Source organism: Mastigoproctus giganteus, chromosome 4 (assembly GCF_048544385.1).
Source record: "Mastigoproctus giganteus isolate SK-2022 chromosome 4, ASM4854438v1, whole genome shotgun sequence".
Classification (NCBI taxonomy): Eukaryota; Metazoa; Arthropoda; class Arachnida; order Uropygi; family Thelyphonidae; genus Mastigoproctus; species Mastigoproctus giganteus.
In genome coordinates this window covers 137,913,728-138,057,906 of record NC_143578.1, presented here as the reverse complement: position 1 = coordinate 138,057,906, position 144,179 = coordinate 137,913,728, and the positions used below count along the sequence as shown (strand labels likewise).

The following is a 144,179-nucleotide window of genomic DNA, read 5'->3' as shown; positions in this document are numbered from 1 at the left end:
AGCACTGCAGTAGAGAATCAAATGGTAGATTGGCGACATAGAGTGGAGCACTCACAACCAGTTGTTTCTCCCTCGGCTGTGAATCAACCTCTGACAAGGGAACCTTTAATTCTCTTGCCTAATGAGGACACTCTAACTCTACAGCCAGAAAGATCAGGAGGGCGGTATGTGAATTATGTACCTTTTGATAACCGGTACACTCCACAAGGACTGTCGTCTAACATCCCTCGCTACAGGTATGGCAATCAGAGGCCATTATCTTATTGTAGTTCGGATGCACAAGGTTTTCGACCACGGTTTTCTCCAAGAGGAAGGAGGGTGCATTTTGATATGGCACCACGCCCACAAAGGGAACAGTATTTTCCTCCAAATCGAACCTATCGTTCACAGATGGGCTTCTATCAACGAACGCCCAGGAATGTGGCTGTGCAACCTACTCAGAGATGGTCTGGTGTGGGTAATACTCGAGCGAATTTTCAGTCAAACCAACAAACACGAGGAGGAAGGTGTGCTACCTACCCTAAAGAGAGATGGCCCCCTAGACAACTTACACCGGTACAGAACGGTTTACAGTCTGATACGCCTGTTAGCTATAATGATCCAAGCAGTAAACGGAAAGTAGCAAGTAGAGTTTACCATTCTGACGCAAATTGTGAATATAAGGGTAGCAGGCCTCAAACAGTCAATAACGTAAATGTAAATGAAACGGGGATTTTCGAATAAGTGTGAGGGTTCTGAGCATAATGATTCTTGACTAATTAAGAGAGGTAGGTTAGGCGCGCGGTCAAAAAGGGTTAAATTTGAGTGTGGGAGCGTATCAAAATTAGATGATAATATTTTGCCTATCGTTAAAGGCCTAGTTCAGGGTATTCCAACCTTGTTTCTGGTAGATTCAGGTGCATCGGTCTCATTGCTCTCCCCTGAGATATTTTCTAAAATACCTCATAACGACCAATTGCCAAATAATCCAATATCAGAGACGGTTTATTCTGTTACGGGTCATGAACTTCCAGTGCAGAATAAAGTGACTTTACGCATTTCCTTAGAGGGTGTGGAATTTATTGAAGATATCCTTGTCTCAGAAAGTAAACTCAGTGATAAATATCAGATGGTTTTGGGGGCTGATTTACTGCGGAAGCACGACTTCGTAATACACATGGGGACAGGTATGATTAAGTCTGTGCCAAGGCGTGTCTGTATGCGTGAAGAAGGTGTTAGGGAAAAAATAATGAAGTCCTATGAACCTACCCCAGGTAGAACTGTTACACAGGAAATAATTCCACCTCTCATGGAACGTGTTCTAATGCTACAGTGCGATGATCAGTTAAAAGACGAATGTGAAGTGGTTATAGAACCTAGCCCTAAATTCAAGAATGACTCTTTGGCAATTAAATGTGTTCTTTCATGTCTCAATGACAAAAGACAGGCCCGTGCTGTCATAGCTAATTTATCTACAGAACCAGTACGCCTGCAAAAGAACTCTAAAGTAGTTCAGGTTCACACCATAAGTGACCAGCAGTTTAAGTTAGCTTCCGAATCTTCAGAAGGAATGGATGAAGACGTTATTACTATGGACGATTTTGAATTAGATCATTTGAAGATGCACGAGAAAGAACAACTGCAAGAGTTGTTATCGAGATATTTGGATGTCTTTGCAAAAGCACCGCATCAGTTGAGTGGTTCAGATGTTCTCAAACACAGAATTAAACTCACAGATGATAGACCTATCAAACTGAAACAATATCGTGTTCCACATGTTTTCAGACCTGAAATCGACCGCCAAATACAAGAATTGTTAATGCCGGAATTATTGAATATAGCAAGTCACCGTTCGCGGCACCATTAGTGCCAGTTCGGAAGAAATATGGCAGTTTACGCATCTGCATTGACTTTAGGAAATTAAATAGTATTACTGTACCAGATGCTTATCCAGTGCCAAACATGGAAGATACTCTTAGTATGATCAGGAAGGCTAAACTATTTTCGAAAATGGATCTTGCGTATGGTTACCATCAGCTATTTGTACATGAAGCTGATCGTTTCAAGACAGGCTTCATCTGTCATGCCGGGTTATTTAATTACCGACGCTTGCCTTTTGGGCTTCGAAATGCGCCTGCAACGTTTAACCGTGGCCTTCAATTTGCTTTAAGAGGTCTCCAATCCGAAGCCATCTTCATCTATCTGGACGATATCATTTTGTGTTCAGAAACATTCTCTGACCACCTCCGCAAACTTGAATTAGTGTTTGCAAGATTGAGACAATATAATCTGAAATTAAAGCCTAGTAAATGTGAGTTTCTGAGAACTGAGATTGATTTCTTGGGACATGTCGTTAGTGCCGAAGGAGTGAAACCCGACCCCAGAAATGTGAAAGCTGTAAGGGAGTGTAAACCCCCAAAAAACGTGAAACAAGTTCGTGGATTTTTAGGAATGTGTAACTTCTATCGCAAATTCATCCCAGACTTTGCTAGTTCCTTTGACAAAACTAACAAAAAAATCGGTGCAGTTTGTATGGGACGAAGCTGCAAATAAAGCTTTTGAGAAGTTAAAAGAACTGTTGACTTCCGAACCAGTTCTTATATATCCTAATTTTGAGAAGGAATTTTATTTAACTACAGATGCCAGTGAAAAAGCGATTTCTGGAATTTTGGAACAATGTGGACAAACTGGTGTTCGCCAACCAATAGCGTATGTGAGTAGGCAACTAAGGGCGGCCGAGCTAAATTACAGTGTTACAGAAAAGGAAGCATTAGCAATTGTCTTCTCCATTAAACAGTTCCATCCTTTCATATATGGACGACAAATGGTTATAGTAACAGACCACAGACCCCTGCAATACTTACTTCATCTGAAGAATCCAAATGCACATCTTACACGTTGGAATCTTATGTTGATGGGGTACGATTTTAAAGTTCAGTATCGCCCGGGAAAGAAAAATCAGAATGCAGATTATCTGTCTAGACCAGTTAGTGCACTGGACACACAGATGCCAATTGACTTGAATCAGCCAAGTCAAGATGGGAGCAATAATGACGGTAGCGATCCACAAGAGATCACTCGTAAATTGCAACGAGAAGATCCAAAACTAAAACCAATTTTGGAACAATTAGAAGGAAAGGCAGAACCTCTTTCCCCCAAATTAGCAAACCAATACTTTCTAAGAGATGGACTATTGTATCACTATTCCCTACCAACAGATAAGTCAACTAGGGGTGAACCTTTGGAACAACTAGTAGTACCAAGTAAATTAAGAGGTGAGATATTAAAAGCATGCCATGATGCACACTGTTCAGGACATATGGCTCTCACCAAGACTCTTCAGAGAATCAGGCAGGACTATATATGGGACAACATGTACTCCGACACAAAGAATTATGTTAGTTCCTGTCCAAGTTGTATGGAAAGACGAGGTTTTAAACCTAAAGCCAAAGCGAATTTGGTTAGAGCTGAAGCGGAAGCAAAACCTTTTTATAAAATTGCAGTCGATGTGTTAGGACCGTTACCAACTTCAGAAGAAGGTTACAAGTATATCTTAATGGTAGTGGATCACTTTACACGGTATGTGGAGGCATATCCTATGCGTACTCAAACAGCTCAGCAGGTTGCGGAAACCCTCATCGATGGAGTAATAAGTCATCATGGGATACCATCCATAGTACTCTCAGATCGAGGCAGTAATTTTGTATCACAGTTAATGCAAGAAGTGTATGCAAAACTTGGAGTTAGAGCAGTACGAACGAGTGGATATCATCCCTCAAGTAATGGAAGATGTGAAAGAATAAATCAGACATTAGAAAACATCTTGTCACACATGGTTGCCTCTGCTCAACATGAATGGCCTAAATTTTTGCAGATTGCTTTGTTAGCCTATCGCTCTGCATTTCACAGTGCTACAGGAGAAACTCCTAGTTTTCTACTGTACGGACGTGATATTGTATTGCCACAGCACATCTGGAAATCTGACGTTCAGCCAACATATTCATCATTGGAGAATTATAGCGAAGCATTGTGTGCACGACTGAAGAGAACCTATGAGATTGTCAAAGAAAACCTAGAAGAGGCTGATGAAGAACAAGAAGCCTACAGACGTCGGAAAGCAATTGACAAGAAAGCAATTGACAAGAAAATACGAGTTGGCAGTGTAGTCTATTTGTATGTGCCTAGAGTGAAAAGAGGTTTTACACGTAAGCTGGCTCGACAAAATGTGGGACCGTATCGAGTTATTAGTCAGACATCTCCTGTCAATTATGAAATTCAAAATTTAACAAAACCAAAAGACAGACAACTTGTACATGTTGATAGACTGACAAAGATTACTGAAAGGAAACCCTTTTTGGAAGTGAAAACTAGAATAGAGGAGCAAACTGCTCCAAAGCATGTGGAGGTACACCCTAAGGCGACCTCAGTTGAAATAGAGGAAGGAGAGGAGAGCGACCAAGAAATTTGGTGGGATGCTCTCTCTGGTCAGCTGGGTAGGACATATCGGCAGATAAGATCGGTATCCAGACCAATAGATGAGTCAAACAGGACAATTAAGCGATCACTATCGTCGGAGGAAGTTCAACCAGCATTACGAAGTGACCCACAAGAGTATCCTGACCCTAGAACGTGGTTAGGTCGACCAACACATCACTATCACTTAAGAAGTATGGATCGCCAATTAGAACGAACCTCAGAAGAAGCAGATGTCAAGAGTGCTGATGAAAGGCGTAAGCCAACTGTCATTTTTTTAAGCCAAGAAAAGGAAATCCCAACAGATGGCAAGGCATCACTATCCACAGGTGAAACAACGCATGAGTTCGAGGTATCTGCAACGGAGGAAGAGGATGTAACAGATGACATTGAGACAGATAATGATGTTGAAGGAAGAAGACTATCCACAACGGAAGGAGTTTCAGATGTTGAGGGTACGGAAGAACGGTCATCGCAAGATGCTCTAGAATGGTTTAAAGAAACGGTTGGTAGATGGAAAATTTAAATAAAAAAATAAAATAATAAAATAAAAAATAATGAAATAAAAAAAAAAAAATATATATATATATATATATATATATATATAACAAAATGGAAAAGTACATCATCTCCTGAGGAAGATATTGATGGAACAGGTGAGGAGCATCTACATCCTCCAACTTGCATGTTTTCTAAAGGCTTTGATAAGGTAAATAAACAGAATACATATATACTCATAGTTTGTGTGCATATGATTACTTCGTATTCATTCATCTCATTCAACTCTGTACCAGTTGGTTTTACCTTGTAGGTTTCCTCCTGTGAATTAAGGCAATACTGAAAAGGCAAGACTGATAGAATCATGAATATCATGAGTCCATGGTTTGAATCTTTAATATCACGGAATGTATGGATGATAGGATGTTTATTAATTATAATAGTAAAGGAAGCTGAGGCTTATGAGATAGAAAAATGTACTATAGTAAATGGCAGTTATCGCTGCGCATTTGTAAAACCAAGTGAAGTGAAGCTCGATTTAATGGTAGAAGGCGGATGTGTTAAAAATAAATGCAGAAATTGTTTAAAACAGTGGGTAACAAGAATACTGTATTCCAATGGATCATTGGGTATTCCTCAACACTTTATTATTAATCAAGTGATGCGTAGAAACGGTACTTCTCAGGTTTATCGATGCCAAAAGGAAGGAAGACCTTGTCACTGTTCACGTCAGAAGTGTAATGGGTCGATGGAATTCTGTTTTCAGATGGAATGCAACCAACAGTCGGATTGCATTTGTGATATCGAATCAGCCGAAACAAGCTGGTTAGCATTAACGGATGGAGGAATTTCAGTAAATCCAACGCTTATCTCTTTTAAACGCTGCACTGTGCTGCGACCGTCTTCGAGGTCACATCGACAGTTATTAGCTGAGGAGATGGCTAAGTTTGAGGAGCAGGGAATTAAAGTGCTGTTTACGGATTCAGTATTTACATTAGATAGGAAAGGAACTTTAATTATTCGAAAACAAGGTATCGAAAAGATAATGCGTGTCACTGAACCTTTACAAGCCCAAGTACCTTTAGAAATGTTAAGAATCCCAGGAGCATTAAAATTTTCCTTCATTACTGAAAACGGCAATGTACTGCAGGGTGTAGTACATGTTTCTGGAAGAAATGAGTGTTATCAGTTGAATTGTGTTTTTTGTTGGGAGCTGATTAAAAATAGGCATTGTCTACCAGAGACTTTAGTGTATTGTATCTATGTAACTGTAGGCCTTATGACATTAATGGCTGTCTACTAGAGTAAAGTACTGATACAATTATTGTGGCAAGTTATCAGAGCCTTAACATTGCTATTAAGGGCCGGATGGCGGTTAGCGAAATTAGCAGGTCACATTTCAGCCATCGCAGGAATTAATACTGGTGAAAGAATAGCCCAAACGACCGAGCGAGTCAGTCAACATTTTGAGAATCATGCGAGAGGAATGGGTAGAGTAAATGATCAAGGGCCATTGATTGCAACTGTTATTATGTTGCTAGGGTTAATAATAACCACGCTAGCTGTAGATGAATGTAGTAATCATCAAGTTATACCATCCGAAGTACGTGAGTGTGATGGAAACGAAGGCACAAATCCTTGTGAACAGTTTACCCATGCTCGAGTTACACTGAGGAATCTTGAATTTACGCAGTGTCTTTGGTTCACCTCAACTACTGATCAAACAGTGTTTCAGCTAAAAATTACATTTAAAGAAGTAAAATGCCGATGGTCAACAACGCGACTTTATTATACGTTTCCTGTGGATGAGCATCTAGTCAGCCAAACTAGCTGCCCACAAAATCAGTTCTGTCGTTGGGGAGACGTATGCCACAGACTTCAACTTCCCCGCTCTGACAAAGGAATCCTTAAGCTGGCCTGGGATTACGAACTGTCTAGCTGGAGATAGCGGTTCGATATGTTTGATAATTGATAGTCAATCATGTATCCATTACCGAGTGTGGCTTGTCCCTGACTTTACGAAATCATACGAAGTAAGGAAAATCAATGGTATGTCTTGTTCCTATGTGGTCATTTCTCACACAGAAGAGGACGGACGCGACGAAGAGATAATCTTCGAGGAGTATGCTCGAACACAGAAGGGGATAGAAATGCAAGTGGTTGGTGCATATGACCAGCCAACAGGAATCACGGATTCCCAGTTAATTTTGCGAGTAGGACAACCCCAGGAGGCATACTTGGATAAGGCTGCTCCTATGTCAAGGCCAAAGTATGGTGAGATAGGAGACGTCCAATCTAACTATAGTGTCTCGAAGGATTTCATTTTTGATGAAAATATGATCACATGTCATTTGTACGAAGCAAGAGTTACTTGCGGTAGGAAAGAGTCCTATTTGCTGAGGATGGTGAAAGGAAAAATTAACAAATTGCCGAAAACACGAACATATCATCAGTTCTATACAGAGCAGTCGGGACAATTATTATCAAAAATGCTTCGATCTGCACCTTTAGTGCTAGATCTGAACTTTAATGGATATACATTCTTCGAGGAAACTCATACTGTATGTCCAAAACTATCACCTGAAATAACAACTCCAGTGGGATGCTATGCTTGTGACACAATGGTAGTAACTCGGGTGACAGCATCATCAACCTGTTTAGCCGGAAGAGTTGTTGTCACTTTTAAGAATATTGAAGTAGCTACTAAATCTTTATATTTGACTACCACAGCCACAGATTTTGAAATACAATTTAAAACGGATCAGAAGTGCCATGAGGAAAAGATTTGCCTCATTGGACGCACAATCTCGGATTGCCGCGATTTGAAATTCTGTTTAGACGACCCTACAATACTAGTAATGCATCCAAATTATTCACAGGTAAAGACACAACCAAGTTTCACGCCAGGAGAAAATCCATGGGAAGCCTTTGTAAGGCTTATTCGAGGAACCAGTATGATTTCTTGGCTCCTCTATCCAGCGATCCTAGCTGCCATTGTTTTAGGAAGTTTATTTATGATTGGGGCTTGTTTGGCCTGTATAAAGAAATAATCACAGGAAGTTCACAGAATGCTCAAAAATATATATATATATATATATATACATATATCTATATCTGCATGGACAGATGTATCTCATGATTTTGGCATCTCATTTTAACCAACAGTCTTGATTAAGAACTTTAGGAATCTAGAATAATTGGATAGGTAGTAAGGAAGGTTAATTAGGTTGAAGTTCAAGGGAGAAGCAACGTGTGGAAATTTATCAGTCTCATCCTTTCTATATAACTCACAATGAAATGGAATGAGAGGAGAGCAAGAATATTAAATTAGTCGTCATCTCTATCTCTTTCTTTACAGAAAAGAGAAAAGAAGAGGAGGACGTATTGTAACATTCGAAAAATTTGACTAGCAGCAGCCCTAGCCGCAACTCTCCACTGAAAACAATGGAATGGAATCACCGAGTCACAGGAACATTGGAGGCCGCTATTGCACAACAACTATCCACTGTCCCCACAATCTATTATACCAGGTTGACGTGTAATGCGTACGAACCAATGCGAGAGACGTTTCCATCACTGGGGTATGCAATTCTAAATCCAAGAGGATGTGTGATTCCATCTGGATCACATCGAACTATTAACACTGGATTAAGGATCCTAATATCACCTGGTTGCATAGGTTTTGTTGCCCCTCGTGAAGGCCACACGGTGTTGCCATTAGGGTTGAGATTGAAAGCTCAAGCTCAAATAATTACTCCAATAACCACTGAGCCACTACCAATCACTTTTTTTAATGTCAGTTCCAGGAGACTTGTGATTGGGCAAGGCGTGAGAATGGCCCGGATAATCTGCGAGCGTGTCGAATTCCCAGATCTAATGGAGAGACGATTAGGATGCAATGTCACTCCTCATAATACTGAACCGTCTTTTTCGATTCCTCAACAGGTCCTGGGAGAAGAATTTTATCGAATGAATCACAGTACGAAAGGAGTTTGTGTGATCTTGTGTAACCGGATATTTGAAGTAACACCGATAAGATGTGATGAGATGAGTGCTTCTCAGGATGCGGAGCGTGTGCGTGGGTGTTTTGCATCCATGGGATTCCTAGCCCAGATTTATTATGATGCATCAGTGGTAGAAATTGGTGCGATCTTAGAGGGCATTGCGGCTGAAGACCAGTCACATGTAGACTGCTTTGTCTGCTGTATCATCACCCATGGGGAAGATAATAAGCTGCTTGCACGAGATGGTTCGTATACTTTTGATCACATCACCTATCCCCTCCTGGAAATGAATGCACCTACTTTGAAAGGTAAACCTAAAATATATTTTATTCAGAACTGCCATGGTGTCGGGCTAACCGGCTCTGAAGTACCGCCAGCAGAGATAAAAATTGACCCATCAACCATTGAACCCTTCGCCCATGCAGATTTCCTTTTAGTACATTCAGCAGTACAGGGATGCCAATCCTGACAAATGAAGAAAAATGGGAGTTGGTTTCTTCAACGTCTTTGTGATAAGTTAGAAGGAGCCAATGGACCAATCAATTTATTAGGGGTTCTCACCACCATGAACAGGGAGTTTGTGCAGATTTTCGAAACAATGCAAGACCCAAAACCAGTACCCATAGAGCGAGTACCACGTATTGCGTCTTGGTTGACTAAATCAATGTATTTTGCTCCAAGTCTCAGCCTCTTGGCTATCGAAGATCCCTGGGACATACTTGACGCCCTGGAGGGTCCAAAGACCCCAGACCATTCAGACGGCCCCAGCGACAAAGAAAATTGCGTGGAGCTGATAGATTAGGGAAGAAGAGCATTCATAAATGATCAAAAAAAAAAAGGGGGGGGCCACCATTATTTCAAAAAAAAAAAAAAAAAGGGAACAAAATAAGCCTCTTTGTTTTGTAATCCTTATACAAAAAAAAAATATATATATATATAGATATATATACTAATGAATAACCATACCAATAGTAATGAGGATAATCTTTGAGAGAAATGTCATTGATCAAAAAAAAAAAAAAAAAAAAACAACATTCTCAACCACACTGCCTAAGGCAAACTCATCATGTTACAGGCAAGTCAAGACAGCAAGGAAAATCTTAGCAGGGCATGGCTACCAGAGGAGCTGACCCCGTAGAGGATATTGAGGAGGTATTGAATAATTTGAGAATGGAAGTGCATCAGGCCCAAAGATACTATCTACACCCACGGGTGTCCACAAACTTGACTACTCAGGAATGGTTGCAGCAAGCTTTGACGAATTCACTACGTATACAAGGACTATCTGTCCTGTGCCTCCGTCAAACTGAAACCTTAGTCCCTACGATCGAAGAACGAACCGAGAAAGAAGCTCTGTTCGCATCTGTTAAGAAACACATCTTGAGTATGTATCCCGATTCTAGAGTATCGATAATTGGTTCAACCTCTACTGGACTTGATACATGGAATTCGGACTTAGATGTCCATGTGAAGTTGTCAGGTGTGCACTCTAAGGTGAGAAAGGTCTCCGAAACAAGAGTACTAGAAACCATATGCTCTGGACTTCGGAGGCACACGAACTGTATGGGGGCAGACGCCATTGTTCAGGCCCGAGTTCCCATAGTTAAAGTACTCTATAAGAGCCAGGGTCCAAGACGAGAGACTATGTTGGTCGATATATGTCTAAACAATCGATTCGCCGAAGCCAACAGCGCTTTACTTCGTTTGTATGTGGAGATGGACGTAAGGGTAAAGACCCTTATTTTGAATCTAAAATACGTAACGAGGAAGTTCCATATTGAAGGAGCAGGGCATAATGGAATATCGTCATATGCAATCTCACTAATGGTGATCTATTATCTGCAGAAGGTTCATCCGCCAGTTCTCCCAGTCCTACAGGAGTTACCTGGAACTACCGAGGACTACTGGAAAAGGAAGTCTCCTGCCCACATTCAGCATGAAGTAGAATGGATATCTAAAACTTGGCCCGGACGGGAAAAGAACCGCGATGGAGTTGGGGAGCTATGGCTCCGAATGCTATTATACTATAGCGAGGAATTTAAGTACCAAAACGTCATTATTTCGATAAAAAGAGATGAAATGTTGTTTAGAAGTGCGAAACCGGCGTGGAGCTCACCGCTCGTAGTCGAGGATCCTTTTGAGGATGATCGTAATCTTGGAAAACCACTCAGTTGGCCAAATTTCAAGATGTTTCGACAGGTTCTCAAATCAACACTCTTCGTGGCCACTACCACGGAAACTATCGTGGAAAGAAAGACCGCTGAAGTCTTAAGGAGGAGTAAGAGTACCTTCGCAAACTCAGGGAAATAATCTGTACAAAAAGAAAAACGAAATGAATAAACAGTTATGTAAAAAAAAAAAAAAAAAAAAGGGGGAAGAAAATTTAAGTAAACAGTAAATCCTTATATTCATTATTCGAAAATACAAATATTGAATTTTCTTCGTCCTGGAAATAAAAATTTGGATATTTTTGTTGTTGTTAGGAATAGATAACATAAGATATCTGAAAGGAAGATATGTCTATTATTTAGGTATAGACCTAAGGCTTTCAAGAGGACACGACAGATGAGTGGAGCAATGATTGTAATCCTTGGAGCTTTTCTAATTTATATCCAGGCTATAGTCACCGAAGATGTTTTTCTCATGCAGCCGATCAATCGGACGGCTATTTTGGGGCAATCAGTGACTTTACCGTGTAGCAGTACAACCCCGGTAGAAAACTTTGAGTGGTTTAGAAATGGTAGATCCCTAGGGGGATGCACATCATATTGGAATCTGGACCAGATATGGCATGGTTGGTTCAACAGGGGCGAGAACGTACAATCTGCAAATCAAGCCTGTTGAATTGGAGGACGAAGAGTTTTCACTGTGAATTAGCCCTCCTTGATGGGAGTGTGTGTTTCATCAAGAGCTTTTCTGACAGTATTGATTCCCCCGGATCCACCCTTTATTGTGGAGGGTGCCCAGTTCAACCTAACAGAAGGACAAGAATTAATACTGACCTGTCGAGTGATCTCAGGTAAGCCATCCCCAAGTGTATTTTGGAGAGATTGGGGTCAACAAATAGTGACGTCAGATGTGACGTTAAAGGAGCGAGTAGATTCTGTGAACAAGACGGCAATTGTAGATGTAACGTGGAGCCTAAAATCGGTCAACGATTCTTGGGACCAGAAAATCATTACCTGTGTCACGGAGCACCCGGCGCTGACTGAAATTCGTTATGCCCAGGTTGTCATTAATGTAAAATTCAAGCCTAGAATAACTATGCAACTTATGAAGAGCCCAAAAATGGTGGGTGATGACCTACAAATTTTCTGTCATGCCAGAGCGAACCCCAGCAAAATGAATTATTTCTAGTATCGGAATAATGTAACACTTCATGAGACCAGTCGACCCTTATTGGAAATACGCGACTTGCAGGAAGAGAATGATGGAGATTTAATTTCCTGTTTAGCGGAAAATCAATTGGGGTTCTCAGTCAAATCCTATCGTATTGACATTATGTATAAACCTGTATTATTGTCCAAATTAAATGACACTGCCGCCCAGGTCGGCGAAACAATCATTCTGAATTGTACCGTGCGTGCAAAACCCCAAACACAAATTAAATGGAAGAAGGATGGAGTAATTCTCCACAATGCCCACTCACAGGAGTTAATCATTGACAACTTGCAGGACCCAAAAACTGGAAGATATGAATGCTACGTTTCTTGTTCCCCATTTCCCCCGATTCAGGATGGTTGTCTTGTATTTATTTCAGGTCCGCCTCTGGTGCACTGTAGGCTAAATCACGAGGCAGAATTAGAAGAAATTCTACATGTATGATTAAGATTGTGCCACCAGTCAGAAACTGGTATTGGTCGTTCGAAGGACAAGCGCTTCCAGACCAATTTCAATGGGATCTTAAGGTTCACAACTATACCAGTTACACTCGTGTTACATTGATCCTTATAAGAGTCACCTCTGACACCTATGGTCAGTACATCTTTCACGCGATCAACGAGTGGGGAACAACAGAAATAAAAGTGATGGTAAGTCCACAGAAAACGAATTTTGAATTTATAACTTTAGTGTTAGCAGTGGCCAGCAGCCTCATAGTTACTATAGGTCTCGGAATTTTGATATTGACGAGATGTTGTTGTGAGGGAGATGACCATGGCCGTTTCGACGTAAATGAGATAGGGACACCGGCAGCTACCTACTTAGCGCCAATAGCTGGAATTGTTGAATACGAGGTAATTCTTTAAAAGGATTATTCTAAAAAAAAAAGATGTTCTTTTCAACCTCATCTACCTCATAACTCTATAATCAAAGAAAAAAAAAAAGAGAAAAAAAAAATTATATATTCACAGCTACAAATTCAGAATGAGTCGATGGAGAAGTTTTCAGAGTAGTAAAGGTCGTATCGTTTGTAAGTACACTTCCCCCACAGTGGGCGAACCACACACAGGATGTTCTACAGTTTCAGATTTAAAAGGCCAATCTCTCACTCGTTATGCGATGGACTCAACAGAAGAAACCCACTGTGAGATGTGTAGAAGAGTCCGTAAGCGTAATCGAGACGTAAAGCAAGGTGCCATGGAGTTTGTTAGCCAAATTGACCAGATTCGCAGTCCATTCTTACATGTCTGGAAGAAATATTGTCAACAAAGAATAGACACTTATCCTATGACAAGAAGTGTATCAACACAGTCATCAGCATCGTAGAGAGTAATGTTATAAAGTCTAAACATGTAGCCAACAATTTAAGTACCACCGAGAACTCGAAACAACCGGATAGTGCAGATTGGATCTATGATGAAGAGGCCCTTCCTCCTTTACCACTTTTATGTCTTCTCAGAAATTAAAAAAAAAAAAAAAAAAAAAATAAGATGCACAACAACACATATAACCTATGTGATATATATATATTATATCCATCCTTGAAAAGAAAAAAAAATTTAAGTAGTTGAGAGTCGTCAACTTTGTGAAGGTTGCTATCGCTACATCATGATCCTCAGAGTCGGTTCCCACATCAACTATTATTGCTATGTGTTAAGTAGTCACCACATATAGAAGGAGTATAACCTATGCAATAAATACGCCCACCTCTAATATATACATGCATAGATCAAAGAAGGAGGTAGTTAAGAAATTTAGTAAAGACAAGAAAGTTGTTCTCATAAACCGTTATTTATAACCACATGAACACCCAACGCTTACAAGAAAATTCATCATTTTACAGGCGAATAAATTCATCAAGTGGACCAAAAAGAGATCAATTATGGCAAGTGGAGGAGATGAATCGGTAGAAGTCCTCGAACGAGAGTTGACCATTTGGAAGATAGAAGATCCGCACACTGAGGAATGCTGCCCACGCTCACAACTTTCTGCCGACATGCCATACGACAGTCAAAATAGGGTGATACAAGCACTGGCTAATCCACTACGAGTACGGGCTTTGACTACATCTTGTAATCGCCACACCTTCAAAAAGAACCCCACCAGAAGCGAATGGAAGGAGAAGGAAACATTATTTGCGTACGTTCGAGGATACATCTCTAAGACATATCCTGGCTCCAGTCTATCAGTTATTGGTTCCTCAATTACCCGACTTGATGCCTGGTACTCAGCGTTAGATATTAATGCCAATATTCCAGTCCTCGAATCCGAAGAGAAAAGAATTTTAGTGGAGAGAACCATCGAGGAAATATGTACAGGTTTGAAAATCCACACATTGTGCATACAAGCAGACGCGATTGTTCATGCACGAACACCAGTGGCGAGATTAGATTTTAAGAGTCGTGGGCCTCGACGAGAAAAACTAAGAGTTACAATTTGTCTGAATAATTCACTTGCTGAAGCTAGCAGCTACCTTCTCCAAACTTACGCAAGACTATATAAGGGTGAAGATCCTCGTAGGAAGCCTAAAAAAGATCACCAAGAAACTTCACAAGGAAAAGGTTGGAAAAAGTGGCCTACCCTCCTACGGACTATCTCTGATGGTTATTTATTACCTACAACAGGTTCGTCCACCCGTTCTCCCGGTGTTGCAGGAGATACCCGGAATGACAAAAGACTGGTGGATAGAGCGACGGCCAATATCTTTTCAGAATACCCTAGGAGAAATAATCAAACACTTGGCCCATATGGAAGAGGAACCAAGATCAAGTTGGAGAACTTTGGTTACGTATGTTACTCTTTTACAGCGACGAATTTGATTACCAGAACACAATCATATCGATCACACGTGGAAGAATGTGCTCCAGAAGGGCTGAGTGGGAATGGAATTCCCCACTAGCCATTGAAGACCCACTTGAAATAGAACGAAATCTAGCAAGGCAAGTTAGCCGATGGAATTTTCTTCAATTTAGACAAACTCTCCGGTCAATACTCATAAAGGCTGCCACTACGGAAACAGAGTTAGAAAGAAAAGCGACCAAACTGATTGCGAGTAACCCTTCCTTTGATAACCTCGAGGAAGAAATTGCTAAGATTGTTCCAGCTGAATCTAAAGCTCTGTCATGCTTGATGACACACCAAGAGAATCATCAGCAGATACCAGACACTGAAGTCACACGCTGCAAAGAAGAGATGGTCTAAATATGTAAATGTAGAACTATCAAAAAAAAAAAAAAAGGGTATACTTACAACCTTGCCTTCCAAATATTATTTTGGGTAATCCATTGGTAGGTAAACTATGTTAAGACGCAATGTTAACTTAATTGGTATATAAAGTATGCACTCTGTTCCTTCTTAAAATATTCACATTGTAAAGAAGTCCGAGATTAAATGTTACTTAGATGAAAAGGTTGCTGACAGATGATAAGTAATATTCTCAATGCATACTTATATGTAATGATTTAAACTTCTTTGGTTTAATTTCTGAAATTGAGAGGAAGGATGTTAACAAAATATATATATTGTAATAAGCTTCTTAATGAATATTGTTAATTCTATGTAACTTGAATTGAAATGGCTAGTTTATGGTCATGTCATATTACTATATTCATATTCTTATATCATATGATATTATTATATCTCACTATGAGTATGTTATCTCAAGATATAAGGTAACCTAACGTATTGTATCGTATTATAGTATATCCCATACGGACATTAACTATTAAAAAAAATATATATATATATATATCTATACAATATATATATCAAATGTATATGTAGTTCCATTTGAACTGGGATGGTTTCGGATATATCAAATGAAAAGCCACCCAGAAATGTATTTTGGAAGTTTAAGAAGTTGATTTAACCATTTAACATTTAATTTTATCATTTGATGTTTAAGGTACTGTATTTATCTATTTACTATGGTGATATGTATAACTAAGGTATAGTGTTAAATCAAGAACTATAACATTGATTGAAATGGATACTAATAGTCAATTGTAAAATGACCTAATATATCATACTATGAGCTGATTTGTAATACTGATATTACGTTTTGTTCTTTTTCTTTCATGTAAATGGGCAATGAGTGATGACAAGAGAGATGTGCCATCATCAAGGTTGGGCCGATGTTTTCTTAGTGTTTCTCAATGTATTAGGACTTGTCTTAATGTAAGTGCCATTTAAAGAAGAGAAATATAGATCTATGTAACTCCCTAGGACTCAAACACACCAACATCCTATTCCGTTCTTCTTCAGACAGACTAGAACTATGTTCAAATAAGGACATGCTCTCCACAGCGACGCTGTCGTTCCAGAAGTGAATCGGTTAAGTAAGGCTATTTGTGTTTTATACAAGATTTTCGCCGAAAGCTGTTGTTGAACTTTCCAAATTATACTTTTAGTTCCACCTTCCTAAAGTGCCAACGAACTGTTCCAGAAGTGTGTGTGATACCACAATGAAGATTTGTTCACCAACCCTGGTGATCTATTGTTGTTAAATTTTGTTTTGATAAATTAATATGAAGTTTGGTAAAGAAATTGGATCAATGATCAATGTAAATTTCTCACAAGTTACAGGTATAACTGCGGAAATTAATTTAAAAAAAAAAAGGGGAAGTGTCGATCTGGAGTCATTATACTCTCTTCTTGTATTCGAGGTTCGGTGATAACTTAGCAAACTTTAAGCGCAAACGAGACACATACTTAGAAGATTCGCGTTTCACAATTTTAAGCTCAGTTATTACTCTTTCCTGATAGCATACCGTAAATTAGAAAGGGTGGAAAGGGCCTGCGGCTCCTAACGGCACCCTGCAACTTCTTCAGTCAGTCGCACTGAACTTTACCGAGGAGAACTCCTACCACACAAACGAACGCACTCATATCACGTACCTTTTTAATAATAATGATAATAATAAATAAAAAATAAAGCAATAAATAGAATAAGAGGAATAACAATACTACTAGTAAATAAATGGTAAAGTTTATCAGCTTACATTTGGTTCTACTCCGGGGAGGGAGAGTGTTTTCGACCAATCCTTGGTCTTCACAGTTAGTGAAGGGAGGAATGTTGCCAAGGCAACCAGTCACCCCCCTTTTTATTCTAATATGTAGTTACTACAGCAGCTGTCTATTAATAATTGACATTATTCAAATCATAAACATATTCCGAATCTGTTCAAGACAAAACAGATTCTGTGTGAATCAACATTTTCCAAGTGCAAGTTTTGTGTTTCCTGCTACGGAAGTTAATCTTTTTTAGAGACATTAAATCCGCCACAAGTCTATACTTTCCTTAGAGTTAGAGTCAAGGAGACACCCAGTAATTCCTGGTCATTACCAAGTCTGAAACATAACTGAATGCATAACTGAATATTGTTTATACATCAGGGAATCACATTAAGAATGGAGATCGGTTTGACAAAGAAGGGGAATGTATATGGATAGAACTCTCAAAAGGGAGCGAATTGCTATTTTATTAGTTGGGGATTTAAATTACAAGAGAGTTAACTGTTTTATTTATGAATCTAATTAGACAGAAAAAGCTCTGCTACAAAAGTAAAGGCAAGTCTATATTAGTTAAATACATTCATTGAATATGAAGAGAAGAAGAATGCGAAAAGAAAGTTAAGTCACCAGTCTCGCCCACATCCTGGTTCCGGTCACAGATAATGTTATCAACAGTACCAGATGGTGAATGCTGCAGTGGTAAGCGAGAAAGGAAATCGAGTTTATGGGCACAGCATTTACACAAGGTTGCAGATATAGTTGGCCTGCAAGTCAACAGGATGGAAGCAGATGCCCAGCCAGCATGTGCGTAGGTGCGTGCACCAAGACCTGGAAAGGTCCCACCAGAGGGCTGTTGAAATTGTTTCTAGGTCATAATCCTTATTGGACGACAAGGTCACCCCAGGAATTTAGTGTCCAATCCGAAACTCCTTTATGTTTGTGAGGTTATGTAAAAAGGGAAGGCGCGGAGCTGAAAAAAAGAAGAAGCCAGGTCGTTAACGTAGACCAGGAGTGAACGTCTTACCCCCCTACCCGTAGTGCGGTCGCCACGTCCACGGTGGACACGAGTCCTCAAAATTCGCCTGCAGTAGCAGTCTCCCGAGTTCTCCTTAGAAACTACTGACGGTGAGGCACACAAAAGTCCGTGAAATTGATCGGTAAGTGCTCCTTCTGCAAATTGTTTGCTTATTTAGACACCCCGGACTCGTGACACCGCCCCACACACACACACATACCCACTCCACACGGAACAGTACACCCCTTTTAGGTAGACAGCCCTCGAACCAAATTCCAACAATGTTAGGGTTAAAGAATTATGTAATGTCGTGAATCATTTAATGGCGTGATATTGATCATTGAATCAACTTAGTATAAACGAATAAGGTAATGTACCACTACTCAGTTGTCTAAGGGCCCACTCTAAAGAGGTAATTGTAAGGTGTATGGCCAATAACTCTGGTGTCTTGACTTTTGCCCATAACCACCATATGTGGAATAGTTGTATTGTTAATAATCCTGTTGTTTATTAAAATGTTTATCTATTAGTCCATAAATGTGTCCATGGTCCTTTTATTTACTTGGGGGCATAAACTGAACTAAGAGACATATATAAATAGATAAGTGAACATATATATATATAGAGAGGAATCTAGTTAGAGCAAGAAGTCTCTAGATAAAACACAACCGACAACAAGCATAAAGGTGGGAATAAATCAGCTAAGTAATATTATTTTAATACGGGTTATTGCGGCTCTAGGTTGAAAAGGAAGACCCAACCTGGAAAACCTAGGGTATCACACAACGCACTCTAAAGGTCTGACCCTGCAAGTGAAAATAAACCCTTTTCACGATGGGGGGCGGATTCGTCCTAGACTCTTCTTTGAGTTGAAAACCACTAGTCCTCAGTTGGAGGTTTAATCGCCAAGTGAGCATTAGCTGCAGATTCCATTTAATGTTGTTATTATAAAGCCAGGGGATTAGACCTCACAACATAAATATAAATTCTTATAGTTCTTATATATTATATAAGAACTATAAATTCCTGTTCTGAATTTAATAACTTTTTAAAATCTTCGGAAGGAGAAGAAATTTTAAAACTAGCGAAATCTAAAGAAAAATATATAAAGTAAACGAGGTCTTCCTCGCTATTTTTAAAATAACTTATAAATAATATTAGTTTATATGGGACAAATACATATTAACAACAATCATATAACAAATAAATATTATGCTTGATCGATAAAAAAATGTATTTCAATTGTAATTTTATATTTTTATTTTACACTTTTTGAAGGAAAAAATGCTATACTACACATTTTGTTTCAAGTTGTCCTGCTTACCAAGCTTATCTTTTTTTTTTTCTTTTCTTTTTTGTTAGTTGTTGGAGCATCAGCTTCTGTGGCCATAATGCACCTCCCAAGGTTTTTGCATTTTACTGTGATCCAAGCCCAAGGCAGGATTCGAACCCGCAACTTTTGGGTTGCCAGGCAGGCACATTATCCACCTGGCTAGCCCGATTGATTTGAAAGTGATGATTGTCGACAATGGCCAGTTTTATATACATCTAACAAAAACTCACTGGGATGAACAGAGACAAAAATTGCAGAAAATATTACTATTCCTTTGAAGTAGAACAACAGAGACTGAAAATCACTAGCGATTTCACTGTTCAAAATGACGAAGGTTGTGCTACTTTTATTGTGAGTGATGGTGTCAGACTGGATGAATGATTTCAATTAGATTATTTGAAAGTAAGCCATTGATGCAGAAAATGCAATATGTTGATGAGTTCATTGAAATTCTTCTCAGAGGACACATTCCATTTAATGCACCAACCCCTAATGGACTAACTACATGCTGTGCATGAGAATATGAAAGAATGCAGTTAGTTTGCTGATTGTGAAATTCCATTCATGCAAGTATATGAACATTTAGTCAAAACTCTCAATACCTTATAATAATACCTCAATACCTTATAATAAACACAGGCTTTTGAACAAGATGTAATTGAATCAAAAGGAACCACAGTTTAACTATACTTTACCCTCCAATTTTTCCATTTCACTGAAAGGCAATTCTGATTTTTTAAAGTCTTACTGTCAATGTGAATAACCACATACCTTTCAACGGTTCATTAAAGTTTGAATTAAAATATCACTGAGATTGTCATTTTTAGTTAATGTACAGTAACAATGATATGATGTCGTTTAACCCTAAATATTTATTGTCACTTTTTTCCCATGTGATATTCTTTCAGAGAAAAAAAAAATACTTATCTAAGAAGTTGAATTTCAGTCCATGTGAAAAAGCACTTTCGTCACTTTTAGTTAATGTATGAAATAATTAAGTTAGAAAAATTAATTTAACACCACAGCTCACTTTCTGAAGAGACTAGACCCATTAAAATGCTCTTTTTTTTGTCCGAGTTTCAACAAGACTCTTGCAAAATTAAGTTCATCACTCAAGTGAGCTTATAAGTTCCATTAAAAGGCATTTTTCAGAGATACCCAAAATTAACTTAAGTTCTTCTACAAATCAGCATTTAACAGAAAAATGTCCTAATGGAGGAAAGCAACCCCACACAATATAAATGGTAAATAAATACACAGCATCATCTACTGGGAAAACACAACTAAAATTTAAAACAAAATCAGTTTCATTAAAACCATACTATTAATTAACCCTTCTTCTCAAAAATATACATTGCCATCTACCAGAAACAAATAAAATTTTTAAAAAAATCAGAAATATGCAAATTTGATTAGATGCACATCCTTATCAAATTCTTATCAGCTGTGGCATGTCTTAGATGTTTAAATCCCATCCTAATCTACTATTAAGAATTAAATTTAAAAATATTGCAGAAATTTTCACAAAATTACCAAAATAAAATATACACAGTTACTTAAATAAAATATAAATGCTCAAGGCATAATACACTGAGTGATCACTGGATTATGACCACCCCTAATACTGAATATGACCTGTTGACCATGTGAGGTACAAGAGTGTGAAGTCAGTCGACCTACGTAACATAGATAAGGTGTCAGTGGTTCAATAGGTAGTAAAATTCCGAGCGTGATACGTAAAAGGAACGATTTATCAGACTTTAATAAAGGACAGAATGTGGGTTCTCGACCAGCTGGTGCCTCGATTTCCCAAACAACTGAACTGGTGGGGTGTTCAAGAGCCACCATAGTTAAAGTGTACCAGGACTGGCGTCAAACAACGACCCGACAGCAAAACTGCAAAGGTCAGATTGTAGAGTGTGTTTAGTGTCAAACAGCACCAGGGGTTTCCCCCATCTCCACGTAGTATACATTATGGGCGTGAAACAGAACACAGTCAATGCCAGAGGTTTAAAGGTATATGGATTTTGTACAAAGGGTACTAGGAAAGTTTTGCAATATGACGCAACAATGAATCACAGGAAGCTGCTTGTTGCTGCATGTTGAGACATGTTCATATGTGCATAGTAGCCGCCGCGCCAAGTCGATGGGCTCAGTTATTCATTAGTAGTGAGAGTGTAAAGTGCTTGTGATGGCATCGTGATCACGAAATGAGATAAGGACAGTTTTACAGTATAATTTCATGCGTGGTTTAACCATAGACCAGTGCTTAGAAGAAATGACTCTTGCACTAGATGATGATTGTCCACATCGTACAACGATATTCAGGTGGTATAGAGAATTCCAAAGGGGAAATTTCACTCTGGAGGATTCTGAGAGGCCGGGAAGGCCACGAACGTCAGTTACGGAGGAAAACGTTACTGCTGTGAGGAAAATGCTTGATGAAAACAGGCGAGTGACCTACCAACAGATAGAGGATACTTTGGGCCTAAATGCACCAGCAATTCGTTCGATTCTGCAAGATCATTTGCACGTGAAGAAACTTTGTTCTCTCTGGGTGCCGCATCAACTGACTGAAGAGCAGATGACACGACGTGTGACTTGGTGCCGGGAGATGTTAAAAAAGTTTGATAAGGGACAATCTCGGTGTGTGAACAACATCGTGACAGGTGACGAGACTTGGCTGTACTATTACGATCTGCCGACCAAGGCTCAAAACAAAGTTTGGGTCTTTGATGATGACGACACACCCGTAATTGTCAGAAAATCCCGATCTGTAAAGAAGAAAATGATAGCTGTATTTTTCCAATCGAGTGGAATTGTGGAACGTGTCGTTTTGGACACGCAGAAGACAGTCACAGCTAAGTGGTATACTGAACAATGCCTGCCTAAAGTCATTGGATCTATGAAGAACCTGCGGCCAAAGTCAAGAATGGACACCTGGTACCTCCATCACGATAATGCTGCAGCTCACCGCGCCAAAGCCTGCACCGAATATTTGACCACGACAGGACTGAAACTTCTCGAGCACCCTCCCTACAGTCCAGACCTTGCTCCCTGCGACTTTTGCACTGTTCCCGCATGTGAAAATGAAGCTAAAAGGGAGGCGGTTTTCCATTGATGAGGACCTTCTACGGGCTTGGGACGAGTGTGCTTTACTCCCTAGTGAAACTTGGCACAACTGGTTTAAAGATTGGTTTCGGAGGATGGAGAGGTGTATTGAATGTAGAGGAAATTACTTTGAAAAAATTAAATAAACAAAGTTGTATTGCAAAACTTTCCTAGTACCCTTTGTATATGTGTAGTGTCGTGTACCGTTGTTCCTCTGGCCATTTAGCCACTGGGCCCCAACATTGTCCACACTCTACCCCGTGGAGGCAGACCAGGTACACCAGTATTCTAGTTATTTACTCTGGCAGGTCCTGCCACCTAATTTCCTGAGATTTCAGTGGCTAGGACCTAGAAAAAAAACGAAAAAAAAAAAAAAACACGCTACAGATAGGCGTCAGCCAAAAGGAGTACTGGTTATGCGATTTGATGTTGTTATTAAGTTTTTAGGTGTAGGGTTCAAGCAATTTAGAGATGGTTCGGACGCTGGTTATAAGTTAGAGAAGAGGAGGGAGACTGAAGGCTGGGGCGAAAAGACAGAGATAAGGGGTCAATAGAGATGATCCCCAAAACAGTGAAGCAGGCCAATGCCCCACCAGAGGGGCAGCAAGGGGGCTGGAGACCAGGGGTAACCTCCCCCACCTGGATAGTGGAGGAAAAGAACCACGCAAGGAAGGCTTAATGGCAGCAGCTGAGCTGTGCTGGTGGAGTGTCATACCTGGGACAAAAGTCCCCTCCTGTCTTCTTTTTCAGTCTGGCAAGCCTGATTGTGGTCACACTTGGGACTATACGTCATGTGTCCCACCCGATGTATGCTTATCACTATGAGTTTGAAGCTTTCAGGTCTGGTCGTTAGGTGTGTGGTTATCACTGGACTGTGTCACTAGTATGGGGTCTTGGATTTTTCCCATTTGTTATTAAAAATTTGAGATGTTCACTGCAGTCTGATTTGGGGGCAGTTTCGGGGCTCCCGTCCATTTAGTAACTTGGTCAGCAGAGCTGCATAATATCATAGTCTGTGAAGTCTAAATCAGGAAGGTCCAAAACAATGTTGTCATTCATGGGAGAGAGGCCCTGTCCAAATGTTGATGGTAGTCAAGTTGACAGTCCTGCTTGAATTTGAGCAATACGAGTTAATCAGATGTACGTTCGTTCCAGTGGTAGGGATCTTCTTGTTCTGCAAAGGTCAGTGAAAGGTTGCTGTTAGAGGTGAGCGCTGGGTCCGACCACTTGTCCAGGCAAACAGGTGCAGTACTGTTGAAGAGTTGACTATCCAATACAACATGGGCCAACCCGGAACAATATCTGGCACGACCATGCATCGCATGCTTGCACTTATGGGCTGTACCAGCAGACCCCTACAGGCTCTCCTAACCAAAGTTCAATGGCGTAAAAGACTCGCCTGGTGCAAAGAGCATGAAAGTTGGACACCAGAAGACTGGACGGTGTGCTGATTGAATGAGTCACATTATTTACTCCACATCGTGGATGGTCATGTATGGATTTGGCGTCAAAAACATGAGGCTCTTGATCCATCATGTATGGCATCAAAAGTGCAGGCCAGTGGAGGTGGTTGTATGGTGTGGGGTACGTTTCACTGTCAGGAACTTGGACCCCTGGTGCATGTGGGACGTATCAGTGCTCTCCGATATCGGCTGTTTGCTGTGTACACTCCGCTATATTACACATTTTCCCAAATGGCGATGGTGTCTTCCAAGATGACAATCTGCTGAGCCATCGGGCACTTGTTGTGCAGGAATGGTTTGAGAAACACAGTTCTGACTTCCAGCATATCGATTGGCCACTGAACTCCACAGATATCAATCCCATTGAGCACTTTTGGGACAGTATGGAAAAGCATATTGGGTGTCTGGATACACCACTCAACTCCATACCTGCATTACACACAGGTTGGTTGACCATACCTCCCGAATGCTTCCAACATCTTGTTGAACCAATGCCATGTTGGACAGCTGCTGTACTGAGGGCAAAAGGCATGCCAACTCAACATGTTATGCCTTGAGCATTTATATTTTATTTGAGTATTACCTTGCACACCTTTTGGCATCTGATATTGTGGAAATAACTTCACAACTTGGGTGGTATGTTTGCAACACCAGTGTACCTTCCCACCCACTGAGGATAGGCTAATAAGACTTGAAACGGTGCCATCTGGGTGGTGTTGCCCACTGAGCATAAGTAACAATAATCTTCTCTATTAGTCAACCATTCTTATTCAATGTAGTGTAATAAATGTAACTCATTGTGAAGGTAGTCACAATATGAGATACAATTAAATCGATGCCTTTACACCTATTTATGTACAGGGTATTCCATGAAAAACCGGGCCTGCCTCATACTGGTGTGGTATTTATTTTTGAACAACTCCCATGCAAAGTTGTTCAAAGAATGAATTTTAGCGAAATCATTTGTTTGTTGCTCAACATACAGTCAGCGTTTGGCACTCGTGATAGGTGTGTGAGAATATCATCAAGAATACCATATTCTGTGCAAGGATTTGTACAGTGGAAGCCCACGTGCATACTGACTCTTTTAAGGAAACATAGGAATTGTTTTCTGAGACATTTCCTATTGCTACTGTCCCAGCGAAGAGGGTAGTATTCAGTGCTTACTCGCAAAAGGGCAGACAACAGGTTCCATTGCAAATGCACCGCGAAATCGTCTATCCTCTATTAGGACTCCAGAGGCGGTGTTGAACATTCAAAAGAGAATTTTTAGCTAGCTCTGGAAAATCTATCAGGAAATTGTCACAACAAACTGGAGTGAAGCCAACTTCCTGTTTTTGTGTAATTCATTACCTGAAATCGAAACCCTTTCACGTGACTCGTGTCCAATTATTACTGCCACCTGATGCAGCAAAACGTATGAATTATTGTGAGTGGCTCCTTAACAAGATTGCAGACAGTGTGAACTCGATCCACTGCTTTATTTCATGAGTGATGAGGCATGGTTCCATCTTTCTGGTCACGTGAATTCTCATAACAATTGATACTGGTGTGCCGAAAATCCTAACAGTTTACACCAGAAATCTCTTCCCGACCAGAAAATCGGGGTATGGTGTGCAGCTTCTGGCAATCAAATTGTCGGCCCAATATTTTTTGATACTACAGTGAACACAGCAGTTTGTCTTCAGATCTTTTGAGAACTTCTATACTCGGTTAACAGAACATGAGGGTGAAAACTGCTACTTCCAACAGGATGGCACATGTCACACATCTCGTGAATTACTGGCCCATGTTCATGAGTTTAACAGAGGAACACACAGTTGGCAAAGGATTGCGGCTGACATGTTCTCCGGATTTCTCTTCTTGTGACTTTTACCTGTGGTGATATTCGAAAGGAAAAACTTATGGGCACAACCCCTACATAGAAGTGTATTGCTTAAAAATATAGTACCGGAAAGCTCGTCCTAAAAAAGCAGTACCGGAACGCTCGTTCTCCAGAAGACTATACGATAACACCACATAGACTACAGTAATTGAATCATACTTCCGAGTCACGGTTATGGGCTTGGCACACCCAAGGTCCTGAGCTGGATATAATCATTCTTCTCTTTCTTGGTGATTCCCTTCTACTTTTCCTCTCTCGTACATACCTAGGGAATTTTTTTTTTTTTTTGATGCAGCTTAAGCCTCAGGCTTCCTTGCACCATATAGCTAATAATAATAATAGCTGAACAGCAGAAAGGACGCAAGGAGCAATTAACCGTAGATGCCGCAGTTATGGAGCAAGCCTTCAAGAACCTATACACGCCCTACATCGATTACCGCAAGGCCTTCAACTCCATACCTCATAGCTGGCTAATAGAACCCAGAAGACCTACAAGGTCAATCCGATAGTGACAAACTTCCTAGGAGCAACAATGGAGAAATGGAGTACCACCATTCAGGTTGAGAACATCACAACCAAGCCAATCCTGATTAGAAGAGGAATCTTTCAGGGAATCTAACACTCAACCCGCTATCCACCATGCTTAACGACAGCAAGTATGGATATAACCTCAAAGAAGGAAGAAAACCTGTACACCCTCACCCACCTGATGTACATGAATGATATCAAGCTCTACGCGGCAGCCAAGAAGCAACTCCAGCAACTACACCGGATCACCGAAGAATTCAGCAAGGACATCAGGATGGAATTTGGTCTAGACAAATGCAAGACGCACACGCTGCACCAGGGTAAATTAATTGGCCAAAACTACCAGCTGCTGACTGGTAAATAAATCGAAGCTATGACAGGAGGGACCTACAAATACCTAGGGATGTTGCAAGCTGAACAGTTAGAACACAAGGAAATCAAGAAGTGCCTGACCGAAAAATATCATCAGAGACTCAGAAGCGGAGGGAACACAATTAAAAGCCACAAATACCTATGCAGCTCCAGTACTAACATACACCCTTGGGGTCATAGATTAGACTAACACCGAGCTAGAAGATATTATGTGAAAAACAAGGACAATGATGAGCAAGATCCGCCAACACCACCAGAAGTCAGCAGTGGAGAGACTAACAACAGCTCAGAAAGAGGAAGGGGCTTGACAGACCAACAGAAAACAGTGATAATTAACGCCATGCCATAAGGAAGATAGATAAGTGGTATACCCCATTCAACCTAAGTAAGGAATCCCCTCCTGCCCAGATGCACAAGAAACGATGTTAGAAAGATTGGCAAAGAAGACACTCCATGATGCAAGAAAGCAAGCTTATATAGCATCAGCAAAAAAAAAAAAAAAGACCCTTTTCATTTCACCCATCCTCACGCTCCAAATGTTTGTATAGTTCTGCCTTAAATCTGCTTTAGCTATCAACTTCTACGACAGATGGAAGTTTGTTCCAGCAGTCAACCACCCGCTGGCTGGCTAAAGGCAAATTTCTGGACATCTATTCTACAACTGTCTTTCCTCAATTTGAATCTATGCCCCCCTCAGGTTTTTAATCTGAGCAAGAGGAAGAATCCCATCAGCATTCAGCTTGCTCAACCCATTCAAGACCTTAACACCTCGAACAGCCTTGCAGGTGCCGCAATTTGCAGAACTTAAGCCTTTCTTGGTGAGAGCACCCCCTTTGTTCCACTCACAAATCTTGTTGCCCTTCTTCTTTGTACTCATTCTAGCACCTCCACATCCTAAGATGAGGCCTCCAGACTTGTACACAGTACTTTATGTGTGGCCTGGCCATTTCCTTGTACAACGGGATAATCACCTCCCTGTCCCTGCTAGCAAAATTACTATATATCATTGACAAGACTACATGACCTGCCCTGGCAGCAAACTTCATATTTGACTGCACAATTATCCCCAGGTCTTTTTCACTTTCCACTTCCCTGAGTGTAGTACCACACAGTTGGTACATTCCTCTTGGGTTATTGCTACCCATATGCAGTACTTTGTATTTGTCAATGTTAAACTTCAGTTGCCACTTCTCAGCCCATTTGCCCACCTTGTCTAGATCCAGTTGGAGTAGCATATTGTCTTTACTGTTGTCAACAACCCTACCGACCTTTGTATCGTCTGCAAACTTGAATATTAATCCTGATATAAAATCATCAATACCATTTGTTCTTCTTGTTTTTTAGGAGCATTAGCAACTAAGGCCATATTGCTCCGGGGATATGCGGTGGTCATTCCCTGACCTTTCCACATCCTCTGTATTTGGTGGTCACGGACTCAAACCCTGGTCTAATCAAGAAGCGTGTACCACGCACTGCTGCTCCTGCCCACGGAGGTGCCTCAATATCATTGATGAACACAGAAAACAACAATGGACCCAATACTGAACCCTGGGGGACTCCACTAATAACATTGGTCCACAAAGAGCAGTGTCCATTGATTACTACTCTCTATCTTCTCCCACTAAACCATCCCTTTTCCACAGCAGCAATTTGCCTCCAATGCCACACTGCTCCAATAAATGAAGGACCGCATTCTAAGCTATCGACGTCACTGTTTTGCATCAGTCACCTTGAATATAATTACATGTGCACAAAAGTGTATAGATGAACAAGGATATAATTTCCAGCATCTCTTATAACTGTGTACATTCGGGGAGAATAAATAAAGTTACTCTTGACTGAGTTTTTTTTGTTTTTATCTCATTTTATTCCTGTCTAGATTTTTCTAATTATTTTACCAGTTACTGGGGCCAGTTTTACGTGAAACACCCTAGAGTTTTTCATTAAGTTCGCTATGGCGTATTTACTCCAATATTGTACAGTTACTAAAATAATATTTAAAAAGTTATAGAAATTGAACAAATTTTAAACAAAAATTTCGTCTACCTGATACTTAGTTACGTAATGTTAATCCCCTTAGAGCCAAATTGAAACACATCTGCTCTCTTCCAACTGCCTACATCAGATGTGTCATTCCTGTTCCTAAATGGGTGTATCAGCCAAAAACTTCCCCTTGGGGGACATCTCTGTTCATGAGGTGATCACAGTTCTGCAAATTCGCCCTCAGACGGGTACCTATTTTGCAGGATAGACTTTAACTGCTGAATCACATCTCCATTGCTGCAGTAGAACTGATGGGATATCCCAAGTGTTTGCTAAAATTAAAGGAGTCAAATGCAGCTTGGATACATTCAGTTAGATTTAAAAGCTGTGGGAATTTTTATCGTGGCAAAAAGATCGGTCATGGTAGACCTGTTCTACAGTGAGTGAATTTCGGGCAATGATTATGGAAGCGGTTGGTTAATACTTGTAGGATTTTTTCCCCCATCACTTTAAAGAAGCATGAGGCTCGTGCAATGGATTTGAAGTTCTTAGTCTACTCGGAAGGGAATAATTGAGTCAAAGCAATCATAAATGTGCAGCAGAGGATCCAAGTATATAAGGACTGAGACATTTGGAATGCCATGGTTCAATCACTTTCCAGTGGACATGGAAGCATCATTTGAATCAGTCTGAGGAGTACTGGATATCACATTAGAGAATGTGGTTGTTGATGCTGAGGAACTTTGGTCGGCATATTATTGGCTAAGTTAATCCCAATAGTGCCCAGCCTATGTGACAGATGATGGAGGATTGAATTCCCCATAAATCAAATGTGCTGCACTGGGATCCAGCTCGTTTAAAATCACTTTCAGCTATTATTTTGGTATCAGGTGTTGGCTGGTTAATTTTATTTTTAGTGGCATAATGGCAGCTTAGGCCATAATGTTCCAAATCAAAGGAGGGAAGTAAGTTATAAAATTAATTAGGCCGCTTACAATGTTTTAAATTAATTTTAACAGCTTAAAATGTTAGATGACTCATGGTATGGCTAACGGGAACAAGGATAGAGTGCTTATGGACATTGTGGCTCCATCATCCCTCCTTTGATCCCTTCTTGCGAAACTTGAGTGACACCCAGGTGAAGTTGCAGCTAACAAAACTTGTTCATGTTTCTGTTTCCTATATGCAAATTATGTCTGCAAACTGAGAAAGCAGTTGCTCAGTTGTCTACAACTCATTCCAAATACTGCAAGAGTTTTGGCAAAATAGCCTTAATGCTTGTTGATATTCCTGATATTCAGGTGTGCATCTTCAACCAGCTCCACAGATGATGACTGAGTGGAGGATTTAATACCATTAAAATTGGTTGCATATCCTCTGAAACAAGAACCTGTTGAGGTTGCTCAAAGGGAAATACAAGGGCCATCTGAATGGTTCGTGGCAAACATGAAAGGGTAGTATTTCTGTACTTGTATAACACTTCAAACAGTAACCCACCAAGCTTCATGCAGTTTCAAAAAAGTATTTAATTACAGGTCTGAAGTTAAAGTTGCCTCAATGAGGAAAGGACAAAATAAACCTCACTGTGCAGTCATCTGATGGTATCAGTCTTTTGGGATGCTGATGGCACATTGTTAGTGGTTTGCCTTCAGAAAGGCCAGTCACAGGGGCATATCATGCAGACCTTGAGACATTTGTCTGAAAACAAATGAATGCCAAGGGAAATTTGGCAGCCATGTTCTACTGGGACAATATGCCTGCTCAGAAGTCTGTCACTGCTATGGCTGCACTGCTGGAGTGAAGCTTTGACATCTTGGACCATCCCACATATTCATATCTAGCCCATGAAAACTTTCTTCACAGCTGGGATCAACTGACTGCAGCATCAGTGGCAAGTCTGACTTCAAAGGGGACTATGTTGAAAAGTAACATTTTACCAAGCTGCTTAAAAAAAAAAACCCTACATATTCAGGTCACAAACATTTCAAATTCCCCTTGTTTATTGCAAGAGAATGCAAGCTGAAATTTAACTTGTTGAAAGGAGACCAGTTAACTTGGTGCTATTTGCTGGCAAGTTAGGATGGCATGAGAGGGAATAAGATCAAGTTGGTGAGTCATTAATGGATCGAATCACATTTTGTTTAGGCCATGTAGTGGGTTCATACAACTTATGATAGTGAGATGGACAGCATTCGATCTTAAATGGAACAAACAGACTCTGCATGAAAAAAGCATCGATTATTCTTCCACGATTCCATTAAATTGGTTGGCAGTTGTTTGGGGGTACAATCAAGAAACAAATATTCATTTTGTTTTTAGGATAACTTGTACAGCTTGAATAAAGGACAGGGTTCCAGTGCCTGTGACAAGCTTGTGTGGTAGTTTTGAACTCTTTGGTCCCAATGAGGGTAGGATCTTTATGCAGACTGGGAAGGCTAAACATTTACAGAGGAATAAGCCTCATAATCATTCTCAGAAGTGAAATAATCATTTACTATGTGAAGAGCTTTGCTGTTGAGACAAATGAGGAAGCATCAGCTCATGTCACCCTTATTAGACAGAAAAACTACAAGTGACATTACTTACAGTGGGCAGAGATAACTGGTGGGAAATTATTGTGAAAAGGACTTTTAGCATTAGCAGCACCATATGATATACCAGCCAAAAAAAATACCTTCCCATTTCACCTATCCATACCCTCCAATAGTTTCTGTAGTTCTTCCTTGAACTTATTTAAACTAACAACTTCCACAACAGATGAAAGTTTGTTCCAAAAACCAACCACATGTTGACAAAAGGCAAACTTCTACATATCTATTCTGCAAACAACCTTCCTCAATATGAATTTGTGCTCCCCATTAAAAGCCTTCAACACCTCAATCAGATCACTTCACAGAGGTGATGATCTACTGCAATTTGCAAAATTGAAGCATTTCTTGGTAAAAGAAACCCTTTGTTTGCCTCCTCTGTACTCGTTCCAGTGGCTCTACATCCTTCCTAAAATGAGACCTCCAAATTGTATGACCATTGTCTTAAACAATGGGATAATCACCTCCTTATTCCTGCTAGCAAAATTCCTGTATATCATTATAAAAACTGCATGAGCTGTCCTGGCTACCTGTCTACACTACTCAGGGAACTTCATATCTGACTTCACAATTCCTCCCAGGCCTTTTTCATTTACCACTACCCTGAGTGTAATAATGCACAGTTGGTACATTACTCTGAGGGTTTATTACTACCCATATGCAGTACTTCACATTTGTCAATGTGTCAAAATCTTCCTAAGCATTGAATATTGGCTTCTTAGTTGGTTAAACCAGATCTTTCAATTTCCCTTCACTGTATCAAGAGGCATTCTATATGCAAATATGGAATGGACACCCTGGAAGTTTATTATTATCAGTACAAATATTTATATCCTGGCCAAATTACTGACAGGTAGATATGATGCACCAGTCCTATCAGCATCATCTCACACCCACTTCAGAGGCAATCATGCAGTCTGCAAATCAAACCACTCCAGTCCAACATGATCTCCTTGAAAAGCATTAAGAGGATGTCCCCGCTTAATACAATGGAAATGCTGAACCGGTTTCAACTAAAATGTGAAAAACTGTGCTCTAGCAAGACTTACAGAACAATTATCTTCCAACAAACAACTGAGTCACAACAGTACTAACTGGAACTGATAGTCTCTTGCATGCAGTGCAAGTCCTTGAGGCTGTCACAGACATTCTATCAGATATGCCAGACATGCTGTGTTTGCTATCTTGGAGTCCAAAACGCCGATGGAACTGATATTCGATTGAGACAAATCAAGTGGACCAAATTTCAGCAAAGTCTGGATGGTCTGTGACAGCAAAATCCTCTGCTTGCACCTTCACGATGGTGGGACTGTTAGTATTCCTGAGTATAACCCCCCTGCATAAGCCAATGGGTGACCATTCAGGCGTGAACCAATCTAAGCAGGGGTCAAGGTGTGGCACAAACGACACACGGAGGAATGCTGCCCCCATTACCAGGCAATACCAGTTGGTAGATGACATCAACTGGTGAAATATCACCAATTTGCTTATTGGAGGAACCCATGTTTTCTCCAGAGCGAAGCTCCAGTCAACCCCCCCCCATCATGCAGTATGATTGATATTTTTTGAGGTTATGATGTAAAACATGGGGAGATCCAAACTTCCCTATATTTCGAGGGTACAGCTCTAAAATGGTGTTCGCAGGCCAGCCACTGGTTAGTACACCAGACTGAACCTATTGGTAACTCTCTCTAAGAGTCTTCCAGATCAGTGAGTGTATAATCTTGCTGCCTCTACTCTGGCAGATAGTGACTGGAGGGAGTGCGAGTAGTGGGTATGCATGGGAATTGTCGAGGATCAGGGTATATTCTTACCATGTGTACACCATATCCAAAAATTTCATTACTTCATACAGCATCTCCCACCCCCCACTTTTTCTTCAACTGAATACATCATGAATTGTCAAACTAATAGAGAAAACTTACCTGCAAAAATGATCTAAACCTACAAAACACTTGCTAATTCATTTCACAAATATATATGGTCTCAGTTTCACCCTCAATGATGTCCATTTCCACTTAGTCTGCCAAACCCCATGTACTTTTTTTTGAATCTCAGTTATCAGCTGATTCAACCACTGTTCATCTGTTGCCCAAATTATTCTCTTTATGATTCCTTTTGCCTCAAAGGTGGCACTTGTGCATATTCCAATATTCCCAGTCAGACTTGGTAATTTGGATTCTCCTCTTTTTGATCTTCTCTGGCTTAAAATCTCTCTACTTGATTCTGTCAAATTCATGTTCTCTCTACCATTCTCACAGCTCCACCAATTACTCAGAGCTCTTTGACTTCCTCTCTTTGCTACTTTACTTTCTCCAGTCCAACTTTCCTAACAGTGAGGTAATTTTCCTTAGTGATTCTAATGTTCACAACTCCAGCTGGCTTCCGTTTTCTAGTTACACGGACCCAGCTGGTTGAGATGCTGAGGCTTTTGCAATTACTAATGACCTCGCACAGATTGTTCATTTACCTAACAGAATACCATACAATTCTAATTCTACAACACACTTGATCTTTTTCTGATGATTGTCTTTCTCTCATGGCCATTCCCAATCTCGTGTTGTGTGGAATTACCATAATGCAAGATGAGATGCTCTTGAACATTTCTTTTCCTTGTTCAGATTACTGCTTCAAAATTTCTGATGTCAGTGAAATTATTCTTGTAGGATTGATATTCTTTAATCTACATTACTCTAAAATCTTGCCCTTTATCTAAACCTTGGTTTTCCAATAAATGTGCTAAGGCTGTTCGAGAGAAGAATGTTGCATATCATAATTGCCTTGTTTCCAATTCTTCAATTTCATTTTCTGCCTATACCAGAGTTCGCAGCAATTGTAAAACAGTTATTAATCAGTCCAAACTAGATTTTGAACATGCTAATAGTAGAAAGCTTTCTTCTTGCCCTAACGGTAGCATTCTGGACTCTTGCCAAAGCTACTGACCGCAACTTTTGCCTATCTCTGCTCCCGCCTCTGTCAAAACCAGATGATTCTATTGTCACATCAGCCAAGGATAAATCTGACCTGCTAGCATCCCATTTCTCTTCCAATGATCATGGTAAACACCTATCACCATTCCCAACATGCTCCATTCAATGCCTCTTGTGGTCTTCCGTGAAAAGGATGTCAGGATTTTGACGAATCGTGATGCTAAGGAAGCTCCAGGTCCTGATGGCATTTCACCACTTTTTCTCAAAAACCTGCACTCCTGTTCTTTGCTGCCTTTTTTCACTTTCTTATTCCAAAGGTGCTTTTCCTTCTGCTTGTAAATTTGCTCATATCCAGCTGGTTCCTAAACAGGGTGACAAATCCCTCCCATTCAATTATTGTCCCATTGCAACTTTTTCAAAAGTAATTCTAAAGTAACCCTTTCAAACACGATTGAAAGCCTTTGATATCTCAAAGGCTTACAATCGTGTTTGGCATAAAGATCTTCAAAACAAGCTTCCATCTTATGGTTTTCCATCTGTTTTTTGTAATTGGTTATCCAGTTTACTCTGACCACTCACTGAAGGTGATGGCTCTCTGTCCTCTAACGTCTCCACTAATGCTGGTGTCTACCAAGATTCAGTTCTTTCCCTCCTATATATTAATGACCTTATATTGACTGGAAATCCTATCCATAGTTTTGCAGATGATAGCACATTGCACTCCACTTTCCAGTTTGAGAAACCTCGCCCTGCTCAATCAGCTTCAACTTCTCAAATATCCGCTACAGATTCCTTAAATTCTCCATTGGTGCAGACAACTTAGTTGATTTTAATCCTTCTGTCATATCTCGCAAAAAGGATTCTTCTTTTCCTATGCTTATCTTTGGCGGCACTCCAATTTCTAGGCAAGATGATATATCTTTTGGGGATTACCCCGACTTCTAATCTCTCTTGGCACAAGCACATCACAAATACTACTTCCTCTGCATCTAAAAAACTTGATTTTCTCTTTTTCTTGGTGTTACTTTTCTTCCAAACAGCTGTTTACTCTGTACAAATTGCAAATCCACCCTACCATGGAATATTGTTCCCACACCTGGTGCAGTGCCCCCAAAACCTCTCAGGCTTCTAGAGTCAATTCAGAAGAGGGAAATTAGGTTAATGACTCATCTCTAAAAGAGTCTCTCCACTCTCTGTCTCATAGAGACAGAGAGTGGAGAGACTCTTTTAGAGAAGACTCTTTTAGACTGTTTTGAAAGAGAGTTTCCCACTCTCTTTCAAAACAGTCCGAACACTTGCCGCCACCAGCCAACATCCATTTACTGTCCAACTTCAAACTCACAGAACCAATTTTTCATCTTCCTCATTTATTCATTCAATTTGTTTTCTGGAACAATCTTCCTTTACACATATTTCCTGAACATTAGTCTACAGAATGTCAACAAATATCTTCTTTTGTCTTCTTAACCTCCAACCCATGCATGGGATTAAGTACTAGTACTTATGTTCTAATACCTCTCATGCTTAGGTTTTTCTTAAAATAAAAAAATTGACCCGGGAAGCCTGCCTGCCGTCGAAGGTGGTCTTCAATGCACAATTCTCTAGAAATATCTGCCATAGTTTCAGATATTGTTTTGGAGATTGATAAGCCTACCAACACAATCATTTTGCTTCTCAGTGTTATGGTGCATCAAGCAGTTCGTGCTCATCGTATGTCAAGAGGAGTATCCACATGTTGTGGATACTCCTCTTTTAGACACCTAGGACAAAGGACCTTTTTTATTTTTAAACTGTTAATTTTTTGTAAATTTACTCTCGAGTTTTAATTTTTTTATCCTCTCTAGCTTGCACTCTGTACAAAGAGTGATTGTAAATAGCAATCAATTGAATTAATAAGGTTAAACTTCAGTTAACTCCAGAAGCCAATATGTATACTTCCAAAGACCACCATTTTCTAATGAGACTAAGATGCACTCCAAAGTGTGTGCACACATTAATGCCGTTATATACTAGAACTACAAAAAGCAGAAGAAAAAAAAAAATTCCTATCCGTGCAAAATTAATATGATTACCCAGAAAACACCACTCCATCATCAAATGACACCATTTTATTAATCTTAAGGGTCCTCACAGAGCCTGCAAATCAGAGCTCCCTTATATATATATATATATATATATATATATATATATATATATACACACACACACTAGAACTACAAGGACAAAATGCCTAAAAATGTATAATTTGACCTAATAACCCTGAATATTGCTCTGACATCACAAAAGGCATCAATGTCACCATTATAAACTCTTACTAACAACAACATTCTCTGGGGGGGCCTGAATAGGGAAAAAAAAAAAAAAAACACCACTGCAGCACCAACAACACAGATTCAGGACTCAAAACTTCTGAAAATAAAATATGAAAGTTCACAGCACACCATCTAAAAAGAAAAATATAAAATACAAATAACATCACATGAAAAACTCTGACAGTCATATTTTTCGTGGTTTATACTACTACTTACACATTACTGAAAAAAGGCAGGAGTAACAAATACAGCCATAATAAAACATTCGAGAAAAGTCTCCCATAATTTTAGTTATTCATCAATCTGTAAGATTTTCATTTCCAGCAGAACACAATTATATGAGGATATCATATGTATGTATGATACCTTCATACAGGGTGTTTCAAAAATACACGGCATAACTTTCCGGAATGAATGAGTTCCTCATATGTAGACAATAAAAATATTTTATATCAACATAGTTCCAGAAATGCTTGGTTTCCGAGTTTTGAAGGTCTGTCTATGACACTTAACTGTTCACATCACCTTATAGTAATTGTTCAAAATGTCTACCTTCTGCCTGAATACAGGCCTCACATTGACATCTCATGGACTCGCGAAGATGCCAAATTCCTGGCATGTTTCGTATTGTCTCACAACCTGCCACAATTCGATTGTGGAGTTTCCACATCAGCTACCAGAGTCGAATACACCAATGACTTTAAATGGCCTCACAAGAAGAAATCTAGTGGGTTTAAATCAGCTGAGTGTGGAGGCCAGGCAGTTGGTCCACCCCCCCCTCTACTTCAGGAGTCGTAGATCTTGGTCATCCTCTGTCGGCAGCACGAGGTGTATAGGTCCCATGTTCACAAAGGTGGCAATGGATACCTTCAAATGTTTTCCTGTCTGGACATCTTTGTTCTGGGAACAGCCTCCAGAGCATTGCCATCTGCCAAACCATACATAAAGTGCATATCCACTTGCTCCTGATTTGAGTACCCGGTTGGAATGGAAAACCACCAGATTCTGTCAGTACCTTGTGATAAAGGAAATCACCTGTGGGAGATTAGATATTCCGGTTAACAACTTGGGAACCAAGCATTTCCACAACTATGTTGATATTAAATATTTTTATTGTCTACATATGAGGAACTCATTCCTGAAATTATGCCATGTATTTTTGAGACACCTTGTGTATCTCTAAATTTCTATTAAATTAATATTGATATTTCCAAATAAAATACACATACAGGATGGCAACTGCTCTAACTGACATTGCTGCTAGTCAAAAGAGACAAGCTGAAACACCATCCTCCTGTCAAATTAGTGAAGGTCACCTCCCCTCTCATAGTTAAGGACCAATAAGATGAACACACACATCACCCCGGGGGCTCACATCTGGTGAGTATGGGCTTGGCAAACCCAGGGTCCTGAGCTGGATATCATCATTCTTCTCTTTCTTGGTGATTCCTTTCTACCTCTCTCTCTCTCTCTCTCTCTCTCTCTCTCTCTCTCTCTCTCTCTCTCTCTCTCTCTCTCTCTCTCTCTCTCTGGGGGTAACTTGAATTTTTTTTTTTTTTTTTTTTTGGCTGGTGCAGCATAAGCCTCAGGCTTCCTTGTACCATATGGCCATTAATAATAATAATAAAGTCACAGAAACTGGTGGAGAACTGATCTGGAGGACAGCATTACTAGTGTCATCCAAAAATGTGTCTTATATGCAGAGAGGGTAAAGGGGGTGGGGTTACATTATTTGCACAAGGTGATTAAATACTGATCCAACTGAATGAAATAAAGGAAATATAAAGTAAAACTGTACTTAGTTTGGCAGCCAGAAGACTTCATGCCACCAGTGCAAAGACAACAGTGTTTACTTACCACGGCCAAAATCTGTTCACATTTAATGCTTGTTCTTTAAAGAAAGTAGAATATCAGGATGGTTAAACAATAAAATAATCTGGAACAAATTAAATATTAATCAGGAAGCTAAAGTTAAAATATATAAACTGTAGTAAGACCTAAAATAACATATTCAGCTGAAACAAGAAGTACAAAAACAAAAGTAAAATGACAAATTAAGCAGTATGAGATAATGTTAAAAGTGAGTAAATTAGAAAAAATTGGAGATTGTTTATTAGCTGGATATATAAATGAGAACTTCACTAACTGAGACTGGAGGGGGGGGGGGTATGAATTATAGAATAGAAATTATATGTAAATATTTTCAAGTCATATATGAACTGCCAATATTTTCATTGGCAGTTCACAAAAAATAAACAATTGTGTTTTCAATCTAGTAATGTAATGCAAATGAAATTAACATAATATGCAAATATTAACTTAGATTGCACATGATGAAAAGAAAAAGAATTTATGAAATGTTTACATTCAAAATAAAACTGGATAAAAATAGTTGAAATTAAATAAAACATGTGATTTTTCAAACTTGGTAAATCTGTAGTAAAGTTAAACTTTACTACAAATTTAATGACAAGTCTCGCATCAAGACTGTTATCGTATTTCTCTTAATTTTCCTTATTCTATTTCATTTCTTAGAACATAGAAATGTTTTTTAAATTGCTATTCAGAATTAGCCAATTTAATAAGAGTATCATGACAATTTCTTCATTAACTTTTCTTCAAACAGAAAAGAAAAAAAGATTAAATTACATGTATTTATTCAGTCTCCTTTCCTCTTTTTCTTAATTTCTCACTTCACTACAGATTTCCCCCCCCCCAAATTATGTTGCTATTTTATCTTCTTCTAGACACCTTCTTACAGCCATCAAAAACCCATTTCATCATTCTACATAATGACAACATATCTGATTCCATCTAAATAAATAGGAACATAGTCATCATTTAATAGTTTTTTCCTTGCACTTACTGCTACTTTGGTTTAAATATTCCAACTTAACTTAATTGTATGCAACACATTTTACGCTATAATTTTTAATATACTGGCCACTCTTTTTTTCTTGTCAGTCATCGAAAAAAATTAAATGCTCTTCAACTTAAAGTTTTAATGTAAAGAAATGTGTATGTTATAACTGATATAACATGTAGATGATCAGTTATATGAATGAAATTCATATCACTCCTGATGAAATTTAAATCAGTTAAATTTAAAACCCTACTAATGAAATTTAATTTCAACGGTAAGGTCATTTTTTAACAAATAAAAATGTCAAACTTAATTTCATTGGATTTAATTTTCTCTTTTTAATGATTTTACTTCTTTTATAAAAGTCATTGTGAAACCATTCCAAAAGTTAGGAACTGTAGCATTATATTCTTGTTTAGAAAATATCTCCATTTTGCATAAACAAAATACAAAAATTTCCATCCATTACACTATGACCAACAAAATTCATTAGTGTACCATCTAAATTCATCAATGCAAGAATTAGAAGAAAAACCTCCAGGTTATAACAGAAGTGGAAGAATGGATGTACATGCTTTGGGCCAAAGCTATTGGCCAGAGACCAGAACTGCCATTTGGACAAAAAAATAAAGTTTCCTACTTTTGGGAAACTTATTTTTAAATTTTGAATAGGCTGTGTGGTATAATGACCTCATAATGTAGAGGTACTTCACAAGTAGCCCAGTACTGCATTACTCTAAATAGAAAGCACTTATCCAATGGCAAAATATACTGCTATTAAAGGCCAAACTTTTAATTTTCAAAACATCTATTTAAATTATACCATTTTATTCTAACCATACTACATTGCTATACCTGGGGTAGCCAACCTTTTTGCTCATCAATACAGATATTGTTGGAAATGCACTGCATTTCCAACAATTTCCAACAATATGTTGCAATGCAATGTAGAGGGCAGATCAAGAAGCTACTGGAGTCAATTCTGCCACCATTCCATTCCTAGAAACACCAGATGTTTTTGCTAACTACATAAAGGGTTTTTGCTAACTACATAAAGGAATTTTATGCTAAACACTTATAATAAAAAAATAAAAATAAAAAATTTAAACAATGTAATGAGAATGTCCTCACAGAATCCAATATTATGAGAATTATGCAACACCCTTATTTGCCTGTGCTAAAGGGGATAAAATATGAACTGTAGGCTTCCATCACTTTTAAACTTGGGTCATAGTTACTAACAATAAAAGTAAGGATGCATCTCATAGTACTGGACTGTTCAAGTCATTACAGTGCTCACACAATTTACCCACCAAGGAGAACCCAAATAGTAAAAAGCCACAGTATGTGTAATGGCATATACTTTAAACAAACATGCAACATACTTTTCTACTGGAGCAGTTTTATTTTTTATTTAGAGTAGTGCAATACCAAGGAAGCTTGTTATTCATTAATTTTTAGAGCTCTGAGCTATTATTTACTTGAGCTATTTATAATTAATAGATATTTATAATAACAAATTTACTTGAGCTATTTATAATTAATCTCACACTGGTCGTGTTTATTTTAACTCACTTCGTTATTTCATTCAGTACGTGTCCCCTCTTCCCACCTTTTCTTATTACTAAATACACCATGAATTGTCAAACTAATAGAGAAAAGTTATCTGTGAAAAGATTTAAACCTCCCAAACACTTCCTTGTTCATTGCACAAATATACGTGGTCTCAGCTCTAATCTTGATGATGTCCATTTCCATCTCAGATGTCCAAATTATTTGCTGTATGATTCCTTTCGCTTCAAAGGTGGTACTTATGCATATGTCGCTTCTGATATTCCCCGTCAGAGACAGTAATTTGGAATCTCTTCTTTTCAATCTTCTATGGCTTAAAATCTCTCTACCACGTTCTATCAAATTCATCTGTTGTTTCTATTGTTCTCTCAATTCCACTAATCACTTGACATTTTGCCTTTCTATCTTTGAAGCTTCACTTTCTCTAGTCCAACTTTCCTAACAGTGAGGTAATTTTTCTTGGTGATTTTCATGTTCACAACTCCCAGCTGGCTTCTGTTTCCTAGTCACACAAACCCAGTTGGTCGAGATGCTGAGGCTTTTGCAATTACTAATGACCTCGGCACAGATGTGTTAGTTTACCTACTAAAATACCAAACAATCCTAACCACACAGCCAACCTACTTAATCTTTTTCTCACAAACAACCCTTCTAAGTACACGGTTGAGTCAGTGGTCCTCTAGGCACCTCAGATCACAATTTGGTGATGGTCTCTTCTCCAGTGCAGCCTTTCTCTCATGGCCATTCCCAACCTCGCATTGTTTGGCATTACCATAATGAAAAATAGGATGATCTGCAAGATTTATTTTTCTTGGTCAGATTACTGTTTCAAAATTTCTGATGTGAATGTTTGCTCAGATCATGTCAGTGAAATTATTCTTGTAGAAAATTAACCCCGGGGGCTCACATCTGGTGAGTACGGGCTTGGCAAACCCAGGGTCCTGAGCTGGATATCATCATTCTTCTCTTTCTTGGTGATTCCTTTCTACTTCTCTCTCTCTCTCTCTCTCTCTCTCTCTCTCTCTCTCTCTCTCTCTCAGGGGGTAACTTGGGAATTTTTTTTTTTTTTTTTTTGGCTGGTGCAGCATAAGCCTCAGGCTTCCTTGTACCATATGGCCATTAATAATAATAATAATAATAATTGAAATTCTTTAATCCACACTCTACCTTAAAATCTCGTCCTTTATCTAAACCTTGGTTTTTCAATAAATGTGCTAAAGTTGTTCAAGAGATAAATGTAGCTTATGGTAATTGGCTTGTTTCCAAATTTTCATTTTCATTTTTTGCCTACACCAAAGCTCTCAACAATTGTAAAGCATTTATTAATCAGTCCAAACTAGATTTTGATCAGGCTAAGAGTAAAAAAAACTTGCTCCTTGTTCAAATGGAAGCCGAGCATTCTGGTCCGTTGCCAAAGCTACTGACCGCAACTTTTGCCCATTTCTGTTCCCACCTCTCTCAAAACCAGATGGTTCTATTGTCACTTCAGCCAAGGATAAAGCTGACCTGCTAGCATCCTATTTTTCTTCCAACTCTTGCATTAATGATCTTGGTAAACCACCTCCCACCAGGCTCCATTCAATGCCTCCTATGGTCCTCCATCAAAAGGATTTTGACAAATATTGATGTTAGGAAATCTCAAGGTCCTGATGGCATTTCTCCACTTGTTCTCTAAACTTACTCCTGTTCTGTGTCACCTCTTTTCACTTTCTTATTCCAAAGCCATTTTCCCTTCTGCTTGGAAATTTACTCATAATCAGCTGGTTTCTAAAATGGGTGACAAATCCCTCTAATCCAATTATCGCCCCATTGCAATTACTTCTACTCTCTCTAAAGTAATGGAGAAATCAATTAACCATTAACTCTTAAACTGTCTGGTAACCTTCACTCTGATCAACGTTCGCCAGTATGGATTCTGTCAGTTTAAATCCACTGATGATTATTGTGACTTTGTTACCCATCTATGGACAAATTCAATGAAAATGTTTGGAGAAACTCAAGCAGTTTCTCTTGACATTTCAAAGGCTTTTGATTGTGTTTGGCATAAGTCTTTTAAATAAGCTTCCATCTTATGGTTTGCCAACTCTGTGTTTTGTAATTGGGTATCCAGATTTCTTTCTGACCACTCAACTGCAGGTGATGGTAGATGGCTTTGTCTCTTCTAACTTCTCGACTAATGCTGGTGTTCCCCAAGGTTTGGTTCTTTCTCTTACCCTTTACCTCTTGTATATTAATGACCTTCTTCCATTGACCAGAAATCCTATCCATAGTTGTGCTGATGTTATTATATTGCATTCCACCTTCCAGTTTGAGAAACCTTGCCCTGCCCAAACTGCTTCAAATTCTCCACTAGCAATTCCTTAAATGCGGATCTCTGGGTAATTCTCCAGTGGGGCAAAGATAACTTAGTTGATTTTAATCCTTCTAAAACTCAGTCCTGCCTTATATCTCGCAAAACAGATTCTTGGCATAAGCAAGTTACTAATACTGCTTCCTGTGCATCTAAAAAGCTGGATTTTCTCTTTTGCTCTCTGCCTTACTTTTCTTCCAAACAGCTATTCACTTTGTACAAATCACAAATTCACCCTACCATGGAATGTTGTTCCCACATCTGGGGTGGTGCACCCATAATCTCTCTCAGGCTTCTAGATTCCACTCAGAAGAGGGCAGTTAATTAATGACATCTCTCTAACAGAATCTCTCCACTCTCTATCTCACAGACATTGTTTGTTTCTGCTGCATGCCTTTTCTATAGATACTTCCGTGGGCACCGTTCTTCTGAATTGGCTTCTATAATTCCCCCTCTCTCTTCCAAAGCAGTCCGAACACATGCCGTAACCAGTCAACATCCTTTTACTGTCCAACTTCAAACTCTCAGAATCAACTTTTCTTTTTCCTCATTTATTCAGCCAACTTCTGTTTTCTGGTACAACTTTCATTCATACATATTTCCTGAAAATCACAATCTGTCAATAAATACCTTGTTTCATCTTCTCAACCTCCAACCCATGCATGGTACTAAGTACTATAAGTTCTAATACCTCTTGTGCTTGGGGTTATCATTAAAAAAAAAAAAAAAAAAAAAAAAGACTTTATCAAAACACTGTCCAGCTGGAAGTGAAAATGATAGACACTAGCTTTTCACATTGTGACCAAAGGGAAGTGGGGATATGAAAGTTAATCACATGCAGAAATTGGCAAAAAGTGGGCACCCAACTAAGCAAGCACCTGATGCTTTCTCCATTTACCTCTGCTAGGATTTTGTAAAATTTTTATTCATTTTTTTTGAAAATTATACACATTTTTTAAAGATGTAAAATTAAATCCTACAAATTGAATGACCTTAGGTTCTGTTACTTGCCAAATCTTGGAATTTACTGGATTCTGTGTAGTGATATGATTATACCCAAAAGAAAAGTTCTGTTTCTATAATGCAGCCTGCTGTACACTTTACTATGCAAGTATATTTCTACTGGTATAACTTACATTTAGAGAAAGATAACACACAATACATGGAAAAGGTTTATATTTACAGTACAATAAAATTATTTCCCTTTTCAAATGTAACATACACAGTTGATGAAGGAATGCTGTTTCACATAGTCCCTTCACAGATGTCTCACTGTTAAGTTTCTTTAGCAATACAACCTCTTCCACAATAAATAATGATCTGTGTTTGAATTTAGAGCTACAGAAATCCTCTAGGCCATTTGATTTTCTATAGATGGCATATTTTAAGCACATATAAAAAAGTTGCAATGTCAATGTTTAGAAACAATTCAAACTTTTGGTGTTCAATGAATGTGTCACATAAGCTTGATGCAAGACCCACAAACTGAGCAATCCATCACTAGTTATCAGCTAACTGCTACTCTCATAAGTAGTAAAGAATTATCTTATAACCTTGTTATATTTCTCAATGTAGCTGGATTGCAATAAAATCTTTAATGACTCTGGAGTGAAATCTCCAACTAATGTGCTTCTTGAGCAAACTCAGGACCTAAATTTATCAATTCTTGAATGATCTGACCCAAGATGCATGATTTAGAACACAGATTTGCAAACTGGATTGAAGTTTTTTTTTTTTTTTTAAGAAGAGGTCCAAATAACAGAAAAAATGGGATAGAAATTCTTGAGATATTCTGATAATGTGTGCTCCACAGAACTCTGACATTCTGCTAATGTTCCATTATATGTTTTTCCTCCCCACTGATTAAGGTACCAGAGAAAACAAGACTAAATTACAGGACAGTTCTGGAGACCAAAAACATTTTGAAAAACCTTGATTTAGAAGATTCAAATGGTACCAAATACTTTCAGCAATCTCTGAATGAAGTGAAATCTCACTGACATTAGTGCCAGTCAGGATTAGTAAAAACAAATGATAGAAATGCTTGATGTGTATTATAATGGCTAATAAACCAACTGCACAATCACTAGCTGTTATTTGGTTTTTAGGAGCATCAGCAATTAAGGCCATATTGCTCTGGGGATATGCGGTGGTCATTCCCTAACCTTTCCGCATCCTCCGTATTTGGTGGTCATGGGCTCTAACCCCGGTCTAATCAAGAAGCGTGTGCTATGCACTGCTGCTCCTGCCCACCTGGCTATGGAGGTGCTACAATCACTAGCAGTTTCCCATGGTTCTGCTGAGTGGCCTTTCAAAGCACAGTAATAATGTTATCTCGTGTAAACTTTAAAAAGAAAAATAAGAACCATCTAGACTGCTCACATACTAACTTCCTTATTTTATTCACACAAACAAAACAAGCATGATTGAATTGTCTCATAGCATCACCTAGGAACGACAAATGATGTTAAATTTCATATAAAAGTATTCACGAGTGAGTGGATTTGGCTACGTGGTGAGTGGATTTTACTCATATTTCTTAACCCCTGGTGGTCAGCACCCACTTACAAATTATGCTAATTGCTAAACAAAAATGTCCATTATATACCAGCATGACAACTTAAGCAATACAGAAAAAAAAGAAAACCATTAGGACATCAGCAAATCCAGAGTTAATTAATATTTAGACAATTTCTGTCAATACAACTAAATCCAAAGAGAGGAATGAAATACTATAAACAGAAAATTTACTAAGTCTGAAAACTTATAAGGAAAATGCTCATGACAAGGATAATAAACCATAATTTCTAAATTTACATACAAATTACCAAATTCAGAAATGCATATTTATATATAAGTACTGATTTTATGACATGGTACTTCAAACTTTTACATTATCACTGTATGAACAACAGTTAAAAAGCTAGAAGCTTAATATTACACTTAAGTTTGCAGTGTTGAAGGTACTCTTATAAACACAAGACTATATCCAATGCAGGATTCATTTAAATATTTGACAGAAACTGTGAAACATGCAGAAACTGTCAAACATGTTTTAACTTAGATTTTCAAAACATATTTTGAAAATCTAAATAGCAATTTTATCTGAAGGGGTACTGCAAAATCATATCAATACTCAGAAAAATCTTTATTTAAAGTTATAAGAACAAAATCACTACAATACACATAGACATGTCCCTATCAGAATTTTCTGAGTACAGCAGAGAAGGATATTAGACCTGTCCATCTTAAGTACCTTTATCATACTGGAGGCAAATATTGCCCACATCTGCCTTCATAGTTTAAGTTTCAAAGCATTTAGATGAAGTGGATTTGAAAAGGATAAAGTGAAAATATCAGTTTTCTTTATCTAAAAATTAATTGTAAATTTCATTCTAGGTATTATAACATTGTTCACCTACAATTTGAATATTTGGGTGTAAAATATAATTCAATTTGTGCTTTTAAAATATTGTTTATTTAAACAGCAACACAACAAAACCTCCCTTATCATTCATAATTAAATATAAACAGAAGTAAAGAATTTGAAGCATACACAAAATGTCTAGAGGAATTTACATAAAAATAGAACCAAATTTTTTACTGATGTCCACTAACTGTAATATGGGAAGTCAAAACCCAAACATTTGAGAAGCTCCTATTCAATAAAGTGCTAATGGAGACAGTGGCATTATCAGACAAAATGTTTGCAACACAGCTTGTTCTGATAATGAAAAAAAATTGCCAATTTGATTTGATGATGCATGTTTCACTGAGTACATATTACAATAACAAATGAAGTGATCACCATGACAAATTCAGTCTAAATCTTAATAAAAACCATGAAATAAATCAAAGATAACCCATACATACACATAGTTTGATTCATGCTTACAATCAAGGAAGAATCATCTCCCTAATAAACACTTGGAACAAGTATGCTTTGTCAAACTGGAAAGGCACTGATGGACTGATGTTTTACTACATATCAAAATGTTTTATTTGGAAAATTCTGAGAAGGAAATGCATATAAACTGGTATACATATAATGATTGAGGAGGATAATTTTAAAAGTTGTTATCATATAAAGTAGAATTTTAGATTCTACTTTATATGATAGATGTGGGGAAATTTGCCTTTAGCCAGCGGGTAGTTGGTTGATGGAACAGACTTCCATCCCTTGTTGTGGAAGTTGATAGCCTAAATAAATTTAAGGCTCAGCTGGACAAGTATTTTGAACGGACAGAGGGGTGAAGTGGAAGTTTTTTTTTTTTTTTTTTGACTGATGCTGCATATGCTTGCATCATATGCCTCTACTAATGCTAATGCTAATATTTTAAAAATACAACTGGAGGATTTTATTGAGATTTTAACATGAGATTTTAACACAGCTGGGGAGTCAGCTGTTAATAACCAAAGTAGTTATTTACAAAATATTTACATATACACAAGCCACTTACTGAAAGCTTCCACAAATTGCATGTGTTACATAAATCAACCATATATGGGATGCATCCTAACATGAAACAAGCTGACCCGTTTCTGGACATTTGCATTTTACAACTGCTACATCATTCTGGTTACAATAGTATACAAGAAGTTAACTACAGTACTGTAAATGAATGCAGCTACAATTAAAATGTAGCCATAGCTTTTTTTTTTTTTTTTTTTTTTAAATCCTCACAGTTAAGGCAAACAATCCCAAAGGATTTGTTTTGTCGTTTCTGTAAGGATATCTGGAAACTTTATGTCAAATGTAATAATAAGATCTCCTCTTTTTGATGGTTCTTTTGGGTGTGGCAGTCCCTGACCTTGTACCCTCTGAATGGTATTAGGCTTCACAATATCACTTATCCTCAAAGTTTTCTTTTCACCTGTTATAGTTGGAATCTCTATTTTTGTTCCACATAATGCCTAAAATAGAAAGGATTATTTCAATAAGCAATGTTTTGGTGTGTCTGCACATAATTTACACTGCTTTGATTTTTTAAAATAAAAAGTAAATGATATGGCATGCCCTAACAATTCAGCAACAATTCATTATATAACTAATGGAAAGAAAACTGATATCTGTAAATAAGTTTTAAAGTAATTTTCTAGAAGAGGTAACCCATTTATTACATACTTTTATCAATAAATTAAAATAACAAGCAACTCTAGAACTAACCCCATGAAATAATCTTTAAATACTAAAAAAAAAAAAAAAAAAAAAAACAACAATTCACGAACAAATATGAAAATGTATAGTTTCTTACTATAAAATTAATTAACTGTGGAAAATTTCCAGAGCAATCAAAATGTGTACAATTTAATGCAATGCAGTTTAAAATTTTAACTGGGTCTAACTACTAATTGTTAAACTTCGGTGGGGGACTGTTTTCATGGGAAGTTCCAGGTCCTCTAATCACCATTAATCAACAACTCATTGGGAATGCCTGCCTTTCTACTGTTACCAAACAAGTACCCAGATTAATAATGGCAGTGTATCCAGACAACTCCATCATCTATCAACAAGACAGTGTACCATTCAGCAAGGCCTGGCAGGTTGCTAACTGGTTTGATGGAACAATGAATTTTCAGTCCTCCTCCCATAGCCAATCAAACCCATCTGATCTCAACCCAATTGAGCATGTTTGGGACCTACTGGAAAAGGACATTAGATGTTTACAACCATCCACTTGACAATATGCAAGCATTACTGGGCACATTGTGCAATAAATGGGTAGCGTTACCAAAGGTCACTCTGCAACACCATGTAATATCCATGCCAAGATGGATACTCAAGGAGTTTATATAAGTAAAGAAGTCCTTGCTGTTTTTCTTAGCATCCATTGCCAAAGATCTCATAATCTGCCTTTGCTTGCCTAACCTCCTTTGTGACTTGATTACAGACTAGCTTATATCTGCCACAGGTTTCTGTGTCACCTGATAATTTATATGCATCCCATGCATTTTTCCTTCTCTTCCACGAGTCTCATTAGTTCATCTGACATCCATTTAGGCCTAAAACTTGAGCAATATTAAAAACTGGAGATTGCCATGGACATTTTGCTAGTAGGGAAAAGAAGGCGATTATCCCTTTGTATAAGGCAATGGTCAGGCCACGTCTTGAGTACTGCATACAGGTCTGGAGGTCTCATTTTAGGAAGGATGTATCATTGCTTGAGCGTGTACAGAGTAGGGCAACAAGATTGGTGAGGGGAATGAAGGGATCCTCTTACCAAGAAAGGCTTAAGTTCTGCAAATTGCAGTGGCTGGAGACTAGGGAGAGGTGATCTGATTGAAGTATATATGGCCTTGAATGGGTTTAGCACGCTGAATTCTGATGGGATTCTTCCACTTACTCAGATTATGAACCCGAGGGGGCAAGACAATTGTAGAATAGATGTGTGGAAATTTGCCTTTAGCCAGCAGGTGATTAATTGCTGGAACAATCTTTCATCTGTTGTTGTGGAAGTTGATAGCTTAAATAAATTCAAGGGGGAACTGGACAAACTTTTAGAGGGAATGGATGTTTGAAATTGTTTTTTTTTTTTTTTTTTTTTGGACTGGTACTACATAAGCTCATATGCTTACTTTCTTGCATCACATGCCTCCATTACTACTACTAGATGTGTATGGCTGTATCATAGGCCAACTGCTTCCGCAATTAACAGGAGAACTACAAGTAACAGCAGAATGTTCCATGACTACCTGAATTGGTCTGATGATGAACGAACTGGATTAAGTCAAAGAATGGAATTTACAGAATTTCTTCGGAACCACAGCATATATACCCAAAAGTGCCCAATAAAGGTATAATAACATGCTATCGGCTCCATGAATTGGAGGAGATGAATAAAATGCACAAGGTCTCAACAGGCAGAACATGTTGAGACCTTGTGCATTTTATCCAGGCATTACAGGAAGGCCTGTTTTTGATCAAAAACGTGTCCCAGAAATTGTTTTCATTACCACTGAAACATCATTTTGTTCAGAACCTGCATGAAGATTGTATTTATGACCAAGATGAACAGTCATTTGTGCCTAATCTTGAACAAACTCGCCAATGGCCAACTGAACAGTTTGTTTCAAGTATCACTTGATAATTCTTATATTATAAGAGTTACAAGTACTAAAATTGTCAAAGTAATTGTTAAAAGAACTAAGAATTTAGTTTTTGTAATTACAACTTTGACTACAAAAAGTGTGTATAGGGCAAACACTTAGGCACATTACACCCGGATGACACTATCATATGACCCTCTATAGTTATTCCCTATTGTGACAGTTAGTGGCCCTTTCAAACTAACAATATTTGATGATACTACAGCAGTCTGTGTCAAAACGACATGATACTCAGAGTCAGAAAATTTAAAATTTAATCCTGCTTGTAATTTACATGCTCCCAGAGATTTGAGAATTTCATTAAGAAATATTATTTCAACATATTGCAAAAAGAAAATATAATAAAACAATAAATAAATAATACACATATATATATTAAATGAGTAATATGGTAGGTTGATAATCATTAATATACTGAATTTATGGGCTAATACCACTGCAGTAGAAATAGATACACTATGTCCATAATGTAATACAGTGGATTCCGGTTATTTGGGCCACCGGTTAATCGGGGCAGCTGTTTATTTGGGGCAAATCTTAAAAAAACAGAAACCCATCGAGAAAATAGCCAGGGTTTACTTCGCTTAATTGGGACAGGAGACCGCAGCACTAGAGATTACCCTACAATTGTCTCCGATGGTACCACGTGGTTCGGTCGAAATTCTGGAGGTCACAACCATAAAACAATAAAAACAATTAGCAGTCACCTGTTTATTGGGTTTTTCTGTTAGTGAAATATATCATAAACGTACAGTAAACTCGATCTTACTGAATTTGTGATAATACCGACAGCTGGAATTCTGTGAGTTATTATGGTGAAATGTGATTACACTTCCTTGAAATCTTCAATCTTATAAAAAAATTAATTTTCAGATCTTCTCTTCATTCCTATTTTTAAAGCTTTGTAACTCATTACTCCGTTCTCACTTGCACGTATTGTGTTACTTGCAATTTGTGTGTGCTGTGTTCTTTGTTATTGATTGCATATCTTTTTACTGTTTTAAATTTTAACCTTCCCCGCCCACAAATGTCAGTGAACAGAAATGTCAACTAGTTCATATGTACATATTACAGTACGTATTAATTATTCCGATTATATTCTTCCGATTTTCACGTATCATTTAATTTTTTAATTGGTAAGGTAATAAAGGGAAAGTTTGTGCTTAATATATCTTTACTTTTATAGCCTGTGGATAATATTCCTCCTATTTTCACTAATTAGAATCTCTGTTTAATAGAATTAAAATTCAATTCACAAACGTGATCACAATGGCCGCCGCTTACTGCACATCATATAGTGAACGGTACTTTACTATGTTGAGTTCGTCGTAACGTGATTTGATTGTACAGTGAACCAATTGTAAAGAAAAGGGAGGGGGGGGAGGTAAATTGTATTTTTAACTATTTACGTGAAACTTCGGTTAATTGGGGCAGCCGCTTAATCGGGCCAAAATGCACTAGTTCCGATGAGTCCCAAATAACCGGAATGGACTGTACATATCCACGCACGCGCACACACACACACACACACACAGGGTGATTCACTACCAGTGCGACAAACTTGCAGGAGGTGTAGGGGGCACAAAGGCGAATTGGAATCACATAGCATTGCAGGGTCCGAAATGCCTTCGTCATGCGGTAGAAGAAGACGTTGAATGGGAGGTCGCATGAACAGCGATCCCGCTGGAAGTCAGCATTTGCGAACTGGTTCCCGAGGCAGTAGGATGGACGAGTATTCAAATGTTGAACTGGCTGACATGCACCTCACGTATGGAGCTGCGGACTGTAATGGGCACGCCCCTCTGCGCTTGTACTAGGAATGTTTCCCGAAAAGGCGTGCTCCTCATTATACGATTTTTGTACGTGTGCACAGAAGGTTACGTGAGACTGGTTGTTTCATGAGAGGTACCATGAATCGAGAGCGAACGAGGAGGATGCCAGACAATGAGGAGAATGTCCTACGTCTTGCTGAAGGCAATCCGAGTACGAGTACTCGGGCAATAGGCCAACGATTGGGTATTTCCCAATCCACTGAATGGAGGATACTGTCAACAAACCAAATGAGTTCATACCATCTGCAATGCGTCCAATCATTGGAGCCTGCGGATTATCCACTCCGGAGGACTTTTGCTACTTGGTTTCTTCAACAGAAACGGTTCGCAAATGCTGACTTCCAGCAGGATCGCTGTTCACGCGACCTCCCATTCAACGTCCTCTACCACATGACGAAGGCACTTCGGACCCTGCAATGCTATGTGATTCCGAAACGCTGAAAACGGTAAAGACCTGGCTTTCTCTCACCTTGGAATCCTCCTACTTGGTTACCGGACACGGGTCCCTCAACGAAAAGTTACATCAACTGGGTTTGCTACCAACAGATCGCTGTTTCTGCGGCAGTTCAGAGAATTGGAAACATCTTTTCGAATGCAGGTTGTACGATGACTTAAGAAGGACCCTGCTGCAAGCTGTGCCAGGTATCTCAGAACAGCAACCAGAGCCTCTACTCCAAACACCTGACAATCTAAAGGCTTTCCAATCCTATGCATCCGAAGTCTTTAAGCGCAGGAAGCAGAGCTACATAGTTGTTACTGCACCTAACAATACCTCTTCAGTGACTTAAAGAGTTCTATATTCGCATGCCACCATCTTCTTCATTTTTTTTTTCTTTTCCACGTGCTGTCTGGAGTTCCCACTCTAGTGCAGCCAGTTTATTTATTCATTCATTTTCATTTCATTTCATTCAATTATTTATTTATTTTATTTTATTTATTTTTCTCTTCTTTATTTTCTAAATCAAACTATTCTTTTCTTTATTCTTATTAAATTATTATTTTTCTTATTTATTTAATTTGTTCTTCACGCGCTCTGCCTTGAGATCCCACTCTAGCGCAGCCAATTTATTTACTTATTTTATATCTATTTTTATTATTTTTTATTTTTTTCACGCGCTCTGCTTCGAGTTTCCACTGTAGTGCAGCCAATTTATTTATTTTATTATTTTTATTTCTATTTTTATTTTTTATTTTTTTTATTCCCTTTTTTATTATATATATATCTTTATTAATTAATTTTTTTTCACGCGCTCTGCCTTGAGTTCTCACTCTAGTGCAGCCAATTTAATTAAATTGCTTTTTTCTTCTTCTTCTTATTTCTTTATTTTTTATTATTGTTTTTTTATCATTATTATTTAATATATATATTTTTTATTAATTAATTTATTATTATTATTTTACTCTTTTTCTTTTTTTTTTTTCCCCTAACTGCACCACGGGTGGTTTTTTTTTTTTTTTTTATTTATTTATTTATTTATTTTTTTTTTTTTTTGGGCTCTTCTGTCTTTATCTCCTCCCTCTGGAATGGGCCCCCAGAGGAATCTGTTCCACCTTCTGGCAACACTAGGTGGGTCAGAGTCTCTCTTGAGACAGTACATGTTTTTCTGGGACTGGCCCACCTTCCCGTGGTGTGGACGAGTACCCAGAATCATCTGTCCAGGCGACTGATGCTTCTGGGTAGCCAAGTGGCCAGAACATAACAACAGAACACACACATAATACACACAAACGTACGTCACACACATATCTGGCCCATTTGTAGTGATACTGTTCTTCACAGAGACACAAGGCGGAGTTGAACAAACGTTCTAGGTGCCGCCCTTACATATACACATGTCCACCTCACGTATGGAGCTGCGGACTGTAATGGGCACGCCCCTCTGCGCTTGTACTAGGAATGTTTCCCGAAAAGGCGTGCTCCTCATTATACGATTTTTGTACGTGTGCCCAGAAGGTTACGTGAGACTGGTTGTTTCACGAGAGGTACCATGAATCGAGAGCGAACGAGGAGGATGCCAGACAATGAGGAGAATGTCCTACGTCTTGCTGAAGGCAATCCAAGTACGAGTACTAGGGCAATAGGCCAACGATTGGGTATTTCCCAATCCACTGAATGGAGGACACTGTCAACAAACCAAATGAGTTCATACCATCTGCAATGCGTCCAATCATTGGAGCCTGCGGATTATCCACTCCAGAGGACTTTTGCTACTTGGTTTCTTCAACAGAAACGGTTCGCAAATGCTGACTTCCAGCAGGATCGCTGTTCACGCGACCTCCCATCCAACGTCCTCTACCACATGACGAAGGCACTTCGGACCCTGCAATGCTATGTGATTCCGATTCGTCTTTGTGCCCCCTTCACCTCCTGCAAGTTTGTCGCACTGGTAGTGAATCACCCTGTATATATATACTATATTGTTAGTTTATGAGGAAGATAATCGTAAGAGACATACTCAGATAAATCTATGGAGAACGCATAAGTGAAGCATGCTACATATATTTCCAAAGATAATGCACAAAAACTTATCACTGCAGTGTTCTCCCCAGAGCATACTGCCTGCCTAAAATTCAAGCGATTCTCACGATCATTCTTGCGCTGTATGCTCTCGTTCAATATTAATTCGAACACAGTATGGGATCGAGGTCAATGTGACGGGAGATTATAATGTTAAATTATACAACAAATTTCTTCTATGGATCGCTCTAGTCACATTTATAAATAACAAAAAATTTTATAATATTGCGAAGTATTACACTTCCCCACCCGGCTGGCAAAATTTTCTGGGGAGAACACTGTACTGTATACGTACAATCTGGATGGCTTCTTCCAGGATCAATTACCCAAATTGAAAGGAAAAAAACAATAAGAGGTTCTCTGTTTCTGTAATGATCAATATGCACTAAGGCAAAATAAATTTTGAGGTTCCATAATTATGATTTATATAAAATATAATAGAAATTATTTGATTTGCCTAAGTGCATTAGCATTAGTAGAGGCATATGATGCAAGAAAGCAAGCTTATTCAGCATAAGCCAAAAAAAAAAAAGCACAACCACTACTCCCATTTCACCCCTCCGTTCGTTCAAAATACCTATCCAGCTGAGCCTTAAATTTGTTTAGGCTATCAACTTCAACAACAAGTGATGAAGTCTATTCCACAAACCAACTGCCCGCTGGCTAAAGGCAAATTTCCGCACATCTATCCGACATCCGTCCTTCCACAATTTGAATTTATGCCCTCTCAGGTGATCATTCTGAGCAAGATGAAGAATACCATCGGCACTGAACATGGTCAAGCCATTCAAAGCCTTATACACCTCTATCAGATCACCTCGCCGATGCCTAGTCTCCAGACTCTGTAATTTGCAAAATTTAAGCCTTTCTTTGTAAGAGCAACCCTTTGTTCCATTCACTAATCTTGTTACCCTTCTCTGTACTCGTTCCAGCAGCTCTACATCTTTCTTGAAATGAGGCCTCCAGACCTGTATACAGTACTCAAGGTGTGGCCTGACCAATGCCTTATACAAGGGAATAATCACATCCCTATCCCTGCTAGAAAAATTCCTGTATATCATTGACAAGACACCATGAGCTACTCTTGCAGCTCGTATGCACTGCTCAGAGAACTTCATATCTGCCTGCACAATTATCCCCAGGTCCTTTTCATTCTCTACCACTGTCAGCGTAGTACCACAGAGTTGATACGTTGATCTGGGGTTACTGTTTCCCATATGTAGTACTTTACATTTGTCAATGTTAAACTTCATTTGCTACCTCTAAGCCCATCTGCTCAACCTTTCCAGATCCTGTTGCAGCAGCATAGCATCAGTAGTGTCCTTAACACCCCTGCCAACCTTTGTATCGTCTGCAAACTTGGACATTAAGCTTGATATACCATCATCAATATCATTCATAAACACCGAAAACAACAACGGACTCAACACTGAACCCTGAGGAACTCCACTAATAACATTAGTCCACGTTGAGCACTGTCCATTGATTACCACTCTCTGTCTTCTGCCACTCAACCATCCCTTTATCCATAGCAGCAATTTGCCTCCAATGCCACACTGCTCCAATTTGTGCAGCAGTCTTCCATGTGCAACAGTATCAAAAGCCTTTCTAAGATCCAAATATATAATATCAAAGTTATTCCCTGCATCCAGTTCTTTTGTGACTACATCATAGTATCCAATAAAATTGGTCAGACAAGACCTGCCCTTAACAAAACCATGCTGTGTCTGAGCTATAAGTGAATTCTCTAGATGATCCTGCAGTGCTTCTTTAACCAGTGCCTCCATTAATTTTCCTGGAACCGAAGTTAAACTAACAGGTCTATAATTACTTGTGTCAGCCTTTGATCCTCCTTTGTGAATTGGAGTTACATTTGCACATCTCCAGTCTATGGGTACCTCCCCTGAGTCCAAAGAAGCTCTCATAATTATGGCTAGGGGTTTGCTTACTTCCTTTGCTGCCTCCTTTAATATAACTGGATAGATCCCATCCACCCCGGGTGCCTTTTTTATGTTTATCCCCAACAATTTTTCCTCCACTTTCCTCTCAGTTATTAGAAAATCATCTAGCTCACTGCCAATGTTTACTTCACCTACGACATTCCCCTTCCTGAATAACTCCTCATGTGTGAATGTAGATGCAAAATACTCGTTTAGATTGTTAGCCACCTGAGCAGGATCCTCAACTGTTGAACCATCAACATCCAGTGGACCAATCTGATTCATTCCTTTCCTTCTTGAATTTAAATAGGTAAAGAGCTCTTTTCTGTTTTTCTTTGCATCCTTTGCCAAGGATTTCTCATAATCTTCCTTTGCCTGCCTAATCTCCTTTGTGACTTGGTTACAGACCAACTTATATCTATCATAGGCTTCCATGTCACCCATTAATTTGTATGTATCCCATGCATTTTTCTTCTCTGCCACATGTCTCATTAGTTCATCTGACAACCATTTAGGCCTGAACCTTGAACAATATTTCTTGGTTGGTATGTAAAGCCTGGTAGCTTCCAAGATTAGTTCCTTGAATGCTTCCCATTTTGAATTTGCTGTTGGTAACATCATTAGTTGGTCCCACTGTATAGAATTTAAATACTGTCTGAGACTATCATAGTTGCCTTTACGAAAGCAAAAACCCTTCCCTTTACCTCTGATGGTAGTTACCTCCTTGAGTAAATCCCACTTCAACACACACTGTGATCACTGCCACCTAGTGGTTCCTTTATCTGCAGATTCTTAATGCATGAAGAATCACTACTGATAATCATATCAAGAGTATTACTCCCTCTAGTTGCCTCCCGAACATGCTGGTGTAGAAAACAATAATCCAATAAATCCACAACAGCCTTGCTAGTGTGTGAGTGACCAACCCACAAATTCCAGGCAATATCTGGGAAATTAAAATCTGCCATTATAACACTCTCTGATGTACTGGCCCATTCTATTTCCCTGTACAGTATCTTATTATACTCATCAGAGTCATTAGGCCTATAGCACACTCCTACTCTCAATTTTGATTTACCTATGCTTATGTCACACCAAACTGACTCGACACTGCCCTGTCCATCGATGTCGACTGGCTTCACTTCCTTGGATTTTGTGTTTTTTAACTAATAGTATAACCCCTCCTCCCTTCCTATCCTGTCTATCCTTTCTGTAGACGTTGTACTCCCCAAATTCCAGTTCTGCATTCCTTATATCTGTGTGACACCATGTCTCTGATATCCCAACAATATCTGCCTTTGATGTTTTGAGCAAAACCTCAAATTCATCAAATTTATTTACTAAACTCCTAGCATTGGTGTACACGCAAGAATACATGCACCTGTTTCTATTCTTAGCTACCTTAACAAAACCCATGTGTTTACTTGTACCGCAATGACTTCGAGCAGTCTATGAAATATCCTGCATATCACCTCTGACACTGGCTACTGTTAATCTATTTGTCTTTGTCTTCCCCCAAGCTAGCAGTTTTCTGACCTACCTAACACTGCCTCGATAGCATCAGCAAATATTCTTGCACCCTTTCTATTTAAGTGTATCCCATCCCTGTAGAAGCAATCTCTCCTGTTAACAAGTACAGTCCAGGCTGAAAAAAATTCTACCCCTTGAGCCTTGCACAATCTTTCCAGGGCCGAATTTTCCAGGGCATGTTGATCATTACAGAAACAGAGAACCCCTTATCATTATTTTTTTCCTTTCAATTTGGGTGGTTGACTCCGGAAGAAGTCACAAAGATTGTAGGTATACAGTGATAAGTTTTTGTATATTATCCTTTGCATATATGTAGCATGCTTCACTTATGCATTCTCCATAGATTTATGTTGTTGTTGTTATTTGGTTTTTAGGAGCATTAGCAACTAAGGCCATATTGCTCCGGGAATATGCAGTGGTCATTCCCTGACCTTCCCGCATCCTCTGTATTTGGTGGTGATGGGCTCGAACCCCGGTCTAATCAAGAAGCGTGTGCAACGCACTGCTGCTCCTTCCCACCTGGCTACGGAGGTGCCCCCATAGATTTATCTGGGTATGTCTCTTATGATTATCTTCCCCATAAACTAATATGGTATATATATATATAAAGGTTGCAGACTAAATTTGCAGAATGCAGAATGCAGACTAAAAACTGTGAGTGGATCTATGGAAAACATGAAAAAATAATAAGAAAGTACATATAGCTGTATATCTCATAACTTCAATGTCACCTTCAGGGGTCAACCATTGAAATCATAGGAAAGACAGCAATATGTAGTCCTCCATTTCTGACAAAAAATATATGCTCAGTATATTAATATTAGTAATGGCCATTTAGTGCAAGGAAGCCCAAGGCTTATGCTGCACCAGCCAGAAAAATAAATAAATAAAAATTTAAAATAATAAAATAAAATAATAAGAGAAAAGAAAAGACAACCTATGCATTTCCCTCCTCCCCTTGTTGTTTACATGGGTAGGCAACTTATTCCAGTAATTTATAACACCCTAGTTCTAGAATCATTTATAACCTTGAAAATTTCATTCTCATCCATTTTAATATTGCCTCTCAGGGCCTTACACACTTCAAATCAAGTCACTTCTAAGGTGCCTAGTTTCCAACCTGTGCACCCCACAGATTCAAAGTCTTTTCTCATAAGGACATCCTTTTGCCAATCTCATCAGGCAAGTTACTGTCAATGTCTTTGTCTTTATCAATGTCTTTTTTTAGATGCAGTCTCCATAACTGAACACAGTATTCCAAGTGTGGTCTAACAATATGATAGGATTATGACATCCTTATCTCTACTAGCAGATGTAACAAAAACAATGCCATTTTACCTAAAATGATACTTTGCACAAACTTATTCAGCTAATTTATATGTTAACAGTAAGCTAATTTACATTTAAAATTAGCTTACATATAATGAAGTCAATTTTAAAGTATTATCTTGAATGTTCTTTCTTTAGGTTTAAAACCAAAAACTTCATAAAACAGAGCCAAGCAGTAATAATTTTTTTTTTTTTTTTTTTTCTGAAATGACTGTCTGAAGCAAATCAACATGAAAGTAAAGAAATTAGATGATGAATGCCCATATCATATAGTGCCACCAAGAAGTAAGTTGATGAATTCAAAAAGGGCTGTAGAACAGCCAATGATGAATATAGATCTGGACAACCCATAACTATGATGATTGGATTGAGTTACAATAGAGATTGTTCTTTAACTAGCAAAATCTTTCAGGTATGATAAGCTGGGCTTGTCATACCTGAAAGATGACAAGCCCAGGGGATGAGATGTGCACCCACACCACACAGGGCACATGCAGCCCCCTCTGTGCTACCAAGCAATACTAGATGGTATGTATGTATGTATGTATTTGTGTAGGGTGGCACCTAGAACATTAGTTCATCTCCACCTCGTTTCACTTTTAAGATACATTCTGTAGAAATGGCCAGAAATGAACTGGCTGTTTGGCTACCCGGAATCGGCATTCGGAAATGCACCACAACCACGGGAAGGTAGACCAGTGGCTACCAGCCAGCAGCAGAAGAGAGGGATGCCAAGGGCCTGACAAAGTTCGAGCCAAAGACTCTTGCAAAAAAATTGTTAAAAATAAAAAAACAGAGGGAAAATCTTAACTATAGAAAAATTAAATACTGTACACAAAATTAACCTGAACATATTGAAGTAAACAAATGATACTTTGAGGTTTTCAAGGTAAACAAAGTAAGTAATCTTGTTAAATTTTTAAAATTAATGTAAATATCATTAATTGCTACATCTGCAATTAAAGTTTATATACATAGAAATAATTAAGTACAATGAAATATTCACAGGTGCAGTCACTGCAGAAAGAATTGCAAGCCTTTTATTGAAGGCTGCCTTAGCAACATCCTGAACAGCATGGTAACTGGTGGCATCAGATACAAAATTTGGTTCCAATCCTGATGAAAATTTTGGAACTGCATTCTGCAGAGTTATTCGAAATTCATTGTATGAGGGACAAGAGTACAACACATGCTACCAATCTTCCACACCACTGCAATGGCAGAGTTCCGTAAGAGACGAACAAAATTTAACAGGAGCGTGAATCTGGTGAGTATGGGCTTGGCACACCCAGCGTCCTGAGCTGGATATCATCATTCTTCCCTTTCTTGGCGATTCCCTTCCCTTCCCTTCTACCTCTACCTCTCTCGGTAATCCAGAAATTTTTTTTTTGGCTGGAGCAGCATAAGCTTCAGGCTTCCTTGCACCATATGGCTAATAATAATAATTTAAACAGTTTCTGATTTAATTATCCATGTCCTGATAACAAATAGGAGGTAAACAAGTCAACACTAAACCAGATGTAGCTTTTTTATCCATAAGAGTGTTAACTTCAGGAGAAAAAGAAAAAAAAAAAAACTTATGAGTTACACTGCCCGGTGTTGTGCTATCCCACCTACTCTGCCACAAATTGATCAATTTTTGCCAAATTCTTTGTTGTTCAGCTTTAATACTGACTTCAGTGTTAATAGAAATTCCAAGGATCTGAGTGGGAATCTGACGTTTCAGGCGATAACATAAGCCTCTGAAAATTCCATAGAGATCAAGTGGTAACGTCCCAGCTAAAACCTGCAAAGGAGGTGTTGAAACCATTTGACAAATCTTAAAAATGCAAAGTAACATTGTACGCTGTACTGACATCAATTTTGATTGAAATTGTACAGTCTGTATCCTATGAGTACGGACTGTACAATTATGGGACCCTAAGACCCCACTCAGTTCTAGGAACTCTGCCAAGAGTGATGGTGAAATTTCTGATCTTAATTCACAGATTGGATAAATGAGGGATAAAATTTAACCTGCTGTCAATAGTTATTCCCAAAAATTTAATTTCCGTTACTAGATATTTGTATATCGTTTATTTTAACTTTTGGTGGTCGACGAACATCCAATTTAGAGCCAAGAATCATAATTTTTGTCTTGGTAAGACTAATTTTTAATTTATTTTCAACTGTCCTTTGTTGAAGATCAGATAAAACTTTCTCAGCAGATATTTCAATTGAAGATCTAAGGCGGAAATTGCCACTAACATGGACTGTCAAATCATCTGCATATGCGATGATCTTCACAATGTCAAAGGTTCGGGTAATTCAACCTTGCAAAACAAAGTTCCAGAAAAGTGGTCTCAAAATAGAGCTTTGAGGACACCCTCGAAAGACCTGATGCAAAATTTGTCTATACTTAGATCTGACGGTGATAAATCTGTTAGAAAAATAATTCTTAATTAAAAGATAAAGTTGCTAGGAACATTCGGCATGACGTATACATTCGAAGGCACTTTCAAACAAAAGGGAATCAAAAGCACCCTCGAAGTCAATAAAGACAGCAAGAGTATACTTGAAACTGGAGTGTTCAACAGAAGAAATTAAGTCAACAAGGGCGTCCTTGCAAGATCTTCCAGGAGGAAATCCATACTGATTAGGCACAATTAATCCCCGTTCCAAATACTAGGTGGTAGACCAGTGCAATACCACCACTTGCCTTACTGGAGCCTGGAAGTAGTTGAATCCATGTTCAGTCTCCAGAGGAAGCACCAGCAAGCCCAAACCGCCAACTCTTCCTCGACGCAGTATAATTGATGTCTTCTGAAGTTATGATGGACATCACGGCAAAATCCAATCTACCTTACATTTCAACAGTACAGCTCTAAACCAGCATTCCCAGACCAGACACTAGATAGTCCACCAGAGTGAAACTATTGGTAACTCTCTAGGAGGCTTCCAGATCAGCTAGTGTATTATCTTGCTACCTCTGCGATACCAATACTGACTGGAAGAGTCTGAACAGTGGTGTTTTTTTTTTTTTTTTTTTCCCTTTTGAAAAGACCCAAACAAGAGAGGTATTAGAACCTATAGTACTTAGTACTGCACTTGGGCTGGAGGTTAAGAAGACAAAAGAAGATATTTGTTGACATTAGACCAACTTGCATTTTTCTTCTCTGCCACATGCCTCATTAGTTAATCTGACATTCATTTAGGCCTAACCCTTGAACAATATTTCTTAGTTGGTATGAAAAACCTAGCAGTTGCCAAGATTAATTCCTTGAATGCTTCCTTGAATGAATCAACAATAAGTTGATCCCACTGTATAGAATTTAAAAATTGTCTCAAAGTAGTAATTTTTACGAAAGCAAAAACCCTTTCCTTTACCCCTGATGGTAGTCATATCTCTAAGTAAATCTCACATCAGTACACTGTGATCACTGCCACCTAATGGTTGCTTTATCTGCAGATTCTTAATGCATGAAGAATCACTACTGATAATCAGGTCAAGAGTATTACTCCCTCTAGTTGCCTCCTGAACATGCTGTTGTAGAAAACAATCATCCAATAAATCCACAAAAGTCTTGTTAGCGTGTGAGTGAACAACCTACAAATTCCGGTCAATATCTGGGGAATTAAAATCCCCCATTATAAGACTCTCTGATTTACTAGTCCACTATTTCCCTGTACAATTGTTTATTATATTCATCAGAACCATTGGGCCTATACCACACCCATATTCTCAATTTTGATTTCCCAGTGTTTATGTCACACCAAACTGACTTGACACTGCACTGTCCAGCCATGTTGACTGGCTGTACTTCTTGTATTTTGTGTGTTTCTTAACTAATAGCATAACGCCTCCTCCCTTCCTATCCTTCCTGTACACACTGTGCTCCCCAAATTCCATTTCTTCATTCCTTATATCTGTGTGACACCACGTCTCTGATATCCCAATAATATCTGCATTTGATGTTTTGACCAACACCTCAAATTCATCAAATTTATTTACTAAACTCCTAGCATTGATGTACATGCAAGTATACATGCACCTGTTCCTATTCTTAGCTGCTCTAACACAGCCCATGTGTTTACTTGTACCACAACGACTCCCAGCAGTCTCTGAAATCCCCTGCATCTTGTTTTCCAGGCTGCTACTTATAACTGGCCCACTATTTTTTGTCTGTACTGTTCATTATACTCATCAGAATGATTTGGCCTACAACATACTCCACTCTCAAGTTTTATTTTCACACTGTTTATGTCACAATGACAATCCATAATATCTAGGTGTACTGTGTAGGAAACTGTGCTCCTTAATGAAGAGAATAAATAAGATAAGATCTTTATTGTAAAGTTCACCAGTACACGCAGGTACCACGACCCTACAATACCCTCACGGCACCATGCCAGGGGAATGTTGCTGAAGAATGTTGGATATCAGGTGAAAATAAGAAAATTAATATTTAAAAGCATTTAGGTATAAATTTTATTTTAAAATCTTTTTAAAAAAATCCCACAAAAAAAAAAAAAAAAAAATTCATTCCACAGAGCCAGTGGAAAGATTGAGGAAGTACAATGAAGATTTTTTTAAAACTAACTTGCACCCCAAATGTATATCTTATTAGGGTTTATCCCAATTATAAAAGTTTGAAATTTCTTATGCTGCATCTGTTCTTTTGCTCTCAATCCTCTATTATATCCCACTTCTGCCAACATAAACATTGGGTACTGGTGTATGAGGGATATTTGGTTTGCTGGGGTTTTGAATTTAGTGGTACACGGATAACAAAGGCTATATTGCACCAGATAAGAGATGTTTGTGCATTTCAACTAATTACAAAAAATGCAGGTGACAATACTCAAATGACAGCCACACAAAGCCAACTAAACAATTAGTCTCAATCTGCAGGAAATCTAACTGAAAATAAAAACATGATACCATTTAGATGAAAAATGATGAGGGAAATGTAAAAAGCTACATAACTAAGAAAAATAACAAGGAGGGTATCTGAAATCAAGTACAGGGAACCCTTGGTTTGCATGGAGCTGGGTTCCTGGAGATGCTGGCATATATCAAATTGGCGTAAACGAAACCAGAATTATAATGTATTTCAATGGTATGCATTCCAAGCGTACAAAAATTAAGACTTGCTTTCATATACTAAATACAAAATTTTAATATTTAATTCAACGTAAACATTATATACATTCACTTAAATCACATTTATTCTGTAATAAAATATAAATACAGTAGAGCGTCAGTTATCCGGAATAACTGATGTCAGACCTCTTCCGGATAATCAAACGTAAGGCAAGATTAAATTTATTTAATCTTACCTTACATTTGATTTAATTTAATTATTTAATTTAATCGTAAGGTAAGATTAAATTTATTTAATCTTAATCTTACCTTACAATTAAATTAAATAATTAAGATTAATTAAATTAAAAAAAAATTATAACCCAATCTCGGAAAACAGACATCCATCCAGGCATTTTTATGATTTTTATACAAAACAGGAAAATTAGATTTTTAAATGCTCTCAGAATTTTTGACTTACTGATAACGGGCACAGACAATCTGTGCATCCCAGTAGCATTTGCACATATAGCAAGTGTAACTCTATTTTTTCTCATCTTAAAACCTGGTGCAGGCATTTCTCTTTTAGTGGCTAGGGATTTTCTTGATAATGCTTTCTGTAATAAGCCAGTCTCATCAACATTATAAATGTTTTCTTTCTCGTAATTTGCTACAACTGAAGCAAGCTTACTTTTAAAGGACACCGCTGCCGACTCATCTTCAGAAAGTTTCTCACCTTGAATATCTAGTTCACGTATACTGTGTCTAAGTTAAAAAGTTTTTCAGCCAACCCATGCTTGCCTTAAAATCTTCATTACCTTAATTTTCGATTAAAATCCAATGCTTTTTCACAACATTGGGCCAGACACTGTGCTCTAAATTTTAAAAGCTGTAGTGGGCCTTGAATGTCAAAGAAAGTTAATTTGGGTTAGGTTAGCCCAAATCAGAATATTCCTTTTACTTGGTTGAAAAACTAATTTTGCCAACTAGTTAATTGCAATCACAGGTAAAATCCTCCAGGATTGTTATTGATAAATTAGTAGGGCTAGTATTAAGTAGATTGCTTGTACCATTAACCTGAATTTGACAGGTGTTTGATTCACCTAAATTTTGCTTCTGAAGAACCCATAAATAAAGTGCACTCTCTAAAGCAACATTTTCAGGTTTCGACAGTTTTTCCTGCTAGATCCTCCTTCACTATCCATAATTGACATAAATTCTGTTATAGTATTGGAAATCTTCTTGATGTCATAAATTGTTGAAGTCTCCACATTAAGCTCTTTGGAGATTTCCTAAATTTTCACCTTTTCTAATTCTATTAATAATTTCAGTTTTTTGTTGCAATGTTAAAACTACACGTTTTCATTTCCTTCACATTTTACCGTAAAAAAATTGAGAAAAATAATAAATTGCACAGTTTTGTGCCAATAATATTCTTACTAAATCTGGAGCTAAACTAATATGAAATTCACTGATGGTTTCCGAGAAAACTAGTGGTCTCTGTGGTATTTTTTTGACCTTTAGAAAAATTCTATGTGACCTTCAGAAATGTCACATAGAATTCTACAGGTCACAACTATCACATCATCATCAGCCATTTTCAATCCACTGCAGGATGAAGGCCTCTCCAGCAACTTTCCTGTTCCTTCTGTTTTGAGCACTGACCATCCATTTACTACCCAGAAACTCATGAATTTCATCTATCCATCTCAGCCTTTGTCCTCCAGGTTAACCATAAAACAATAAAAAAAAATTTGCAGTTTTCGGTTTATTGGGCTTTTTGTCTGTATAAATGGGTGGTAAACTCAATCTTTTGCTTATTAGAATCAAAATTCAATTTGCAAATGTGATCACTATACCCAGTGCTTACTGAAATACCGTTAATTAAAAAAAAAAAAAAAAGAAGAAAGATCAGCCCTTCAAATTATTCTGGATAACCTACATTCTACTGTAATTAGACATTACTGATGTGAGGAAGGCCCTGGTTGAGGATTGTCAAGGTAGACAGGATCGTCTTGTGCTGTCTTTGGATCAGTTGGCAGATCTTCAGATTTCTTTTTAAAATAAAAAAGGAGGGTTGTTTGCATTGTTTAAGCTTCCACTCCTACAGAACTTGGTAGTAAGGCTGCAACACTGCACTGCACTGATTCCTCTTCTAATTGAAGAGCTCCATTCACAATCAGGATCACATTTGCATCTGGTGAGTATGGGCTTGGCAAACCCAGGGTCTGAGCTGGATATCATCATTCTTCTCTTTCTTGGTGATTCCTTTCTACTTCTCTCTCTCTCTCACAGGATAACTCGAGAATGTTTTTTTTTTTTTTTTTGGCTGGTGCAGCATAAGCCTCAGGTTTCCTTGTACCATATGGCTGATAATAATAATAATAATAATAATAATAATAATAATAATAATAACAACAACCTCTGCAGCTACCTCTCAATCCCAGCCAGAATTTCCTGCGTCATGGATTTTTATAGATTGTAAAACAGGCTCTTCTTGTTCTTGTTCTGTTACTGGGTCAATTGTGCAGCCAAATCTTCTAATTCCTTATTTGTAAGTGGCTGAGAATGGCTCTCCAAGAACTCAGTCACATCATCAAGCTCAATATTATCAAGCCCTACCTCCTGAGAAATTACAATTTCACTTGCAACCTGTGGCACTTCCTCAAATACAGTGAATTAATGTAGTACAACACTTGGGCCACGCTCCATTCATACAAGTTGATGTGAATCAGGCTAATATACAACCTTCGATATTCTTTGACAGACATGTTGCAGTTGTCCATTTTCATTAACATCTCCCTGAATGTCTGCTAAAAGTAGTATCAAAAAGTAGACTTTAAAATTTGCTATGATGCTGTGGTCCATTGGTCATAAAAAATGGAGGTGGTATTTAGTAGCAGATTAGACTACCGGCAGTACTTTTACATTCCTTATCTCTCCAATGTTTGGTGGATGTGCCCTGGGGTATTGTTTAACAACAGCTGCACCTTCCTTGATAATTATTTTCATCACAGTAAAGATATAGTTTGGACAAAAATTATCTGTATACCAGTTTGTGAATCCATCTTGTGTCACCCCAGCCCTTCTGTTTGAAGTTCATATTATTGGCAAATTTGCTTTAAATCTCATTCATCACCCTCTGTGTTTCAGAGTAATAGATGAGAAATGGCTTCAGTTTTATAGTTCATGAAGCATTTCCACCAAGGAAAAGAATTAAATAGTCCTTGGCAGGTTTAAATACAGGAGCATGTTTCTCTTCATGGGAGATGAAAGTTCTCGAAGGCATCTTCTTCCAACAAAGTGAAGTCTCATCCACATTGAAAATAAGGGCAAGTGGATAGTCACCTTCCTCTACGAGTCACTTGAAGTGCTAAGGTTATGCCCTTCCTGCTTCTTCAACAGCACTGGCAGCCTCATCAGTCAATTTTATATTGTAAATTTGAGTTTACTGCTGGAAATTAGCGAACCAGCCTTTGCTTGCTATGAAAGTTTCATCACCGCTTTCCTTTTCTTTTATCTCATCAAACAAACTCTTCACTTTATCGCAAATAACACTGTGTGTGAGAGGAATGTTTCTTTCATTTAATTCGTCAACCCATAATGAGAGTAACTGCTCCGTTTTTCCAATCACAGGACCATGTATCTAAGAGTTGTAGCATTTTCCTTCTTGCAGTTTCCACTGTCTTTAATTTTAGCAGCATTTTTTGTGGTTGTTGTTAGAGTGACAGGGCAACATGTATCTCCCCACAAACAGTAGGACGTGATTGCCCACCCTCCATTCTATTAATAACTTCCATCTTTTCTTCTAATGTTATAGATCTGCACGGTCTTTTAGCCACATTTTCACTGGCAGTTGCAGACTTACGACCAGACAGTTCCACTTTTATTTTAAAGAACAAATTTATAAAAAAAATTCTAAGGCACAACAAACCGAGTTTTAAAATAAATTCACCATTACACTACAGCAAGCAACATTGTATAGAGAATAAGCATATGTATCCCCAAATGCAGTGTTGCTAAAAATACACGTCCAGTAGCACTGCATAGCGACTTTTTTTTTTAGTGGCAATAACACGGAATACAATTTTCCATAATTTTTGGGAAAAACTAAGGAAATTACTAGAAATGTTTTTAAATAGCCGGATATTCAAATCAGCATAAATTAAACTGTCATAAATCAAGGGTCCATTGTACCCGTGAATCAGGGAAGTTTTGTTTTTAGCGAACATAATAAAAAAAGTAAACATTTTTTAGTTGACATAATAAAAAGTTATAGCTCATTAGCACCTAATGCCATATAGCATACATGCACACAGAGAGGGAGAGAGAATAAAAAAACATTTAGGAAAAGGCAATCTTACCTCTCTGAGCGTTATTTTAGCTGTGTATTTAATATCAGCACCTTCTCTTTTGAAGAGAGGATGTGGTTTATCCCTGATAATAAACACAATGTCTGCTGGTATTGTATTGGGCCCTTGATCTCCTTCTTTTTGAAAAGTAATTTTGGTTCCTGCTTTCCACCCTGGCTTAATGGTAATGTTCAGAACCTTCTCTTCTCTTCTTGTGCTTTTTCCATCGGGATTTAAGACTTTCCTACTGATTTTCATTTTCTTAATGCAACCTATCAGAATATCTTCTAGAGAAACATATAAATCATATTCAACTGGTGGATCCTGCTGCTTTGGCTTTGCCCGCGCAATATTAGGACTACCGGCAGTAAAGCTCTGAGAACGAAAGGGGTTTGTCCTTCCACCAAAATGAGAAACAAAAGGATCGTTATCAACATCCATTTCATCATCCATAAAAAAAATATTTGAAGATGGGCCATGAGGTCCGATTCCCCCCATCTGGAAAAAAGTTTCAAATGGATTATCTGTCCCAAAGAACTGAGCAAATGTGGCACGTGGATCACCATGAAAACTGTAACTGAACTGTGGTCCACTTCCACTTCCTGGAACACTACCCTTCAGACCTTCTTCCCCATACTGGTCATAAACTTCTCTCTTTTTTTTATCACTGAGAACTTCATACGCCTCTGCAATTTCTTTAAATCTTTCTTCTGCTTCTTTGGACTTATTTTTATCTGGATGAAACTTAAGAGCTAATTTCCTATATGCTTTTTTAATTTCTTCATCTGAGGCACTTCTGCTTAAGCCCAATATCTTGTAATAATCTTTTCCCATCATAGAGTCTAACAAACACCTTGGTTCCTAGACAAGAAACAGAGCAGCTTTAAATGTGATAATTATATTATGAAATCAGTGCTACAATGAAAATTAAACAGCGTTGTATATTTTAAAGCTAAACAGAATTTGTTTTAACTTTTTCACTATCATAATCTAAAAATTACTTAATCCAAATGTGAGATTCTCTACCACAAGTAGCAACATAAGTAAATTTGCACCACACTGGTAAAATGACTATGATACAGGCATGCCATGTTTTCAATTCACAAACATTCACTTAATAAATTTTTTCATTTGAAAAATTAGTACCCTTGTTATCCACTGGATTTTCATTACATCAAAAATGCCCTGAATAGTTATGCATGACACTTGTCAGCAAATCAAAGGACACAGGATTAATAAGATCAGTGTTGCTACCGATGGTGACAAATGACAGCATTACTGCTCTTAAAGAATTCTGTTATGTTGACAAGAAAAAAGTTTCTGCTTCAAGTGTCGACCTCCTTTACGCTGCTTCCTCACCCCCCCCCACCTGAAAGTAAATTTTCAAAGAAAATTGCCTCCACACAAGCAGAAAAGTTGACGATGCCCTTCATTACTATAGGTAGCTCTACAAAATGAAGGAACAAATGAAGCACATACCACTCAATACTTTTTTTCAAGCCAAGGGATCCAGCAACTCTTCATTTTGGCTTCAGTGACTTTAGCTATCAACTGCAACCAGTAAGAGTCAGTCAATGTTTCATTTTATACTGTACGTTTGCTTTAATTTGATACTGTTTATGATAATAAATTCTTAAATACATACATATACTATAAATTTAATTTTCTTTACTATTATTCATATACGTATGAACTATTTCAGGTCACCACATATCCAATTACTACCTTTAAATTAATAAAAAATTTGTTAACAATTTTTTGTTTAATGAGCAACTAAACACATTTTCTGCGGAAAGAGAGAGGAAAGAGAAAATGTAAGAGAGAAACACATGAAATGAATAACTGAGCGATATTGACACACTGACTGAACTATGGGCTACTGCATTATGGCTGGGTTGTTGCTTGGCATCAATCACACTGTCTAGATCAGTGTTCACCAATTGTTTTTCATCGGGGTTCGTATTAGAAAAAAAAATGCTATCATTTTTTTTTCCCTAATGTCCACATGCTTGAAATTAAAATAAAATTAATAAATCGTCTAATAAACATTAGGTGATATTTGTATTTATTTATGTGATTACTATAGATATAAATGTTGGCACCTCCATAGCCAGGTGGGCAGGAGCAGTAGTGCATAGCACACGCTTCTTGATTAAACCAGGGTTCGAGCCCGTGACCACCAAATACGGAGGATACAGAAGGTCAGGGAATGACTACCGCATATCCCCAGCCCTGATAAAGGGTGAGGGTTGTCGTCAGGAAGGGCATCTGGCCATAAAAATTTCACACCAAAACAGTAAAAACACTGACCTCATATATATAATGGGAAAAAAAAAAAGAGGACAAAAAAAAAAAAACTATAGATATAATGTTAAAATTTATGTACATTAATGACATTAATATAAATATATGTACATTAATGAGAAAAATTACATTTTTTTTTATAAACAATTTTTATAAAACCTGGAACAAACCATGTACAGTAAACCCCTGCTATTTGCAGGGTTACGTTCCCGAGAAAAGCGGCGAATACCGAAAACGCGAATACTGAGTTATGGCTCCCATAGTAATAAAGGGGTTCCGTTCCAAAGTATGAAATATATAAGAAAAACTAGTCTAAAATTTTGTCTACGTATGCATTACATGTACCTTCATAATATGACTATGTACATAGTGAAATGCAAGCATATGGCATCAAAATGAAAATAAGAAACAATTTAATATTAATTGTAATATTTATTAGAAATTTCAAATAAATCTTTCAAACCAGTGCCTTTGCTAGCTAAAAAACTTATCCCGCCAGCACTATCACCAGTTTCGCTAAAGTGTTGATAATGGAGTTTTGCCTTTTCATGAATGATGAGTGAACTTAACGGAATTTTATTTTGAGTTCGGTCTTCTATCCACAGATTGAAAGCTTTTTCCATTTTTTTAAATTTAACATCACGAGTTACAGAGCAAATTTTTGAAGCAATTAGCGCGTTTTCACGGACACTACAGCGGATTTTTTCTTCAGATTTTTTGGTTGATCGTACCGTTGACTCATTGATTTTTTAATGTTTTGCCACTGGGCAGACACTTTCACCATTAGAAATTTTGTCTAATAACTCAATTTTATTCGCTAATGTCATCACCTTCTTTGATCTTTTCACATTTCCCTTGTTATTCGTAGCCATATGTTTGTACAGGTTAGAAAGAACTGTCCACAATAAAGTCACTTTCTTCCATTAACACACTCGAAAAAGTCTGTTTTACATTGCAAAACGGTAGATTGATCACTTTTGTAAGCATATTAATTTATAAATTTATTCAATTTATAAGCATATAAATTAAAAGCAAAGATGAAACCTTCCATGACAAGCGCATAACACTCTGAACAAGGATTAGCGAGAAACATCCAAGCTTGCGATTTTGTCACCCCCCTCTCCCTCCACCCACTGAGCGCTGTTTTGACCGGAAAAGATGATTTTAGCCAAGCCTATGTTTTTTTATGGCGGAAAATGTTCACGGCACTTTAAAATTCACATTTTTTTAGGTTTCATTTTATATTAAATCAGCGACCGCGAATACGCGAAACTGCGAATAGCGGGGGTTTACTGTACTTGATATTTGAAGAAAATTTCGCAAGCCGAGATTTAAACTTGTTCTTAATATGGTTCATTTTTGAAGATGTTGATTGACATATATACACTGATCCGAACGGTGTATATAATTGAGTAAACAGTTTCCTTATTTCAGGATACTTTTCAAATTGCACATATGAAGTGCTACGCAAATGTTCCTAGAATTTGAATGTTGCGCATAAACTATATCTAGAACGGACTTGTGGCACTAGGAAATACTGCATACATCCTTTGTGAATTGAATCAGTGTGCCACGTAACATCGGGCTGGATAGTCACTGAATTTTTAAGTGCAGTTCTTTGGTGGTGTGTTTCATGTAGTTAGCATTAGCATTAGTAGAGGCATTTGATGCAAGAAAGCAAGCTTATGCAGCATCAGCCAAAAAAAAAAGAAAAAAAAAACCCACTTCCACTTCACCCCTCTGTTCATTCAAAATACCTGTCCAGCTGAGCCTTAAACTTATTTAGGCTATCAACCTCCACTAGAAGGGATGGAAGTCTGTTCCACCAACTAACCACCCGCTGGCTAAAGGCAAATTTCCGCACGTCTATCCTACATCTGTCTTTCCTCAATTTGAATTTATGCCCTCTCAGGTGATTTTTCTGAGCTAGAGGAAGAATCCCATCAGCATTGAGCATGCTCAAACCATTCAAGGCTTTATACATCTCTATTAGATCACCACGGTGGTGCCTAGTCTCCAGACACTGTAATTTGCAAAACTTAAGCCTTTCTTCATAAGAGCACCCCTTTGTTCCATTCACTAATCTTGTTGCCCTTCTCTATACTCGTTCCAGCAGCTCTAGATCCTTCTTGAAATGAGGCCTCCAGACCTGTATACAGTCCACTAGGTGTGGCCTGACCATTGCCTTATACAAGGGAATAATCACTTCCTTATCCCTGCTGGAAAAATTCCTGTATATCATTGACAATACTCCATGAGCTACTCTTGCAGCCCGTCTGCACTGCTCAGAGAACTTCATATCTGCCTGCACAACCACCCCCAAGTCCCTTTCATTCTCTACCACTGTCAGTGTAGTACCACAGAGTTCATACGTTGCTCTGGGGTTGCTGTTTCCCATGTGTAGCACTTTACATTTGTCAATGTTATACTTCATTTGCCACCTCTCAGCCCATCTGCTCAACCTTTCCAGATCCTGTTGCAGTAGCATAGTGTCAGTAGTGTCCTTGACAACCCTGCCAACTTTTGTATCGTTTGCAAACTTGGACATTAAGCTTGATATACCATCATCAATATCATTTATAAATACAGAAAACAATAAAAGACCCAACACTGAGCCCTGAGGGACTCCACTAATAACATTAGTCCACGATGAGCAGTGTCCATTGATTACCACTCTCTGTCTTCTCCTCCTCAACCACCCCTTTATCCATAGCAGCAATTTACATCCATTGTCACACTGCTCCAATTTGTATAGCAGTCTTCCATGTGCAACAGTATCAAAAGCCTTTCTAAGATCCAAGTATATAATATCAAAGCTATTCCCTGCATCCAGCTCTTTTCTGACTGCATCATAGTATCCAATCAAATTGGTCAGGCAAGACTTCCCCTTAACAAAACCATGCTGTGTCCGAGCTATAACTGAAGTCTTGTCTAAATGATCCTGCAGTGCTTCTTTAACCAGTGCCTCCATTAATTTTCCTGGAACAGAAGTTAAGCTCACAGGTCTAAAATTACTTGTGTCAGCCTTTGATCCTCCTTTGTGAATTGGGGTCACATTTGCACATTTCCAGTCTATGGATACCTCCCCTGAGTCCAAGGAAACTCTCATAATTATGGCTAAGGGTTTGCTTACTTCCTTTGCTGCCTCCTTTAATATAACTGGATAGATCCCATCCACCCCGGGTGCCTTTCTTGTGTTTATCTTCAACAGTTTCTCCTCCACTTTACTCCCAGTTATTTCAAGATTCTGTAGCTTACTGCTAGAGTTGAATACACCTCTGGCATTCCCCTCGCTGAATAACTCCTCATGTGTGAATGTCGATGCAAAATATTCATTTAGTTTGTTAGCTACCTGAGCAGGATCATCAACAGTTGACACATCAATATCAAGTGGACCAATCTGATTCATCCCCTTCCTTCTAGAGTTTACATAAGTAAAGAACTCTTTGCTGTTTTTCTTTGCATCCCTTGCCAAGGATTTCTCGTAATCTGCCTTCACCTGCCTAACCTCCTTTGTAACTTGGTTGCATATCAAGTTGTATCTATCATAGGCTTCTGTGTCATGTGTTAATTTGTAAGTATCCCATGCATTTTTCTTCCCTGCCATATGCCTCATTAGTTCATCTGACATCCATTTTGGCCTAAACCTTGAACAATATTTCTTAGTTGGTATGTAAAGCCCAGTAGCTTCCAAGATAAGTTCTTTGAATGCTTCCCATTTTGAATTTGCTGTTGGTAACATCATCAGTTGGTCCCACTGTATAGAATTTAAATACTGTCTCAGTCCATCGTAGTCGCCTTTACAGAAGCAATAACCCTTCCCTTTACCCCTAATGGCAGTTACCTCTTTGAGTAAATCCCACTTCAGCACACTGTGATCACTGCCACTAGTGGTTCATTTATCTGCAGATTCTTAATGCATGAAGAATCACTACTGATAATCAAATCAAGAGTATTACTGCCTCTAGTTGCCTCCCCTAACATGCTGATGTAGAAAACAATCATCCAATAAATCCACAAAAGCCTTGCTAGTGTGTGAGTGACCAACCCACAAATTCCAGTCAATATCTGGGAAATTAAAATCCCCCATTATAAGACTCTCTGATTTACTGGCCCACTCTATTTCCCTGTACAGTTTCATATTATACTCATCAGAGTCATTAGGCCTATAGCACACTCCTACTCTCAATTTTGATCTCCCAATGCTTATGTCACACCAAACTGACTCAACACTGCACTGTCCAGCGATGTCGACTGGCTTCACTTCCTTGGTTTTTATGTGTTTCTTAACTAATAGCATAACCCCTCCCCCCTTCCTATCCTGTCTATCCTTTCTGTAGACGTTGTACTCCCCAAATTGTAGTTCTGCATCCCTTATATCTGTGTGACACCACGTCTCTGATATCACAACAATATCTGCCTTTGATGTTTTGAGCAATACCTCAAATTCATCAAATTTATTTACTAAACTCCTAGCATTGGTGTACACGCAAGTATACCTGCACCTGTTTCTATTCTTAGCTACCCTAACACAACCCATGTGTTTACTTGTACCGCAATGGCTCCGAGCAGTCTCTGAAATATCATGCATCTTGTTTTTCAGGCTTCTGCTCATTCTAATAGAAGCAGTGCAAGAATCTCTTTCACCTCTGCCAGTGGCTACTGTCAATCTATTGGTCTTTGTCTCCCCCCAAGCTAGCAGTTTTCCGACCCACCTAACACTGCCTCGATAGCATCAGCAAATATTCTTGCACCCTTTCTATTTAAGTGTATCCCATCCCTGTAGAAGCAATCTCTCCTATTAACAAGTACAGTCCAGGCTGAAAAAAATTCTACCCCTTGAGCCTTGCACAATCTTTCCAGGGCCGAATTGATCGACAAGGCTCTCATCATATACTCCCTCCTATCATGTCTGGGCAGAATTGCAGACACTTTCAAATTCAACCCTAATTCTCGGCTTTTGTTCAACAGTGACCTGTACTTGTTAAGTAATTCTGCCAGTCTCCTACTCTTAATATTATTAGTGCCAACGTGTACAACTATATCACCTTTTGTGCCCTTAAAAGATGATATTCGCTCTACAACGTCATCAACCTTTGCCCCTGGCAGACATACCCTGGTCCTGTTCCACCTATCCTTTTTACAAAGCATGTTCCCCGTTTCCCCGACAATAGAGTCACCAACAACTTCTAGTTTCTTCGGGACCAGCGCATTCTGCCTTGGGGATTGTTCTCTGTGTCACATGATGCCCAAGTGCAAGCTCTGGCGTTGATGTGGACAGCTGAGAGCTTGATGGGCCCATCAATTTAGTTTCTTCGAGGGCATCCACCCTGTCCTTCAAGCTCTCATATAGGCCCACAAGAACGCTGAGTTGTTGCCTGATATCGATACACTCCTTGCATCGCGCACGCACACACACACACACACACACACACACACACACACACACACACACACACACACACACACACAAAGACATCCCCCATGGCAGTATCATGTCCCGTACCCGATTGCTCTGCAAACATCAAGCAAACAGTGCATTTTATAAGGCTGTGAGTCAGAGGAAAATGGCCCCCCTCAGTTCTGCTCTGAGCCACAGCACTTCCATTAGCTTGAGCCTTTTGCTTTGCTGCTCTGGTCTGAGTCATGATTCTATTAATTTATTAATTAATTATGTTATGTTATTAATTATGTTAAATATAATTAATTATATTACATTTGTAATCTAAGTCAGGGATACATATAACGACTTAGATTACGTTTGTAATCTAAGTCGTTATATGTATTTATTTAAAAGTACAATTTAACTGCTAACGAAGTTCAACTAACGCTATCTAGTACGGTATATAACTATCGTATCACAAAGGCGGGAAAGTTACGAACGGTGAATCTATGGACACTTAAGTATTAATTAACTTTCAAATCTCGCTGTCTCAATTCAGAATAAACTAACGATCCTTACTAGGTCTATAAGCTACTCACAGAAATAATTCGATGTAAAAAATATTCAATCAAGCGGCTAAATATGGCTAAAGAACTTCTCGTTCAGCGGAGTTGCAAACACGTGGATACCCTTACCGATACTTTTATGCAATACAAGGCCGAGTAAAGAATAAATACACCAAATTAATCAGAAAATCACAAAATAATGTTATACTACTAAATTTAAATCAAAAGTTTTAGAAAAACAATAATTTCAAATCAATAAATAAGAAAAATCCACTTAGCGGCTTTGAACTCGACCGTCTCCTAGTAGCCTCGTCAGCAGACTTCGTTTAGTTTGCGATTGTTGCGATGGATGATGTGAGAGAGCAATGTGCTTGCATCAAGTTTTGTTTCCTTCTTAATGATACAGCAGCAGAAACCCACAAGAAGTTGAAACAAGATTTTGGTGACAATATTTTAGGCCAGACACAGACCTACTGCTAGTTTAAGTTTTAAAAATGGTCAAATGTCGGCTGATGACGATAATCGCTCTGGACGTTCATCGTTGAGCACCACCCCAGAAAATGCTGCAAAAGTTCGGGGGCGATCTGTGAAGACTGCAGGTGGACCATCCTTGACATTTGTGACATTGTAGGACTGTCGCACGGCATGTGTCAACGGATTTTGTCAGACTAGTTGAACATGAGGACTGCAGCCAAATTCATGCCAAGGTTACTGAGTGAAGACAAAACACAGCATTGCACGGAAGTTAGCAGAGATCTTCAAGAACAGGCCAGGAGTGATCAAAACTTCCTTTCTACGGTGATCGCTGGTGATGAGATTTGAGCATATGGGTATGACCCAGAAACCAAGCAACAATCATCCCAGTGGATGAGCCCATATTCATCCTGACTGAAGAAAGCCAGATAAGTGAGGAACAATGTGAAGTCCATGCTGATCTGTTTTTTGGACATTGATGGAATTATCCATAAAAAACTCGTCCCTCCTGGCCAGACCATCAACGCAAAATTCTACTGCGACATCCTGAGGCAGTTAGGGGAAGCCATCAGGAGGAAACATCCAGAGAAGTGGCGCACAAACTGGGTCCATCATGACGATGCACAGGACCACACATCTCTCACTGTGGCACAGTTTTTGACATCCAACAACGTGACAATCGTCCATTCCCCATCCCCTTATTTTCCAGACTTAGCCCGCTGCGACTTCTTCCTCTTCCCAAGAATGAAAATCACAAGCTGAAGGGTGAAAGATTTGACAGCACAGAGAATATCCAAACTGAATTGCAGGCGGTGTGGAACACTATGATGGACTTTCAGGATGCATTCAAATCATGGGAAAAGCACTGGAATCTGTGTTTATAATCTCAAGGGGACTACTTCGAAGGTGACGGCGGCAAATAAGACCCAGAGCGAGTCTAATTTATTTAATAAATAGATTTTGGGAACTTTTGGGTAACACCTTGTATTTTCCCCAAAACTGTTACAAATCACTCAATTCATTCATTTTATTTTTCAAAGCAAAATCTTGAAAATCAGCTTTATTACTTTTAAACCATTTTGCTGCCTTGTTCCCTATTTGGTTCAAGTGAAAATGAACATATGAGAAGTTGTGTTAATTTTCCTATTTTATTTTTAAATTGGCAAACCTTTCATCCAATTCATGTTTCAGTTTTTCTAGAAGATTACTATATTCACTTTTATCTAATTGTATATTAAATTCTTCCGTCAATACTTCTTTTATACACAGAAAGTGCAGCGCCTCACTATTTAAATAACGAGGATAATATGTAGAGTTTCTTATGAAATGATTGTACAACTGACAGTAATTCAGAAATAACCTTGTCCTTTCCTTGTAATTTCTGGTTTAGACTGTTCAAATGTGTAAATAAGTCAGTTAAGAAGGCAATAGTAAAATAAATTTGTATCTTCTTGAAGAAAAATTAGATGATTTCTTGCGGCTGGAAATAGCAAAAGAAATGATTTTACTTCTTTCTGGATTGACCACAGCCTTCGTAAAATCACCCTTGCTAAGCCAGCATACATCATTGTGGAGAAGCATATCACCGTAATTGGCTTCAACTTCCTGAATCACCGTAATTGGCTTCAACTTCCTGAAGAAACAAATTTGAATTGGCAATGATGAAGAGATGTAGATAGAATAAAATTAATCATCTTTATAACATTTTGCATTACGTCTTCAAATTTTTAATAAGTTTGCAACATAAGACAGTTTGGTGAATTATGGTATGGTACGGTAAGGTAAGCAGCAGCCATTTTCAATCCACTGCAGGGTGGAAGCATCCTCAACAATTCATGTTGAGGGAAATGGACCATAATCTGCAACACTGGTCCAGGGCAGATGGACCGTATTTAGCAGTCAGGGACTTTCACCTCTGTCTACTCAAAGAGCATGTGCTACTGCACTCCCGCTCCTGACCATTTGACTACAGAGGCCCAATAACTGAGCGAATTTATGCTATCTTGCTTCAGGCATTGAACCAGCACTTTATTTAAAGATGTCATTGCAGGAACACCATCTGTGCATACTGAGATTAACTTGGATATATCATGATCAGTGTTATTCATAAATTCAGTAAGTAAATTGTACAAGTCTTATCCATGAGTTCTGTCCTCAAGGGATAGCATAGTTAAGAGTTATTCATGGTATTGATCACTTTTTTTTTTGTCAAACAATCATAAATATAAGTACAGCAATACCTCGCTTAGCACGGCTTCAAACAGCACAGGTTTCACTATAACACGGTTTTCAATTAAGTTTAAGTCAAATTTACTGTACATATTAAAACTCAATCAAAAGCCTAGACAGGTACTATACATATATGCTGCATTGTCGTAGCCGGGTACTATGTAGGTACAATACATACTACAATGCAGCATGTGTGTATAGTACCTGTCTAGGCCTATTGAACGAGTTTTAATATGTACAGTAAATTTTCGATTTAAACTTAATTGCAGTACAGATGCAATTAAATCGGTCTGTTGCACGTTGCAGTACAGACTGCAACGTGCAACAGTGTTCAGTATTCTTAATTCCATCCTGATGAGACGATATGATAGTTTTTCAAACTTTATTTCAAAATTTATTTTTTACCCCTTTAAATATGATCAAAAATTATCTGCATTTTGGCTATAAATCACTGCCAACAACATGCATTCTGTTTGGCAGCATGTTTTGTCCCATTTGGTAAACAATTTCACTGGTTTTGAATCGCAAGTTCAGATAATTTCCGAAGATATTCTGAAGGTCGGAAAAGACTTCGGATTTGAAACTTTGGACACTGTCAATGTAAGTGACTGCACTGACTCACATGCTACTTAGATGATGCAACTCTCCTTGAAATTGATGAGAAAACTGCATATGCAGAAGAGGAAAACAATTGAGGTGGATACCACTGAAGTGCTACCAAAACAATTTTCAACAGAACTGAGGAAAGTTTTTTGGGGGGTTGACATGGCCTGCGAGGCGAGTAAGAATGGAGATCCGAATGTTGAAGGTAGCATCAAGATACGGCAAATTTTACAAGATGGGATTTGATGTTACAAAGACTTGTATGCCGAAAAAAAGAAGAGAAGGCTTCACACCAGACTTCATTATTGAAATACCTAAATACACAACCACTTTTTTAAAGCTTTTTTCACATCTCTCATGATGTTACCTTTTCATTAATAAAATTTTTGCAATATTTTTATTTTTTTAAATTTCAAATCCTTTTAATTGGCTATCAAGTGCAAATTGTTTATAGATTTATTATAATTTGTTTGTGGACTGTTTCTCTGGTACGCATTCAATTAAAACCAATTATAATTATACCTCAATCAGCACAGTTTCACATAACACAGAATAGTTTCAGTACCAATTATCAGTGCTATTTGGGGTATTGCTGTACTTGAGCAGTATCACTAATATCACATCATTCATCCAGAGCCAAAGAATAATAAGTTGAACATGACGTTGTTTTTGTTTAAATTTTTTTCTGCTAGTATTTCTGAATTTCTCATGTTGCCTGTGGCTGATAATGAGATTCTATGAATGCTATCAACATCACTCTCAAACATTGAATACAAATATCAGTAAATGGTTTCACATGTTTAACTAAAGTCCAAGAAATACATAAGGCTGCTCAGTCACTTTTTCTTGCTGGGACAGACAGTTTCATAATGTGTGTGAAGCAGAGAAGCTTGATAATAAATTTGTCACTTTATTTTTATGAAGGACACTTCCTGGGTATTTATTATGAAAACTTGTATTTCATATCATAATGATGTTTCAGATTACTACTTTTAATAATAGCAATTGTTTTAAGACAAATATAAACACTGGAATCGCTCCTTCTTTATTTCAAAGTGTAAAACAATATAACTCTGTCCACTCTGGTACAAACTGTCTGTTTTCCTTGTCCATTTTCCTTTTCTTTTTATTCATATTGGTTGATTTTGGGCTGCAAATATTTATGATAAATAGAAAGTAAATATATTTTGTAAAATATTTTTGCTATCTACCTGGCTTTAAAAAATGTATTCCACACTACAATAATCGGCAGTATTTGATAACCACTCAAATGAAAATAGTTTCAATAGACTCAATGAGAAGACAGCGCGTAATCGAGCTAGCTTCGTATTTGTGTGGGAAATACAGAATGTGGTGTGTGCATGATGAAACTGTATCGTGGTACGATAGGTAGCTATCCTTTTATTCGCAGTATATTTGACTGTACAAAGGAGTAATATAAAAATTTGTATATTCAATTATAACTTACATTATGCCTTGCACTTTTGCTAAACATACATCTGACTTATATTTAAATTATTGATTTAGGTTCATTTACCTCATGGTCTGCAAAAAAAATTTCCGCAATCCACTAATCAATGATCCCTGGTCTAGAGAGTGCTATAAAAGCTACATATTTGGTTCACAGTTTCATATGTTCTTTGCTTATCGAAGTTATTTTATCTAGTTTAGAGTTTTCCACAAAGAAGGATAAAAATTTTTGAAAATTATACTTGCTGAATTTTAATTCTTTAGCTTATGAAAAACTAAACTTCATCTTTATTATGTGTCTACTACTGATAAAATTGTGTGTAAAAAAGTGTCTTCCTATAAAATTTTACCTTAAAGGGCTATTATAATGGATCCACAGTCTGGGATATTGGAACTGAAAAGGAACAAGGATGGATAGCATGTTGAAGCTGATGACATTGGATCAGCTCCTTATAATATATCATCTGATACTGAAATAGAATTCTATTCAAGTAATGCAGATTCTGAATCTTGTTCAAGTGTATCTGTTGATGTTAGAATGCTATAAACAACAGATGCCAGTGTTACTTGGAGCAATGATTCTTCACAGATGAAATCCATTTACTAAAAAGCATTACCAACTCTCCAGTGAAGCATCCCAAGGCACTCATAAATGACCCTTGCAAATATAATCAGCAGCAAACATGTTACAGAATGTATTGCTTTCATAAAACAAGGAATTAGTGTCTTTCTGAACATCATATATTAAACTGTTTTTGTTCTTATCTATTCAGACCTAAGCTCTGTAAAACTAAAATTTATTCACGACAGTAATTTTCATAATTCTGCAACAGACAACTACCAAAAACTTATATAATACAAGGTTTGTTCAGAAAGTATCCAGATTATGCCACGTGTTGAGATGTCTAAACCTTACCTCCACACAGTAAACTGTTTGCTCTCTCACAACAGTCTGATAATGTCAGCCGATAAAGAAATGTTTATTATATCCCTATATGAAGAAGAACAAAAGTGAAACATTTGTTCTTCTTCATATAGGGCAGCGTTTCGCAAACTGTGTTCTACCAGTGTTCCGTGAGATGTGAACAAGTGTTCCATAAAAAATCGTAATTAATAATTAAAAAAACAAAATAAATAAATTTTGCATATTTGTAGCATACACCACTTTTGTATCATTATAATTTTTAACATTATTTTTTTTTGGTTATTAATATTTTGGCATAGACTAATAATCATATAGACCATGGAACACATTTTGCCGGGCTTTTGCATAGAGAAGTATGAGTAGAGGTAATGACATCTATGAAAAAGTAGTAACATAGTGATCTAATATGCCATTCATTCATATGCGATTTAGCCTGGAGTACACGGGTTGGAGGAGAGGGGGAAGTGAACAAATCGAGACAGATGCTTGGACTACTTTAGAAGTAAGAAAAGGAATTACAGATAATTCAGAAGTGTCCATTGCAGAAAAGACATACAATAGAAAATGAACTTCACATCACATATTTGCTTTTTATCACTAGGAACATGAAAAAAATTGCAGAAAGAACAGAACAATTTCCCAAAACAATAAATTAAACTACTCTACACAAGAAATAATTTTAATCCAACTGGAGATATTGGTAATATGCACTTACATTACAATATATTTGTTAAATTGATAAACATTAAATCTAGCACATAAAAGCTGAAAATATTTTATTCATACTTGTTTTACACAAGAAGATATTCACTGACATGAGCAAACATTAGAATCAGAACATAAATCAGTTTTTTCCCATTTTGAACTCTAATATCAAATGACATAAGGCTCAGAATGGCCAAGAAACAGCAGCTTCGTGGAGAAGACCATCACCCAATTGTGATTTGAAGTACCTAGAGGACAATAGCATTATATGTGTTCTTCACTAACCCTTCTGGGTTGTTGAAGAAAAGAAAAAATACATTAGGTGAGTGTTTGGAACTGTCTGATATTCAAGGAAGTATAAGTTTTGCAAGGTAACAGAGGATATGATGCAATAAAGCAAGCATATCAGCTTATGTAGCATCAGCCAAAAAAAAAAAAAAAAAATTCACACAACCATTCCCTCTAAATGTTTGTCCAGTTCCTCCTTAAATTTATTTAACCTATCAACTTCCACAGATGGAAGTTTGTTCCAGCAATTAACCACCCACTGGCTAAAGGCAAATTTCTGCACATCTATTCTACAGCTGTCATTCCTCAATTTAAATTTATGTCCCCTTAGGTTTGTAATCTGAACAAGTGGATGAATTCCATCAGAATTCAGCATGCTCAACCCATTCAAGGCCTTATACACCTCAATCAGATCACCTTGCAGATGCCTAGTCTCCAGCCGCTGAAATCTACAGAACTTAAGCCTCTCTTGGTAAGAGGATCCCTTCATTCTCCTCACCAATCTTGTTTCCCTTCTCTGTACTTGTTCTAGCAACTCTATATCCTTCCTAAAATGAGGTTTCCAGACCTGTATGCAGTACTCAAGGTGTGACCTGACCACTGCCTTATACAAAAGGATAATCACCTCCTTTTCCCTGCTAGCAAAATTCCTCTATATCATTGACAAAACTCCATTACCTGCTCTTGCAGCCTATCTGTATTGCTCAGAAAACTTCATATCTGATTGCACAATACTCCCAGGTCGTTTTCATTTTCTACCACCCTAAATGTAGTACCACACAGTTGGTACATTCTACCCATATGCAGTACTTTGCATTTGTCAATGTTAAACTTCACTTCTCAGCCCATCTGGCCAAATTTTCTAGATCGTACTGCAGTAGCACGCTGCCATTACTGTCATTAACAATCCTGCCAACATTTGTATCATCTGCAAACTTCGACACTAAGCCTGATATACCTTCATCAATATCATTGATAAAGGTCATCAGCAATAGCAAAATGCTCGAGTATCCCTATCACATGAGTTGATACAACTAGCAAGGAAACTGACTTTGTGAACTGACTTTCCATATAACCTGACACAGGTTATATGGAACTTGTCAGGTGGCTTGCAAGATAGTTTTGCACATTTTTTTTTTTGGTTAAAGATTAGCGACTGATATTTTCTCTACCTTCCTAAATATACACCTAGTTTGCATCAATAATTACAAATTTCCTTTTTACTTCAAACCTAAGTTCCACAAAATCCCCATTGGTTTCAGGTTTGTCACTTCCTGTAAGCACAGTTACGCTGATAAGCCTGGCAAAACTTTATAACTATTACTTAAACCTATATTGGACATCTTTCCTGATAGCAAAATAATTAATAATAATATACCAGTTATTAATGCTCTAAATAATGGCTACATTATTCACGTTCAAACATTTTATTTTAACAGTCAACCCCAGGGGCTCAACATCTGGTGAGTATGGGCTTGGCACATCCAGAGTCCTGAGCTGGATATCATTGTTCTTCTCTTTCTTAGTGATTCCCTTCTACTTCTGATTCTCTCTCTCGTAATTCAGATTTTTTTTTTTTTTTTTTTGCTGGTGCAGCATAAGCCTCAAGCTTCCTTGCACCATATAGCTAATAATAATATTAATAAAAATATTCACTAGCTTAGACCTAACCAACCTAAAAATCATTCACGAATGAAATTTACAATAAATGTAAACATATTACTAGTTGTAATTCTGTATATTACATATTTGATGGCAAAACTGTATACAGCAATACCCCGTATAGCACTGATAATTGGTACCGAAACTGTTCCATGTTATGTGAAACCGTGCTGGTTGAGGTATCATTATAATGGGTTTTAATTGAATGCGTACCAGAGAAACAGTCTACATACAAATTATAATAAATCTATAAACAATTTGAATTCAATTTTTATTTCAAAGGATTTGAAATAAAAAATATTGCAAAAATTTTATTAATGAAAAGGTAACATCACGAGAGATGAGAAAAAAGCTTTATTGTTTTAGATATTTCAATAATGAAGTTTGGTGAAGTCATCTCTTCTTTTCTCCAATACTACACTCCTTCTTCTGTTTAATATACCAACAGCTCAGGTAACCATACAGAACTGAATCCACATTGATATTAACATTTTTCCCACAGGAATCACCTAAAGTTAAGACAAATTTTTGGAACATTGCATACAAAGTGTTTCATAAAATGCAAGTCATATTTTCCGAATTGCTTCGGGCATTTGAAGACAATGCAAAAGAGTTATATAAACAAAATGTACCAGATGCTGAATGGTAAAAAAAAAAAAAAACACGAAATTTTTAATGAGAATAAGCAAACATGTAACCTATTTTTAACCTCATTCTTTTTACCACTGAAAACACCGCAGCCATTAAAAAAAATTTTTAAAAATTTGAAATGTGGTTTGCTTTAACAATTTTTCCTCTATTTTTAGCATTAGCACAGGAATATGATGCAAGAAAGCAAAATTTATACATCATCCAAAAAAATATATATAAAATAGCTCTTCCATTTCGCTCTTCTATTCGCTTCAAATGGTTGTCTAGTCCTGCCTTGAATTTATTTAAGCTGTCAACTTCTACAACGACAGATGGAACTTTGTTCCAGCAAAAACCACCAGATGGCTAAAGGCAAATTTCTGCACATCTATTCTATAAGTGTCTTTCATCAATTTATGTCTCCTCCCCTCAAGCTATTAATCTGGGCTAGAGAAAGAATTCATCAGCATCGAGCTTGCTCAAACTATTCAAGATTTCATACACCTCAATTAGATGTGCCTAGTCTCCAGACACTGTAATTTGCATAACTTAAGCCTTTCTTCGTAAGAGCAACACTGTTCTATTCACTAATCTTGTTGCCCTTCTCTGTACTCATTCCAGCAACTATACATCCTAAAATGAGGTATCCAGACCTGTATAGAGTACTCAAAATGTGGCCTGATCATTGCCTTATTCAAAGGGATAAAAAAACTGCCTGTATATCATTGACAAGACACCATGAGCTATGCTTGCGTACTGTCTGCACTGTTCAGAAAACTTCACATCAGACTGCACAATTATCCCAGGTACTTTTCATTCTCTACCACTACCACCCTAAGCGTAGAACCACACAGTTGGTACATTACTCTGGGGGTCACTGCTACCCATATGCAGCACTTTACATTTGTCAATGTTAAATTTGCCAACTTTTCTAGATCCTGTTGCAGTAGCATTCTGTCATTAGTAGCATTAACAACCCTACCAACATTTGTATCGTCTGAAAAATTAGACACTAAGCTTGAAATACTTTCATCAATATCATAAATAAACACAGAAAACAACAATGGACCCACCACTGAACCCTAGGGGACTCCACTAATAACATTAGTCCACGAAGGGCAGTGCCCGTTGATAACGACTCTGTCTTCTCCCACACAACCATCTCATTCTTAATAGCAGCAATTTGTCTTTAGTAATAGTAATATTAATAGTAGCATGTGATGCAAGAAAACAAGTGTATGAGTTTATGAAGCATCAACCAAAAAGAAAAAAAAAAAAAAAATTCACACAACCATTCCCTCTAAATTGTCCAGTTCCTCCTTAAATTTATTTAACCTATGAACTTCCACAACGACAGATGAAAGTTTGTTCCAGCAATTAACCACCCACTGGCTAAAGGCAAATTTCCGCACATCTATTCTACAGCTGTCTTTCCTCAATTTGAATTTATGCCCCCTTAGGTTTCTAATCGGAACAAGTGGATCAATTCCATCGGAATTCGGCGTGCTCAACCCATTCAATGAGGTGCATTATACACCTCAATCAGATCACCTCACAGATGCCTAGTCTCTAGCTGCTGCAATCTGCAGAATTTAAGCCTCTCTTGGTAAGAGGATCCCTTCATCCTTCTCACCAATCTTGTTACCCTTCTCTGTACTCGTTCCAGCGACTCTACATCCTTCCTAAAATGAGGTTTCCAGGCTTTATGCAATACTCAAGGCGTTACCTGACCACTGCCTTAAACAAAAGGATCATCACCTCCTTTTCTCTGCTGGCAAAATTCGTGTATATCATTGACAAAACTCCATGACCTGCTCTTGCAGCCTGTCTGTATTGCTCAGAAAACTTCATATCTGATTGAACAATACTCCCAGGTCTTTTTCATTTTCTATCACCCCCAAATGTAGTACCACACAGCTGGTACATTCTTGTGGGGTTACTTATACCCATATGCAGTACTTTGCATTTGTCAATGTTAAACTTCACTTCTCAGCCCATCTGCCCAAAATTGCAAGATACTATTCCAGTAGCACACTATCATTGTTGTCATTAACAACCCTGCCAACCTTTGTATCGTCTGTAAAATTAGACACTAAGCCTAATATACTTCTATCAATATCATAAACACAGAAAACAACAACAATGGATCCAATACTGAACACTGGGGGACTCCATTAATAATAACATTAGTCCACGAAGATTAGTGCCCGTTGATAACGACTGTCTTCTCCCACAGAACCATCTCTTTATTAATAGCAAAAATTTGCCCTTACTAATTGTAATATTAATAGTGGCATGTGACAAAAGAATGCAACCGTATGAGCCTATGTAATGTAGCATCAGCCAAAAAAAAATAAATAAATAAAATAAAATAAAATAAAATAAAAAAAATCACACAGTTCCCTCCAAATTCCTGTCCAGTTCCTCCTTAAATTTATTTACCCTATCAATTTCCACAACGTCAGATGGAAGTTTATTCCAGCAGTTAATCACCCGCTGGCTAAAGGCAAATTTCCGCACATCTATTCTACAGCTGTTTTTTCTCAATTTTTCTCAATGTTCGGATTCGTAATCTGAACAAGTGAAAGAATCCATAAGAATTCAGCGTGCTCAACCATTCAAAGCCTAATACACATCAATCAGATAACCTCACAGGTGCCTAGTCTCCAGCCGCTGCAATTTGCAGAACTTAAGCTTCTCTTGGTAAAAGATTCCCTCCACTGATTACCACCGATGTCTTCTCCAACTCAACCATCCTTTTAACGATTGTCGCAACTTACCCTTAATACCATTCTGCTCCAATTTCTACAGTAGTCTTCCTCGCGCAACAGTGTCAAAAGCTTTCCTGAAATCCATGTATATGATATCAAAATTATTTTGAGCATCCAGTTCCTTTGTAACCACATCGTAATATCCATTCAAATTTGTCAAGACAAGACTTTCCCCTCAACAAACACATGCTGTGTCTGATTTATTGCTGCAGTCTTGCCTAGATGATCCTGCAATGCATCTTAGCATGAGTAGAGGCATATGATGTAAGAAAGCAAGCTTATGCAGCATCAGCAAAAGGGAAACAAAAAAAAAAAAACACACACTCCCATTTCACCCCTGTGTTCGTTCAAAATACCTGTCCAGCTGAGCCTTAAATTTATTTAGGCTATCAACTTCCACAAGGGATGGAAGTCTGTTCCACAAACCAACTGGCTAAAGACAAATTTCTGCACATCTATCCTACATCTTCTTTCCTCAATTTGAATTTATGCCCTCTCAGGTGATTATTCTGAGAAAGAATCCCATCGCATTGAGCATGCTCAAACCATTCAAAGCTTTATATACCTCTATCAGATCACCTCGCCAGTGCCTAGTCTCCAGACACTGTAATTTGCAAAACTTAAGCCTTTCTTCGTATGAGCAACCCTTTGTTCCATTCACTAATCTTGTCGCCCTTCTCTGAACTGATTCCAGCAGCTCAACATCCTTCTTGAAATGAGGCCTCCAGACCTCTATACAGTACTTAAGTTGTGGCCTGACCATTGCCTTATACAAGGGAATAATCACCTCCTTATCCCTGCTAGAAGAATTCCTGTATATCATTGATAATACACCATGAGCTACTCTTGCAGCCCGTTTGCACTGCTCAGAAAACTTCTTATCTGCCTGCACAATTACCCCCAGGTCCTTTTCATTCCCTACCACTGTCAGTGTAGTGCCACAGAGTTGATACTTTGCTCTGGGATTGCTGTTTCCCATATTTAGTGCTTTACATTTGTCAATGTTAAACTTCATTCCCCATCTGCTCAACCTTTCCAGATCCTGTAGCAGCAACGTAGCATCAGTAGTGTCCTTAATAACCCTACCAACCTTTGTATCGTCTGCAAACTTGGACATTAAGCTTGATATACCATCATCAATATCATTTATAAATACATAAAACAATAATGGACCCAACACTGAACCCTGAGAGACTCCCTAATAACATTAGTCTGCAATGAGCAGTGTCCATTGATTACCACTCTGTCTTCTCCCCCTCGACCACCCCTTTATCCATAGCAGCAATTTGCCTCCAATGCCACACTGCTCCAATTTGTGCAGCAGTCTTCCATGTGCAACAGTATCAAAAGCCTTTCTAAGATCCAAATATATAATATCAAAGGTATTCCCTGCATCCAGTTCTTTTGTGACTACATCATAGTATCCATTCAATTTGGTCACGCAAGACTTTCCCTTAACGAAACCATGCTGTTTCTGAGCTATAACTGAAGTCTTGTCTGGATGATCCTGCAGTGCTTCTTTAACCAGTGCCTCCATTAATTTTCCTGGAACAGAAGTTAAACTCACAGGTCTATAATTACTTGCGTCAGTCTTTGATCCTACTTTGTGAATTGAGATCACAGTTGCACATCTCCAGTCCATGGGTACCTCCCCTGAGTCCAAAAAAGCTCTCATAATTATGGCTAAACATTTGCTTACTTCCTTTGCTGCCTCTTTTAATATAACTGAATAGATCCCAACCACCCCGTATGCCTTTTTTATGTTTATCCTCAACAATTTCTCCTCCACTTTCCTCTCAGTTATTACAAAATCACTGCCAGAGTTTACAAATCACTGCCAGAGTTTACAAATCACTGCCACAATCCATGCACCAGAGTTTACTTCACCTCTGTCATTCCACTTCTTGAATAACTCCTCATGTGTGAATGTAGATGCAAAATACTCATTTAGTTTGTTAGCCACCTGAGCAGGATCCTCAACTGTTGAACCATCAATATCCAGTGAACCAATCTGATTCACCCCTTTCCTTCTAGAATTTACATAGGTAAAGATCTCTTTTCTATTTTTCTTTGCATCCTTTGTCAAGAATTTCTCATAATCTGCCATAGCCTGCCTAATCTCCTTTGTGACTTGATTACAGACCAGCTGATATCTATCATAGGCTTCCATGTTACCCATTAACTTATATGTATCCCATGGATTTTTCTTCTCTGGCATATATGTCTCATTAGTTTTTCTGACATCCATTTAGGCCTAACCTTGAACAATATTTCTTAGTTGGTATGTAAAGCCTAGTAGCTTCCAAGATACATTCTTTGAATGCTTCCCATTTTGAATTTTGCTGTTGGTAACATCATCAGTTGGTCCCACTGTATAGAATATAAATACTGTCTCAGACCATCGTAGTCACTTTTACGAAAGCAAAAACCCTTCCTTTTACCCCTGATGGTAGTTGCCTCTTTGAGTAAATCCCACTTCAGCACACTGGGATCACTGCCACCTAGTGGTTCCTTTATCTGCAGATTCTTAATGCACAAAGTATCACTACTTATAATCAGGTCAAGAGTGTTACTCCCTCTAGTTGCCTCCCGAACATGCTGATGTAGGAAACAATCATCCAATAAATCCACAAAAGCCTTGCTAGTATGTGAGTGGGCAACCTACAAATTCCAGCCAATATCTGGGAAATTAAAATCCCCCATCATAAGACTCTCTGCTTTACTGACCCACTTGTTCAGCTGCCTGTACAGTTTCTTATTATACTCACCAGGGTCATTAGGCCTAGAGCACACTCCTACTCCCAATTTTGATCTCCCAATGCTTATGTCACACCAAACTGACTCGACACTGCATTGTCCAGCGATGTCGACTGGCTTAACTTCCTTGGATTTTACGTGTTTCTTAACTAATAGCATAACCCCTCCTCCTTTCCTATCCTGTCTATCATTTCTGCACACACTGTACTCCCCAAATTGCAATTCTGCATTCCTTTTATGTGTGACACGACATCTCTGATATCCCAATATCTGCCTTTGATGTTTTGAACAGCACCTCAAATTGATAACATTTATTTACCAAACTCCTAGCATTGGTTTACACGCCAGTATACATGCACCTGTTTCTATTCTTGGCTACCCTACCACAACCCATGTGTTTACTTGTACCGCAATGACTCCCAGCAGTCTCTGAAACATCCTGCATCTTGTTTTCCAGGCTGCTGTTCATTCCAATAGAAGCAGTGCAAGAATCACTTTCATCTCTGCCAGTGGCTACTGTTAATCTATTAGTCCTTGTGTCTCCCAAACTAGCAGTTTTCCAACCCACCTAACACTGCCTCGATAGCTGATGCTATCGAGGCAGTGTTAGGTGGGTTGGAAAACTGCTGTGGGCTGGAAAAATATTCTTGCACCCTTTCTATTAAGAAATTCACACAATCTTTAACCAGTGACTATTTTACACGGAACAGAAGTTAAACTAACTGGTCTGTAATTACTCGTGTCACCCTTAATGCATACTTCTCCAAATTGTAAAGTTTTCCATGTGCAACAGTATCAAAAGGTTTCCTAGGATCCAAGTATATGATATCAAAATTATTTTTTGCATCCAGTTCCATTATGACCACATCATAGTATCCAATCAAATTTGTCAGACAAGACCCCTTTAACAAACCCATGCTGTGTCCGAGCTATAAATGAAGTCTTGTCTAGATGATCCTGCAGTGCTTCTTTAACCAGCCCACCATTAATTTCCCAGGAACGGAAGTTAAACTAACACGTCTGTAATTACTTGTGTCACCCTTTGAACTCCTTTGTTAACTGGGGTCAGATTTGTACATCTCCAGTCCATGGGGACCTTCCCTGAGTCCAAGGAAGCTCTCACAATTATGGCTAAGAGTTTGCTTACTTCCATTGCTGCCCCCTTTAATATAACTGGATAGATCCATCTACCCTAGGTGCCTTTCTTATGTTTAACTTCAATTTCTCTTCCACTTTGCCCTTAGTTATTACAAAATCATTTAGCTCACTGCCAGAGTTTAATAAACCTCTGGCACTCCCCTGCTTGAATAACTATACTCATTGTTCGTCAGCTACCTCAGCAGGATCATCAACAGATGAACCATTGATATCAAGGGGACCAATCTCATTCATCCACTTCCTTCTAGAGTTTACTTAAGTTAAGAATTCTTTGCATCCTTTCCCAAAGATTTATCGTAATCTGCCTTTGCCTGCCAAACCTCTGTTGTGACTTGATTACAGACCACCTTATATCTATCATAGGCTTCTGTGTCAGCTGTTAATTTATAGGTATCCCATGCATTTTTCTTCTCTGCCACGTGTCTCACTAGTTCATCTGACATCTATTTAGGTTTAAATGTTGAAAAATATTTCTTAGTTGGTACAAAAAGCCTAGTAACTTTACGATTAATTCTTTGTTGAATGCTTCCCATTTAGAATTTACTGTTGGTAACATCACCAGTTGTTCCCACTGTATAGAATTTAAAAACTGTCTCAGATCACTGTAGTCACCTTTACGAAAGCAATCTTTGAGTAAATCCCACATCAGCATACTGTGATTACTGGCCCCTAATGGTTCCTTTATCTGCAGATTCTTAATGCATAAAGAATCACTACTGATAATCAGATCAAGAGTATTGGTCCCTCTGGCTGCCTCATGAACATGCTGCTGTAGAAAACAATCATCCTATAAATCAATAAAAGCCTTGCTTGTGTGTGAGTGACCAACCCTCAAGTTCCAGTCAATATCTGGAAAGTTAAAATTCCCCATGAGACAATCTGATTTACTGGCCCACTCTACTTCTCTATAGAGTTGTTCATTATACTCATCAGAGTCGTTGGGCCTATAACACACTCCTACTCTCAATTTTGCTTTCCCAATGCTTAGGTCACACCAAACTGTCTCAACATTGCACTGTTCATTCATGTCACTTCCTTAGATTTTGTGTCTTTCTTAACTAACAGCATAACCCCTCCTCCCTTCCTATCCTTTCTTTACACACTGTACTCCCCAAATTGCAATTCTGCATTCCTTTTATTTGGGGTTATCAGATGTTATGTGTGACATGACATCTGATAACCCAATATCTGCCTTTGTTGTTTTTTTTGTAACAGCACCTCAAATTGATAAAATTTATTTACTAAACTCCTAGCATTGGCGTACACGCAAGTATACATGCCCCTGTTCTTATTCTTAGCTACCCTAATACAGCCCACATATTTACTTGTTCCATGATGACGCCAGCAGTCTCTGGAATCCCCCAGCACCTTGTTTTGCAGGCTGCTTCTCATTCCAATAGAAGCAGTGCAAGAATCAATTTCAACTCAGCCAGCGGCTACTGTTAATCTATTAGTCCGTGTATTCCCCCCCCAAGCTAGCAGTTTTCCGATGCACCTAACGCTGCCTCAATAGTATCAGCAAATATTCTTGTACCTTTTCTAATTAAATGCATCCCATCCTCATAGAAGCAGTCTCTCCTGTTAATTTTCTACCACCCTTTCATTTTCTACCACCCTAAGTGGTAGAAAATGAAAAAAGTACTTTGCACTTGTCAATGTTAAACTTCAGCTGCCACTTCTCAGCCCACCTGCTCAAATTTTCTAGATCCTGTTGCAGTAGCACACTGCCATAACTGTCATTAACAACCCTGCCAACCTTTGTACCATCTGCAAAATAAGCCTGATATACCTTCATCCATATCTTGATAAATATACAAAACAACAGTGGGCCCAACACCAAACCCTGGGGGCTCCACTAATAATATTATTCCATGAAGAGCAGCATCAATTGATTATCAAGTGTCTTCTCCCACTCAACCACCCTTTTATCTATTGTAGCAACTTACCCTTAATACCATGCTCCAATTTGTACAGTAGTCTTCCATGCATAAGTTTAAGTCAGTGACATTACAGAGAAGATACCTAGATTTAATGGTAGTTAGACACTATGATATATTAAAATCAATATAAGATTTTGTGTAGGGATGAGAATTCAGTCTTCTCTGGTGGAAGACTAGAATTACTCTGTTATTTATGCTTTTCTAACATCTCCTTCCAGATTCATAATAACTGCACAATCCTACACCAACCATTATTAAAAATGAATAAATAGTGTTGGGTTATATTAAAATAATGATGTAAATGAAATAAATAGAATGATATAATTTCACTGGATAAAACTGATAAAAAGGTAACTGTCTGTACAATAAAATATGAAATTTTAAACTGCAATGAATAAATTACAATAAAACAATGTAGATAAAACACAGGATAATAAAACCGATAAAAGTAGTAAAACACTATAGCTTTCAGAGGCATCCAACTCCTTTTTCAACAGTGAGGTTTATCGTACGGCACATCCTTAAATATCAGCAGGCTCACAGTTCTCAGCATGTGTTTCTACAGGAGCATGGGCAGTATGAATGAATACCAATCACACACTGAGAACTCCTTGCAGGTCTCAGTGGCAAGTGATGCAAGAAAGCAATTTTATACTACAGCACATGCAAAAAAAAACCCTTCCCACATCACTTGATCATCCTTCCCTCCAACAGTTTGCCTAGTTCTTCCTTTAATTTATTCAAACTACCCTCCTCAACAACAGATGGAAGTTTGTTCCAACAATCAATAACTACCCACCTGCTGAATGCAAATTTCGACACTATCATGCAACCATCCTCCTGTCTCAATTTGAATTTATTCCCTTTCACGTGAGTGTACTCTGAGCATGAGGAAGAATGCCATCACACTGAGCTTGCTGAATCCATCCAAAGCCTTAAACACCTCAATCAGACACCTTGTAAATGCTTTAGTCTCCAGATTCTGCAATTTGCAAAACTAGAGCCTTTCTTTGTAAGAACACCCTTTCAGTCCGCTGACCAATTTCTTTGTCTTTCTCTGCAACTGTTCCAGCAGATCCACATCACTCCTAAAATGAGGCCACCAGATGGTATGCAGTACTCAAGATCCCATTTTATACAATGGGATAATCACCTCCCTATTTCTGTTAGCAAAATTCCTGTATATCACTCACAAAACCCCATCGGTTGTCCTAATCAGCCTGTCTGACTGGAGAACTTCATCTAATAGCATATTACCCAAGTCTTTTTCATTTTTCACTACCCTAAGTTTAACATCACAAAGCTAGAACATTAATCTGGAATTACTACTACCCACATGTAGTATCTTGCCTTGCATCTGTCAATGTTAAACTTCAATTGCCACTTCTCAGCCCATTGACCCAATTTTTCTAGATCTTTAGCATTAGCAGAGGCATAAGATGCAAGAAAGCAAGAATATGCAGTATCAGCGAAAAAAAAAAAAAAAAAACCCTTCCACTTCACCCCTCCATTCGTTCGAAATATCTGTCCAGCTGAGCCTTAAATTTATTTAGGCTATCAACCTCCACAAGGGATGGAAGCCTGTTCCACCAACCAACTACTCGTTGGCTAAAGGCAAATTTCTGCACATCTGTCTTAACTGAATTTGAATTTAAGCCCTCTCAGGTGATTATTCTGAGCAAGAGGAAGTATCCCATCAGCACTGAGCATGCTCAAACCATTCAAGGCTTTATACACCTCTATCAGATCACCTCGCTGGTGCCTAGTCTCCAGACACTGTATTTTGCGAAACTTAAGCCTTTCTTCGTAAGAGCAACCCTTTGTTCCATTCACTAATCTTGTTGCCCTTCTCTGTACTCATTCCAGCAGCTTTACATCCTTGAAATGAGGCCTCCAGACCTGTATACAGTACTCAAGGTGTGGCCTGACCACTGCCTTATACAAGGGAATAATCACCTTCTCCCTGCTAGAAAAATTCCTGTACATCATTGCCAAGACACCATGAGCTACTCTTGCAGTCTATCTGCACTGCTCAGAGAACTTCATATCTGCCTGTACAATTACTCCCAGGTCCTTTTCATTCTCTACCACTGCCAGTATAGTACCACAGAGGTGATACGTTGCTCTGGGGTTACTGTTTCCCATATGTAGTACTTTACATTTGTCAATGTTAAACTTCATTTACCACCTCTCAGCCCATCTGCTCAACCTTTCCAGATCCTGTTGCAGCAGCATAGCATCAGTAGTGTCCTTAACAACCCTGCCGAACTTTTATCGTCTGCAAACTTGGACATTAAACTTGATATACCATCATCAATATTATTTATAAATGCAGAAAACAATAATGGACCCAACACCGAACCCTGAGGGTCTCCAATAACATTAGTCCACAATGAGCAGTGTCCATTGATTACCACTCTGTATTCTCCGCCTCAACCACCACCCCTTTATCCATAGCATAGCAGCAATTTGCCTCCAATGCCACACTGCTCCAATTTGTGCAGCAGTCTTCCATGTGCAACAGTTCAAAAGCCTTTCAAAGATCCAAGTATATAATATCAAAGTTATTCCCTGCATCCAGCTCTTTTGTGACTGCATCATAGTATCGAATCAAATTGGTCAGGCAAGACTTCCCCTTAACAAAACAATGCTGTGTTCGAGCTATAACTGAAGTCTTGTCTAGATGATCCTGCAGTGCTTCTTTAACCAGTGCCTCCATTAATTTTCCTGGAACAGAAGTTAAACTCACAGGTCTATAATTGCTTGTGTCAGCCTTTGATCCTCTTTTGTGAATTGGGGTCACATTTGCACATGTCCAGTCTATGGGTACCTCCCCTGAGTCCAAGGAGGCTCTCATAATTATGGCTAAGGGTTTGCTTACTTCCTTTGCTGCCTTCTTTAATATAACTGGATAGATCCCATCCACCCCAGGTGCCTTTCTTGTGTTTATCTTCAACAGTTTCTCCTCCACTTTACTCTCAGTTATTACAAGATTATCTAGCTTACTGCCAGAGTTGAATACACCTCTGGCATTCCCCTTGCTGAATAACTCCTCATGTGTGAATGTCGATGCAAAATATTCATTTAGTTTGTTAGCTACCTGAGTAGGATCATCAACAATTGAATCATCGATACAAAGTGGACCAATCTGATTCATCCCCTTCCTTCTAGAGTTTACATAAGAAAAGAACTCTTTGCTGTTTTTCTTTGCATCCTTTGCCAAAGATTTCTCATAATCTGCCTTTGCCTGCCTAACCACCTTTGTGATTTGGTTACAGACCAGATTATATCTTTCATAGGCTTCCATGTCACCCATTAATTTATATGCATCCCATGCATTTTTTTTCTCTGCCACATGTCTCATTAGTTCATGTGACATCCATTTAAGCCTAAACCTTCAACAATATTTCTTAGTTGGTATGTAAAGCCTAATAGCTTCCAAGATAACTTCTTTGAATGCTTCCCATTTTGAATTTGCTGTTGGTAACATCATTAGTTGGTCCCACTGTATAGAATTAAAATACTGTCTCAGACCATCGTAGTAGCCTTTACGAAAGCAATAACCCTTCCCTTTACACCTGATGGTAGTTACCTCTTTGAGTTAATCCCACTTCAGCACACTGTGATCACTGCCACCTAGTGGTTCCTTTATCTGCAGAATCTTAATGCATGAAGAATCACTACTGATAATCAGATCAAGAGTATTGCTCCCTCTTGTTGCCTCACGAACATGCTGATGTAGAAAACAATCATCCAATAAATCCACAAAAGCCTTGCTAGTGTGCGAGTGACCAACCCACAAATTCCAGTCAATATCTGGGAAATTAAAATCCCCCATTATAAGACTCTCTGATTTACTGGCCCACTATTTCCCTGTACATTTTCTTATTATACTCATCAGAGTCATTAGGCCTATAGCACACTCCTACTCCCAATTTTGATCTCCCAATGCTTATGTCACACCAAACTGACTAGACACTGCACTGTCCAGCGATGTCCACTGGCTTCACTTCCTTGGATTTTATGTATTTCTTAACTAATAGCATAACCCCTCCTCCCTTCCTATCCAGTCTATACTTTCTGTAGACGTTGTACTCCCCAAATTCCAGTTCTGCATTCCTTATATCTGTGTGACACCACGTCTCTGATATCCCAACAATATCCGCCTTTGAAGCTTTGAGCAATACCTCAAATTCATCAAATTTATTTACCAAACTCCTAGCACTGGTGTACATGCAAGTATACATGCACCTGTTCCTATTCTTAGCTACCCTAACACAACCCATGTGTTTACTTGTACCACAATGACTCCCAGCAGTCTCTGAAACATCCTGCATCTTGTTTTCCAGGCTTCTGCTCATTCCAATACAAGCAGTGCAAGAATCACTTTCACCTCTACCAGTGGCTACTGTTAATCTTTTAGTCCTTGTATCCTCTCATGCTAGCGGTTTTCCGACCCAATTAACACTGCCTCGATAGCATCAGCAAATTTTTTTGCACCCTTACTATTTAAGTGTATCCCATCCCTGTAGAAGCAATCTCTCCCTTTAACAAGTACCAGGCAGAAAAAAATTCTACCCCTTGAGCCTCGCACAATCTTTCCAGGGCCAAATTGATCGACAAGGCTCTCATCATATACTCCCTCCTCTCGTGTCTGGGCAGAATTGCAGACACTTTCATATTCAACCCTAATTCATGGCTTTTTTTCAGTGACCTGTACTTGTTAAGTAATTCTGCCAGTCTCCTACTCTTAATATCATTAGTGCCAACGTGTACAACTATATCACCTTTTGTGCCCTTAAAAGATGATATCCGCTCTACAATGTCATCAACCTTTGCCCCTGGCAGAGATACCCTGGTCCTGTTCCATCTATCCTTTTTACAAAGCATGTTCCCCGTTTCCGTGACAATAGAGTCACCAACAACTACTAGTTCCTGTGGGACCAGTGCATTCTGCTTTGGGGATTGCCACTGTGTTGCGTGATGACCAAGTGCAAGCTCTGGAGTTGATGTGGGCAGCTGAGAGCTTTATGGGCTCCTCAATTTAGATCCTTCGAGGGCATCCACCCTGTCCTTCAAGCTCTCATATAGGACCATAACAAAGCTGAGTTGTTGCCGGATTTCGTTACACTCCTTGCATCGTGCACACACAAAGGCATCCTCCATGGCAATATCATGTCCCATACCCAATTGCTCCACAAACGTGCAAGCAGTGCATTTTAAAAGGCTGTGATTCAGAGGGCAACTGTTCCCCTCAGTTCTCCTCTGAGCCACAGCTTTCCCATTAGCTTGAGCCTTTTGCTTTGCTGCTCTGAGTCATGCTTTTGATTTAGTTTTAATAAAATTTCAATTTCAGTACAAAAGTATAACCCCAAACTTGTATCCCAACACAGTTATAACGCTATATATATTTTTCAGTATCAGGTATTTTCTACGAGTTCCGTTTATATAACTTCCATATCAAGTTATGTATTAATTAATTATGTTACATTTGTAATCTAAGTCGTTATATGTATTCGGTTAAAAGTACAATTTAATTGACAATGAAGTTTAAAAAAATTAATAGATTTTACTGATTAATTGACAATATTATATACTATACTTTTTTTTATTAGTTGTTGGCGCATAGGCTTCTGTGGCCATAATGCACCTCCAAAGGTTTTTGCGGCATTTGATTCAAGCCCAAGGCGGGAATTCAACCCACGACCTTTGGGTTGCCAGGCAGGCACTTTACCCACCCGGCTAGCCCGGTCGGCAAATACTATACTTACTAATGCTATCTAGTTCGTATATAACGTATCGTATAACAAAGGCGGCAAGTTACGAACAGTAAATCTACGGACACTTAAGTATTAATTAACTTCCAAATCTCGCTGTCTCAATTCAGAATAAAGTAACGATCCTGACTAGGACTATAAGCTACTTATAGAAAATAATTTGATGTAAAAATCTGTCAATAAAGCGGCTAAATATGGCTTCTCGTTCAGCGGGCTGCAACTTGTAACACGTGGATTTGATACCCATACCGATACTTTTATGCAATTACAAGGCCGAATAAAGAATAAATACACCAGATTAATCAGAAAATCACAAAATAATGCTATACTACTAAATTTAAATCAAAAGTTTTAGAAAAACAATAATTTCAAATCAATAAATAATAAAATCCACTTAGGAGCTTTGAACACATCTGCCTCTCACCAGCCTCCTATCCAGTTTACTGTCATTTAACCACTCTGCCAAGCTGCGTATTATCTGCAACTTTGACAGTAAGCCTGATATACCTTCATCAATATCAATAATAAATATTGAAAATAACAATGGGCCCAACACAGAACCCTGGAAGACTGCTAATAGCATTAGGTGCCTCTGTAGTCAGGTGGGAAGGAGCAGCAGTGTGTAGCACACGCTTCTTGATTAGGCCGGGGTTCAAGCCTGTCACCACCAAATACGGGGGATGCAGAAAGGTCAGGGAATGACCACCGCATATCCCGGAGAAATATGGCCTTAGTTGCTAATGCTCCTAAAAACCAAATAACAACAACTAATAGCATTAGTCCATGAGGGTCAGTGGCTATTAATAAAGACTTTTCCATACAATCATCCCTTTATCCATAGTAGTAACTTACCTTTAATGCCACACTGCTCCAATGTGTACAGCAGTCTTACATGCAACAGTTTACCCCGGGGGCTCACATCTAGTGAGTATGGGTTTGGCACACCCAGGGTCCTCAGCTGGATATCATCATTCTTTTCTTTTTTGGTGATTCCCCCCGCCTCTCTCAGGGTACTCAAATTTTTTTTGAGTAGTGCAGCATAAGCCTCAGGCTTCCTTGCACCATATGGCTAATAATAATAATAATAATAATATCAAAAGCTTCCCTGAAATCCAAGTACAGGTAGGACCCATTTTACAACATGGTTATGTTTCAGCAAAACAGGGTTGTAAAATGAAAAGTCATAAAACAAGACCAAATTATAATGTAACTGAATGAGATAGGTTCCAAAATTCCCAAAATTTTTCCAAGTATGCACTAATATTTCTGTTCTTTATAAATAATTAAATATTTTAAACATTTAATGCACATGTTTTATTTATACTTATATATAAAATAATTAATAAAATAAAATAAAATTTTACTTTGGTCCTGTGGAGTCATCACTTGAGTACGTATTTACTCAAGTGATGACTCCACTACCCATTTCGTCCACATTATAAACTAAATCAGGGTGGTAGTTGCCTTAGTTTATTAAGCATTTAAATTCGGACGGATACTCTTCCACCACTGCAATGTCAGCACTAGCAGCCTCAGACACTTTCGCATTGTGAATTTTACAACAGTTTTTAAACTGATGAAACCACCCTTTGCTGGCCATAAATGTTTCAGTGCTACCAGACTCCTCACATATTTCGTTAAATAACGATTTTGCCTTGTCCAGAATTACCACCTGTGTAACAAACAGGAATGTTATTTTGGTTCATATCATCAACCCACAACTCTAACAATTTCTCAATTTTTTCCATTGTCTCACTGCATGAATAAGTTGTTCTGGAGGATGATGCACTTGTTATCCCTATGTGTGTGCACTTTATTTTATCAACATTGTTCATAATTGTTGATAGAGTAGAAGGTGCTAAACTCAATGCCTTACACACATCCAACCGATGCTCACCAGACTCCATGTGACGATCACATCCATTTTCTCCTTTGGAGAAAATGGATGTGATCGTTACATTTTTGTGTAACCATGAGCTCTAAGCTCATGGTTACACAAAAATTATTATTAATGAGAAATAACACTGTGTAACCTGTTAACAATTGAGGGAAAATTCACAATGAAACAAACATGGTACACTGAATGTAAACAAAGAACCCCAGGTGGGGGGGGGCTCACATTTGGTGAGTATGGGCTTGGCACACCCAGGGTCCTGAGCTGGATATCATCATTCTTCTCTTTCTTGGTGATTCCCTTCTACTTTTGACTCTCTCTCTCTCTCTCTCTCTCTCTCTCTCTCTCTCTCTCTCTCTCTCTCTCTCTCTCTCTCTCTCTCTCTCTCTCTCAGGGTAACTTGGGAATTTTTTTTTTTTTTTTTTCCTGGTGCAGCATAAGCCTCTGGCTTCCTTGCACCATATGGATATTAATAATAATAACTCTTGGAGTAGCTATCATTCCACCCACAATGCACCATGAAAAACAAAAGAAATGCCTAGTGTGTGTTTGGACTTGCAGGTGTTGCTGCAACGTGTTACTGAGTTGTGATTTTTTCGTTATTTTCAATTTTCTCAGGTAATATTTTGAAACAGTCGTTAATGTGAAAAGTAGTAAAATGGACCGTCGTAAAACAGGACCTACCTATATAGGCTTTCAAAATTATTTTTTTTTTGCATCTAATTCCTTTATTACTGCATCACAGTATCCAATCAGATTGGTCAGACAAGATCGCCTCTCAACAAATCCATGCTGTGACTGTGGTATAACAGCAGTCCTGTCCGGATGGCCCTGCATTACTTCTTTAAACAGTAACTCTGTTATTTTTACCTGGGACAGAAGTTAAGCTACCAGGTCCGCAATCACTCGTGTCAGATTTTGACCCCCCTTTCTAAATTGGGGATATAATCGTATATTACCAGTCCACATGGATCTTCACCAAATCTAAAAATGCTCTCAAATATAGCTAAGGGTTTGCTTGTTTCCTTTCCCACCTCTTCTGTTAGTATAATTGGTTAGAGCCTGTCCACTCCTTTTTTATGTTTAGCTTCAACATTTTCTCTTCCACTTTCTTTCAGTTATCAAAATATCATTTGGCTCTCTGTCAAAATTTGACATACTTCTGGTATCCCCATCCAGCCCTAAAAAATTTCTTATGTACAAAACGTTGATGCAAAATACCTATTTGGTTTGTCAGCTACTCCTAACCAAGATCACAAACAGTTAAACCACTGATTTCAAGTAGACCAATGTGACTTATCTTCTAATGTGATTTATGCCTATGCAAATGTGTGTGCTCATATCAGAGGCAAAACTATAAATTTGGAACCCACGTATGAGATTTCTAAATGAGATCCTTACAACAAATTATCAGGCAACACAGAAGCCTATGATATATATGATATATATATACACGAAGGCAGATTACGAGAAATCTTTGGCAAAGGATGCTAAGAAAAACAACAAGGATTTCTTTACTTATATAAACTCTAAAAGGAAGGGGATGAATCTGATGGGTCCACTTGATATCGATGGTTCGACTGTTGATGATCCTGCTCAGAGAGCAAACAAACTGAATGAGTATTTTGCATCTACATTCACACATGAGGAGTTAAGGTTTGAAAATGCCACAAGATTATCAAATTGTACCAGGGTGCTTAATGATTTTGTAATAACTGAGAACAAAGTGGGGGAGAAATTGCTGAAGTTAAAGAAACATAAGAAAGGCACCTGGGGTGGATGGGATCTATCCAGTTATATTAAAGGAGGTGGCAAAGGAAGTAAGCAAACCCTTAGCCATAATTATGAGAGCATCCTTGGACTCAGGGACGGCGCCTCCGTAGCCAGGTGGGAAGGAGCAGCAGTGCGTAGCACACGCTTCTTGATTAGACCGGGGTTCAAGCCCGTTACCACCAAATACGGAGGATGCGAAAGGTCAGGGAATGACCACCGCATATCCCGGAGCAATATGGCCTTAGGTGCTAATGCTCCTAAAAACTAAATAACTAACTAACTAACTGGACTCAGGGGAGTTCCCCACAGACTGGAAATGTGCAAATGTGTCCCCAATTCACGATGGGTGACACAAGCAATTACAGACGAATTAGTTTAACTTCTGTTCCGGGTAAAATAATGGAATCACTGGTTAAAGATGCACTGCAGGATCACCTAGACCAGGCATGTCAAACATGCGGCCCTTTGCAAGCACACCTGCAGCCCGCACAAAGGGCACTGTAGCGATTTGCAAAATGTGTTAATTGAAGTAATTTAGGTAATTTAGAATTTTGAATATCGTGCACGGCTGCCTTACGACAAGAATTTTAGCATTCTTGCCAATTTATTGGTGTAGGTACCTGGTCCTGATCCGAATTCCACTGCCCACAAGTGGAAAAGGTTCCTCTCTCGTTAAGGTAAACCGCTCGACCTGAGTGAGGGTGGAACCAACGAGCATGAGGTAAAAACCCGTTTATCTCGCTCATAACAATACATAAGCTGGCCTAAATTTTGTTTCAGTTTTTTAACCGGTGATTTTATTTTTAATTTAATTTTATTATTTTTCAGATTGCACATCATCTTTAAAAATGGCTAGTGCTTCTCCAGCTAAGAGAAAAAGGAAACTGAACGAAGAAGGGAAGAGTGTTTCAAGAAAAATGGGAATTACAGTATTTTTGCACAACGGTAAATGGAAAGATACATTTTAATTTGCAACAAAAGCATTGCCATGCCAAAAGAGTAAAACTTGAAATGACATTATGAAACGAATCATCGATCTTACGATAAATATGAAGGCCCAATGCGTCTCTCAAGATTCAAGGAATTGAAGGCTAATATGAGACAGCAAGAGACTTGTTTTGAAAATTGAGAAAGGGAATGTCGCTTCCGTTACTGCAAGCTATGAACTCAGCCGAATGATCGCCATGAGTGGGAAATCTTACAGAGGAGATTTCGTAAAGCAATGCCTTGTAAAAACAGCTCAAATTGTGTGTCCAGAGAAAGCACTTATTCAAAGATATTTCATTAACCAGGAACACCGTTGCTGAACGGATTGATGAAATGTCAAGGAATTTGAAACAACAGTTGAAGGCCACATCATCAAGATTTTAACATTTTTCTATTCTATTGATGAGACCGTTGACATCACTGGAATAGAACAGCTTGCAGTTTTCATTAGGGCTTTTGACAGTGAATTTAATATTTATGAAGAACTGATCCCCATGCATGACACTACAACAAGCCAGGACATCTTTGAGAAAGCCAAGCAGGTTCTGCATGACTGTGGTTTGGATTTGAGTAAACTTCCATGCTTATCTACCGAAGGTGCTGCGAATATGGTTGGCAGACATAATGGTGTTGCTACCATATCACAAACAAAAATAGAAAACTCGCATCCAGATTCATCATTTGCACATTTTCACTGCATTGTTCATCAGCAAAATTTGTGTTCAAAGATTTTAAAATTGGATCATGTGCTTAGTTTGGTCACAAAGACAGTGACGAGGCTACTAGAGACGGTCGTTTTCAAAGCCGCTAAGTGGATTTTTCTTATTTATTGATTTGAAATTATTGTTTTTCTAAAACTTTTGATTTAAATTTAGTAGTATAACATTATTTGGTGATTTTCTGATTAATTTGGTGTATTTATTCTTTACTCGGCCTTGTAATTGCATAAAAGTATCGGTAAAGGTTTCCACGTGTTTCAACTCCGCTAACCGTTCGTAATTTTCCCGCCTTTGTGATACGATATACCGTACTAGATAGCGTTAGTTGAACTTCGTTAGCAGTTAAATTGTACGTTTAAATAAATACATATAACGACTTAGATTACAAACGTAATATAATTAATTTTATTTAACATAATTAATTATACATATAACCACTTAGGTTACGTAACATAAATAATTAGTAAAAACAAATAATTAATACATAACTTGATACGAAAGTTATATAAAGGGATTTCGCAGATAACACTCGTTACTGAAACGTAAATATTTCGTAGATAACACTCGTTACTGAAACGTAAATATTCCGTAGATAACACTCGTTACTGAAACATAAATATAGCGTTATAACTGTGTTTGGATACAAGTTTAGGATTTAATTTTGTACAGAAATTGAAATTTTATTGAAAGTAAATCTAAATCATGACTCAAACCAGAGCAGCAAAGCAAAGGGCTCAAGCTAATGGGAATGCTGTGGCCCAGGGGAGAACTGAGGGGGGCAGTTGTCCTCTGAATCACAGCCTTGTAAGATGCACTATTTGCTTGATGTTTGCGGAGCAGTCAAGTATGGGACATGATACTGCCATGGGGGATGTCTTTGTGTGTGTGCGATGCAAGGAGTGTAAGGAGATAAGGCGACAACTCAGCGTTGTTATGGGCCTATATGAGAGCTTGAAGGATAGGGTGGATGCCCTCGAAGGATTACAAGTGAGGGGCCCATCAAGCTCTCAGCTGCCCACACCAATGCCAGAGCTTGCACTTGGTCATCGCGGAACACAGCGGCAACCCCCAAGGCAGAATGCGCTGGTCCCAAAGGAACTAGTAGTTGTTGGTGACTCTATTGTCAGGGAAACGGGAAACATGCTTTGTAAAAAGGATAGGTGGAATAGGACCAGGGTATGTCTGCCAGGGGCAAAAGTTGATGACGTTGTAGAGCGGATATCATCTTTTAAGGGCACAAAAGGTGATATAGTTGTACACGTTGGCACTAATGACATTAAGAGTAGGAGACCGGCGGAATTACTTGACAAGTACAGGTCACTGATGAAAAAAAGCCGCGAATTAGGGTTGAAATTGAAAGTGTCTGCAATTCTGCCCAGACACGATAGGAGGGAGTATATGATGAGAGCCCTGTCAATCAATTCGGCCCTGGAAAGACTGTGCAGGGCTCAAGGGGTAGAATTTTTTTCAGCCTGGTCTGTACTTGTTAACAGGAGAGACTGCTTCTACAGGGATGGGATACACTTAAATAGAAAGGGTGCAAGAATGTTTGCTGATGCTATCGAGGCAATGTTAGGTGGGTCGGAAAACTGCTAGATTGGGGGGATACAAGGACTAATAGATTAACAGTAGCCACTGGCAGAGGTGAAAGTGATTCTTGCACTGCTTCTATTGGAATGAGCCGCAGCCTGGAAAATAAGATGCAGAATATTTCAGAGACTGCTGGGAATCATTGGGGTACAAGTAAACACATGGGTTGTGTTAGGGTAGCTAAGAAAAAGAACAGGTGCATGTATACTTGTGTGTACACCAATGCTAGGAGTTTAGTAAATAAATTTGATGAATTTGAGGTATTGCTCAAAACATCAAAGGCAGATATTGTTGGGATTTCAGAGACGTGGTGTCACACAGATATAAGAAATGCAGAACTGGAATTTGGGGAGTACAATGTCTACAGAAAGGATAGACAGGATAGGAAGGGAGGAGGGGTTATGCTATTAGTTAAAAAACACATAAAATCCAAGGAAGTGAAGCCAGTCGACATCGCTGGACAGTGCAGTGTCGAGTCAGTTTGGTGTGACATAAGCATTGGGAGATCAAAATTGAGAGTAGGAGTGTGCTATAGGCCTAATGACTCTGATGAGTATAATAAGAAACTGTTCGGAGAAATAGAGTGGGCCAGTAAATCAGAGAGTCTTATAATGGGGGATTTTAATTTCCCAGATATTGACTGGAATTCGGGGGCTGGTCACTCACACAGTAGCAAGGCTTTTGTGGATTTATTGGATGATTGTTTTCTACATCAGCATGTTCGGGAGGCAACTAGAGGGAGTAATACTCTTGATTTGATTATCAGTAGTGATTCTTCATGCATTAAGAATCTGCAGATAAATGAACCACTTGGTGGCAGTGATCACTGTGTGCTGAAGTGGGAGTTACTCAAAGAGGTAACTACCATTAGGGGTAAAGGGAAGGGGTATTGCTTTCGTAAAGGCGACTACAATGGACTGAGACAGTATTTAAATTCTATACAGTGGGATCAACTGATGATACTGCCAACAGCAAATTCAAAATGGGAAGCATTCAAAGAACTTATCGTGGAAGCTACTAGGCTTTACATACCAACTAAGAAATATTGTTCAAGGTTTAGGCCTAAATGGTTGTCAGATGAACTAATGAGGCATATGGCAGAGAAGAAAAATGCATGGGATACATACAAATTAACACGTGACACGGACGCCTATGATAGATACAAGTTGATCTGTAACCAAGTTACAAAGGAGGTTAGGCAGGCGAAGGCAGATTACGAGAGATCCTTGGCAAGGGATGCGAAGAAAAACAGCAAAGAGTTCTTTACTTATGTAAACTCTAGAAGGAAGGGGATGAATCAGATTGGTCCACTTGAGATCGATGGGTCAACTGTTGATGACCCTGCTCGGGTAGCTAACAAACTAAATGAATATTTTGCATCGACATTCACACATGAGGAGTTATTCAGCGAGGGGAATGCCAGAGGTGTATTCAATTCTAGCAGTAAGCTAGAGAATCTTGTAATAACTGAGAGCAAAGTGGAGGAGAAATTGTTGAAGATAAACACAAGAAAGGCACCTGGGGTGGATGGGATCTATCCAGTTATATTAAAGGAGGCAGCAAAGGAGGTAAGCAAACCCTTAGCCATAATTATGAGAGCTTCCTTGGACTCAGGGGAGGTACCCATTGACTGGAGATGTGCAAATGTGACCCCAATTCACAAAGGGGGATCAAAGGCTGACACAAGTAATTATAGACCTGTGAGTTTAACTTCTGTTCCCGGAAAATTAATGGAGGCACTGGTGAAAGAAGCACTGCAGGATCATCTAGACAAGACTTCAGTTATAGCTAGGACACAGCATGGTTTTGTTAAGGGGAAGTCTTGCCTGACCAATTTGATTGGATACTATGATGCAGTCACAAAAGAACTGGATGCAGGGAATAACTTTGATATTATATACTTGGATCTTAGAAAGGCTTTTGATACTGTTGCACATGGAAGACTGCTGCACAAATTGGAGCAGTGTGGCATTGGAGGCAAGTTGCTGCTATGGATAAAGGGGTGGTTGAGGGGGAGAAGACAGAGAGTGGTAATCAATGGACACTGCTCATCGTGGACTAATGTTATTAGTGGAGTCCCTCAGGGTTCAGTATTGGGGCCTTTATTGTTTTCTGTATTTATAAATGATATTGATGATGGTATATCAGGCTTAATGTCCAAGTTTGCAGACGATACGAAGGTTGGCAGGGTTGTCAAGGACACTACTGACACTATGCTGCTGCAACAGGATTTGGAAAGGTTGAGCAGATGGGCTTCGAGGTGGCAAATGAAGTTTAACATTGACAAATGTAAAGTACTACATATGGGAAACAGCAACCCCAGAGCAGCGTATCAACTCTGTGGTACTACACTGACAGTGGTAGAGAATGAAAGGGACCTGGGGGTGGTGGTGCAGGCAGATATGAAGTTCTCTGAGCAGTGCAGACGAGCTGCAAGAGTAGCTCATGGTGTATTGTCAATGATATATAGGAATTTTTCTAGCAGGGATAAGGAGGTGATTATTCCCTTGTATAAGGCAATGGTCAGGCCACACCTAGAGTACTGTATACAGGCCTGGAGGCCTCATTTCAGGAAGGATGTAGAGCTGCTGGAAAGAGTACAGAGAAGGGCAACTAGATTGGTGAATGGGACAAAGGGGTTCTCTTACGAAGAAAGGCTTGAGTTTTGCAAATTACAGTGTCTGGAAACTAGGCACCAGCGGGGTGATCTGATAGAGGTGTACAAAGCCTTGAATGGTTTGAGCATGCTCAATGCTGATGGGATTCTTCCTCTAGCTCAGAAAAATCACCTGAGAGGGCATAAATTCAAATTGAGGAAAGACAGATGTAGGATAGATGTGCGGAAATTTGCCTTTAGCCAGCGGGTGGTTGGTGGGTGGAACAGACTTCCATCCCTTGTCGTGGAAGTTGATAGCCTAAATAAGTTTAAGGCTCAGCTGGACAGGTATTTCGAACGAACAGAGGGGTGAAGTGGAAGTGGTTATTTTTATTTATTTATGTTACTTTTTTTTTTTTTTTTTTGGCTGATGCTGCATAAGCTTGCTTTCTTGCATCAAATGCCTCTACTAATGCTAAAATGCTAATGCTAACTATATCAGAGGCCGTGCTCTCAACCACCGTCAATTCAGCCAGTTGTTGAAAGATATAGATAATCAGTTTACCGATGTTCCACTCTACAGAAGTCTGCTGGTTGTCATGTCACAAAAAGTGCTGAAAAGATTTTATTTGTTGAAACAAGAAATAATTATGTTTTTGGAGATGAGAGGTCAAAACATGGATGAAATAAAAGATGAAAGTTGGCTTCAGGATCTAGCTTTTGCTGCGGACATTAATGCACAATTAACTGATCTTAATTTGAAATTACAAGGTAAAAACAAACTCATCACTCAATTGTATAATAAAACTAAGCTTATGGAAGTTACAGTTGTCAAATGAAAATTTAGTTCATCTTCCTAAGTGCAAAGAGATGAAAAACACTGCCAATACAGAGTCTGTAAGTAGCTTTGCTAAGTATGAGAGTCACCTGAAATTGTTGTCAAAAGAATTTCAGAAAAGATTTCTTGATTTCTCATCTTTTGAATACCACTTTGCATTATTCCCAGCACCATTCACCTTTGACGTTGCCAAGGCAGAAGAAATACTGCAGATGGAACTATTAGAAATGCAGTCGGATTCTACATTCAGAGCAAAGTATCTTGAAGTGGGGATACCTCGTTTCTTTTCATACCTTCCTGAAAAGTTTAAAAACTTCAGACAGTTTGTCACAAGGATTATGGCAATGTTCGGTTCTACCTATGTGTATGAGCAGTTATTTTCCTTCATGAAATCAAAAAAAACTTCTCACAGAACAAGACTGACTGATCAGCACCTCTCATCTCTGATGAAAGTCGGAACTGCACAGACACTTCAGCCAGACATAGCAAAAATTGTCACTAAAACGAGGTGTCAAGCCTCAGGACAAAACATTAAAATAGTCATAAATAAATGTTCATTTTGAACTGTTGTAATTTTTGTACAATGTATTTGTTGCATAAAAGTCTGTCGCCGTTTAAAATTTCTTTTGCTAAACTACTTCATTACTTTGCATTCATGAATGTGGCTAGCTGCTAAACCATTTGTATGCACATTGTATGTTTCTAAGTTTAAGTAATAAAAATATTCTGCAATAATTTTTATTAAATGACTTCAATTAGTTGTCATGTGCGGCCCTCATGACAATACAAATGTGACCCATATGGCCCTCGGGGGACCCTCAGTTTGACATGCCTGATCTAGACAAGACTGCAGCAATAATTCAGACACAGCATGGGTTTGTTAAGCGAAAGTCTGGTCTGACAAATTTGATTGGTTATTATGATGTGGTTACAAAGGAACTGGAAGCAAAAAAATAATTCTGATATCGTATACTTGGATTTCAGGAAAGCTTTTGACACTGTTGCACATGGAAGACTACTGTACAAATCGGAGCAGAATGGTAGTAGTAGTGGCATGTGATGCAAGAAAGCAAGTGTATGAGTTATGTGGCATAAGCCAAAAAAAAAAAAAAAAAATCACACCTTTCCCTCCAAATACCCGTCCAGTTCCTCCTTAAATTGATTCAACCTATCAACTTCCACACCAGAAGGAGCTGACTCTCTTTAAAAATTACAGCTGTGACTTGCAGGCTCCGAAAAAACGATAAGTGTTTACCTTTTATTTACATAATTGTTATTTTATATTGTACTTAATACGTAGTCTTATAGTTACGCTGGTTATTTTTATTTTAATTTAGATAAACAGTTTTTGTAGATATACGTAACACTTAATATACGTAAAACCATTATTTCATTCGAATCTTGCAGCCATTGTTTTTGTATATAGTGGTAGGGAATTCAAATTTTTAATTGAGGTAGATAGGTAGTTCTAACGTATAATTTATAGAGTAATATGCTTCACTGTTTCTATTAGATAGCGTAGTATTGATATTTAATTAATTTAATTAATTAAAAATATCATGCCCCAAACTAGAGCAGCAAAGCAACGGGCACAAAGTGGCAGGAGTGCTGTGACTCGGGGGAGAACTGAGGGGGGGGGGCGATACTCCGTCGCATTAGAACCTAAAAAAATGTGCGACTTGTGATATGTTTGCCGAACTCTCTGCAACGGAACATGATATTGCCATGGGGGATGTCTTTGTGTGTGTGTGCGCGATGTAAGGAGTGTAAGGAAATCAGGCGACAACTCAGCGTTGTTATGGGCCTATATGAGGGTTTGAAGGACAGGGTGGATGCCCTCGAAAGATCTAAATTGAGGGGCCCATCAAGCTCTCAGCTGCCCACATCAACGCCAGAGGTTGCACTTGGTCATCATGCAACACAGCGGCAACCACCAAAGCAGAATGCGCTGGTCCCACAGGAACTAATAGTTGTTGGTGACTATTGTCAGGGAAACATGCTTTGTAAAAAGGATACGTGGAACAGGACCAGAGTATGTCTGCCAGGGGCAAAGGTTGATGATGCTGTAGAGCGGATATCATCTTTTAATGACACAAAAGGTGATATTGTTGTACACGTTGGCACTAATGATATTAAGAGTAGGAGACCGGCAGAATTACTTAACAAGTACAGGTCACTGTTGAACAAAAGCCGAGAATTAGGGTTGAATTTGAAAGTGTCTGCAATTCTGCCCAGACACGATAGAAGGGAGTATATGATGAGAGCCTTGTCGATCAATTCGGCCCTGGAAAGAATGTGCAAGGCTCAAGGGGTAGAATTTTTTTCAGCCTGGACTGTACAGTCTGTCCTCATATAGCACGATAGTTGTGTTCCTGGAAACCCTTGTGCAATGCAAAATCGTGCAATATAAACAACAGGCCCTATGGGAAAAGTAGGGTTAGGTGACGGCCACCCAAGATTGAACACACATTTGTTACCAAAACATTACCAAACACAATAAATAATCGTAATAAAATACTTACGTATTTTATTATGATTAAAATACGTAATAAAAAATATTATAATTTTTTATAATATTTTTTATTATTATTTTATTATAATATAATATAAAATACTTAAGTATTTTTTACGAATAAAATACTTACGTATTTTATTACGACTATTATGTAATAAAATATTGCTAATGCTTTTGCTTCTATCGTAGGACACAAAGATATCTTGTATCTTTGTGTCTTAATCTAATGGATTTTAATTACACTGAGTTGTTCTGTTCCTGCTATGAAATTTTTTATTTTCTCTGCATTCTTTGTAATTCCCGGCGTTGCCTCATTTAGGTCTGAAAGCACGTGCAATATCACATGGTCTTTCATTTCGCTCAAAGCGTTTCACAATTTAATATTTTTTCTCTATCGACAGAGGCGGACTGGCCATAAGCCTGACCGGGGAAACCCTGGTGGGCCGGAGGCCGGTGTGATTTTGGCCATAAACGCTAGTATGAGGCCACTATAAATTTTCCCGGGAAAGAATTAGATCCAGTCCGCCTCTGTTTATCGATATTGCTTTTCTTTTTCTCTTTGAATCTGTAGTGTCTTCACCAGGACGCTTCCTTTTCACACCTTTTAAGTATTTTACTCATTTTTAGGGAATAAAGCACAATTACAAAATGAGGAGGCACGCTTGATACACATAAACAAAGCTGTGTGCGTGTAGCAACTGAATAAACAACAACGTAAAGGCAGAGATACGCTATTAACGCCTCACATTTTACTAAAACACATTTCTAGGGGTGACTACCATAAAACAACAAAAACAATTTCCAGTTGCGTTTCGGCTAGGGGAATCTGTTATAAACTGGTAGTAAACTCGATCTAATTGCATTTGCGATTATACCGATAGCTGGAATTGTGTTGGTTTTTACGTTATTATGGTGAAATGTGTTTCCCCTTCACTGATATAAAAAACAAATACATTTTCAGAATCTTCTCTTAATTCTATCGTGTTGCGTTCGGTTGGGGTGACTGTGCGTTCGACTGCCATTTCTTGTAAACACGAAGGCGAATCGTGCATAAGCGAATTCGGTTCGTGTTATATAAGATATCGTTCCCCTATTTATAAATCGTGTATGATCGAATTCGTGTAATATAAACACGTGTTATACGAGGACCGACTGTACTTGTTAACAGGAGAGACTGCTTCTATAGAGATGGGATACACTTAAATAGAAAGGGTGCAAGAATATTTGCTGATGCTATCGTATCGAGGCAGTGTTAGGTGGGTCGGAAAACTGATAGCTTGGGGGGATACAAGGACTAATAGTTTAACAGTAGCCGTAGGCAGAGGTGAAGGTGATTCTTGCACAACTTCTATTAGAATAAGTAACGACCTTGAGTGTGGGGTGTTCGGGGTTTCAGGGACGGATGGCAGTCATCCTGAAATAGGTGGGTATATGGGATGTGTTAGGGTAACTAAGAATAGGATCATGTATGCTTGCATGTATACCAATGGTAGAAGTATAGTAAATAAATTTGATGTTGTTGTTATTTGGTTTTTAGGAGCATTAGCAACTAAGGCCATATTGCTCCGGGATATGCGGTGGTCATTCCCTGACCTTTCCGCATCCTCCGTATTTGGTGGTGACAGGCTCGAACCCCGGTCTAATCAAGAAGCGTGTGCTACACACTGCTGCTCCTTCCTACCTGGCTATGGAGGAGCCCATAAATTTGATAAATTTGAAGAGTTGGTCAAGACATCAAAGGCAGATATTGTTGGGATAGCAGACACATGGTGTCACACAGATATAAGGAATTCTGAACTGGAATTTGGAGAGTACAATGTGTACAGAAAAGATAGACAGTATAGAGAGGGAGGAGGTGTTATGCTGTTAATTAAGAAAAACATAAAATCAAAAGAAGTGCATCCAGTTCATATAGATGAACAGTGCACTGTTGAGTCAGTTTGGTGTGACATAAGCACTGTGAAAGCAAAAATAAGAGGAGTGTGTTATAGGCCTAATGACTCGAATGAGTATAATGAACAATTGAACAGAGAGATAGAGTGGGCTAGTAAATCGGAATGTCTTATAATGGGGGATTTTAACTTCCCAGATATTGACTGAAACTTGTGGGTTGGTCACTGAAACACTAGTCAGACTTGTGTGGATTTATTGGATGATTGTTTTCTGCAGCAGCATGTTCGAGAGGCAACCAGAGAAAGTAATACTCTTGATCTGGTTATCAGCAGTGACCATTTGTGTATTAAGAATTTGCAGATAAAGGAACCACTAGGTGGCAGTGATCACAGTGTACTGATGTGAGATTTACTTAAAGATTTAATTACCATCGTCGGCAAAGGAAAGGGTTTTTGCTTCCGTAAAGGTGAGTACAGTGGTCTCGTACCAGTACATAACTGGTACGTTTCTCTCGTACCCCAGAGAAACGTACCAGTTATGTGGTACTACACTTAAGGTGGTAGAAAATGAAAAAGACCTGGGAGTAATTGTGCAGACAGATAAGAAGTTTTCTGAGCAATGCAGACAGCCTGCCAGGGCAGTTCACAGGGTTTTGTCAATGATATATAGGAATTTTGCTAGCAGGGAGAAGGAGGTGATTGTCCCTCTGTATACGGCAATGGTCAGGCCACGCCTTGAGTACTGCGTACAGGTCTGGAGGCCTCATTTTAGGAAGGATGTAGATTTACTTGAGCGTGTACAGAGAAGGGCAACAAGATTAGTGAGGGGGGATGAAGGGATACTCTTACCAAGAGAGGCTTAAGTTCTGCAAATTGCAGTGGCTGGAGACTAGGCACCTGCATGGTGATCTGATTGAGGTATATAAGGCCTTGAATCGGTTGAGCACGCAGAATTCTGATGAGATCCTTGCACTTGTTCAAATTACAAACCTAAGGGGACAAATTCAAATTAAGAAAAGACAGAGGTAGAATAGATGTGCGGAAATTTGCCTTTAGCCAACGGGTGGTTAATTGCTGGAACAAACTTCCATCTGTCATTGTGGAAGTTGACAGGTTAAATAAATTTAAGGAGGAACTGGAGAGGCATTTGGAGGGAATGGTGTGATTTATTTTATTATTTATTTTTATTTATTTATTTTTTTTTTTTTTGGCTGATGCTGCATAAGCTCATACAGTTGCTTTCTTGCATCACATGCCACTGCTACTACAACGACAGCAATTAACCACCTGCTGGCTAAAGGCAAATTTCCGCACATCTATTCTACATCTTGTCTTTTCTTAATTTGAATTTATGGCCCCCTTAGGGTTCGTAATCTGAACAAGTGGAAGGATCCCTTCAGAATTCAGCGTGAACCCATTCAGGGCCTTATATACCTCAATCAGATCACCGTGCAGGTGCCTAGTCTCCAGCCACTGCAATTTGCATAACTTAAGCCTCTCTTGGTAAGAAGATCCCTTCATTCCCCTCACCAATCTTGTTGCCTTTCTCTGTACATGCTCAAGCAAATCGACATCCTTCCTAAAATGAGACCTCCAGACCTGTACGCAGTACTCAAGGTGTGGCCTGACCATTGCCTTATAACAGAGGGACAATTTTTTTTTTTTTTTTTCTTTTTGGTTGTTGTTGGCACATCAGCATCTGTGGCCATAATGCACCTCCTAAGGTTTTTGCAGTACTTTGATCCAAGCCCGAGGCGGGATTCGAACCCGTGACCTTTGGGTTGCCAGGTACCCACCCGGCTAGCCCAGTTGGCAGATGGACAATAACCTCCTTTTCCCTGCTAGCAAAATTCCTATATATCATTGACAAAACCCCATGACCTGCCCTGGCAGCCTGTCTGCATTGCTCAGTAAACTTCATATCTGCCTGCACAATTACTCCCAGGTCTTTTTCATTTTCTTCCACCTTAAGTGTAGTACCACACAGCTGGTACTTTTCTCTCAGGTTACTTCTACCCATATGCAGTACTTTGCATTTGTCAAGTTTAAACTTCAGTTGCCACTTCTTAGCCCATCTGCCCAAGTATCTAGATCCTGTTGCAGTAGCACACTGCCATTAACAACCCTGCCAACCTTTGTATCATCTGCAAACTTCGACACTAAGCCTGATATACCTTCATCAATATCATTGATAAATATACAAAACAACAGTGGACCCAACACCAAACCCTGTATGACTCCACTAATAACATTAGTCCACGAATAGCATCACCCATTGATTACCACCCTCTGTCTTCTCCCACTTCTTCTTTGGTCCTTAGCTGACGGCTGGAGAGGCGGTTGTCCACGCAACCAGTACGCTGCTGCAGGCGCTGCAGGGTTTCGGACTTGCTCTGTGATGTTCTTCCATGCTTTACAATCCATGGCGTCAGTCCTGGCCTGATTAATGTTGAGACATTGGCTCTTCAGGTCATTTTCCACTTGCTTGGCCCACGTTTTCCTAGGCGCAGTCTGTTGAATGCTCCATTGGGTGGGTCATTGTCTCCAAAGGAGTGTGCATAGTATTCTATTCGCGCCCATTCTACATACGTGGCCAAACCATCTAAGCCTTCGCTTCTGGATTTGGTCGGCGATTTTTGGTTGCAGTTGGCATCTGGCGTGGATGGTATCATTAGTGATGCGGTCATGACGTGAGATGCCCAGGATCTGCTGCAGGCATCGCAGTTGGAATACCTCAAGTTTGTTTATATCTAGCTTGAGACAAATCCATGTTTCCGTTCCGTAAAGGAGAATGGGCAGAATCAAAGTCCGGAAGAGTCAGATTTTAGTCTTTGAGGAAATGTTGGTCCTCTTCCACAGACACCATTTCAGCGAGGCGAATGCAGTAGCCACCTGTCCAATTCTGCTGTGGATCTCCACGGTGGATGCAACTTTCTTCTCCTGGACCAGCGACCCAAGGTATTTAAAGTCCTGCACTTGCTCGATCTGGACGCTTTCGAGATAGATGGTGGCTTGCGACCCATGTGTTGTCAGGGCCTTTGTCTTATCAGCATTGATCTTCAACCCGTATGGCCGGGCAATGTGGGCAATGTCGTAGAGGATGTCCGTGGCTTCAGCGTCGTTTCCGGCAAAGATAGCACTATCGTCGGCAAACATAAAGTCAGTCACATAGTGATCCTTGCCATATTGTATACCCCGTCTGTTGCTGAATGCTTGCCTCATAATGGCGTCGACCACGATGTTAAAAAGCGACAGGGAGGCCATGTCCCCTTGGCGGTCTCCAGTTTGGATGGTATATTCCTCAGATAAATCGTTCTGGATGCGAACCTGGCTGGTTAAACTGTTGTATGCAGTTTGGAGGAGTGTGATGACTTTTCGGTGGACACAGTCGAAAGCAGACTTAAAGTCAATAAAAACAATGACGGTTCGCTGTCCACACCGAATCCTCTCCTCCATCAGTTGATGGATGGCGAAGATTTGATCACAGCATCCTCGCCCGGGTCTAAATCCCGCCTGTTCTTCTCGACTGGTTTGCTCGCGATGTTTTTGCAGCCTTGACTGAATGATCTTCATAAGGACCTTTCCGATGATGGATTTTGTTTGTTATTTAGGAGCATTAGCAACTAAGGCCATATTGCTCCGGGATATGCGGTGGTCATTCCCTTTCCGCATCCTCCGTATTTGGTGGTGACGGGCTTGAACCCCGGTCTAATCAAGAAGCGTGTGCGAAGGAGCACTGCTGCTCCTTCCCACCTGGCTACGGAGGCGCCAGTTCCGATGATGGAAAGGAGATTGATGCCATGGTAGTTCTTGCAATCCCAGTTATCACCTTTCTTGTGGATTGGCAGGATAATGGCTTTCCTCCATGTTAGCGGAATTTGTTCAGTGCACCAGATGGTTTTGAGGAGTGAGTGTAGTCGGTGAAGCAGTACATCTCTCCAGGCTTTGATCGCTTCTGTGGTGACTTGGTCCACTCCTGGTGCCCTGCCATTCTTTAGGGATTGTATGGCTGCTTTCACTTCTTCTACTGTAGGCTCGACATCGACCATGGAGACCTCAGAGGGATCGATCGGTGGTGCGGCTGCTGGTGGTCCCTGAGGTGGGTCGCAATTATACAATGCTTTAAAGAATTCACTCCACCGTTGCAGGCGTTCGGACGGTGCTCGCACGAAGGTCCCATCAGCATTCTTGATGTTGTCACTAATCAATTTGGTCTTTCCGCTCAGACATCTGCGGGTACGGTAGAGAGTGCGGTACTCATGCTTGGATGCCGCCTCTTCAAGATCGTCTGCCACTTGGTTCCAGTATGCTTCTCCCACTTAACCATCCTTTTATCCATTGTAGCAACTTACCCTTAATACCATTCCGCTCCAATTTGTACAATAGTCTTCCATGCACAAGTGTCAAAAGCTTTCCTGAAATCCTGAAATGTGATATATCAAAATTATTTTTTGCATCCAGTTCCTTTGTAACCACATCATAATATCCTATCAAATTTGTCCGACAAGACTTTCCCTTAACAAACCCATGCTGTGTCTGAATTATTGCTGCAGTCTTGTCTAGATGATCCTGCAATGCATTTTTAACTTTAAGTAAAGTTTGTTTGCTATCTGAGCAGGATCATCAACAGTCAAACCATTGATGTCAAGTGGACCAATCAGATTCATCTACTTCCTTTTAGAGTTTATATAAGTAAAGAAATCCTTGCTGTTTTTCATAGCATATTTTGCCAAGGATTTCTCGTAATCTGCCTTCGCCTGCCTAACCTCCTTTGTGACCTGATTACAGACTAGCTGATATCTGCCATAGGCTTCTGAATCACTTGATAATTTATAGGCATCACATAAATTCTCTGTTACGAGTCTCATTTGATAACCATTTAGGCCTAAACCTTGAACAATATTTCTTAATAGGTATGAACCTTTTAGTAGCATCCACAATTAATTCCTTGAATGCTTAGAATTTACTGTTGGTAACATCGTCAGTTGATCCCACTGTACAAAATTTAAAAACTGTCTGAGGCCACTGTACTACCTCTACGGAAGCAAAAACCCTTTCCTTTACCCCTAATGGTAATTAAATCTTTAAGTAAATCCCACATCAGTACATTGTGATCACTGCCACCTAGTGTTTCCTTTATCTGCAAATTCTTAATACACGAATGATCACTGCTGATAACCAGATCAAGAGTATTAGTTCCTTGAAACTCTCTCTGGTTGCCTCTCGAACATGCTGGTGCAGAAAACAATCATCCAATAAATCCACAAAAGTTTGACTAGTGTGTGAGTGACCAACCCACAAATTCCAGTTAAAATCTGGAAGTTAAAATCCCCCATTATAAGACATTCTGATTTACTAGCCCACTCTAGTTCTCTGTATGATTGCTCATTGTACTCATTCAAGTGGGAGTTTGAGGACGAGAGTTTCCTGTGCGGACGTGCCTTTCTGCCGCTCTTGGAACAGAGAAGTTTTTTCTGATTTATTTTCTGCTTTATTAGTTTAAATTGACATATTAACTTATTTCTAGAGTAGCTTTATATTCCTATTTACGGTACTTAAAGTTAAAGTAACTTAGATAGAGATTTGTAGGTATTACTTAGTATCGGAAAGGGCATCAAATCCACGTGTTTACCGTTCATAAACAGCCGCCATTGTTACATGAAAATTAATCAGTAAAATCTATTAATCTTGTCGAACTTCATTGGCAATTAAATTGTACTTTTAACTATACATATAACCACTTAGGTTACGGAACATAAATAATTAGTAAAAATAAATAATTAATACATAACTTGATACGGAAGTTATATAAAGGGATTTCGTAGATAACACTCGTTACTGAAACGCGATACAGCATATCCGGAATTCGATAGCATTAGCTTTGTATAGTATAGTGCATAATATAATATTGTCAATTAATCAGTAGATCTATTAATCTTGTTAAACTTCATTGTCAATTAAATTGTACTTTTAACTATATATATATAACGACTTAGAGTACAAACGTAACAAATAATTAATACATACTTGATAAGGAAGTTATATAAAGGGAACTCTTAGATAACACCCGATACTGAAAAATAAATATAGCGTTATAACTGTGTTAAGATACAAGTTTAAGGTTTTAATTTTTTTCTGAAATTGTAATTTTATTGACATTTAAATCGAAATCATGACTCTGACCAGATCAGCAAAGCAAAAGGCTCAAGCTAATGGGAGTGCTGTGACTCAGGGGAGAACTGAGGGGGGCAGTTGCCCTCTGAATCACAGCCTTTTAAGATGCACTGTTTGCTTGATGTTTGCGGAGCAATCGGATACGGGACATGATACTGCCATGGGGGATGTCTTTGTGTGTGCACGTTGCAAGGAGTGCAAGGAAATTAGGCGACAACTCGGCGCTGTTATGGGCTTATATGAGACCTTGAAGGACAGGGTGGATGTCCTCAAAGAAACTAAATTGAGGGGCCCATCAAGCTCTCAGCTGCCCACATCAACGCCAGAGCTTGCACTTGGGCATCATGCAACACAGCGGCAACACCCAAGGCAGAATGCGCTGGTCCCACAGGAACTAGTAGTTGTTGGTGACTCTATTGTAAGGGAAACGGGGAACATGCTTTGTAAAAAGGATAGGTGGAACAGGACCAGGGTATGTCTGCCAGGGGCAAAGGTTGATGACGTTGTAGAGCAGATATCATCTTTTAAGGGCACAAAAGGTGATATAGTTGTACACGTTGGCACTAATGATATTAAGAGTAGGAGACCAGCGGAATTACTTAACAAGTACAGGTCACTGTTGAAAAAAAAGCCGTGAAGTAGGGTTGAATTTGAAAGTGTCTGCAATTCTGCCCAGACACGATAGGAGGGAGTATATGATGAGAGCCTTGTCGATCAATTCGGCCCTGGAAAGATTGTGCAAGGCTCAAGGGGTAGAATTTTTTTCAGCCTGGAATGTACTTGTTAACAGGAGAGGTTGCTTCTACAATGATGGGATACACTTAAATAGAAAGGGTGCAAGAATATTTGCTGATGCTATCGAGGCAGTGTTAGGTGGGTCGGAAAACTGCTAGCTTGGGGGGAGACAAAGACTAATGGATTAACAGTAGCCACTGGCAGAGGTGAAAGAGATTCTTGCACTGCTTCTATTGGAATGAGCAGAAGCCTGAAAAACAAGATGCAGGATATTTCAGAAACTGCTGGAAGTCATTGCGGTACAAGTAAACACATGGGTTGTGTTAGGGTAGCTAAGAATAGAAACAGGTGCAGGTATACTTGCGTGTACACCAATGCGAGGAGTTTAGTAAACAAATTTGATGAATTTGAGGTATTGCTCAAAACATCAAAGGCAGATATTGTTGGGATATCACAGACGTGGTGTCACACAGATATAAGGAATGCAGAACTGGAATTTGGGGAGTACAATGTGTATAGAAAGGATAGACAGGACAGGAGGGGAGGAGGGGTTATGCTATTAGTTAAAAAAGAAATAAAATCCAAGGAAGTGAAGCCAGTCGACATTGATGGACAGGGCAGTGTCGAGTCAGTTTGGTGTGACATAAGCATAGGTAAATCAAAATTGAGAGTAGGAGTGTGCCATAGGCCTAATGACTCTGATGAGTATAATAAGATACTGTACAGGGAAATAGAATGGGCCAGTAAATCAGAGAGTCTTATAATGGGGGATTTTAATTTCCCAGATATTGACTGGAATTTGTGGGTTGGTCACTCACACACTAGCAAGGCTTTTGTGGATTTATTGGATGATTGTTTTCTACACCAGCATGTTCGGGAGGCAACTAGAGGGAGTAATACTCTTGATATGATTATCAGTAGCGATTCATCATGCATTGGGAATCTGCAGATAAAGGAACCACTGGATGGCAGTGATCACAGTGTGCTGAATTGGGATTTACTCAAGGAGGTAACTACCATCAGAGGTAAAGGGAAGGGTTTTTGCCTTCATAAAGGCGACTATGATGGTCTGAGACAGTATTTAAATTCTATACAGTGGGACCAACTGATGATTTTACCTACAGCAAATTCAAAATGGGAAGCATTCAAGGAACTAATCTTGGAAGCTACCAGGCTTTACATACCAACCAAGAAATATTGTTCAAGGTTCAGGCCTAAATGGTTGTCAGATGAACTAATGAGACATATGGCAGAGAAGAAAAATGCATGGGATACATACAAATTAATGGGTGACATGGAAGCCTATGATAGATATAAGTTGGTCTGTAACCAAGTCACAAAGGAGATTAGGCAGGCAAAGGCAGATTATGAGAAATCCTTGGCAAAGGACTCAAATAAAAACAGAAAAGAGTTCTTTACCTATTTAAACTCAAGAAGGAAAGGGATGAATCAGATTGGTCCACTGGATGTTGATGGTTCAACAGTTGAGGATCCAGCTCAGGTGGCTAACAATCTAAACGAGTATTTTGCATCTACATTCACACATGAGGAGTTATTCAGGAAGGGGAATGTCGTAGGTGAAGTAAACATTGGCAGTGAGCTAGATTATTTTCTAATAACTGAGAGGAAAGTGGAGGAGAAATTGTTGAGGATAAACATAAAAAAGGCACCCGGGGGGGATGGGATCTATCCAGTTATATTAAAGGAGGCAGCAAAGGAAGTAAGCAAACCCCTAGCCATAATTATGAGAGCTTCTTTGGACTCAGGGGAGGTACCCATAGACTGGAGATGTGCAAATGTAACCCCAATTCACAAAGGAGGATCAAAGGCTGACACAAGTAATTATAGACCTGTTAGTTTAACTTCGGTTCCAGGAATATTAATGGAGGCACTGGTTAAAGAAGCACTGCAGAATCATCTGGACAAGAATTCAGTTATAGCTCAGACACAGCATGGTTTTGTTAAGGGCAGGTCTTGTCTGACCAATTTGATTGGATACTATGATGCAGTCACAAAGGAACTGGATGCAGGGAATAACTTTGATATCATATACTTGGATCTTAGAAAGGCTTTTAATACTGTTGCGCATGGAAGACTGCTGCACAAATTGGAGAAGTGTGGCATTGGAGGCAAATTGCTGCTATGGATAAAGGGATGGTTGAGTGGCAGAAGACAGAGTGGTAATCAATGGACACTGCTCAACGTGGACTAATGTTATTAGTGGAGTTCCTCAGGGTTCAGTGTTGGGTTCATTGTTGTTTTCTGTATTTATAAATGATACTGATGATGGTGTATCAGGCTTAATGTCCAAGTTTGCAGACGATACCAAGGTTGGCAGGGTTGTTAAAGCCACTACTGATACTATGCTGCTGCAACAGGATCTGGAAAGGTTGAGCAGATGGCCTGAGAGGTGCCAATGAAGTTTAACATTGACAAATGTAAAGTACTACATATGGGAAACAGTAACCCCAGATCAACGTATGAACTCTGTGGTACTACGCTGACAGTGGTAGAGAATGAAAAGGACCTGGGGGTAATTGTGCAGGCAGATATGAAGTTCTCTGAGCAGTGCAGACGAGCTGCAAGAGTAGCTCATGGTGTCTTGTCAATGATATACAGGAATTTTTCTAGCAGGGACAGGGATGTGATTATTCCCTTGTATAAGGCATTGGTCAGGCCACACCTTGAGTACTGTATACAGGTCTGGAGGCCTCATTTCAAGAAGGATGTAGAGCTGCTGGAACGAGTACAGAGAAGGGCAACAAGATTAGTGAATGGAACAAAGGGTTGCTCTTACGAAGAAAGGCTTAAATTTTGCAAATTACAGAGTCTGGAGACTAGGCATCGGCGAGGTGATCTGATAGAGGTGTATAAGGCTTTGAATGGCTTGAGCATGTTCAGTGCCGATGGTATTCTTCATCTTGCTCAGAATAATCACCTGAGAGGGCATAAATTCAAATTGTGGAAGGACGGATGTCGGATAGATGTGCGGAAATTTGCCTTTAGCCAGCGGGCAGTTGGTTTGTGGAATAGACTTCATCACTTGTTGTTGAAGTTGATAGCCTAAACAAATTTAAGGCCCAGCTGGGCAGGTATTTCGAACGAACGGAGGGATGAAATGGGAGTAGTGGTTGTTTTTTTTTTTTTTTTTTTTGGCTGATGCTGAATAAGCTTGCTTTCTTGCATCATATGCCTCTACTAATGCTAATGGTAAGTCATTAGGCCTATAATACACTCCTACTCTTATTTTTGCTTTTGCAGTGCTTATGTCACACCAAACTGACTCAACAGTGCACTGTTCATCTATATCAACAGGGTGCACTTCTTTTGATTTTATGTTTTTCTTAATTAACAGCATAACACCTCCTCCCTTCCTATCCTTTCTGTACACATTGTACTCCCCAAATTCCAGTTCTGCATTCCTTATATCTGGATGACACCATGTGTCTGCTATCCCAACAATATCCACCTTTGATGTCTTGACCAACACTTCAAATTCATCAAATTTCTTTACTATACTTCTAGCATTGATATACATGCAAGCATACATGCACCAATTCCTAGTTACCCTAACACATCGCATATACCCACCTATTTCACGATGACTGCCATCCGTCCCTGAAACACCCGACACCCCTTGCTCCAGGTCGCTACTTATTCTAATAGAAGTTGTGCAAGAATCACCTTCACCTCTGCCTGCAGCTACTGTTAAACTATTAGTCCTTGTATCCCCCCAAGCTAGCAGTTTTCCGACCCACCTAACACTGCCTCGATAGCATCAGAAAATATTCTTGTACCTTTTCTATTTTGGTGTATCCCATCCCTGTAGAAGCAGTCTCTCCTGTTAACAAGTACAGATGAGACTGAAAAAAATTCTACACCTTGAGCCTTGCACAATCTTCCCAGGGCTGAATTGATCGACAGGGCTCTCATCATATACTCCCTCCTCTCGTATCTGGGCAGAATTGCAGACACTTTCAAATTCAACCCTAATTCACAGCTTTTGTTCAACAGTGACCTGTACTTGTTAATTCTGCCGGTCTCCTATTCTTAATATCATTAGTGCCAACGTGTACAACTATATCACCTTTTGTGCCCTTAAAAGGTGATATCCGCTCTACAACATCATCAACTTTTTCTCCTGGCAGACATACCCTGGTCCTGTTCCACCTATCCTTTTTACAAAGCATGTTCCACGTTTCCCTGACAATAGTCACCAACAACTACTAGTTCCTTGGGGACCAGCGCATTCTGCCTTTGGGGTTGCCGCTGTGTCGCGCAATGACCAAGTGCAAACTCTGGTATTGATGTGGGCAGCTGAGAGCTTGATGGGCCCTCAATTAAGATCCTTCGGGGGCATCCACCCTGTCCCTCAAGCTCTCATATAGGCCCATAACAACGCTCAGTTGTCGCCTGATTTCCTCACATTGCACACACGCAAAGACATCCCCCACGGCAATATCATTTTCAGTTCCAGAGAGTTCAGCAAACATTTCACAAGTTGCACATTTTTTTAGGCTGTGATGCATTGGAGAATCGGCCCCCTCAGTTCTCCCACGAGTCACAGCACTCCTACCACTTTGTGCCTGTTGCTTTGCTACTATAGTCTGAGGCATGATATTTAAAATTAATAAGATCAATAAATTTAATTAATTAAATGTCAATACTACGGTATCTAATAGAAACAGTGATGCGTATTACGCTATATAATTATTAAAAATTTGAATTCCTTACCTCTCTATACAAAAACAATGGCTGCAAGATTCGAACGAAATAACAGTTTTACGTATATTAAGCAGTAATTTACAAAAACTATTTATCTAAATTAAAAATAACCAGCGTAACTATAAGACTACGTATAAAATACAATATAAAATAACAATTAGGTAAATAAAAAGACAAACACTTATCGCTTTTTCAGAGCCTGTAATTCACAGCTGTAATTTTTAAAGAGAGTAAAAACAGTAAACAAAGTAATTCCTTGTTTACTGTTAAGGATATTAAGGATAAGTTGCTACAATGGATAAAAGGATGGTTGAGTGGGAGAAGACAGAGGGTGGTAATCAATGAGTGCTGCTCTTCGTGGACTAATGTTATTAGTGGAGTACCACAATGTTCGGTGTTGGGTCCACTGTTGTTTTGTATATTTATCAATGATATTGATGAAGGTATATCAGGCTTAGTATCGAAGTTTGCAGTTGATACAAAGTTGGCAGGGTTGTTAAATGACAGTAATGGCAGTGTGTTACTGCAACAGGATCTAGAAAATTTGGGCAGATGAGCTGAGAAGTGGCAACTGAAGTTTAACATTGAAAAATGCAAAGTACTGCATATGTGTAGAAGTAATCCAGAGAAACGTACCAACTGTGCGGTACTACACTTAAGGAGGTAGAAAATGGAAAAGACCTGGGAGTAATTGTGCAGTCAGATATGAAGTTTTCTGAGCAATGCAGACAGGCTGCCAGGGCAGGTCATGGGGTGTTGTCAATGATATACAGGTATTTTGTTAGCAGGGAAAAGGAGGTGATTGTCCCTCTGTATAAGGCAATGGTCAGGCCACACCTTGAGTAGTGCGTGCAGGTCTGGAGACTTCATTTTAGGAAGGATGTAGATTTGTTTGAGCGTGTACAGAGAAGGGCAACAAGATTGGTGAGGGGAATGAAGGGATCCTCTTACCAAGAGAGGCTTAAGTTCTGCAAATTACAGCAGCTGGAGACTAGGCACCTGCGAGGTGATCTGATTGAGGTGAGGCCTTGAATGGGTTGAGCACGCTGAATTCTGATGGAATTCTTCCACTTGTTCAGATTACAAACCTAAGGGGGCATAAATTGAAATTGAGGAAGGACAGATGTAGAATAGGTGTGCGTAAATTTGCCTTTAGCCAGCGGGTGGTTAATTGCTGGAACAAACTCCCATCTGTCGTTGTGGAAGTTGATTGGTTAAATAAATTTAAGGAGGAACTGGACAAATATTTAGAGGGAATTCTTTTGTAATTTTTTTTTTTTTTTATTTTAGGGTGATGCTCGCTTGCTTTCTTGCATCACATGCCACTACTACAATACCATGTAGTATGGCCACTGGTTCACGAGATAACGATCTAACTCCGTTCACAAGCTCTTTACAAATATTCTAAACTCAAGCTATCAGTTTGGAGAATGTATTCCAACTGTTCATTCCCTGAGAAAGCAATAGTGTAAAATAGCCTGGACCATGCATATCCAATTGGCAGGTCACGTGGGGCCCACAAGTTTTGTCGAATTTCGCAAGTTGGTTATACTCCAGTTTATGGGTACACCTCCGAAAGAAGTGGCTTCTTTTGCTTGATGTGTCCGAATTACTGGAGTAAACTAACATAACCTTTTTTCACTAGCCAAAAATGGAAGTCTATTAAAAAACCCACAGTTCTTTTTGCTTGAATTGTCCCGAATTTGGCCATGCCTGCAACATGGCGTATCCATAATCTGGATTCAGCCTTTCAAGGTTTCAATAAAATTCACAATTTACATGACCATCTTATGTATTATTACATTTCCCAAACTGGGGTCTGTAAACCAGTTCCAGGGGGTCCACAAAACATTCAGAAGGTGTCAAGTAATATGTGTTTATTTTCTTAAAAAATATACTGATAGAACCAAAATGAATTTTGTTATAGAACATTACTTATTTTTGATACGATTAATATATATATAACTGTTTTTCATATTTCAAATTATTCGTTCTATGTATAGAAAATTGATGATAATTTTAAGTTATTATTATGTGTGTGTAGGGGTCTGCAAACATGTTTTGATTAGTAGTTTGGGACTTGCTGTGTTACTGGATAAAGTGTAGTGTTTAGGGTCAGAGGCACCAGGGGTTTCCCCCATCTCCACATAATATACATTGTAGGTGTACCAGTTGACTGGAAATGAGAGGTTTAAAAGTGTATGGACTGTGTATATGTGTAATGTCATGTACCATTGTTCTTCTGGTTCTTTAGCCACCAGACCCCTGCTGAGGCCCGACACTGTCCCACTTTCACCCCGTGGTGGCAGACCAGGTACCCAGTAGTATACAGTTCACTCTGGCAGATCCTGTCACCTAATTTCCTGGAACTCCAGTGGCTAGGACCTAAAAAAAAATAAAAAACTCTCGTTGCTGGGTGTGCTAGTAGAAGGCCAAATAGGTGGGCGAAGTTGATTTTAGTTTAAATTTTTGATTGTGTGTGTGGGGGGGGGGGGAGAGACTGAAGACTGGAGGGATAGACAGAAGTATGGAGCTTCTGTCTATCCCTCTGATAGACAGAAGCACTGTAAATGGAGTTGTCCTCCCGATAGGGAGGGCAACTCCATTTACAGTGGTGCATGCCCATGCCCCACCAGAATGAATAGAGGGGGTGGTGGGGGGAGACAGTAAAACCGTCTCCTCCTCCCCAGGCGGGAAAGGGAAATGTGTTATTGGATAATGTGGTTGGGTATTTTTGTGCAAGTGTAAATACTTTAAAATATTTAATGCCCATTTCTATTCCCTAGATCTGTTGTATGTCCGGCGAACAGTTTGATACACCTAACCTAGACTGTTTACTCTACCCAACAACCGTTTCGAAGAACGGATAAATCATTATCTTCGAAGATACACTAAGCAATTCGCAATGTAATTGTACCGATTGTGTTAAAGGTTTCAACAAAATTACATCGCTAAAGGTTAGTTATTTGTTTGTTTTTTTTTTTAATTTCCGATGAAGCACAATAATAAAAGGAATTTTATGAAAGTTTCTTCTTAGTCAAGTAATATCTGAAATAATTCACCTCACTAACCATTGAAAAAAAAAAAAAAATATATATATATATATATATATGCAATGTGATGAAACATCTCATGAAAATTCTGGTTCGTATCAGTTAAGATGAAAGAAAGTTATTGTGTTTCAAGAAACAAATCATGGCATGCACAAAATGTATTATACTCCCTGATTATACGGTTAAAATATGGTTGGCGAAAATCTATATACGTGTGTACAAATCTGATATACAAAAGAGCTTACCGAAGTTTGTTAAATACTAAACGGTGATACTACAAAACAACCACACAAATACCAAAATTAGTATCCCGGTACCTAAAAGTAGTATCTTACACCACGTTTATAAACGTAGTAACATAGAAAGTTCAAGAAGCTTCTGCAATAATCGACAAATGACGTTCCCGTGCGTCATACAGTTCACTATAGATTCCATTGCCATCTAACGACGTACATTCTAAAACCAAACATGGATAAGTTAACTTTTTAAAGCCAACTTTAAAAGTTAAATTAGTTAAATCTGATAAAAATAACTCATTTTAAATAAAAAATAGCTATGAGAAAAAAGTATTATAAGTATTATAAAACAAGCATTATTATTATCTTTCTATACATTAAAATAATTTTTCTCCTAACGATATTAATCAGCCAATGGGAGAAGAGAGATGCGGGTTACGTTTAATACGTAACAAATACAAAATACGTAACAGAAGCTTGTTTTACTGTGGTAAAACAAACATATTTAATCATGGTCACGTGCTATGCTTATCTCACATGACCATGCGGTACCATTCTTGATTTTCCATATATAACGTATTTATTTAAATAAACTAAATACAACAAGGCATAAAATTTTCAGAGTTTAAGATTCTATATCTATATAAGATCGATCGTAGTGTGAAAGCACCCACCGATCAAAAGCGAACTAGCTTTGAAACGGTGTGGTCTTGGTGGTGGTGCCCACCGAGAATAAGTCACAATCGTCTTCTCTATTGGTGAAGCGTTACTGATTCAAGATAATGCAATACATGATAACTCGTTGTGAAGGACGAGTAAAATATGAGATACACATGAAATAATGCCTTTCACACTACGATCGTAATTTTTCTTTACGTCTATGGTGTACTACACCAATATTATATAGATATAGTAACGTATTTATGTATTCATAGCTGAGGAAGAGACACACACAGAGTTGAAAGGTTCTATAAGTATTTTATTTCATCAAAAGAAGTGAGCATAGCGAGCAGGGGGCGAAGCCCCCTAGTTATTATTATTATTTATATGGTGCAAGGAAGCCTGAAACTTTTGCTGCACCAGCAAAAAAAAAAAAAATCCTGAATTACCAAGAGAGAGAGAGAGAGAGTAGGGGGGGGGAATCCCCTGGCATTCCTGCCCTGAAGAGTAAATTGTATACATCCTTTTGTACACAATGAACAAGAAAGAGAAGAATGATGATATCCAGCTCAAGACCCTGGGTGTGCCAATGCCATATTCACCAGATGTGAGCCCCTTATGAATCAGATTGGTCCACTTGATATTGATGGGTCAAGTGTTGATGATCCTGCTCAGGTGGCTAACAAACTAAATGAATATTTTGCATCGACATTCACACATGAGGAGTTATTCAGCGAGGGGAATGCCAGAGGTGTATTCAACTCTAGCAGTAAGTTACAGAATCTTGAAATAACTGGGAGTAAAGTGGAGGAGAAACTGTTGAAGATAAACACAAGAAAGGCACCCGGGGTGGATGGGATCTATCCAGTTATATTAAAGGAGGCAGCAAAGGAAGTAAGCAAACCCTTAGCCATAATTATGAGAGCTTCCTTGGACTCAGGGGAGGTACCCATAGACTGGAAATGTGCAAATGTGACCCCAATTCACAAAGGAGGATCAAAGGCTGACACAAGTAATTATAGACCTGTGAGCTTGACTTCTGTTCCAGGAAAATTAATGGAGGCACTGGTTAAAGACGCACTGCAGGATCATTTAGACAAGACTTCAGTTATAGCTCAGACACAGCATGGTTTTGTTAAGGGGAAGTCTTGCCTGACCAACTTGATTGGATACTATGATGCAGTCACAAAAGAACTGGATGCAGGGAATAACTTTGATATTATATACTTGGATCTTAGAAAGGCTTTTGATACTGTTGCACATGGAAGACTGCTACACAAATTGGAGCAGTGTGACATTGGAGGCAAATTGCTGCTATGGATAAAGGGGTGGTTGAGGGGGAGAAGACAGAGAGTGGTAATCAATGGACACTGCTCATCGTGGACTGATGTTATTAGTGGAGTCCCTCAGGGCTCAGTGTTGGGTCCATTATTGTTTTCTGTATTTATAAATGATATTGATGATGGTATATCGGGATTAATGTCCAAGTTTGCAGACGATACAAAGGTTGGCAGGGTTGTCAAGGACACTACTGACACTATGCTTCTGCAACAGGATCTGGAAAGGTTGAGCAGATGGGCTGAGAGGTGGCAAATGAAGTTTAACATTGACAAATGTAAAGTACTACACATGGGAAACAGCAACCCCAGAGCAACGTATCAACTCTATGGTACAACACTGACAGTGGTAGAGAATGAAAGGGACTTGGGGGTGGTTGTGCAGGCAGATATGAAGTTCCCTGAGCAGTGCAGACGGGCTGCAAGAGTAGCTCATGGAGTATTGTCAATGATATACAGGAATTTTTCCAGCAGGGATAAGGAGGTGATTATTCCATTGTATAAGGCGATGGTCAGGCCACACCTAGAGTACTGTATACAGGTCTGGAGGCCTCATTTCAAGAAGGATGTAGAGCTGCTGGAACGAGTACAGAGAAGGGCAACAAGATTAGTGAATGGAACAAAGGGGTGCTCTTACGAAGAAAGGCTTAAGTTTTGCAAATTACAGTGTCTGGAGACTAGGCACCAGCGAGGTGATCTGATAGAGGTGTATAAAGCCTTGAATGGTTTAAGCATGCTCAATGCTGATGGGATTCTTCTTCTTGCTCAGAATAATCACCTGAGATGGCATAAATTCAGATTGAGGAAAGACAGATGTAGGATAGACGTGCGGAAATTTGCCTTTAGCCAGCGAGTGGTTGGTTGGTGGAACAGACTTCCATCCCTTGTGGTGGAGGTTGATAGCCTAAATAAGTTTAAGGCTCAGCTGGACAGGTATTTTGAACGAACAGAGGGGTGAAGTGGAAGTGGTTTTTTTTTTTTTTTTTTTTTTTTTTTGGCTGATGCTGCATAAGCTTGCTTTCTTGCATCAAATGCCTCTACTAATGCTAATGCTAATGCTAAAAATCCTTGGGTTACTTATTTCATAAAAGGTTATATCATTTTTTTTAATGATCTTTTACACTACAAACTTAAATTTAGGGCAAAAACCTCCCGCTAAAACACATAATTGTACAATGTATATAATTTATTTAAGTAAAAATTCAGATCTTGGGTGCCTCTTCATACTTCGACTAAAAATCAGGAAGACGGCAATGATTGGCAGGCGCCACTCACTGTTTTCCCCAGCTTCCTGTGCTCCTAGGTTGACGTGCCTAGGGTGTTTATCCGTCGCCACCGTAATAATACGATGGCGACGGTTTATCCTCCCCACATGCCTGTGTTTTAAAATCAGGAGCTCGTTTTCCGATTTTAAAACAGCGGGATGGGGGGGGATAAACATCCTGCCATCCTTCCTCGACGATACAAAACAATCAGAAACAAAAACGCATTCACAATAATCACCCAATTATAGAATTCGACCGTACAATCGCTCCGTTCTACGACCACGCCCACTGCTCAGAGACAAAGTGGTACCCAAGTAATATATTTTCACCTTTATTTAAAATAGTATATGGCATACATTTTAAACGAATAGCAAGGCACAATAAAATTCCGGTAATCCGGCATCCATGAAGCCGCCGCAGCGAGGGATGATCAATTACTCAAATTATTGAATATTTATCAAAAAAAATAATAATAATAAATATGAATAAATAAAAATAAAATAAATTTGATGTGTGTTGTTCTTTATGCTATTGATTTTATCATTTAACTTTATTTTATACGTAAAACTAAATCAGAGATCATATATTTTATATTAACTTTTTAAAAAACTTATCTATACAAAGTTCCAGCTTCAAAATAATAAAATGGCAAATACTATTTCACTTTACTGAAATTATACTAAATCGGAAAAAAAAAAAAAAAAAAGACAATCTTCTCTTTCCTGTGTTTTCAAGGAGAGCACAATTTAAACTGACTATAAATGGCTTTATTGCACCCTCGTAGGTAATAGTTGTTATAATTACTGTCCTCCAGTGGCAAAAGTATATATTCTGGGTCCTCCCACCAGATTTAGAATGACTCTAGGTGATATTTAAAACCATACTAAACAAGCCGTCAGAATTCTTGACCCTTCAGCTCCCATGAGATAGTGGACTGGGTGGTATAGTAGTTTATGCGTAAGAAATATTCCTGTCTGCTACCATCCCTGACATAGCGTTATGTGGGAGAAAAATACTACCAGATGTTTCTCCCACACCGACTGGTATATTCAAATCCTGCCAGAAAGAAAGTCATGTGGGTTTTTTTTTTCCCACAATACCCTTAATCAGTAGGTTTCAGCCGCAGGTTGCGCAGTTTTGTTCCGGAACTCTTGTTTCATAATGCAAATAGACCGAACAATACACACACTAATCCTTTATACAATACATTAAAGCCACAGTTGTTTTCACGCTTAACGCTCCTAATCCAATACAACTGATTGCAGAAGGTTTATCTGCCATTTATTTATAAGATTAGACATGACTCTGAGAACAAGTTTCAGGATTTACTGATAACTCAACCAGAGTAGGTCCTAGGCGCGTGTGATGTGTGCACTGCACGGGGCATGATAGGAGTATCCCAGATCCCGACGTCCGCTTCTTGTCTCGCATGTAAGAATTTTGCAAAAACCAGAAAAGTGCAAGTTTTGAAAATTTGTTGTTTTGTTAATTTTCTTGTACTGTGTTTTACTTATCGTTAATAATACTCATATTATAATATTTATATGATGTTCGTTTTCAAGTAATTTAATAAATAATTTAAGTATATGTATTTGTAGCAAACATGTGATTTTCATGGTCTGCTTACATAGAAACGTAAACTAAGTATACAAACTTTTTTTTGGAGAAATGGGTGTTGGGTATTTTTTTCCCCCACCCGGACGCCCGATATCATGGATCAGTCCTAAACTCATCAGACAATAGGTAATCTTTTTCAAATTGAAAGAGATTACCTAGGCACCTGTGAGTATTTGGAATTTTTCCTCTTCCTCAAAATAATCACCTGAGAGAGCATAAATTCCAATTGAGGAAAGACAGTTGCAGGATAGATGTACGGAAGTTTTCCTTTAGCCAGCGGGTGGTTGATTGGTAGAACAGACTTCCATCATTTGTTCTGGAAGTTGATAGCCTAAATAAATTTAAGGCTGAGCTGGACAGGTATTTGGAACAAAGGGAGAGGTGATATGGGAGCGTTTTTATGTTTTTTTTTTTTTTGGTTCATGCTGCATAAGCATCAACCAAAGATTTCTTGCATTGCATGCCTCTAATAATGCTAATGCTAAATAAACGGCAGATTAACTTATGACAATGCAACTTGTTTTGAAGTAATGCAATAGCATAACAGTCCCTTTTAAAGGCAAGGTTTGCTCAGCGGTGAGCAATAAGACTATTAAAACTATCAAGTCACCTCCAAATTTCGCATAAAAAGAGCATCTTTCCGATAGCCGCCTAGCTGAACGCGCAAACAGTTCCTATTGTACCCGATCACAAGAATCTGAGAAATTTCTGTGACTTCAAATTCAACTTCTCTACTCTTCAAAAATATCTGTCGAAAAAACTCACATGAACCGTTTGGCAGACAAAATCAAACCTGCAACATTTCCATTCTCTGTCCACATAATATCATCACTTTGCTTATTGGAGGCTTGAAGTGGTGGAACCCATGTTTAGTCTCTAGAGCTAAGTTCCGGTCAACCCTTCCCTATCTCTTCCATCATGCAGTATGATTTATTACTTTTGAAGTTATGATGAACGTCGTGGCGAGATCCAATATTCCTTATATTTCGAGGGTACAGCTCTAAAACGGTGTTCGCAGGCCGGCCGCTAGTCAGTACACCGGACCGAACCTATTGGTAACTCTCTAGGAGGCTTACGGATCAGCTAGTGTATAATCTTGCTACCTCTACTCTGCTAGATGGTGACTGCAGGGAGTCCGAGTAGTGTGTATTCGGGGAGCATTGTCGAGGCCACGTTATGACAAGGATCTGAGTATATTCTTACCGTGTGTACGCCCTGTCCAAAAATTTCATTACTTCATACAGCATATCCCACCCACTTTTTCTTACTATTGAATACACTATGAATTGTCAAACTAATAGAGCAAACTTATCTGCGAAAAGATCTAAACCTCCCAAGCACTTCCTAATTAATTTTACAAATATACGTGGTCTCAATTGTAATCTCAACGATGTCCATTTCCACTTGCAGTCTGCCAAACCCCATGTATTTTTCTGACAAAATCTCAGTTATCGGTTGATTCAAATACTGCTCATCTCAGTTGCCCAATTTATTCGGTGTATGACTCCTTTCACCTCAAAGGTGGTACTTGTGCAAATGTTCGTTCTGATATTCCCTGTCAGAGACTTGGCAATTTGAAATCTCCTCTTTTTGATCTTCTCTGGCATAAAATCTCTCTACCTCATTGTGTCAAATTCATCTGTTGTCTCTACCGTTCTCCCAACTCCAATAATCACTTGAAGCTCTTTGACTTCCTCATTCGCAACTTGACTTTCTCCAGTCCAACTTTCCTAACAGTGAGGTAATTTTCCTTGGTGATTTTAATGTTCACAACTCCAGCTGACTTCCGGTTTCTAGTCACACTGACCCAGCAGTTCGAGATGCTGAGGCTTTTGCAATTACTAATGACCTTGCACAGATTGTTCATTTACCTCCAATCCTAATCATACAGCCAATACGCTTGATCTTTTTCTCACAAACAACCCTTCTAAGTACACGGTCGAAGTGAGAGGTCCTTTAGGCACTTCAGATCATAACTTGGTGAATGTCTCTTCTCCAATGGAACCTTTATCTCATGGCTATTCCAAACCTCGTGTTGTTTGGCATTACAAGAATGCAAAATGGGTGACGCGCGAGACTTCTTTTCCTTGATCGGATTACTGTGTCAAAACTTCTGATGTCAACGTTTGCTCTGATCGTGTCAGTGAAATTATTCTTGCAGGAATGGAATCATTTATCCCACACTCCACTTTAAAATCTCGTCCTTTAAATAAACCTTGGTTTTCCAATAAATGTGCTAAGGTTGTTCAAGAGAAGAATGTTGCATATCGTAATTGGCTTGTTTCTAATTCTCCAGTTTCATTTTCTGCCTACACGAAAGCTTGCAACAATTGTAAAGCAGTTATTAATCAGTCAAAACTAGAGTGTGAACAGGCTAAGAGTAGAAAACTTGCTTCATGCCCTAATGGTAGCCGAGCATTCTGGTCTCTTGCCAAAGCTACTGGCCGCAACTTTTGCCCATCTCTGCTTCCAGCTCTGTCCAAACCAGTTGGTTCTGTTGTCACTTCCGCCGTGGATAAAGCTGACCTCCTGGCATCCCATTTTTTTCTAACTCATGTATTAATGATCTTGGTAAAACACCTCCCACTATTCCCACACGCTCCATTCAACGCCTACTGTGGTATTCAGTCAAAAGAATATCAGAAAGATTTTGATGAATCTTGATCCCAAGAAAGCTCCAGGTCCCGATGGTATTTCTCCACTTGTTCTCAAAATCTGTGCTCCTAACCTTACTCCTATTCTTTGCCGCCTTTTTTCACTTTCTTATTCCAAAGATGTTTTTCCTTCTTCTTTGAAATTTGCTCATATCCAGCCAGTTCCTAAAAAGGATGACAAATCCCTCTCATCCAATTATTGTTACATTGCAATTACTTCTACTCTTTGTAAAGTAATGGAGAAAGCAATTAACCGCCAACTCTTAAACTACCTAGAAACCTTCAGTCTGATCAACGATCGCCAGTATGGATTCCGTCAGTATCGATCCACTCGTGATATTCTGGCTTATGTTACCCATTTATGTACTAATTCAATGGAAAGGTTCGGTGAAACACAAGTAGCTGCTCTTGATATCTCAAAGGCTTTCGATCGTCTTTGGCATAAAGGTCTTCTGAACAAGCTTCCATATTATGATTTGCCAACTGTTTTTAGTATTTGGTTATCCAGTTTTCTCTCTGATCGCTCACTGAGAGTGATGGTAGATGGCTCTCTGTCTTCTGACTTCCCTACTAATGCCAGTGTCCCCCAAGGTTCAGTTCTTTCTCTCACTCTTTTCCTCTTGTATATTAATGACCTTCTTCCATTGACTGGAAATCCTATCCATAGTTTTGCCGATGATAGCACATTGCATTCCACTCTCCATTTTGAGAAACGTTGCCCTGCTTAATCAGTTTTAACTTCTTGAATATGCGCTACCAATTCCTTAAATGCTGATCTCCAGATAATTCTCCAGTGGGGCAAAGACAACTTAGTTGATTTCAACCCTTCTAAAACTCAGTCTTGTCTTATATCTCGCAAAAAGGATTCTTCTGCTCCTATGCTTATCTTTAGTGACACTCCGATTTCTAGGCAAAACGATATATCTCTTTTGGGGATTACCCTGACTTCTAATCTCTCTTGGCACAAGCATATTACAAATATTGCTTCCTCTGCATCTAAAAAAACTTGGTTTTCTCTTTCGCTCTCGGCGTTACTTTTCTTCCAAACAGCTGCTCACTCTGTATAAATCGCAAATCCGCCCTGCCATGGAATATTGTTCCCACAACTGTGGTGGTGCCCCCCAAAACCTCTCTCAGGCTTCTTGATTCCATTCAGAAGAGGGCAGTTAAGTTAATTAATGATTCATCTCTAACAGAGTCTCTCCACTCACTGCCTCATAGACGTACTGTTTCTTCTGTTTGCCTCTTCTACAGATACTTCCATGGGCACTGTTCTTCTGAATTGGCTTCTATACTTCCTGCTCTCTCTTTCAAAACAGTCCGAACACGTGCCGCCACCAGCTAACATCCATTTACTGTCCAACTTCAAATTCACAGAACCAACTTTTCATCATTCTCGTTTATTCATTCAACTGCCGTTTTCTGGAACAACCTTCCTCCATACGTATTTCCTGAAAATTACTGTCTATAGAAGTTCAAGTCCAATGTCAGCAAATATCTCCTTTCGTCTTCTCAACCTCCAACCCAAGCACGATACTAAGTACTATAGGTTCTAATACCTCTCGTGTTTGGGGTTTACTTAAAAAAAAATATATATATATTACAATAGAAGCCAAAAATTCTTTATGCTTCTCCATTTTGGGCTGACCTGGCCAATGCAAATTTCAAAAAGAACCCTTCTTTTGAATACTGGTTTCTTAAATGGACTTTCTTTAAGTCCAGCTATGAACTTGTCTCTTCCCAGTCTTTCATTTTTGTTTTCTTTTGGTAGTTGTTGGCCCATCGGCTTCTGTGGCCATAATGCACCTCCCATTTTTTTTTGCAGTATTTTGATCCAAGTCGGGGGCGGGATTCGAACCCGCGACCTTTGTGTTACCAGGCAGACGCTTTACCCACGCTGCTAGCCCGGTCGGCTGGTCTTTCGTGATCGAAGAAACCAATTTGGTTTCAGGTGGGGATGCTCCACCACTGATGCCTTCGAGAGGATCATCGATGCAGTCAGAAACTGTAACAAGAAATATTTCCTCCTCATCTCATTGACTTCGCTGGAGCCTTTGACTACCTCTGGTGGCCCAGTGTTCCAGCCAGGCTCCGACGGGCTGAAATCCCATCAAATCTATTTTGCTGCATGAAATCTTACCTGCAAAACCGAAGAATCACTGTCAGCACTTCCTTTACCTCTGCATCCAGACCGGTTTACAGGGGCTGCCCTCAGGGATCCATCCTGGGGCCGCTCCTGTGGAACCTGGTGTTTGATGAGTTTTTAAATCTGGATGTTCCAAATGTCATTACACAGGCATATGCTGATGATCTGATTATGATGCTTCAAGCAGACAGCAGGGCTCAACTGGAGGCCATAGGCAATCATGCCACACACATGCTACAGGATTGGGCCAACAGGAATCTTCTAACGATCTCAACCGAAAAAACAAACTCAATACTCCTCAGGGGTCACCTTGACCCTGGTAGACCTCCACTGATCAAAATAAATGGAGCGACCATCAAACTCAAACAGGAACTAAAATATTTAGGAATAACACTAGACCGAAACTTGAACTTCACATCTCATCTCTGTTACCTCAGAACCAAAACAAGAAGGCTCTCGGCCCTGATAACCAAAATCACCAGGAGGGACAGGGACTAAAGAAGAGGGCCCTTTCTCTTCTATACAAAGCTCTCTTCATCCCTATCCTTTTCTATGGTGCAGGAGCCTGGTATCAGAAATCAAACACAGCAGTCAACAAGAAAAAGCTGGAGTCGATCCACCGATCCATACTATTGACAACAACTAGAGCCTGCTGCACGGTGAGCACCCATGCGCTCCAGGTCCTGGCAGGCTTCCTTCCCCTGGACCTGGAGATTGTGCGCTGTGGGCTGCTACACCAACATTCAAAAGGAAGAACCACAACTTATTTAGGCTACACAACAGATCCACAGAAAAGCAAATCCTCAGAAAATAAGAGGTTAATGGAACACCTGCAATCTATCTGGCAAAATAGATGGAATCTTACCACAAGGTCAAGTCACCAAAAAATTTACACCCGATGTCAGCAGGGTATATCCTATTTCCCCGTCCTGGTTTTCCCCTGGCTTGCACACCACCTTCCTTCTTACAGGACACGGCTCCTTCAGAGGAAAACTCCATGAGCTGGGAATCTCTGACAACCCGAGCTGTAACTGCGGTCAGGAGGAAACATGGGAACATTTTAAACCGAGAAGAAATAATATTGCTAGATGAAGATAATTACCAGGCTTTCACCATCTTTGCCCGCAAACTCTTTGAAAGACAAAGATCCATGCTACATCATCACTAACCTATGAAAACACAAACGTAACTACCTGAGATGACTGCGAAACTCTGAAATAGTGACCACCTGAGCAGATAAAACACATAAACGTAACAAACTGGACCTGACTTCTGGACTTGGACCTCCACTGGACCAATGCAAAGAGGAAGATTGAAACTTGGACTCTGACCTTGAAGATTGCATCTTATGATGCCATATAGCGCCCCGACTCTGTCTAGCCTGCTTTTTACTCCTCTTTTCCTAGCAGGGGGGACGGCCTGCTGTCTCCTCCCCCTCCTGCCACCCCTCTTTCTCCTCTGGTGGGGCATGGGCATGCCCCACTATTTCAACAGGGGTCATCTTCCCTATAGACCCCTTACTTCCAATTTCCAACCCACCAGTCTTCCACCTCCCCTCCCATCTCTTTCTCTTTACAACAGCGCCTGCCCCACACGTCCAAATTTAAAACACCAAAATTCATGCCCGACCTATTAGGAAATATTATTACCTCCAGCGCTTATCCCTTATAGCCCCTCTAAGTTGCATGTAATGTACCATCTGTGGTACATTACATGCAACTTAGATGCAACTTAATGTACATTACATGCAACATTACATACTTCCAATTTCCAACCCACCAGTCTTCCACCTCCCCTCCCATCTCTTTCTCTTTACAACAGCGCCTGCCCCACACGTCCAAATTTAAAACACCAAAATTCATGCCCGACCTATTAGGAAATATTATTACCTCCAGCGCTTATCCCTTATAGCCCCTCTAAGTTGCATGTAATGTACCATCTGTGCCCAAAAGAAAAGAAGAATTTTTATTTTAATGATTTTTTTTTTTAAAGGTCCTAGCCACTGAAAGCTCAGGAAAATAGGTGGTAGGACCTGCCAGAGCAAACTTTAAGGGAACACCTGGCTGGCCTCCACGTGGCGGAGTACGTAAACGACAGGTCCCATCTGGGGCCTGGCGGCTAACAAGCCAGAGGATCAAGGCGCACAACATATTACACAATACATGATCCACACACTTTTAAACCTCTGGCCTTGACAGCGTACTGTCCTTGATACAAAGAACATACGCGGAGATGGGGTAAATCCCTGGTGCGGTTAGACCCAAAAAATACTCTGTACTCTCTGTACTCTTGTCTAAACTACTCTGATTTTTCACTTTCTATCTGGTATAACAACCTATCTTTCTCTGCAAAACTATACAACGTTGACCTTTATTGCTTAGAAATTTGGGAAGTCATAACTTGGAAAATTCTAAGAAAAGTGGCAAGATCCAAACCAATATTGGCCCCTCTACTGACCAAACTCCGTTTAATCGAAAAGCACTTTCCAATCAACACTCTGTTCCAGGATGGCCAATCATCCCGATATGGCCGCGATTGTCCCGATTTAGAACTTCAAGTCCCGCTTCCCAATAACACCATCATTTGTCCCGATTAGAGAGTTAAAAACAGTTAGTTTATTGATTTTATGTTTTAATTAATTCTTATTGGAATCTAAGGGATGTATTAAAAATTAAATCTGATAACAAGAGAAAAATGAAAAAGTCTAAAGGCATTTCGTTCGTCACTTAGTATTGAAGAAAATAAATTGGGTGTAATTTTTCTCAAAATTGCCGGAGGCAAATAATTTGTCTCAAATTGTAGCTCCATTTTAAGCATTCCACATTCATACACTTCATCAGAAAGGGTTTTCAGTTTAATAAAAACTGCTTGGCGGAATGAGAGAAACCGTCTTTTATTAGAAAATTCAGGAGGCCGAACTTAAGTACTATAACATGTCCTGTCCAGAATTTAAAAACTTTTTAAAATTTTCAGAAGGAGAAGAAATTTTAAATCTGGAGAAATCTAAAGAAAAAATATACAAGGTTGTTAAAATTAAAGTATCCCTATGAAACGGGCTCTGGAGCGAGTTCTAAGGCTCTACTGAAGAGAAATTTAGACAACAGGTAATAAAGAATACGCACGCCATTTATTGGAAAAAAAATTTGTTATAAAATTTGTCACCATATGGCGCTGTGTCACCGTATGGAATGTAACTACTTCAGTTACGATTACGCAAATAATTTACGTTATTTGCATAATTTAGTTTGTTAACCACAAGAGCAACAACAGTTGAACCCTCAATATCCAGTGCACCAATCTGATTCATCCCTTTCCTTCTAGAGTTTACATAGATAAAGAACTCTTTGCTGTTTTTCTTTGCATCCTTTGCCAATGATTTCTTATAATCTGCCTTTGCCTGCCTAATCTCTTTTTTGATTTGGTTACTGACCAGCTTATATCTATCATAGGCTTCCATGTCAACCATTAATTTATATGTATTCCATGCATTTTTCTTCCCTGCAACATGTCTCACATCGATTTAGGCCTAAACCTTGAACAATATTTCTTAGTTGGTAAAAGTAAAGGTAAAGTGCAGCCATTATCAACCCACTCAGAGGCGGATTTAACGGCGGGCGCGCGCCCTGGGCCCCACTTCTGAAATGCCCAGGCAAAACCCCAACAAATTAGTTGAATGCTTGTGCGGACGTACATTTTTGCCGCTCCTGGAACAGAGAAGTTTTTTCTGATTTCTTTTCTGTTTATTAGCTTTATTAGCCTATTTACGATACTTAGTTTAAAGTAACTTAGATAGAGATAGAGATTTTGT

The 144,179-nt window shown here is 38.9% G+C and overlaps 2 protein-coding genes across 2 annotated transcripts; one reads left to right on the top strand and one right to left on the bottom strand.

Annotated features, from left to right (window-relative positions):
• Window positions 1–10,064: 10,064 nt before the first annotated feature.
• On the top strand, window positions 10,065–11,264 carry LOC150087089 (terminal uridylyltransferase 7-like). Its single transcript, XM_090372371.1, has one exon. It carries the CDS (start codon window positions 10,065–10,067, stop codon window positions 11,262–11,264), a length of 1,200 nt encoding a protein of 399 aa, XP_090228497.1.
• A 37,047-nt stretch (window positions 11,265–48,311) lies between these two features.
• Window positions 48,312–130,890, bottom strand: LOC150087088 (dnaJ homolog subfamily B member 4-like). Its single transcript, XM_090372940.1, has 3 exons — window positions 130,702–130,890; window positions 69,336–70,184; window positions 48,312–48,567 (listed from the first exon to the last, which is right to left on the bottom strand). Exons 2-3 carry the CDS (start codon window positions 70,158–70,160, stop codon window positions 48,340–48,342), a joined length of 1,053 nt encoding a protein of 350 aa, XP_090229066.1. The 5' UTR covers window positions 70,161–70,184; window positions 130,702–130,890; the 3' UTR covers window positions 48,312–48,339.
• Window positions 130,891–144,179: the final 13,289 nt, after the last annotated feature.

Coding starts and splice junctions, on each gene's coding strand:
- LOC150087089 (XM_090372371.1), top strand. CDS start 10,065: ATGGCTACCAGAGGAGCTGACCCCGTAGAGGATATTGAGGAGGTATTG.
- LOC150087088 (XM_090372940.1), bottom strand. CDS start 70,160: ATGATGGGAAAAGATTATTACAAGATATTGGGCTTAAGCAGAAGTGCC. Junction 48,568..69,335: donor CTAAAATAACGCTCAGAGAG/GTAAGATTGCCT, acceptor TTTCTATTTTAG/GCATTATGTGGAACAAAAAT.